This window comes from Lycium barbarum, chromosome 4 (genome assembly GCF_019175385.1).
Source record: "Lycium barbarum isolate Lr01 chromosome 4, ASM1917538v2, whole genome shotgun sequence".
NCBI classification, from domain to species: domain Eukaryota; kingdom Viridiplantae; phylum Streptophyta; class Magnoliopsida; order Solanales; family Solanaceae; genus Lycium; species Lycium barbarum.
In genome coordinates, this window is record NC_083340.1 from 138,632,285 (window position 1) to 138,761,815 (window position 129,531).

The 129,531-nt window shown below is 38.7% G+C and overlaps 5 protein-coding genes, 1 long non-coding RNA gene and 1 other non-coding gene across 7 annotated transcripts; 4 read left to right on the top strand and 3 right to left on the bottom strand.

Annotated features, from left to right (window-relative positions):
• Nucleotides 1-18,869: 18,869 nt before the first annotated feature.
• On the bottom strand, nucleotides 18,870-18,975 carry LOC132638936 (small nucleolar RNA R71). Its single transcript, XR_009581992.1, has one exon. It is a non-coding gene; the product is annotated as a small nucleolar RNA R71 (small nucleolar RNA).
• A 37,462-nt stretch (nucleotides 18,976-56,437) lies between these two features.
• LOC132637897 (peroxidase 27-like) lies at nucleotides 56,438-60,505 on the bottom strand. The gene is made up of 3 exons (XM_060354915.1): nucleotides 60,293-60,505; nucleotides 56,908-57,096; nucleotides 56,438-56,551 (listed from the first exon to the last, which is right to left on the bottom strand). The coding sequence occupies exons 1-3, from the start codon at nucleotides 60,503-60,505 to the stop codon at nucleotides 56,438-56,440; spliced, it is 516 nt and encodes a 171-aa protein (XP_060210898.1).
• Nucleotides 60,506-73,242: 12,737 nt separating this feature from the next.
• LOC132638696 (peroxidase 3-like) lies at nucleotides 73,243-75,261 on the top strand. Its single transcript, XM_060355490.1, has 4 exons — nucleotides 73,243-73,616; nucleotides 73,981-74,178; nucleotides 74,274-74,436; nucleotides 74,738-75,261. Exons 1-4 carry the CDS (start codon nucleotides 73,407-73,409, stop codon nucleotides 75,151-75,153), a joined length of 987 nt encoding a protein of 328 aa, XP_060211473.1. The 5' UTR covers nucleotides 73,243-73,406; the 3' UTR covers nucleotides 75,154-75,261.
• A 4,229-nt stretch (nucleotides 75,262-79,490) lies between these two features.
• On the top strand, nucleotides 79,491-83,528 carry LOC132638697 (uncharacterized). The gene is made up of 3 exons (XR_009581854.1): nucleotides 79,491-79,669; nucleotides 80,317-80,363; nucleotides 83,425-83,528. It is a non-coding gene; the product is annotated as an uncharacterized LOC132638697 (long non-coding RNA).
• A 4,861-nt stretch (nucleotides 83,529-88,389) lies between these two features.
• On the top strand, nucleotides 88,390-92,033 carry LOC132638698 (peroxidase 27-like). Its single transcript, XM_060355491.1, has 5 exons — nucleotides 88,390-88,602; nucleotides 88,792-88,980; nucleotides 89,177-89,342; nucleotides 89,740-89,959; nucleotides 91,844-92,033. The coding sequence occupies exons 1-5, from the start codon at nucleotides 88,390-88,392 to the stop codon at nucleotides 92,031-92,033; spliced, it is 978 nt and encodes a 325-aa protein (XP_060211474.1).
• A 13,865-nt stretch (nucleotides 92,034-105,898) lies between these two features.
• On the bottom strand, nucleotides 105,899-107,745 carry LOC132638699 (peroxidase 3-like). Its single transcript, XM_060355492.1, has 4 exons — nucleotides 107,438-107,745; nucleotides 106,892-107,089; nucleotides 106,632-106,794; nucleotides 105,899-106,329 (listed from the first exon to the last, which is right to left on the bottom strand). The coding sequence occupies exons 1-4, from the start codon at nucleotides 107,645-107,647 to the stop codon at nucleotides 105,914-105,916; spliced, it is 987 nt and encodes a 328-aa protein (XP_060211475.1). The 5' UTR covers nucleotides 107,648-107,745; the 3' UTR covers nucleotides 105,899-105,913.
• Nucleotides 107,746-112,049: 4,304 nt separating this feature from the next.
• LOC132637898 (uncharacterized) lies at nucleotides 112,050-112,643 on the top strand. The gene has a single exon (XM_060354916.1). The coding sequence runs from the start codon at nucleotides 112,050-112,052 to the stop codon at nucleotides 112,641-112,643; it is 594 nt and encodes a 197-aa protein (XP_060210899.1).
• Nucleotides 112,644-129,531: the final 16,888 nt, after the last annotated feature.

The window sequence follows — 129,531 nt, forward strand, 5'->3', positions numbered from 1 at the left end:
TGGTCGATGGTCCGTCAAAGTGCTTCGATGGTGGAGTTCCTGTAGAATGAAAAAGGCATACTCAGATCGTCGATATGGTCGTTGAGCATGTCGACGACCGTCGAAGTGCAAAGACGACCGTTGAAGTGCAAACCGAGCTGGAACAAGACTGGGATTGAGTATTCCGAGTTTGACTTGTATAAATACATGTTTAGGTTTTATTTTTTAGACATCTGGAGTTTTTGACTTGTAGTCATTACTTTTGAGTTGTTATTGCTTTTGAAGATTTCCAGAAAATTACATTCATTACTTTCAAGTTTTATTCGTAAGTTCAATACAATAAGTCAATTATGCAATCTTCGATCTTTTATTGTTTTCTTGTTTCCATGAGTAGCTAAACACCTTTACTAAGGTTGTGAACCCAAGGATGGGTGTGTTGTGATTAGGGATCATGAAAGATATACGCATAATGGATTTTTAGGGTTTATTTGTTCTTCGTTTTCATCATATAGTTAGTGGTTGGAAACATTAGCTAACGCCTTAAACTTTAGTTTATTTGGGAAAATAGCTAGGGTTAGGTAAGAATAAATAACAAGAACTCAGAGCTTTAAACCTTGTGTAATAAATTCACTTAGGAATAAGAGGAATTTACATAATTAACCGTTTTTCATGCATACTTTCTTATCTTGGGAAAAAGCATAGAAAGAAATAATCTTTTCTTATTGTGAAATAGTTCAGATTCACATAGAGGTTAAGTGCATCCATACAAACAGTCCATTAGAAGTATATCAAGATCGATACCCATGATCATACACTTTATCTGAAGGGGACACAACCTTAATTCTTTTTACCCATATATTTACAACTTTAAATTTGCAGTCACTTTAAATTAGTCCACAAACCAAATCAACTATAAAACCATTTTTTTGGAATACACCAGGACCACAAGATTAGTATAATACTTGTTTAGTAAACTTTTCACACCATATTCTCTGTGGGATTCGACCCCAACCTTGTTGGGTTACTATATTTGACAACGTCTGCGTTATACCATTATAGGTGTAATTTGAGCGTATCAAATTTTGGCGCCGTTGCCGGGGAATACGGTTTTGAAATTACTAAATAGTGTTTACTCTTCTTAAAGTCTTTGTCATATTCTAACACACCTTGTTTGCTACCTTGTAAACTAGGTGATCATGGCCAACAACGAACTTCCAATCGAGAATGTTTTTGCTGATGAACCAGAAGCAGATGAAGGCTTTGCATCTGCAATCATTCATCCGAGGGTGACTGCTACTACTATCAAGTTTGATAATTTCCTCAATCATATGCTCAAACAAGAGGGATACTTTCGGAATGCAGTCGATGATGATCCTCACCAACATATAACAAACTTTCTGGATGTGTGCTCTCAGCATATCCAACGAGGTGTGACTCAAGAAGCAGTCCAGCTAAAACTCTTCAAATATTCGTTAGCCGGAGAAGCGAGCAAATGGTTCACAAAGCTACCCCGAAACTCTATTGCTACATGGGAAGAGATGGTCAGAGTGTTTCTCACCTGAGCAAAAGAGCTGAAATTCGTGATCAGATTTACGAATTCAAACAACGTAATGGGGTACAACTTTTTGAAGCTTGGGAGAGGTACAAAGAATATTTGGATAAGAGTCCAAACCATGATTTTGCAGAATAGATTTTGAAAGAGAAGTTTTACATAGGTTTAGATCCTATGACCCAAGTAATCCCCAATAATGCTGCCAGCGGATGTTTCATGAATAAGTCCTATGCCACTATTACTGATATACTTAATCGATTGACTACACACAGCCAAGCTTGACATTCAAGTAATTCTGATGGGCTATCACTGGGAACACCGTTGATTCAAAACATTATGAAAGATAGCCAGGAAACGCAGCAGACATTGGCACAATTGGCTACTAGTCTCTCTTTACTGACAAAGAGGCTTGATGAAAGAGAAGCAAAGAAAGTGAACGTTTGTGAGGATATCTCAGGCATGCCGCCTGGAATGTACCAAGTCCCAGAGGGCCCATATCAAGAGGGCCCCCGTTCGCAAATGGAGAATGTTCAGTATGCAGATTACATAGCGAAGGGGGATAGTCCTGGCCAATTCAGAGATACTGGCGACCCCAACAAGGGCAGGGGTCATATAATCAAGGGAACTACAACAACAACCAAGGGAACTATAATAACAACTATGGTGGACCGAACCAAGGGAGATACAACAACAACGGTAATTTTGGGAACAGAAGTTCCAACCCTTACATTCAACCAAAAGGGCAATCTAATGATCAAGGTAGTTTGAGGTTGGAGTCAATGCTTGAGAAAGTGTTGGAAAGTCAAACAAACACTGAAAAGACACTGTCTAGGCTATCAGAGACGGTGGTCTCTCATTCAGCAACTATTCAGAATCTTGAACAGCAGATGCGTGATCTTTTCAGAGAACAACATCCTGCTGGAAAATGAGGGCTTCCTAGTGATACTATTCCAAACCCGAAGAATGGTGGGGGCGTGGAACGTACTTTTGCTATTAGCACAAGGAGTGGTAAAATACTTCAAGGTGCTAACAAGAAGGTGGTTGATCTAGATCCGGTTATTGAGAAAGAAAATGTGAATTCTGATGTGCCTATTATTGATGAGGAAGTCCATGGTGAAGAAAAAGTTGTTGATATTCCAGAAGATGTTGCTGATAAAGGGAAACACACGATAAAAGGGGCTCTGCGCCCTTTGACTCAGATGTACAAAGCAAAGCCTCCCTTTCCTCAGAGGTTGGAAAAGAAGAATGATGACGCTAAGTGTCAGCAGTTCTATGATCAGTTGAAGCAGTTAACAGTGAATTTTCCATTCTTAGACGCTGTTAAAGAAATGCCCAGATTTGCTAAGTTTGTGAAAGACCTGTTTACGAAGAAAAGGTCTGTTCAACATGAGACAGTGAATTTAACTCATCGTGTAAGTTCTATTATTGCTTCATCACAGTTCAGAAGAAGGGAGATCCAGGGGCGTTTACCATTTCGTGCAATATTGGGCTTCATGCATTCTCCTATGCTCTGTGCGATAATGGGGCGAGTATCAACTTCATGCCCCTTGATATTTTCAAACAATCTGGATTGGGGACTCCTAGACCGACTTCTATATAATTACAGATGGCAGACAGATCTATCAAGAAGCCAGTAGGGGTTATAGATGATATGTTGGTGCAAGTGGGTAAGTTCATGTTGCCTGCTGATTTCGTGATTCTGGATTGTGCGGTGGATAGAGATATTCCCATCATTTTGGGAAGACCGTTCCTTGATACGGGAGGAGCGCTTATGGACTCTGAAAAGAATGAAATTAAGTTCTGAGTGAATGATGAAGAAGTGACTCTCCAAGCAAGCAAGGGAATGAAGTTGCCAAGCGCTTATGAGAGTATCTCGGTTCTTGATTCGTTTGATGGGATTGATGATGCTGTCGAACGTAAAATGGAAGAAGAAGGTCTGAAAGAAGCTCTCGCTGCAGTTCTGATGAACTTTGATGCTTGTGATATGGAGGGCTACGTGGAAACTATAAAAGTGCTTGAGGGTCTAGGTTCTTACACTTACCACCCAAGAAAGCTTGATCTTGACCTTGCAGCTCCCAGTACACTTGAGGTATGAGTTCCTTGGTCCGAACAAGACATTGCCAGTGATTATTTTAGCATTACTGACTGAGGAACAGATTGAGCGTTTAGTGGAGATTATGTGCGAATATAGACGTGCTATTGGTTGGACCATAGCAGATATTCGGGGTATTCCTTCTGGTATTTGTGAGCATAAAATTCAGCTAGAGGAGGACTGCAAGCCGAGTGTTGAGTATCAGCGGAGATTAAACCAGAATATGCAAGAGGTCGTGAAAAAGGAGATCATAAAGTGGTTAGACGCTGGGGTAGTGTATCCGATTGCAGACAGCAAGTGGGTTAGTCTTGTTCAATGTGTACCAAAGAAAAGAGGTATCACTGTGGTGCCTAATACAAAAATGAGTTGATTCCCACTCGTACAGTTACTGGGTGGCATGTTTACATGGATTATAGGAAGCTGAATTCTGCCACGTGTAAAGACCATTTTCCCATGCCTTTCATTAATCAGATGCTGGATAGGCTGGCTGGGAGGTCTTACTATTGCTTCCTAGATGGATACTCGGGCTATAATAAGATTAATATTGCCTTAAAAGATCAAGAGATGACGACTTTTACTTGTCCCTATGGGACATTTACGTGCAGTCGAATGCCATTTGGGCTGTGCAATGCTCCAACCACTTTTCAGAGGTGCATGCTGTCAATCTTTTCTGACATGGTAGAGGACTTCTTGGAGGTATTTATGGATGATTTCTCTGTTGTTGGTGATTCGTTTGATGATTGTCTTGACCATCTAGGTCAAGTGCTTAAAAGATGTGAGGAGACAAATCTGGTGCTAAATTGGGAGAAGTGCCACTTTATGGTGAAGGAAGGGATCGTTCTCGGTCACAAAATCTCTGAAAAGGGAATTGAGGTCGATCAAGTGAAGATAGATGTGATTGCAAAACTTCCTCCACCCATCTCAGTCAAAGGTGTTCGAAGTTTCTTAGGACATGCTGGGTTCTACAGGCGCTTCATCAAGTATTTCTCCAAGATTGCTAAACCGATGTGCAAGCTTCTTGAAAACTAGGCTAAAGTTTATGTTTGATGACAAGTGACGAAAGGCGTTTGATGAACTAAAGGAGCGCCTTACTACTGCTCCTGTGATTATTACTCCAGATTGGTCCTTGCCTTTTGAGTTGATGTGTGATGCTAGTGATTTTGCAATAGGTGTTATTCTTGGCCAGATGCACAATAAAATTATGCACCCGATCTACTATGCTAGTAGGACACTTAATGCAGTGCAGATGAACTACACGGTGACTAAGCAAGAACTGCTTGCAATAGTTTATGCTTTTGAGAAGTTTTGGTCCTATTTGCTGGGGTCCAAGGTTATGGTGTACACTGACCATGCTGCGTTGAGGTATTTGATGGAAAAGAAGGACGCTAAGCCATGACTGATTCGTTGGGTCCTTTTTTTACAAGAGTTTGATTTCGAGGTAAAAATCGAAAGGGATCCAAAAATCAGGTCGCAGATCATCTCTCTAGGCTTGAGGAAACTGGGGTGCCAGCAGAAGAACTTGATATTGAAGATGCATTTTCGGATGAAAAATTGTTGGCGGTATCTATGTAGGTGGCACCTTGGTTTGCTGATTTTGCTAACTACTTGGTAACTGGTAGCAATCACGACGAGATAAAATCGTATCAGAAAAAGAAGTTTTTGCGGGATGTTCGTCAGTACTATTGGGATTAACCGTACTTATTCAGAACTTGCGCTGATAACATTATTCGGTGTTGTGTCCCAGAGAGTGAGGTATTGGAGATTTTGAAGGCTTGCCACGACTCTCCAGTTGGGGGACATCATAGTGGTACGAGGACTGCTGCCAAGGTTCTCGAATGTGGTTATTATTGGCCTACTCTCTTTCATGATGCTAATCTGATGGTGCGTTCTTGTGATCAGTACCAAAGGCAGGGGAATATTGGTAGGAGGCAAGAGATTCCTATGAACTTTGTAATGGAAGTTAAAGTGTTCGATATTTGGGGAATTGATTTTATGGGTCCCTTTGTAAGCTCTTGTGGCATGAAATACATCTTGGTGGCTGTTAATTATGTCCCCAAATAGGTAGAAGCGGTGGCTTTACCTAATAATGAAGCCAAGAGTGTCATGGGATTCTTGAAAAAGAATATATTTACTCGTTTTGGTACCCCAAGGGCAATAATCAGTGATGGTGGTTCTCATTTTTGCAATAAAGCCTTTGCGGGATTGATGGAGAAGTATGGAGTCAAGCATAGGGTGGAAACCCTGTATCATCCTCAGACAAGCGAGCAAGTTGAAGTCTCTAATCGGGAGATAAAGAGTATTTTAGCAAAGACGGTGAATGCAAACAGAACTGATTGGGCCCGCAAGCTCGATGATGCTCTATGGGCCTACTAGACTGCCTTCAAAACTCCGATCGGGAGTTCGCCTTTCAAGCTAGTTTTTGGTAAAGCATGCCATCTGCCAGTTGAAGTTGAACATAAGGCCATGTAGGCCTTGAAGAAATTGAACATGAATTGGGAAGAATTGACTAAACTCAGGTGTTTCAGCTCAACGAGATGGATTAGTTCTGCAATCAGGCATATGAAAGTGCAGCACTATACAAAGCGAGGATGAAGCAGTATCATGACAAGAAAATCCTGAAGCGAGAATTCTACAAGGGAGACCCCATCCTGCTATTTAATTCTAGATTGAAGCTGCTTCCGGGCAAATTGAAATCACGGTGGTCAAGTCCCTTTAAAGTGGTAAGTGTCTCACCCCATGGAGCTATTGAATTGAAGTCCGAAGATGGAATTCAGACATTTAAGGTGAACGGGCAGAGGGTAAAGCACTACCATGGTATGATTGAGGGAGATAAAATTATTGACCGATATCGGTTGAAGCACTTGGGAACGAATGCTGACTCGGCGAGTCCCGACCAAGAGTAAATTGATAACACCGTCGTGCTGCGATGTTAAATCAAGCGCTTCTTGGGAGGTAACCCAATTTTAAAATTCTGTAATTTTGTTTCTATAGGTTTTAGTTACTTTTTGTTTTTTTATAGGTGTTGAGTGCGCAGGAACTGAAACTCGGAAAACCAGCAAAGTGACACCAGAGCACATGTCGATGGTCCGTCAATGTACAATAACGGTATGCAGAGCTGAACTTCTGAGAATTAGCAACTGTTAATATGTAGGTAAATAAGTCGACGGACCGTCGACACGTTCGACGACGCTGTTGAAGTGCTCGTCAACAGGTAAGCTCTTTCCTTTACTTTTTTGTCGTCTTTACGCTTTGACGAGTGTCGACGACTCGTCCAAAAACTTTGAAAAATAAAATAAAAAGGGAAAACAGTTGCGAATTTTTTTTAACGAGCAGAGTATATTAAAACCTCCCACAGTCACGTATAATACTCCCCTACCAATTCAAATCCAGAACTCCCTCCATATTCCTCCATAACTCCCATAATTTCCTCCATAACTCCCTATTAATTTCTCCACCTTCCTTCACAAATTAAATGAAAAAAAAACCTCCATTCTCATCTCCACTAAAAAAATAAAAATAAAAACTGAAACCCTCTGCCCTTGTTTGCGAAAATTGCTCTGTTTTTCTTCAATATTTGCTCCAGTATTCTTCTACTTCTTTTGTGAATCAGGTATGTTAAGAGAATTTCGTCCCTTTCTTGGTTTTATTTTGGTCAATTTGCTCGAAAATCTCTAGAAAACATGACCTAGGACTCCTAACTTAATGGGTACTGAAATTGGGAGATTAGGGTGTGTTTTTACCATGATTAAATCAATTGGGGTAGTGATATCTGTAATGTGAATACTAAAGGCAGAAATTATGACTTAGGGTCTGTACTTGTTGAATGAAATCCATGCTTAAATTTGTGACATGGTGAAATTTTTGGTTGGGGGAAGGGAATTTGGTATGATTACTGTTAGATGGACTCGTGGGGACGAGAATATCGTGCCCCCGTTGAGTCGACAGGAATTTTGATCAACTTGTTAGTTCATTATGCCCGCCGATGGTCCGAAATAGAGGAATTTTGTTGAAACATGATGCTTGAGGAGTGAAGTCTGAGTAACTCCAATGGGTTGGAGGGTATTTCGATTAAAAATCCTGATTTGAAATCGTTATACCCACCAAACGAAATTCGGATAATTGCCTAAAGTCAAAAAGGTTGAAATTGAGGGTGAAGTTTGAGTAACCCGAAGCCCCAAAACCCCAAATATGCTTAATAATGAAAAATATGGGTTCTCTGACTGAGGGGAGTGGAAAACGCAAAACCAAAATAAATTTGATGTCTGTTAACTGTTAGTTGCTGCTGTAGGGCCGTAAACATGTCGACGGCACCGTTGACAGGTCGATTGCACCGTCGATAGGTCGACTGACCGTCTTTGTACAAAGACAGTCCCGTCGAGCTGTTTGACGATCCGTCGACAGGTTCGACGGTCCGTCAAAGCGCATCGACGGTCTGCAGACAGAAAATATCAGAGAACTGAAACTTAACAATTTTTTTAAAACTAACTGTGTTTGATTTCACTCGTACAGATTGACTAGATTGTGATTTTTGATGATTACAGGTATGGCGCCACCTAAATTAACAACCACCCGAGGGGGTGGCTCGAAGCAAACTCGAACAACGGGTCGAAGAAGGCCCAGTGGCCAACCCACACTTCTAGACGAGGAGGATGAGCCTGAGGTTATGCCCGTGCGGAAGAACAGGGCTGCTCCTCCCCTGTGGAACAGGCAGGTCATAGTACCGGCTTCTACACCTCCCAGTTTCTCCCAGTATGACGAGAAGGATTCATCTATATCTGGGTCCGGTGATGGATCCGAGGAGGAGGGATCAGAGGCTGCATCTGGAGATGCCTCACCTATTATGCGAGCACATTCTACTGAGGATGCTGCTCAATCCTCTCAGGCACATTCTAGATCCCATATCCGTCAGAGCTCACAGCCTGGTGATGATGAGGCTGACACTGATACTGATGCTGAGGCAGCTAGGGCTCGGGAACTTAGAAGCAAGAAGCTTGAAGATCACTTCATTGTTGAGGGTGCCAAGCAACTGTATGAATATGGCATTGAATTAAAAGGTGACAACACTCAGCATGAGAACCACACCATAAATGAAGAGTGGCGAATTAGTTTTGAGGGCTAGAGATCTTACCCAGGGCAAGAAAGCTCATGCGCCACTATCAACTAGAGTTTATGCAGGAGCCGCCTGAGGAGTATTGCCCGATTTTGGTTCATGAGATATATGTCGCATATGGGGCCTTGATCAGAAAAGTTAGAAAGAAGCGCCAGAAATTGAGGGAGATACCGAAACTAAGCGAGGTTGAGATCAGAGGGGTGAGTGTTGATATATCTGCCCAGGCTATCAACAGAGTATATTTCGGTAATAACTACACCACCCTAAGGCAAACCATTGAGCTAGAAGACAAATTGCTAAGACGCAAGGAACAATCCGTAAGGGACTGGGTAGCTACAGTGGTAGGTAGCCCAACCAAGAGAGCCGAGTGTACTAATTTAAAGAATCAGATAAAGAAGAGTTGGTTGACTCTAGAGGGCAAATTTTGGTAGAGTGTGGTGCAGTTACGGCTTCTCCCCACTCAGGCCGATAATGCTCTTATAGTTGACAGGCAGGTTGTTGTAGCCGCGTTGATTTCCAGATACCCGATTGATTTCGGGGGGTTGTCTAGTACGGAGAAACAGTTGAGGGCTTCCCAGCCCAACACTTCCCTGATATTTCCATGCCTGATTACAGAGCTTGTTCGGAGGTCACAGGTGCGGTTTATAGATGATGTCGACCACCGAATTACAGCTTCGTCAGTTTATTCGGTAGAAAAGAGTAAGAAGGAGGTCGTTGATGAGAGCCATGGGGAAGCGGATGGGTTCCCAGTGGCACTTGGAGAGGTACCCCTACCGCAGGAGCTGATTCATCCCGCGGCCGCGGGTGACTCTACACAGGAGTTACCCGCCACTGCTGCCCCTATTACTGAGACTATACAGGCTACAGATTCTGAGATCCCAGCTACTAATATTGGAGATTATCCATTGAGACTCAGACTGATATTCCTGAGCTACAGACTTCGACTCTACCTCCTCCGAGTTCAGTCCCACAGCCAGCGGGTCCAGCTGGACAGCCCCAGGGTACCGCCAGAGTTGATCCATATGCTTTCTCAATGGACAACTTTAGAAAATTTGCAAAACAGGCGGCTACAGCGGACCAGCAGTCAAAGATCATAGTAAATCAGCTGGATGATTATGTGAGGAGGAAAGTGGATGAGGCATTGGATCTTTTGAGGGCGACACTGTCCACTCAGCTAGATGGATTTGAGATGGCCCGCCCGACCAATCCCGCTGATGCTTTGAGGGTAGAGTTAGAGCAGCTTAAGGTTGATGTTGCATTATTGAAGGCCCATGATCCAAGCCTAGTAGCAGCACCACCGTCTGTTACGGAAGCGAATGAGGAGGAGCTTCCAGTGGTGCAATTAGTTGCGCCTGCCGCAACATGTGATCGGGGAAAGAGAAAGAGAGTGGCCCGTGATGAGGAGGAGATGCGAGAGATCACTCGCACTAGGGGCCGAAGTATAGAGGAGCAGCAGGTGGAAGAGGCCATTTAGAGATCGCTCATGGAGAACGTCCAATTTGGGACTAGAGGAGCCATCTCGAGTAGTGCTCCCAGCGGTGAGACATTTCCACCGCCGCTTCCTACTCCAATGCCAGTGCCTACGGGCACCACTATTGAATGTTGCTGCTGACGCTGCTACAGAGACTGTTGTTGGTGCGGTTGCACCACCTGATGCCTCGCAGAACGATAAGTCGCGAGATAAGCAGCGCGCCTAGTGCGCCACAGGTATTCCTACCCCCTGGTTTTACTTTTTCTGCATTGGGGACATTGCATACTTTTACAGTTAGGGTGGGAGTATTTGATGTATTATATATATGTTTAGGACCCCCTCGACTTTTCTTTGCCATGGTTCTTTTTCCTGAAGGGTTTATTTCTTGTTGAACCTGGAATGTTTAGGTCGTGTTTAGATAAAATAGAGTAATGTTGACTTATGTGGTGGTGATTTGATTAACTTAGGACTATCTTATTTTGATTTTGAGAAAAAGTACTCCCCTCCAAATTTTTTGAAAAAATGGACTTGGTTGTTTAATTGACATGCATGCTTCTTTGTGTGACATTTAGATTATTGGGTTACCTTGTGTGCGGAATTATAACAGGGGACTAGTGTGTTGACAATTCTGATGCCATGTGTTGTGAGGTTTTGTAGATATATTCTCTAGTTGTGCATGTAATCTAGAACTTTCCTGGTTAGTCATGCCTGCATTCTGAAGATAAGTGAAGCCGTGAAATGATCTAAGGCCTTGTTTGTGTTAGGAACCCCTGTTTAGCCTAAATATAAGCCTACCCATAGATTAATATCCCTTGTTAGCCATTTTGAGCCTGAAAATCTATTCTCTGACTAGCCGTAACAAGTCGATATCCGTTCTGAATATCCATCTCTTTGCACCCAGTCCCTCCTTGGCACTAAATAATAAGATTAAGGCTAAAAGCCTAAGTTGGGGGTGATAGGTGGACTAAGGGGACCACGAGGCGTAAGCCTAAAGTGGGGTTGAAGTAAAATGCCTAGTTAAAAGACAACGGTGTGGCAAGTGTAGAGAAAAAAATGATGAAAAGAAAAAAAACAGCAAACGAAAAAAAAAATTGAGAAGTAGAATCGCAATAAAACCACATCGAGGAAACAAAACGAAAGAAGGGAAGAAAACAAAAAGCGAAAGGGTAAAAGAGAAGAATAAGATGTAGTGTTCAAGGAGGGTGAGTCACAGTTATCCAAATATCTATCCTACCCGTCCCCAAGCCTACATTACAACCTTGAAAAAGTCCTAGTGTGATCACAGCCGAACTGTCCAAAGTCGAGGGCGCTGAAAATAAGGGCAAGCTTATGGTATTTGCATGCATAGCTAGAGAATTTCGTTGTGAGTGTGAGTGTGAGTCCTATTCTGTGTGTACATATATGTTGGGACATTCTTTGGTCTTTGGGAGGGCATTAGAATTTGTTAAGTGACTGGTTTCCCGTGAGTCTTAGTTTGTGTGCTGATACACCCAAATTACACCTTTGAGATCAGGAGTAAGCGGTCATTGTCAAATATAGAACCCAACAAGGTTGGGGTCGAATCCCACAGAGAATACAATGAAGAAATATACTCGATAAGTGTAACACCCGACTGTTAGTCTATATTTCAAGGGGAAAGGAAATATAATAAAAGTTTGATTGTTGTTTGTTCATTAATAATTCAGAATGTTTATAAGGTGTAACCAATTGGTAAATGGGACTAAGGTTGTGGTTCCAATGGAAAGTAATGCAATTGGGTATCAATTCAACTTATTTACATGCCTAGGTGCATTAAGCCAAGGGTCACGCGATTCTTGCCAAAAGTTTTCCAACCAAATCAGCAAATTTCATCCTAGGCTTTTCCAAGCCCTAGAATGTTTTATAAGAGAACACCCATGTAGCCTCAACTAGCTTTCCTATTCCTAGCTCAAGCTATTAGATGGATTTAATGACCCACATTGTTGCTATTAACTCTTTTCCTAGCCTCTACTTTCTTTTTCAAGCAAAGTAATGGTATTAAGGCACAAGTAATGTTGTACACCATCACAAGACATTAATGCTTGAAGAGTTAATAGAAAACACCATTAGCATATAAATGTAGTATGAATATGAAACCCAATCACATAACTAACACATTGGATCCCACAACCTTAGCTGAAAGATTAGCTAATGATATTCATTAAAAGTAATTCAATCAAGTAAAATGTATTCATAAATCTTACAAAAGTGTTGGATAGAGAAGATGACAAAGCCAAAAGAAATCTTTTAAATACTTCACCAACCAACAATAAATGAACTCCACAAGAGTATGCTAAAAACTGTAGAATAATATCCAATCCAAAACCCTAGCAATCTATTTATAGCATGTCCAAAACGGGAACAATTTCCAGACAAAAATGCCCCTGTGCATAGGGTGCGATTCGCACATAGTGTCGCATGTTCAACCCGTGAGTCGCAGGTTTCACCAGACCATCGTAAGTGTCGCATCTTTAGTTATTTGTTGAGCAGCATCCGCGACACCATACGCGATTCGCATGTTACACCTGCGTCTCGCAGGTGGTGTCGCATGTGGTTTCACATGTGGTTTCTTATTTGGTCCTCTCTGTCAACAGGTGCTGCACCACCTGCGACTCGCATGTGGTACCTGCGATTCGCAGGTGGTGCCATTGTTCAGTTCTGCTGGGTTTTTGCTTCATTTTGCTTTGTTTTGCTTCAAATTGCTTCAAGTTGCTTCCGGCACATGTTATTCTACAAATTGACACAAAAACACGAGAAACGACATCAAAAGCACTTGGGGAATTACAAAATACTAAGTAATTGGCGTCGAATGAGCCGTAATTTCACGACTCATCAACACCCCCAAACTTATACTTTTGCTTGTCCTCAAGCATTTAAAACAGAACTACCATATATGCCAATTGCTAGGTACTACAACGATGATCGCAATCAGCCAAAACATAATTGTTCCAAATACAAGTTCCCCTCCCTCTTGTTGCGAGACATGGTGCCTTTCCTCAGTAGGAGAGCATTAACCAACTGATGCACTTGATGACACAATGTTATTCTATCTTTAAAAGAAACGGCTTCAAATGAGGCATCAAGAAGTAATTCTTTCATTGAGCCTAGTAATCCACATGCCCTCACAATAAGACCAAAGAAAGTCCCCCACACACATACTCATGAATAGAAATTGGGACAAAAGACGAGTAAGGAGAGAACCACTCACACTTAGAAAAGAAAATGTACAAGTACAAAAAATGTGGTGCCACTTGCCTTTTAAGTATTTATCCACTAATATAAACACACTTTGTTCAAAATCAATTAGTACTTGCGGGTCATAGTTAAGGTTCGGGGTTAAGGTAGGGTGAAATTTGGGTAAGAGTGACTTGACGTCTCCCTAAGCATTTCCGAATACGCTTCCTTCACCTAATCCGTTCCTTCTGAAGCATTTAAGCATTATCCTCCAATTCGTGCGTCCTACTGCCAATATCATTATTTCTTCTCTTGTTTTCCATTTATTTCTTACATCACAACCATTATTCACACCTTTCTCTACACAAATATCTACATATACATTTTTTTTATAGCTACCACCCCCAAACTTAAGCGCTTAGCCAATTGTAGCGTATTCCATTTGCTTAGGGAGATAGGATGTAAAAAGGTGGGTAAACAAGGGAAAAAGGAATAGGGCCTGTCACAAGGGTGTAATGAAAGAAAAGAAAAACAAAGTTACGGCTCAAAAATGGGTTAACTAGGATATCAATGCAATGGGTAGAAATTTTTAGGTTTAGTGGCGGTCCAAAGAGAGCCTAATATCCTTTTTCAAACAAGTGTAGTGTAGTATTTCGCCTTGAGACACTTTCCGGGCAAGTTCTAGATCACAATTATGCATAAGACTAGAACAATAACCTTTCACACACATGGCACATGGATTACTTTGCTATCTTCTAACTACTTCTCAACCCATCATTCTAGACTTGCAAAACACTTGTGTGTCACCAAATGAGTCATGATAGTGTTGCTCCTCCCCTCTGAGTACATATGCAAGAATTTTTAGGAAGGGTGTGGTCAAAATACGATGGAAAAACAAAATAAGAAAAAATTATAAATTTAAAAACCGATCAACCATCACTATTATACTTGGCAATGACAAACTACAAGTGCACAAACTTAAACATGAGCTATCCTAAAATAATAAAAACAAACATATGACCTATCCTACAACAATAAAAACAAACATATGCAGCGTGAGCTGTCCTACCCCTAACAAAAGGAATATGCAGTGTCCCCAATGCATCAAAATGTAGTACAAGGGATGAGTAACTCAAGATGGACGCATCATGCGTCCGATGGCGACTGATCAGCAGGGAGGACCTCCAACGGAGGTACGATCAATGGAAGCGGGGCAGTGTCACCCTCTAGCCCGGGTGTCAGTATCTCAGGCCCCACAGACGGGGGCAATGGTGTGTCAGCTGGAGGAGCGGTGGATGAACTGGCCTCACCCGCCCTCGGGGGTCGAGATGCCCCCCTGGATTTCCTGCTTGCCTCTAGGGACTGCTGCATCGCCACATATGTGTCAATCTCATTCTCAGTGATACCAGCAGCCCGGGCGGAAGTACGTGCCTCCTCAACAGCTGGGTCAACCTCCAGCTCCTCATCAAACTCTTCATCACTTTCTTCCTCCTCTTCTTTCTCAGTGTCTTTTTCCTCCCCAGTTGGCTCCACCACCCCTTTTCCCGAAGGCATGGCAGGCGTTGTGGGCCTAGTGGAGAATAAGGAGGCATCGGAAGGTAGAATGGGTGCACTGAGCTCAATGTCGGGGACCTGTAATACTCAAATGTCCTCCTTGACCTTAGCTAGGTCCGCCCGAATGGCCGGAAGGCCACCTACACTACCCCCCTCATTCTGCTCCAACCGACGATCAATGTGGCGAACATGCTCCTTAATTTTGTCCTGCTCCGCCCTAATATCTGTGAGCGCCTGAGTGTAGGGTGCCATGGCTGTCTCAATTGCCTCTTTCACAAAATTGGGAAGCCTCTCAACCAACCAATTAACTTTAGCATCTGCTGCCCGGAGTACTCGCATACCTTCGGTAGACACTCCACGGGCTGCTGTGGTGGATGGCGGAACCGTGTCAGTGGGAACTGTAGTGGAAGAAATTGGAGGGTCAGACCTCGATACTTGAGGGGCAGTGGTGGGAGTTGTCTCCTCATCATCGGTGGCCAAGTCTTCGGGCTCAAGAATATGAGCATCAAGTGTTGTTCCCGAAGCTCTTGGCTCTGTGCTCACCCGCTTTCTCTTCCTAGTCCCCGGTTCTAATTTGGTGTAAACAATCATTTGATCAGCCGGTAAATTCCTGTCCACCCGAGGAATATCACGAACCTCTTTCCGGTGGCATAATGTAGTGATCAAACGAGATAAAGGGAGCGATGTGTTCTTTTGAGTGGACCTATTCTTGATCTCGTCTCGGATAATTACCCCCCACATTGACAAGGTACCCGGACATGAGTGAAGCAATGAGAATACACTTTATAATAGGTATGTTAGTTCTATGCTTGGAAGGACTCACCCGCGATGATACTAAGGATAACCAAAACTTGGCTTCGCGGTTAAAAGTGTTCTTCTCAATCGGGACAGATGGATCCAGCCATGGTGGAGTCCCTGAGGCAATCACTGAAGCTACCCACTGTCGTTGCTCCTCCGGGTTTTCCATCTTCAATTCATATTCAGAACTAACCGGAGGCCAACCTTCAACAGGGTCTATTTCGCTGCGTTGCTCATATAAGATCGATGTTATGGTATCAGCAGCACAATCAATCTCCTTCCCCCGAACCGAAACCCAACAGAGGTGCTCCATGTTTTTCTTTGGTGTGCGGCGCGTCCTCTTTGTATTCAATGTAGCCGCATAAGCTGGATAGAATTTCATTACCAGGGACGGACAGTATTCAGTAGGCTGCATGAAATAGGTCCATCTCAAGGCCTCAAGCTTGCGAATGATGCCCGGACATTGATCTTGCAGCCCCTGTAGAGTGACCCTCTTTTTGACAATGAGGCCCCGGACTGGATTCCCATCAGGTTTAATTGTATTCCAAGTCTTATACAGCTCCCTGGATCCAGGCACGGTGAACAGTTGCTCCATTGCCTCCCTTCGTTGACCTCTGGTGACGGCATCCTCGGGATCAGGGGAGGAAGCCCCATGTGTCCCCTCTTCAGACTGGGGGACGGGATCAGCCGGTGCCTTTTCTTTTCTCTTAGAGGTGGAGGTTTGTCGTGTTGCTCGTCTTCCTCCACTTTCAGTTTGATTTGATCGAACCATCCTGCACAACATACAAAAATATACCCATTATTTATGGTGTTCGTTTAGCAACAATAAAGAGGTATATATAAGAAAAACACAAAAAAAAAACAAAGTATTGAAGGGTGGCACCACCTGCGAAACATCACATGCGAGTCGCATGTGTGACCTACGACTCGCGGGTAGTGTCGCGGATGATGCTAGAAAACAAGTTCTTCACTGTCAACACCTGCTGCAGAAGGTGCGATTCGCATGTCAAACATGCGAATCGCGGATGCTGCTCGCAGGGGAGACACTTGATTTCATTTTCATTCATTTTTTTTGTTTTACACACGACACAGATGAACACACACCAGAACATATTTACGTACTTTTTTCCTTTAATAGCGTTGTGATGTGGCGTGATTTTTACGCCACAATCGATACTTTTCGGCTATAAGTTTTACTTGTTGTTAAGCAAGTCGATGTGATTTTACGTGTTTCTTAGTGTTTTTCTGGTAAAGGAACAGATTTGGCACAATCATAGTTGAAGTGCAGAACCAGGTCGTAAATTGAGGTTTACGGCTCGTATTCTACAATAAGGGCCATATTCCGTGGTCGTATTAAAGGATTTCGGAAACAGAAAGTCAAGTTGAGAAGATGGTGATTTACGAGCTGAGTTTACGGACCGTATTTCAGTTTACGGCCCGTATTCCATCACGTATGTAATCATTCAAGCGTCTGGCAGAAAGTCTGAGATTAGCAAAGTGAAAGACGACCAAGCAGTTTACGGACCGTAAACCACTTTACGTTCCGTATTTTGGAAGGTTAGTTGCACACAGCTAAGAAGACGATGTGGGCGTAAACCATTTTTACGGTCCGTAAAGTGATTTACAGACCGTATTTCATCATGACGGGACTGAAGTGCAAAATCTGTAACTTATGTAATTTCGAAACGTATAAATAGTCATTGTAGGGTTTTAATATTCATCATTCATTATATATTTGTCTCTTGACTTAGGATATTAATTCTCTCTAGTTTTTGAAGATTCAAACATCAATTCAAGTATTACGAATTCCTTTTTTATTCCAAAGTAAGCAATTATGAATTCTTCAATTTCTTATTTCTTGTTCTTTATCATGAGTAACTAAATTCCCTTACTAGGGTTGTAAACCCAATGATGGGTATTTTGTGATTGGGTTGTGATTGATATACAAATAATGGATTATTAGGGTTTAGTTATTCTTCATTCTTCATTCATAATTAATGGTTGCAAACATTGATTAAAGCCATAAATCCTAAATTTATTTGGAAAAATAATTAGGGTTGGTAAGAATAATTAACAAGGACTCAAAGCTTTAAACTTTGTTTAATAAATTCACTTAGGAATAAGAGGAATTTACTTGGCATGATTAATCGTTCTTCATAATCACTTTCTTATATTTGGGAAAATCATAGAAAGATATAATCTCTATTTATTGGGAAATAGTAGAGATTCACATAGAGATTAAGTGCATTCATATAATGATCCATTACAAGTATATCAAGATCAATACCCATGATCATACACCCTATCTAACGGGGACACAACCTTAGTTTCTTTTACCATAAATTTCCACCAAAACAATAGTTTAGAAATTAGTCATAGACAAAACCCAACTTTTACCAACATTATCGGATTAAGATATTAGACCTAGAACTTAGCATTTACGACTTTAGCAACCTTTTCACACCATATTCCCTGTGGGATTCGACCCCAACCTTGTTGGGTTACTATATTTGACAACGTCCGCGTTATACCAATAATAGGTGTAATTTGAGCGAATCAAATTTTGGCGCCGTTGCCGGGGAATACGGTTTTGAAATTACTAAATAGTGTTTGCTTTGATTAAAGTCTTTTGCTTATTCCATCACACCTTGTTTGCTACTTTGTGTAAACCAGGTGATCATGAATCTAAATCAGCAAAACAATCGTGCTGGTAATCAACAGAATCGTTTGAACAATCAAGCGAGCGAATCTGATGATGAGAATATTTTTGCTGAACTTGCTCAAGAGGAAGACTATGCATCTGCTATTGTTCAACATCGAGTTGGAGCTGCTACTGTGAAAATTGACTCATCTCTGTACCAGCTGCTGAAACTTGAGGGATACTTTCGGAACTCTATTGAGAATGACCCTCAACGTCATTTGCAGAATTTTGTGGATGTGTGTGCTAATCACATCCAGAATAATGTTCCACAAGATGCTATTCGGTTGAGGTTATTCAAATATTCCTTAGCTGGAGAGGCTAGAACATGGTTCGAGAAACTGCCCCGAAATTCAATTACTTCCTGGGCAGAGATGGTTGCGGCTTTTCTGACAAAGTGGTACCCCCCTAGCAAGAAGGCTGAGATTCGCGACAAGATATATGAGTTTAAGCAGCGACCGGGGGAACAACTGTATGAAGCTTGGGATAGATTCAAAGAGTATTTGTAGAAGAGCCCGAATCATGGTTTTCCGGAAAATATTTTGATAGAGAAGTTCTACCGAGGGTTGATTCCAGTGACACAGTCAGTAGCTAACAATGCAGCTGATGGGTGTTTTATGAACAAGACGTTCCGACGAGTGACCACGATACTTAACAAGCTGACAACTCATAATCAGGCTTGGCACTCGAACAATGCTGATGTGGTCCCGTATGGTAGTGCTATGCTCCATAATATAGTGAAGGAGAATCAGGACACCCAACAGACATTGGCAGAGCTTGCAACAAATATTTCCTTGCTGACAAAGAAGTTTGATGAATCTCAAATCAAAAAGGTAAATGTTTGTGAGGATGATGCAATTCTACCAAAAGGGATGTACCATGCTCAAGATGGTCCGTTCCTTGATGGGCCACCTATGCAGGTTGAAGATGCTAATTATGTTAGTAACTCTCAAGGGGGTTATCAGAGACAGAATTACCAGGGTGGCTATCAGAATCAGAATCAGAACCAATGGAGACCTCAGCAAGGTCAAGGTGCTTACAACAACTCTGGGAACTACAACAATAATTATGGTGGTGCGAACCAAGGGAGCTACAACAACAACAATAATTTTGGGAACAAGAGTTCCAATCCTTATATACCACCAAAAGGGCAGTCGACAGAGCAGGGTAGTTCAAAAGTTGAAGCAATGCTTGAGAAGATTCTAGCTAATCAATCGAAGTCTGAAAGGAATTTATCTGGGCTGACAGAAACAGTGGGTTCTCATACAGCGGCTATTCAGAAGCTTGAGTCGCAGATGAGGGATATATCCAGAGAGCAGCACCCTCCTAAAAAGGGAGGACTTCCGAGTGACACTATTCCAAATCCCAAGAATGGGGGAGGCGGTATAGACCGCGCATTTGCTATCACTACTAGAAGCGGAAAAACAATACAGGGGGATGCTGAGGAGGTGACTGATCTTGAGCAGATAAATGAAGAGAATGAGGTGCAGTCTGAAACACCCATTATTGCTGATGAGAGGCCTACTGACAAGAAGGTTGCTGATATTCCAGAGATGGTGAGAGAAGCTGATGACACAAGTAAGCAGGCTGTAAAAGGGGCTCTCTGCCCTTTGACACAGCTTTTCAAAGCTAAACCTCCTTTTCCTCAGAGGTTGGTAAAGAAGAATGAAGATGTGAAGTTTGAAAAGTTTTATGATCAGCTGAAACAGTTATCTCTGAATTTTCCCTTCTTGGAAGCTGTCAAAGAGATGCCCGATTTTGCAAAATATCTGAAGGAGTTGCTGACTAAGAAGAAGACGGTTCAACATGAAACCGTGAGTTTGACTCACACTGTGAGTTCTATTATCTCAACCACAACTGTTCAGAAAAAGGGAGATCCTGGGGCGTTCACCATTCCTTGTTCTATTGGGTACCATGACTTTGCTCGCGCTTTGTGTGATAATGGGGCGAGTATTAATTTGATGCCCCTTGCTATATATAAGCAATCAGGTTTGGGAATGCCACGGCCGACTACGATGAGGTTGCAGATGGCTGATAGGTCTATCAAAAGACCTGTTGGGGTGGTTGATGATGTGATTGTGCGGGTTGGTGAGTTTTTGTTGCCCGCTGACTTTGTGATTCTTGACTGTGCTGTTGATCGGGACATTCCTATCATTCTGGGGAGGCCTTTCCTTGCTACAGGGAGGGCTTTGATGGATTCTGAAAAAAATGAAATCAAGTTTCGAGTCAACAATGAAGAAGTGACTTTTCAGGCTAGCAAAGGGATGAAGTTACCAAGTGCTTATGAGAGCATTTCGGTAATTGATTCATTTGATGTAGTTGATGATGCAATGGAGTTCAAAATGGAAGAAGAGAGCTTGGGTGAGGCTTTGGCTGGCATTCTGATGAATTTCGATGCTGAAGACATGGAAGGCTATGAGGAGACAGTTAACTCACTTCTTGGGTTGGGCTCATACACATACCACCCAAAGAAGCTGAGTCTTGATCTGGAAAATAGAACAACTCCTCCAGCAAAGCCTTCGATCATTGAGCCACCTAAGTTGGAGCTTAAGCAGCTCCCATCACACCTGAAATATGAGTTCCTTGGTCCTGACAGCACATTACCGGTGATTGTTTCAGCTTCATTGACTGAGGAGCAGATTGTGCAGCTTTTGGAGGTATTGAGGGAGTATAGGCGTGCTATTGGTTGGACCATAGCAGATATTCGAGATATCCCATCTGGGATCTGTGAGCACAAAATTCAGTTGGAGGAGGGCAGCAAACCAAGTGTAGAGCATCAGAGGCGACTAAATGAGAATATGCAAGAGGTCGTCAAGAAAGAAATCATCAAATGGATAGATGCAGGCGTGGTTTTCCCGATCGCTGATAGTAAATGGGTGAGCCCGGTCCAATGTGTTCCTAAGAAGGGCGGCATCACTGTTGTATCGAATGCTAAGAAGGAGTTGATCCCGACCAGAACTGTCACTGGTTGGAGAGTTTGCATGGATTATCGCAAGCTCAACACAACCACGAGCAAGGACCACTTCCCTATGCCCTTCATTGATCAGATGTTGGATAGACTAGCAGGGCGTTTTTATTATTGTTTCCTTGATGGTTATTCGGGTTACAATCAGATCAACATTGATCTGGAAGATCAGGAGAAGACCACGTTCACTTGTCCTTATGGGACATTTGCATTCAGCCGGATGCCTTTTGGTTTGTGTAATGCACCAGCGACCTTTCAGAGGTGCATGATGTCAATCTTCTCCGACATGGTGGAGAATTTCTCGAAGGTGTTCATGGATGATTTTTCTGTGGTGGGTGACTCATTTGATGATTGTCTTGGCCATCTGGGTCAAGTGCTAAAAAGGTGTGAAGAGACTAATCTGGTGCTGAACTGGGAGAAATGCCATTTTATGGTGAAGGAAGGAATCGTCCTTGGTCACAAAATCTCTAAAAAGGGAATCGAGGTCGATCAAGCAAAAATTGATGTGATCTCCAAACTTCCTCCACCTATATCAGTCAAAGGTGTCCGAAGTTTCTTGGGGCATGCTGGGTTCTACAGGCGCTTCATCAAAGATTTCTCTAAAGTTGCCAATCCTTTGTGCAAGCTTCTTGAAAAAGAGGCTAAATTTGTGTTTGATGAGAAGTGCCAGAAGGCGTTTAAGGAGTTAAAAGTGCGTCTCACTACTGCTCCTATAATTGTTGCTCCTGACTGGTCCCTACCATTCGAACTGATGTGTGATGCTAGTGGTTTTGCGATTGGTGCTGTGCTTGGGCAGAGGCACAATAAAATTATGCACCCGATCTATTATGCTAGTAGAACACTAAATGCTGTACAGATGAATTACACAGTGACGGAGCAAGAGCTGCTTGCCATTGTGTTTGCCTTCTAAAAATTTTGGGCCTACTTGTTGGGGTCCAAAGTTATGGTTTATACTGATCATGCAGCCTTGAGATACCTCATGGCAAAGAGGGAAGCAAAGCCGCGACTGATTAGATGGGTGCTACTGCTGCGAGAGTTCGATTTTGAGGTAAAAGACTGAAAGGGCACTGAAAACCAGGTGGCTGACCATCTCTCTCGGCTTGAAGAAGCTGGGAGACCGTCTGATGAGCTTGATATAGATGATGCTTTTCCAGACGAGAGGGTGTTGGCGGTGTCAAATGAGGTAGCACCATGGTGTGCTGATTTTGCCAATTATTTGGTAACAGGTATAGTTCCCAATGATATCAAAACTTACCAAAAGAAGAAATTCTTGCGGGATGCTCGGCAGTACTATTGGGATGAGCCTTATTTGTTCCGTACATGCGCTGATAACATCATTCGGCGTTGTGTTCCGGAAAGTGAAGTGATGGCAATTCTAAAGGCATGCCATGACTCTCCTGTTGGGGGTCATCATAGCGGAAACCGGACTGCAGCCAAGGTACTTGAGTGCGGCTATTACTGGCCGACTATTTTTCATGATGCTAATCTTTTGGTGCGGTCCTGTGATCAATGTCAAAGGCAAGGGAATATCGGCAGAAGGCAAGAGATGCCTATGAATTTTGTTATGGAGGTGGAAGTGTTCGATGTCTGGGGGATCGACTTTATGGGACCTTTTGTGAGTTCTGGTGGAATGAAATATATCTTGGTAGCTGTGGATTATGTGTCAAAATGGGTTGAGGCGGTGGCTTTACCCAATAATGAGGCCAAGAGTGTTATGGGGTTCCTTAAGAAGAACATATTTACTCGTTTTGGTACTCCGAGGGCGATAATCAGCGATGGTGGATCCCACTTTTGCAATAAAGCGTTCGCGGGACTGATGGAGAAATATGGTGTAAAGCATAGGGTGGCAACGCCTTATCACCCTCAGACAAGTGGATAGGTTGAAGTGTCCAATAGAGAGATCAAAAGTATTCTAGCAAAGACAGTGAATGCCAATAGAACTGATTGGGCCCGCAAGCTCGATGACGCTCTATGGGCATACCGGACTGCTTTCAAGACTCCAATTGGGACTTCACCCTTCAAGCTTGTATTCGGGAAAGCTTGTCACTTGCCGGTTGAACTTGAACACAAAGCTATGTGGGCGCTGAAGAAGTTGAACATGGATTGGGAGGAAGCAACCAAGCTGCGGTTGTTTCAATTAAATGAGATGGATGAATTTCGGTACCAGGCATATGAGAGTGCAGCCCTTTATAAATAAAGGATGAAGCAATACCATGACAAGAAGATTCTGAAGTGAGAGTTCTACAAGGGCGACTCTGTATTACTGTTTAACTCTCGGCTGAAGTTGCTACCGGGTAAGCTTAAATCCAGGTGGTTGGGTCCGTTTGAGGTGGTAGGTGTTTCACCCTATGGCGCGGTTGAATTGAAGTCCGGAGATGGTACCCGGACATTTAAGGTGAATGGGCAGAGATTGAAGCACTATCACGGAATGGTGTCAGAGGATAGGGTTGTTGATCGCTACAGGTTGAAACACCTCGGAACGAACAATGATCTGGTGTACCAAGACAAGGAGTGATTGGTCACCACCGTCGTGTCGCGACGTTAAATTAAGCGCTTCTTGGGAGGCAACCCAAGTGTAGTGTTTATTTTTCTTTGTTGTTCTTCGTACATATAGGATAATGGTTGTTTTGGTGCAGGAATATATGACAGGAAAAAAAAATCTGCTGAAATGCAGGTAAGTTCAGTTGTCAAACACTGTTCCGCTACATTGCAAAAGACGCCTGAAGTTTACGGACCGTATTTCACAATACGGCTCGTAAACCAGGGCGTATTTAACAATGCTGCAAAACAGTGAGCACTGTAATGTAACATGCTGGTTTACGACCACGTCGGACAGACCGTATTTCACAATACGGTCCGTAAACCTGAACGTAAACTAACATGAGACAATACAGTGCACTGCCCACAACAACATCTCTAAATACGGGCCGTAAATCAATTTACGGACCGTATTTAGAATAAAAAAAAAAGAATAACACAGCAATTTAAATATAACGAGCAGTTTATATCAAGGGCAGAAGACCTCAAACACCACCAACTTAATATCACCCCCACGATTTTCCCACCATTAATATTCTCCCTCCATTTTTTTCAACTGAAACGATCCCTCTTCAACTTCCCTTTCATCCCCACGACTTCCCACAATAAACCCATCACTTTCCATCTTCCTCACCACCATAAATACACCAACCCCACTCACCAACTGACCCAGCACACCACAAATTCGTATCCCCTTCTGCCCTAGGTTTAAATTCGTTTGTGATTCAAGTGTGTTCTCTCAAAATCTGTGCCTACAGTGGAATGGGTCAGAAAAGAAAAGCAACGAGAGTGGGGGCCCACAGCACGGGCAAGAAAAAGAGAGCGCGCTCGGATTCAAGGATGATAGATGAACCTTCCACTTCGGAAGGGGAACAATCAGGATCCGAGTACGCCGAGGTCATACCGCCACCAAAAGTCCGGGGGGCCCCCACCCAAGACACAATGGCAACCACATCAACCCTTCCCTCACCCATGACTCCATCAAAGTCTGCGTCGGAAGCCTCCCAGGCTGAAGAGGGGGATTCTGACGCGGAAGCATCAAGCAGGGGGGCTGCCACCCAGACTCCACCAGAGAGTGACTCAGCAGGGCCTAGCGAGGGCAGTGATCCGGTTGATGGTACGCCGCCTAAGGGTCGTAAGATGGTCTTCAGGACCAAACATTTGGATGAAGAAAAGCTGCGATTCTCGGTAAAGGGGTCAAAGGAGTTGTATGACCAATGGATGGCCGGGTCTGAGGAAAATATTTGAAGAACGGCGGCTGATTTTCGATGGTATTTTAGCTTATCCACAGCTGGATGATACCATCAAAGGGTACAAGCTAGATGCATTCACTCATGGGCCGGGAGAGTATGCTCCACATATTGTGCGGGAGTTCTATGCATCATATGGGGCCGTCCTGAAGTCGATGAAGAAGCCGAGTCTTACTTGGCATCAGATCCCCATACTGGAAAATGTGACGGTCCGGAACTCCCTGGTTGGTATTTCCTCCAAAGCCATCAACAGGGTCTTGTTTGGAGATGATTTTGTGCCTCCTACTGATCTGCGCTTGTTCCTAGACAAACGAGACAGAAAGGACGACAAACCCGTCAGGAAATGGACCGCAGAAGCTATCACATCTGAGCCACATGAGCAAAAATGGGTTAATGATTGGAAAGCAAAGATCACTAAAAGTTGTTTGTCCACAGAGGCTAAATTCTGGTGGACGTTGCTGCGATACAGGATCACGCCAACCCAAGCAGATAATACCCTGTCCACCAGTCAGGCAGTGACCATTGCCTCCTTCATGTCACGGTACCCGATGGATGTTGGCGGGTTAATAGCTGAGGAGCTGCACATGCGGGCACACAAACCCATCCAAAACATGGTTTTTCTGTGCCTTATCACGGCATTGTGTCGACGGGCAAGGTTAATTCCGCTTCCAGATTGAGACGGTACTATCACAGCTGCACATATAGGGGATTGGCGTAAAAATAAGGTGATAAGCAAAAAGGACCGGGAGGCGGGGCAGTCCGGCGATGACGATGACACTCAGTTAGAGATGAGTCCGAGCCGTGCTTATGGGACTGATCTAGTAGGTTCCGAGTTTGGTGCAGCCACGACAGGGCCGGAGGCTCCCACGACAGGGGTCCCAGCTACTGTCGATACACAGGGTGATGCAGCCACACTAGCTGTTTCGGAGGCAAGACCTCCACCACCACATCCGGCCACACAGGGTCCTCCTTCGGGGTCCGCCACTACTGCTGCGACAGCCGAGCCTGCTGATCCAGAGGTGGGGTTGCTACACTTCAGCCCTGCTAACTACAGCCAAATCGCAATCAAAGCGGTGCAGACCGAAAGGCAAGTAGACAAAATCTTGCAACAATTCAGGCCGAAGGTGGCGAGGATAGTGCAGCAACTGGTCACTGAGGCAACCACACATATCCGTGCGGAGTTTGAGAAAACGCACGAGGTATATCAGGCTCGACTAGACAGCTTTGAGGTGAGATTGTTGACTCGAGAGCAGACCGCACCCGGTGGGGAGTCTAATTCTTTGAGGAGTGAGTTGGAGAAGCTGAAAAAGGAGCTTGACACACTCAAGATGCACGGGATGGTAGTGTTACACCCCGAAAAAATTTCGCGTTACCAAAAACTGTAGACGGCTTAGAATGGGCCAAAAGGCCAATACAGCGCGAACGCGCCCCAACGTGGCGCGAACGCGCTGAACAAAAAACTGAAAATCAATTTCAGAATGAAGGTTGTGTTATAAGAAGGTAATAATGGCATATATATGACATTTGGAGACCATATGGTGTAAATTAGTTCATATGTTAATTGACGAAAAGCCCTCGTTGCTGCAAGCTAAGTGGGGCCCACATGTCAAAGTTTTATAAAGGACATATGAAGATACATATGAGTAGTATATGGAAAGTTGAGCAAGTCCTAAGAAGGACCCATAAGCCAAAAATGGGCATAAGCCCTCCAAAAGGACGATTTAAGGAAACGTTTTTGGATGATCTGACTTGAAAGGGACAAAACGGTATTATAAGTTTGGAATTTGGGAAAACCACCAGAAATAAAAGTTGTAGATACTTTAAAGAGCTTTATAACCATAGGTCGTGGGCCCTCATACGATATCGGGATCAAGAGTTATGACCGTTTTACTAAACGAACATCCAGTCAGAAAATTTAACCCTGCGCGAACGCGCAGAAGGAGTTTATATAACCCTACGCGATCGCGCCAGAAGGCAGCGCGAACGCGCAGAGCATTTTCCAGTAGTTTCTGGCAGCTTCTAAACGTTATCAAAAGGGGGAAACCCCCCCCCCCCTCATTTTCAGTTGTAAACACGAAAAACACCCCCAAAAATCTGGAGATTTCTCCCTAACTCCCCAAACCAAATTTTGCCCAAACCAGGTATAAAATTCCAAATTTCAGTCCGGGTAGCGTATAATTATTGGTGCAGAATCATATAACAGTGTGTGGTGGCCTAAATTTAGCATGGAAAAGTGGAAATTAAGCAATATTAAAGGGAGAAAGGTATGAATCTCTTTCTATTTGTGCTAATACCGGTTTATTTACGAAGAATACGCGATTAAATAATTGTATACTGAGTTAATTAGTTATGAAAGTTGGAAAACAGCGTGTGGGCTGTTTTGTGAGATATTTTGGAGTTGGAAACATTATATTTGATGTTGGTATTGTTGTTGTTGTTGTTGGCTGCTGAATTAAAAATTTGGGCTAGGCATATAAACAGGGGAGATGCTGCCCGATTTTCGGCAGAATTTAAAATAGTATAATTTGAATTATGGCACAAGTGTACGATGAAAAGGCTAACATTAGTGTGAATTATCTTAAATGTAGACTTACAAGCTCGGACACATAAGCGTAGCTAATAGGACGTGGAACAGGTATGTTAAGGCTCGTCCCTTTTCTTTCAAAGGCATGATCCCGATATTGTGAATTTAAAATTGTCTCCATATCTTACTTGTTTTTAAAAGTTAGATGTCTATGATTCTAAGGTATGAGTACTTTCCCGATAACCCGTCAACGTTTTTCAAAATGTTCGTATTCTTCCAAAACAAAGGTTTATGGTATTGTAAGCTTTTATGACAAAAATGATGGATATGTATTACAATGACATCAATGACGTCAAATATGAGAAAATGTCTATGACAGATATGTTAACGATATGTTCCTACCATGAATATGACAATATGAGGTTTATGATTTTATTATATGTTTTCTCTTAACGCTACTCTTTATTGATAGCCTCGCCTTATAATTTTAGTTCCTTCAAGGTGAGACATGGCGATTATGATTATTCCATAATATAATCGGAGGTTACCGACCTTACGTCACCCCGATGGACTTATAGCATTTCTTGGGCTCTCCTGCATGCTGCTCACATGATATATGTATATGGGAAAAAGGGCCAGAGCGCTATAGACGCTGACATATGTACATGATACACGTATATGTAAATGGGAAAAAGAGGCCAGAGCGCTATAGACACTGATATATGAACATGATACATGTATATGTATATGGGGTAAGGGGAAAGGTAAGGCGCTATAGACGCACAACCACCTGATCAGTTGGAGTATAATACATGATATCGTCCCGGACGCGGGATATATGGGCGAGCCGACGTATTTCGGCGCTATGACATGATATGATATGAAATGATATGATAAGATATGATATGATATGATATGATATGACCAGATAAGTATGCATGGCATCCGCCTAAGCGGCACTCATATGTACAGGTTACTCTTTTATCTTATGACATGTTCTATGTTTCATACAGTTATTACTCATGCCTTACATACTCAGTACATTGCTCGTACTGACCCCCTCTTTCTTCGGGGGCTGGGTTTCATGCCGCGCAGGTACACCCAGATGAGTTGAAGCTAATATAGAAGGTATTCCAGCAGAGTTGGCAAGCTCCACTTTATCCTAGAGTGCTACTAAGTCAGAATACATGTGCTACGATGTCTGATAAATGTTAGAGACTTTGCAGACAGAGTCGTGGGTATAGGATGTCGGTATTGTGAGCGGCTCCACTAGCCTATGTGTCATTTTATGTGATGTTATAAAGTCCATATGATCACAGATTATATTGATTGAGTACGATAAAAAAAAATTGAAAGCTTTACTATGTTTTCCACTCTTTATTAATGCAAGAGTCTAAGGAAATTAAGTACGTAATAAGAGTCAGCGGGTTCGCTCGGCTCCGAGTATGGGGTCGGGTGCCCATCACACCCTAGTAAAGTCGGGGTGTGACAGGTAGCCGCACCAACACCAGCACCAGCACCACGGGCCATTTTGCCAAGTACGTTTAAGGTGCTGGATTTGCTTGATTCTGAGGAGGAGACGGAGGATGCGGAACCTTTTGTTCGCGGTACTGGAAAGAGGGTCAGTGAGTCATCTGAGGACCCGGAGGAGTTGGACAGGAGATTAAAAAAGACTGAAAAGAAGGATCTGCGGCAGGCGATCTTTCAGTCATTGGTTGAGCTGCAGCGCCAACCTGGAGAGTCCTCAAGTCAGCCGCCGGATGCGGCGGGCCAGCCATGAGATGTTCACAGCATTCAGGTATTTTCTCGCTCCCTTGTTCTTATATTTGAAGCACTGATACAGTGCTTGATTTTTAGTTGGGGGTGGGACTTATTGATAGTAGGGTAGCGTAAATATGTGTTTAGGAACCCCCTCGGCTTTTCTTTGCCAGAATTCTTTTCCTGAGGGGGTTTATTTTGTTGAAACTGCCATGTTTAGGATGTTGCTTAGGTTGAGTAGAATAATTTTGACTTATTTGGTGCTACTTTGTAACTGATGGCATGTGTGTGGTTTGTTGAAAATTTTGGACCCCTCAGAAAAGTTGAAAAATGCATACTTAGAACAGTTATTGTCTGACATGATTGATTCTTTATATGACATTGTGATTATTGGGGTATTGTGTGTGATGAATGACTACTTAGGAGGCCACAAGTGTAAAAATGATTATCCTTATGCCGATGTGTGTGTGAGTTGTTAGTTTTGTTCTGTTTACGCATGTATAATCTAGAACTTGCCCGGTTAGTCTTGTTTGAAATCCGAAAGTTAGTTTGGTTGTGAAATGATCTTAGGCTTTCTTTGTGTTAATAAAGTCACTTTGCCTAAATAAGCCTCACCAAAACCTGAAAATATCACTAGTCTTCCCCTTTTAAGCCTTTTTGACCCTTTTCTTGGCTAGCCGAATGAAACCTCACCCGTTGTGAAAATTATCCATCTTCGCACCCGTTCCCTCCTTGATGCTACTAGATAGACGAGGCAAAACGCCTAAGTTGGGGGTACATTAAATGTGAAGTAGATGTGAGAACAAAGGTTGGGGGTGGTGAAATTTGCTAGTAGAGAGTCGATGTGGTAGTTGATACTATATAAAAAAATAAAAATAATAATAATAATAATATATTCAATCAGAAAATTGAAACACAAAAAGAATTGCTAGTTGGATAGGAATAAAACCACATTGAGGTCGAAAACGTTAAAGAAAAGAAAGGGGCTGAAAAGAAAAGAGGCGAATCAGGGTAAAGAGATGTTGTAGTGTCAAGGAGGGTGAGTCACTAATACCCAAAAAAAAAAAGTATCCTACCCGTCCCTAAGCCTACATTACAAGCCGAAACAAGTCCTAATGTGATCACAACCGAACGAGCCTAGGCTGAGAACATGGAAAATAAGGGCAAGCCTATGGTATTTGCATGTGTGAATGTGAATTCTTTGTGAGTGTTGAGTGTCTTTCTCTTCTCGTTCATTTTTGTCCCATTCTTGTCGTATATATGTGTGTTGGGACATTCTTTGGTCTATGTGAGGGCATAAGGATGAGAATTGAACAAACTAAAGTGACCGCCGAAAGTAGCGTTTGTGTGCATGATAATATGTTCGATAATGTAAAGTCATGTATTGAAGCGTCATGGTTAGTCATAACATTCTTAAAGTGTGTAATATTGCTGTACAATAGACAGATGGGGTGGTCAGTTGAAGGAAAACATGCATGCAAGAAGTTCCGAGCCAAAACCGATGTAGACATTTTTATTCTGTGATATCTAGGTGTTAGATTGAGTCGTTGCGTGGTATGGCTTGCTTGAGGACAAGCAAATACTTTAAGTTGGGGGTGTTGATGTGGCGTGATTTTTACGCCACAATCGATACTTTTCGGCTATAAGTTTTACTTGTTGTTAAGCAAGTCGATGTGATTTTACGTGTTTCTTAGTGTTTTTCAGGTAAAGGAACAGATTTGGCACAATCACAGTTGAAGTGCAGAACCAGGTCGTAAATTGAGGTTTACGGCTCGTATTCTACAATACGGGCCGTATTCCGTGGTCGTATTAAAGGATTTCAGAAACAGAAAGTCAAGCTGAGAAGATGGTGATTTACGAGCTGAGTTTACGGACCGTATTTCAGTTTACGGTCCGTATTCCATCACGTATTTAGTCATTCAGCGTCAGGCAGAAAGTCTGAGATTAGCAAAGTGAAAGACGACCAAGCAGTTTACGGACCGTAAACCACTTTACGGTCCGTATTTTGGAAGTTTAGTTGCACACAGCTGAGAAGACGACGTGGGTGTAAACCATTTTTACGGTCCGTAAAGTGATTTACGGACCGTATTTCATCATGACGGGACTGAAGTGCAAAATCTGTAACTTATGTAATTTCGAAACGTATAAATAGTCATTGTAGGGTTTTAATATTCATCATTCATTATATTTTTGTCTCTTGACTTAGGATATTAATTCTCTCTAGTTTTTGAAGATTCAAACATCAATTCAAGTATTACGAATTCATTTTTTATTCCAAAGTAAGCAATTATGAATTCTTCAATCTCTTATTTCTTGTTCTTTATCATGAGTAACTAAATTCCCTTACTAGGGTTGTGAACCCAATGATGGGTGTTTTGTGATTGGGTTGTGATTGATATACCAATAATGGATTATTAGGGTTTAGTTATTCTTCATTCTTCATTCATAATTAATGGTTGCAAACATTGATTAAAGCCATAAACCTTAAATTTATTTGGAAAAATAATTAGGGTTGGTAAGAATAATTAACAAGAACTCAAAGCTTTAAACTTTGTTTAATAAATTCACTTAGGAATAAGAGGAATTTACTTGGCATGATTAATCGTTCTTCATAATCACTTTCTTATATTTGGGAAAATCATAGAAAGATATAATCTCTATTTATTGGGAAATAGTAGAGATTCACATAGAGATTAAGTGCATTCATATAATGATTCATTACAAGTATATCAAGATCAATACCCATGATCATACACCCTATCTGACGGGGACACAACCTTAGTTTCTTTTACCATAAATTTCCACCAAAACAATAGTTTAGAAATTAGTCATAGACAAAAGCCAACTTTTACCAACATTATCGGATTAAGATATTAGACCTAGAACTTAGCATTTACGACTTTAGTAACCTTTTCACACCATATTCCCTGTGGGATTCGACCCCAACCTTGTTGGGTTACTATATTTGACAAAGTCCGCGTTATACCAATAATAGGTGTAATTTGAGTGTATCACGTTGTCACCCCGTCGATCACTGGGAAAACCTATTCAATTACCCGCACCTATGTTCGATGGTTGTCCCTCACAAAAGACAATGACACTTCGTAACTCAGAAGGCATCACGGGTTGTGCCATGGGTACTCAAGAATTCCCCATTTTTGGCGACTGATCATATTCCCATAACATCCAAACACTCACTGGGTCGTTTAGGCATTACATCACACAAGTTGTGAGTGTACCTCAACTAAAAGTTCTTACAACAAATGGGTACTCAAGAATTCCCCAGTCACTATCTAATTCGTCACCAACAATCACTTCCTAGAAGGACTACACAAGCATGGGTACTCAAGAATTCCCCATTGTTCATCAATTTCCAACAACCCATTTAACACATAAGATAAATCTACCCAAATACCTAATTACAACAAGTGGTATGGCATGATAATGACGTGTAATTGATAAATTAGTAGATACCAACTAATGTAAAGAAGAGAACAGTCGACATAGCTTGAGAGTAGATGAAAGTAGAAAACTTTGAAATCCTTTATTTTTAAGGAAAAAGGAAGTAATCACCAGTTAGGGTTTTTAGGAGTTGATTAAAGATGATTGAAGTGAAATGGAATGATATAGGAGGAATTAAGGAAAAGGGAGAGAGGAAGAGTGAAGATCATAACTGATAAGAACAGTCGTTACCTTCTTTTACTTAAAAAAAACGAATCGCGTCGGGTCGGGTTGACCCGCGACTTTTCACTTACCTGCATAACATGCGACTCGCGGATGATGTCGCATGTGTAACATGCGAGTCGCATGTTGTGCCATTCCATCGCAGATGCTGACAGAGAGTTTGGCTCTTATGGATTGAATTTTGGCATCACCTGCGATTCGCAGGTGAATTCGCGGACATGACATGCGAATCGCGGATGATGTCGCATGTCATGCCAATTTGCATTTTTCAAACTCTTCTTCTTTGTACACACACTTGATTCCTATACACTTGGACACACATCAAAAACATCACAAAAGTAAAAAATAACAATACATGAAAATAAAACTTGGGTTGCCTCCCAAAAAGCGCTTGATTTTACGTCGCAGCACGACGTTGATACCTGTTCAGCCCTTTCATGGCTCATTGAGGAGGAAGACCTCAATAATCTTTGCTTCATTCTGAGATCCCCAGTAATGTTTCACCCTTTGCCCATTCACTTTGATTTTATTACCACTTGGGCAAACAAGTTCAATTGCTCCGGATGAGAACACTTGTGTGATTTCAAACGGACCAGACCATTTGGATTTCAACTTTCTGGGAAACAACCAGAGCCTGGAGTTGAAAAACAATACGTGATCCCCGATGCTGAACTCTCTTTGCAAGATCTTCTTGTCGTGGAAGTGTTTCATGCGGGCCTTGTAGAGTGCAGAACTCGCATATGCTTTCAGTCGAAATTCATCGAGCTTGTTAATATGCTCCAACCTCAAGTTTGAGGCGTCACCCCACTCTAGATTCAACTTTTTCAAGGCCCACAACGCCTTATGTTCGAGTTCCACCGGAAGATGACAAGCTTTTCCAAATACCAATTGATATGGAGACATGCCAATTGGGGTCTTGTAGGCTGTTCGGTATGCCCATAGAGCATCATCCAATTTCTTCGACCAATCAGTCCGGTTAGCATTCACTGTTTTGGAAAGTATGCTCTTGATCTGTCTATTTGAAACCTCAACTTGGCCACTTGTTTGGGGATGATACGGGGTGGCAACTTTATGCTTGACCCCATACTTCTCAAGAAGAGTCTTGAATAATCGATTGCAGAAATGAGAGCCCCCGTCACTAATGATTGCCCTTGGAGTTCCGAACCTTGAGAAGATAACTCTTTTTAGAAATGCAGTGACGCTTCTTCATTCATTGTTGGGGAGCGCTATGGCTTCCACCCATTTGGACACGTAGTCTACTGCCACAAGAATGTACTTGTTGCTGTAGGAGCTTACAAATGGACCCATAAAATTAATGCCCCACACATCGAACAATTCAACTTCGAGAATCGGTGTCATTGGTAGCTCATGCCTTCTTGATATGCCCCCATGCCTTTGACATTGATTACAAGCTTTTACAAAGTCATGAGCATCTTGATGAATTGCCGGCCAATAAAAACCAATTTGAAAAACCTTGGCTGCCGTTCTTGAGCTACTATGATATCCACCAACCGGTGATGAGTGACAGGCTTCGATGATGGGCATCATTTCTACTTCGGGTATGCACCTCCTTATGATGTTGTCGGCGCAAACCCTGAATAGATATGGCTCGTCCCAATAAAATTTCCGGGCATCACTCAAAAACTTCTTCTTTTGGTGGAAGTTCAAATCTACCAGCATAATGTCACTTGCATGGAAGTTAGCAAAATCGGCATACCACGGGATCATGTCATGCGACCCTGCCATTACTTGTTCATCCGGAAATGACTCATTGATTTCTTGGCCATCTAATGGACGCCCCCCTTCTTCAAGACGAGACAAGTGGTCTGCCACTTGATTTTCACATCCCTTTCTATCTTTGACTTCAAAGTCAAACTCTTGTAAGAGAAGGACCCAACGTATTAACCTCGATTTTGCATCTTTCTTTGTCATGAGGTAACGTAAGGCTGCGTGATCGGTGTGAACAATCACATGGGTGCCCAACAAATAAGCCCAAAACTTCTCGAAGGCAAATACAATAGCCAGCAACTCTTGTTCTGTGACAGTGTAATTCATTTGGGCACTGTTCAGAGTCTTGCTCGCGTAGTAAATTGGGTGAAATATTTTATCACGCTTCTAGCCAAGAACAGCCCCCATGGAAAAGCCACTTGCATCACACATCAACTCAAAGGGTTGAGACCAGTCCGGGGCAATGATGATAAGAGCCGATGTGAGTCTCTCTTTCAAAGCCTCAAATGCCTTCAAACAAGCATCATCAAATGAAAACTTCGACTCCTTCTCCAACAACTTGCATAGAGGGTTGGCTATTTTTGAGAAATCCTTGACAAATCTTCTATAAAACCCAGCATGCCCAAGGAAGCTACGAACACCTTTAACGGAAATTGGAGGGGGAAGCTTAACAATAACCTCAATTTTAACTTGATCGACTTCAAGCCCCTTTTCTGAAATCTTTTGCCCCAAGACGATGCCTTCTCTAACCATGAAGAGGCACTTCTCCCAATTTAGAACCAATTTTTTCTCTTCACATCGTTTCAATACTTGGGAAAGATTCTGCAAGCATTCATCAAAGGAATCTGTGACACCCTAGCTTAGGAGGAAAGTCCCACATCGGCATAACACAGGAGAGGTGTTGGGTATATAAGTAAGCATGTCTTACCTCCTAGTGACGCGTTTTAAAGTCGTGCGTGCCTAGGCCCAAAGCGGACAATATCACTAGTGGGTTGGGCTGTTACAGATGGTATCAGAGCCATTCCTGTGTCAGCCTTGTCGATGGGGGGCTAGAGTTCAACTGAGTTTAGGCAAATTCCGGGTAGGCGGGGCAAACCTCAGTGCTGAGTCTAAGCAAATCCCATGTGGTGGGGCAAACCTCAGCGAGGACGCTAAGTCCATAAGAGGGGGTGTATGTGACACCCCAGCTTAGGAGGAAAGTCCCACATCGGCATAACACAGGAGAGGTGCTGGGTATATAAGTAAGCATGCCTTACCTCCTAGTGACGCGTTTTAAAGTCGTGCGGGCCTAGGCCCAAAGTGGACAATATCACTAGTGGGCTGGGCTGTTACAAAATCCCCAACCACGGAAAAGTCATCCATGAAGATTTCAATGGACTCTTCAACCATATCGGAGAAAATAGACATCATGCAACGTTGAAATGTTGCGGGTGCATTACATAACCCAAAAGGCATTCTCTTGAAAGCAAAGGTCCCATAAGGACAAGTGAAGGTAATTTTCTCTTGGTCCTCGGGAGCAATGGTGATTTGATTGTACCCGGAATACCCATCAAGGAAGCAATAATAATCTCTGCCCACAAGCCTATCAAGCATTTAATCCATGAATGGCATTGGGAAGTGGTCCTTTTTGGTCCACTTATTCAGCTTCCGATAATCCATGCAAACACGCCATCCGGTAACCTTGCGGGTGGGAATGAACTCATTTTTATCATTCGCAACCACGGTGATCCCACCCTTTTTTGGCACGCATTGAACCGGACTCACCCATGAGCTATCCGAAATGGGGTACACAACCCCGGCATCTAACCACTTGATTATCTCAACCTTTACGACCTCTTGCATGGGAGGATTTAACCTCCTTTGATGTTCAACGCTTGGCTCACAGTCTTCATCAAGCTGAATTTTATGCGTACAAATACCGGGTGGAATCCCTTGAATATCTGCAATACTCCACCCGATAGCTTTTTTGTATCTTCTCAAGATCACCATCAACCTTTCTCTTTGCTCATCCGTCAACCGGGCAGATATAATCACGAGCAATGTGTTGTTGAGTCCAAGAAACTCATACCTCAAATGTAAAGGAAGAGGTTTGAGTTCCAAAGTAGGAGGCTCAATAATTGAAGGTTTTGCAGGAGGAGTTGCTCGGTTTTCCAAGTCAAGATCGAGTCTCTTTGGACTGAGGTGGTAAGACCCCATTCCAATCAATGCATTGACCATCTCCTCAAATTCTTTTTCGTCGTCCCATTCACAGTTCATTATCACCGCCGCTAACATATCACCTATATGCTCATGTTCTATGGTTGTCTCCATTGCTTCATCAATTGTGTCGATAACCGACACAACACTCATATCCGCCAGTTGCTTCATCGACTTGCAAATATGGAAAGTGATCTCTTCATCGTTCATTCTAAATTTCAGATCACCTCTTTCCACATCCACGAGGGCACGCCCCGTGGCTAGGAATGGTCTTCCCAAGATTATGGGAACTTCGAAATCAACTTCACAATCCAAGATCACAAAATCGGCCGGAAAAATAAATTGATCCACTCTTACAAGCACATCATAAAGAATACCAATGGGCCTCTTTATGGTTCTATCCGACATAAGTAATCTCATCGTAGTAGGACGGGGGGTGCCCAATCCCAACTTGTTGAATATAGAAAGTAGCATCAAATTGATGCTTGCTCCAAGATCACATAAAGCTTTAGCAAACTTGTATTTACCAATGGTGCATGGGGTTGTGAATGCTCCGGGATCTTCTTTTTTGTGCACCAAAGCTTTGGTGACGATTGCACAACAATGATGAGTGCCCCCCAATGTTTCAATGCCAGGACTCCTTCTTTTGGTCACGAGATCTTTCATGAACTTCGCATAACCGGGAATTTGTTCAAGTGCCTCAACCAATGGAATATTTATTGAGAGCCCCTTTAATCGATCTATGAACTTGAGGAACTTTCCATCTTCCTCTTGCTTTGCTAATCGTTGGGGAAAAGGAGGGGGAGGCCTCCTAACGGGCGGTGAAGCCCTTGGTACCTCCTCCGCCGCTTCCTTGTTTTTCGAGGCATCATTGATTTCCGGAAGGTCCTTGTTAGCGATGGGCTCTTCAATACCAGCCCGCTTATTCGTTGGGTTTGCTTCTTCTTCAATAACCATGGGTTCTTCAACCATTTTCTCTTCATCACCCAACACATTCTCTTTCACCAACACACTTTCCCCAATTGTTCTGCCACTCCTAGTAGTAATTGCGTTGCATTTATGTTCACCATCGTTCCTTGGGTTTGCAACTGTGTCACTAGGGAGTGAGCCTTTCTGCCTTTGGTTTAGGATTGTCGAGATTTGGCCAAGTTGAGACTCCAATTGTTTAATGGAGGTGGAGTGTGAACTTACAACTTGACCCATGGATTTGACCTAATCTCTAGTCTCCTTGCAAAAGGTGTTGGTGGACTCCACTTTCCTCAGTACCTTTGACAACATATCTTCAATTTTTGAACTATCGGAGTCGCTATTGGGCGGTTGACCAGAGCTTGGTTGATTTCCCTTTGGAGGGACATACGGATTTGTGCTCCGATAATTGTTGTAATTGCTATTGTACCCCCCTTGATTGTTGTCACGATTATCTCTCCAATTAGAGTGACCTTGTTCTTTGTTCCAACCTTGATTCCCTTGACCTTGCCGCCAAGATCCTTGATTTGGACCTTGGTAGTTCGGACGGGAACCCTCCCTCAGATTGTTGACATAACTCGCCTCCTTATCATACATTTGGAAACATTGCTCATCCGGAGGAACCCCTTCAAAGGATTCTACCGCGTTCACCTTTTTGCTTCCGCCACCCATGACATGTTTTGTCAGAAGGTCCATTTGGGTGACAAGTTTGGCCATGGACTCATCTCTCTCTTTCTCCTTCTTAATCATCTCACGAGTGAGCACATGTTTGGAGGAACTTCCTCCACCCACTACCGAATCCCTAGTGTGCCATGCTTCATTAGTCTCGGTCAATTTATCCAACAATTCACAAACGGTGGCATAAGAGTTATCCATAAGAGACCCCTCTGCAATGTTGTTCGCCACTGATTTGTTGACCGAATCTAGAGATCTATAAAATGCTTGTAGAAGCACACCATCGGGCAACCTATGCTTGGGACAGCTTTTGACTTTCTTTTTAAAACGAGTCCAAGTTTCATGGAGAGCCTCATCCGGAAGTTGACGAAAGTTGTTGATTTCGTCACGGAGTTGTAACATCCGCGATGGAGGGAAGAACTTCTTGAGGAATGCTTCGGTCAGTTCCTCCCAAGTAGTGATGGACCCGGAAGGAAGATCATCTAACCAAGCCGTGGCTTCCCCCGTTAGGGAGTACGGGAAGAGTCGTAGCCTGACTGCTTCAATTGAGACGCCCGGATGCACATTGGTAGAACAGACCCCAAGAAAGTTCCTAAGCTGCCTATTCGGGTCATCTTTGGGTAGACCGCCGAACAGGCCCTTAGTGTTGAGCAGGTGCAGCATTGTGTTGGTTATATGGAAACTTGAATTTCCAATCAAAGGTGGGGGCTGAATTGCATCTGCATAGCCTGCCCCCGTAGCTTCTTCACAAACCGCTACTGGTGGATTTTGGACAGGGATACCATCCTCATCCATATTGTCTGCATAACAAACAACAACAAAAAGGAAATAAGAAAAGAAATAAAGACTAAAAGTAAAGTTTTACACTAATTAGTAAATTTCTAGACCGTATTCCCCGGCAACGGCGTCAAAATTTGATACACCCAAATTACACCTTTGAGATCAGGAGTAAGCGGTCGTTGTCAAATATAGAACCCAACAAGGTTGGGGTTGAATCCCACAGAGAATACAATGAAGAAATATACTCGATAAGTGTAACACCCGACTGTTAGTCTATATTTCAAGGGGAAAGGAAATATAATAAAAGTTTGATTGTTGTTTGTTCATTAATAACTCAGAATGTTTATAAGGTGTAACCAATTGGTAAATGGGACTAAGGTTGTGGTTCCAATGGAAAGTAATGAAATTGGGTATCAATTCAACTTATTTACATGCCTAGGTGCATTAAGCCAAGGGTCACGCGATTCTTGCCAAAAGTTTTCCAACCAAATCAGCAAATTTCATCCTAGGCTTTTCCAAGCCCTAGAATGTTTTATAAGAGAACACCCATGTAGCCTCAACTAGCTTTCCTATTCCTAGCTCAAGCTATTAGATGGATTTAATGACCCACATTGTTGCTATTAACTCTTTTCCTAGCCTCTACTTTTTTTTTCAAGCAAAGTAATGGTATTAAGGCACAAGTAATGTTGTACACCATCACAAGACATTAATGCTTGAAGAGTTAATAGAAAACACCATTAGCATATAAATGTAGTATGAATATGAAACCCAATCACATAACTAACACATTGGATCCCACAACCTTAGCTGAAAGATTAGCTAATGATATTCATTAAAAGTAAATCAATCAAGTAAAATGTATTCATAAATCTTACAAAAGTGTTGGATAGAGAAGATGACAAAGCCAAAAGAAATCTCTTAAATACTTCACCAACCAACAATAAATGAACTCCACAAGAGTATGCTAAAAACTGCAGAATAATATCCAATCCAAAACCCTAGCAATCTATTTATAGCATGTCCAAAACGGGAACAATTTCCAGACAAAAATGCCCCTGTGCATAGGGTGCGATTCGCACATAGTGTCGCATGTTCAACCCGCGAGTCGCAGGTTTCACCAGACCATCGCAGGTGTCGCATCTTCAGTTATTTGTTGAGCAGCATCCGCGACACCAGACGCGATTCGCATGTTACACCTGCGACTCGCAGGTGGTGTCACATGTGGTGTCTTATTTGGTCCTCTCTGTCAACAGGTGCTGCACCACCTGCGACTAGCATGTGGTACCTGCGATTCGCAGGTGGTGCCATTGTTCAGTTCTGCTGGGTTTTTGCTTTATTTTGCTTCGTTTAGCTTCAAGTTGCTTCCGGCACATGTTATTCTACAAATTGACACAAAAACACGAGAAACGACATCAAAAGCACTTGGGGATTTACAAAAGACTAAGTAATTGGCTTCGAATGAGCCGTAATTTCACAACTCATCATGTGCTCTATGGTTTCTTTGATAACTAGATGTCATAACTTGAAGCCTCGTTGTTAATTGCAACGAATCCTTGATTGGTTTTGTCTTTATTGGGGGGGGGGGGGGGGGGGGAGTCATTGTGATACACATGATACGTCGAAATTTAATTTCCACAACCACTGTTGATAGCTTTACTTTCTGATATCGAGACATTTGTAGATTGAGTTTGTTAGTTGACTTGCTTGAGGACAAGCAAAGACTTTAAGTTGGGGGTGTTGATGTGCTGGAAGTTTTGGCACATCTAATGCTCTTTAACTCTAAGTTTTACTTGTTTTCGAGCAAGTTTGTATCGATTTGATATGTTTTGTGTGTTGTGCAGGTATTTTGAAGTTAGAATGCTCGGGAAGCGAAAAAATAAGGAAAAGAAGCAATCTGTTCTGATAAGCATACGGACCATCAACATGTTCGACAGCCGGTCGAATTGCCTCGTCAAAAAGTTCCTACGAAGTAACAAATCATCAGAGCATCATCTGATCGTCGACTTGCACCGTCGACATGATCGACGGTCCGTCGAAGTGATTCGATGGTGGAGTTCTTGCAGAATGAAAAAGGCATACTTAGATCGTCGATATGATCGTCGAGCATGTCAACGACCGTCGAAGTGCAAACCGAGCTGGAACAGGACTGGGATTGAGTATTCCGAGTTTGACTTGTATAAATACCTGTTTAGGTTTTATTTTTCAGACATCTGGAGTTTTAGACTTGTAGTCATTACTTTTGAGTTGTTGTTGCTTTTGAAGATTTCCAGACAATTACATTCATTACTTTCAAGTTTTATTCGTACATTCAATACAATAAGTCAATTATGCAATCTTCGATCTTTATTGTTTTCTTATTGCCATGAGTAGGTAAACACCTTTACTAAGGTTGTGAACCCAAGGATGGGTGTGTTGTGATTGGGGATCGTGAAAGATATACGCATAATGGATTGTTAGGGTTTATTTGTTCTTCGTTTTCATCATATAGTTAGTGGTTGCAAACATTAGCTAACGCCTTAAACTTTAGTTTATTTGGGAAAATAGCTAGGGTTAGGTAAGAACAAATAACAAGAACTCAGGGCTTTAAACCTTGTGTAATAAATTCACTTAGGAATAAGATGAATTTACTTGGCATAATTAATCGTTCTTCATGCATACTTTCTTATCTTGGGAAAAGCATAGAAAGAAATAATCTTTTCTTATTGGGAAATAGTTCAGATTCACATAGAGGTTAAGTCCATCCATACAAACTGTAACACCCCGCATCTTGGAACTGAGTTTAAGCTCATATTATTAGAGTTCTAGTGAAAACATAGAAGGTTTGAACGTTTTGCGAAAATGGTTGATAGGCCTAGTTCGGGCAGCAATAACTCCTTGATCGGTTTGGAATTTTAGAAGGTACTATCAATGAAGTTGTAGTACGTAGAAATGCCTTTCTAACGATATAAGGACCAAGCCAATCAGAGATCGGAGCAAGGAGATATGATCGTCTCAATATGGCTAATAGTAAGGCACTTGAAATCCTATAGAATCGGCTAAGTTTTTGATACGTCTGCCTTCCAGTCACATTTCATGAAAATCCGTTGAGAAGTTGAGAAAACTTCCTTGATGAACGTTGTAGCCCTTTGAAATAGCTTTCCAACAGTATCTTACGGGGGTCAAACGGACATCTGTGCAAAGATTTATGCCCATTTTACTGAAGCATGTTCGCTGGAAATTCTGCCAGCGTAACGATGACGTTACGGACCGTAACACGTGTTACGGGCCGTAACAGTGGACCGTAACGTGCCGCAAAATTTCCAGAACCTCACTGGAAATTTTCACCAAGTTACGGTCCGTACCTCGTGTTACGGGACCGTAACAGTGACCGTATCTTGGTCCGTATGTACGTTTCGGGTCACCTGACTTCGGGAGGCCATAATCCTATCATAACTTGGGAATTTGGGAAAACTCAAAGAACGAAAGTTGTAGATAATTGAAATACCTTTCCAACCATAGGTTGTGGGTTCACAGGAGACATAGGGATAGGGAGATATGGACGTTTTAAAACAGAAAAGGTCTCAACCCATTTTCAAGTTGGGTCAACCCATTTCCCCTTAGTATTTAAGGGAAATATTAACCCTAGCAGCCCATTTTTTTCTCCAAATTCAGATTTTAGAGAGAGGAAGTGAGAGAGAAGGGAAAATAGAGAGAGAAGGGAAACTAGAGAGAGAAAGTAGAGAATCAACCAAGTTTAAGGCCCCGAATCCCAAAGCTCGTGAAGGATAAATTGTAGTACAAGTTGTTGTCATCATTTTGAGCTAAAGATCGGACTTGGGGGTGTTGATTTCGTGATTACTACTCTTGAAAGGTAATGTTTCTACTCCCTAATCATTTATGGTTATGAATTGATGAATTCTTGGGAGAATAATAATTGGGATTGTTGAAGAGTAGTATATGAACTATGCTAGAGTTGTTGGATTGTTGACTTGGGATTGTTGTATTCATATGGATGATGTAGAATGATGTTAATTACATCTAATTGAGATTGTAGTGTTAGCTAGAAGTAAAAGAATGGGGATTTGGTGAAGAAAACACCATTAATGAGGGTTATAGAGCTTCATGCCCACTAAGTGTTTGATAAAATGCTTAGATGAACAAAACATGGATATTGTTGCTAATATAGAATCCCTATGACTTGTATTGCTATAGATTGAAGTTGAAGGGGTTGAAGGACATTGTGATACGCTCAAAAGCGGGAAGTTAAGGTATGTAGAACTTCCATCCACATGTGGGAATCTCTACGTTCGTCCCCATGATCTGTTTCGTAAAACTCTATGAAGTTCAAATCCTAGGGCATTAAATCCAACATATTGGTAGCCCGTAATTATGTATGTATGTACACGAATTTCGTATCTATGTTCGTTATTGTATTCCTAATCTTCCATTATTGATATTAGGAATCCTAGCTTAATCCATGAATCATGAATTCCTCCTCATGTGTTCTCATTATGTTCATATGAAACTTTATGATTTTATCTAGCAAGTTACAAGCATGTTTTCAAGTCAATTATATATATGATTTCGAAATATTCTTATTACTCATGAATCAAGAACATGTTTGCAAGATTTTGACAAGTTATCTTATGAAACTATTTTACAAGTTATTTCATGAAAACCATGTACAAGCAAGTTATGATTCATGAAAATCATGTACAAGCAAGTTATGATTCATGAAAACCATGTACAAGCAAGCTATGATTCATGAAAACCATGTACAAGCAAGTTATGATTCATGAACACTATGTACAAGCAAGTTATGATTCATGATATACCATGGGCAGCAAGTGCCACTATTTTTCATGTTCATGTTTTGGGAGTTGCATTAATTACCAAGGAGGGCTTCAGATAGCCTGAAACTACGTAGCCACCGTAGGATGAGGATCGCTCCACCCATGTCCTGGACGATCTCTCATAATGATTGGATCCTTTCATATTTTATCAAATCTCATGTTCCCTGGCAAGGACTGAGTGTTCTGCTGGCGGGACGCAAGCACCAGACCATGGATCGGTTATAAGTTATTGCTCTCCCTACTTATCATGTTTTACTCATGTTATATATATATATATATGTACTCATGCTCATGCTCATGTTCATGTCCAAGTTTTCAGTTCTTATCATGTTATTCCATGTCCCATGTTGTTTCTTCCGGTTGCTTTACATACCAGTACATTCAATGTGCTGACGTCCCATTTTTATTGCCCGGGGGCCTGCATTTCACGATGCAGGTACTGATATACAGGACGACAAATCTGCTCAGTAGGACAACATTCGTATCAGCTTATTGGTGAGCCCCATCTCATTCAGGGTTTAGTCAACTTTTATCTTATGATTAGTTATGCATCTAAAGGTATGCTGGGGGCCTTGTCCCAGTAAGTATGTTTTCCAGTCAGACTCATGATAGAGGTTTCATAGACTAGACAAGTCAGTTATGTTATGTCAGACATTCGAAGTCGTATAGCCATTTTGGCTCACTCATGTTTAAACAAGTATTGTATTAAGTATTATGACTTACCATATTTTATAAAGGCTCATCATGCATTCACATTATAATTCCGCTCATGTATGCCTCATGATAGTTCAGCAAGCCATGTGGTTCGCTCGGTAACATGCAGTCAGGCACCGAGTGCCGTGTTACGTCCAGGCCATGTTTCGGGGCGTGACAAAGCTTGGTATCAGAGCCTAGGTTCAAGTGTCTTAGGGAGTCTATGAAACCGTGTCCAGTGGGGTCACTTTTATATGTGTGTGCGCGCCACACATATAAACAGTTGACCACCAAGACATTCAGGATTGTCTCATTTCTTTCTACTCTAGATCGTGCCATGAAGCTTAGAGCAATAAGAAACTTATCTTCCTCTCGAATTACGTTTGTTTCGAATGCGCAGGAGATGAACAGAAAATTCAAGGTCCAAGTAAGAATGTTTACCCATAGGGGGTACAATTGTGCAGTACTTACTGGTAACAAATGAGACTTCAAGTGCTATTGAAAGTGGAATACAATGCAAGTTGCCCGAGAATGGATGTAGTGGAATAAATGGTATGTTGAATGATAATGATGTTCTTGAGAAAGGAGAATGGAATACAACAGGAAAAAGGTAAATCATGGAGGATCTCAAGGGAGTGGTGCTAGACAGTTTTCTACCGGAGGTCATCAGGACCTACTCCATTTGCAGTTAAAGATTGAAAGGGAAAATAAACAGGAAAGTGTAACAGGTACAGTTTGAGTTGGACATATGAGGTAAGTTCATCATTTTTATACTGTTGTCGAAATTGGGAGCCATGTGTGGCTAAGATATGATATGATATATGTATATATGTTGGCCTTGTGAGGCATTGTTGGTATTTCCTGCGTGCAGGTTTTGGGATAGTAAGAAATACAGAGGAAACTCTGCCAAAATTTTCCTAGAAATAGAAGGATAATAAGATATAAGTTCGTAATATGTCTGGAAAAGCCATGTCAATAGTAATGACAAGAGTTGACTAAGTTACGAGTACGGCTGACCTTGAGAAATATAATTTGATTTCCTATTCAGATGAACACCTTGAGTAGGTGACAGTTCGGATACATCCGAATGTGAGTTAGAAACCAAGGGCTTAAGTTAAGTTCAGAGTAGAGTGATTAGTGGAAGAAGAAATCAGCTAAGCCGTAAAACAGCAAACTACAGAAGAATAGCCTTTAAGAGTTGTCAAAAAGGGGTTGTCCTAATATTTACAGTGTGAGCAGAGTTAAGTCGTTAAGATGGAGTATGTCAGTTATGAATACAGTAGCAACCCGTTCATGTAAGTAAATTTAATTTTTCCCCATGAGAAATTGCTCAGATGTGAGTCAAAAAAAAAATCGTCAGTGTTGTAGAGTACAAAGAAATTACAGAAGATAAGGAATGTTAATTGCAATCCCATCAGAATAGAAGAATTTATAAGTATAAGATGTTAGCCTTGGTCTAGGGGGGGGATGCATAAATCGCTAGTAAGTCCAGCGAGATAATTGAAGACCTGAATGGTTAGTATGAGACATAAAGAACCTCAGTTCAGTTAAGTTGGCATAATGAGATAGTCTCTATGAGGAATATGCCTCATCTTAGAGGAAATCCGAAGTGAGTAGAATGATCGTCGAACGAATCGTGTCAAGTTCAATTACTATCGATTAGGCGATCACAGAAAAGCTATGAGATCATGCCCAGTTATGTGTCATAAGGGTAGTGCCATTGCACAAGACTCTAATCTCTAAGGTGCTCGTAAAAGACTTAGCGTACAACCGTATTATGAGTATTTTAGGAAGTACAACTCATGATTTAGGCAGACAAGAGAACTAAGGTGAAAGAATTTCACTACTTCTCCAAGCTAGGAATTCGACTTTCAGACTCCGAAGTGGGTGGAGTTATTGCCCAGAACATGGCATTCCTGCTTGGTCATTTAAGTTAGAGAGAAGCAGTTTGGTGATTCCTACTTGCTGCAGATGAAAGAGGGGATTCACGAATAGAAAGCCTTAGCTTTTGAACAGGAGAGAGATAATGGTACCTTGAGGTATCGAGGCAGATTATGCGTTCCAGATGTTGATGGACTCAGAGAGAGAATTATGTCAGAAGCTCACAATTCCAGGTATTCCATTTACCCAGGTTCCACTAAGGTGTATCATGATATCAAGGAGATTTACTGGTGGAACGATATGAAGAAGGATGTGGCAGATTTTGTAGCTAAGTGCCCGAATTGTCAGCAGGTGAAAGCCGAACACCAGAGGCCTGGTGACTTGACTCAGAATGTTGATATTCCTGTCTGGAAATGGAAAATGATCAATATGGGCTTTGTATCAGGTCCACCTCGTTCAGCTAGGAGGCATGATTTAATTTCGGTGATTGTGGACAGACTTACGAAGTCAGCGCACTTCTTGCCAGTTAAGACCACAGATTGAACAAGAAGATTATGCCAAGTCATATGTTAATGAAATTTCCGGATTGTATAGGACCCTAGTGTCCATTATTTCAGATTTTGGTGCTTAGTTCACAGCGAACTTCTGAAAATCCTTTCAGAAAGGATTTGGGTACGGAGGTGAACCTTAGCACAACTTTTCATCCTCAGACAAATGGTCAGACAAATACGCTATTCAGATCTCATGTTATGATATTCATGTTAGTTCAATACTCAGATATTTATGTCAGCTTAGTACTCAGGTATCAGTCCAGTACTCACGTATTCATGCCAGCCCAGTATTCAGTTAGCTCAGTATTCAGTCAGCCAGTCTTCAGTCAGTTCAATAGACATTCAATTTAGTATCTCAGCAGTTTAGTAGTCATGTATTCATTCATTTCAGTAACCATGTGTCCTTGATTTCAATGGTAATTGGGATGACCACCTGCCTCTTATTGAGTTTACTTACAAAAATAACTACCATGCTAGTATTGGGATAACACTGTTGGAAACCCTTTTAAGCAAAAGGTGTAGATCACCAATTGGTTGATTCGAAGTTGGTGAAGCAGAGTTGTTAAGATCAGATTTGGGTTACTAGGTTATAGAGAAAGTTAAGTTAATACAGGAGTGTTTGAAAATGGCTCAGGGTCACCAGAAGTCTTACACAGATGTGAGGCGAAGGGACTTAAAATTTTCAGTAGATGATTGGGTGTTCCTTAAAGTCTCACCCATGAAGGGTGTCATGAGATTTGGCAAGAAAGGCAAACTCAGCCCCAAATATATTGGACCGTACAGAATTCTATGAAAGGTCGGGCTAGTATCTTATGAACTTGAGTTGTCACAAGGTTTGACTGTTGTATGTCCCGTGTTTCACGTGTCCAAATTGATGAAGTGTGTAGGAGACCTGTCGTTGGTTGTTCCTACTGATACTATAACAGTTAAGGATAGTTTGACGTATGAGGAGATCCCCATAGCCATTATTGACCGTCAGATTCGCAAGTTGAGGACTAAGGAAGTAGCCTCAGTGAAAGTCCTGTGGAGGAGTCAGAAAGTTAAGAAAGCTACATGGGAGGCCGAGGAAGATATGAAATCCATGTACCCGCACTTGTTTCAGCCCGCAGAAGAGATTTATGATGAAACACCAAGATTTTGAGGTATGTAAGCTTTCTTTTCATGCTTTTGGTCGTGTGTGGCCAATTTATAATGCTATTGTGATGTAGCCCTGTGAGGCAATGATATTATGGGCTGTTGTGACAGGTTGGTAGTGCCATATTACAGGGGAAACTCTGGCGAAATTTTTGTAGAATCCTGAATGTTATCATTTAAGGACGTATGTTCCAACAGAGGGGGAGAATGTTACACCTAGGAAATTTCTCCGTTAGCATACCGCAAATAGACCCACGAAGGGTATGACGTATACGACATGTTGATGAGTAAGGAGTAATATTTAATGATTCTAAATGAGATTTCAAAGACATTTGAGGTAGGAGACGAAAGTTGTTAAGGAAAGCAAGGTATATGTTATGTGTCGGGCAAGAATTACGAGTATCGACATAATGATGGCTTAATGACATTTTGTAGAAGAGTTATAATGTCCCTTATGTATTCATTCCTCACGTTTCACGCTCAAGTTCATGTATTCGCTATTCATGTCCATGTTTAGGCACTGACGCTTTCATGAAACTATGTCATGTCAGTTTCCATGCCCCATGTCATGTTATGTCTCATGTTCCATGCTCATGTCAGCTATCCAGTGCCCATGTTCATGTCTCGTTATTCACGTTTCCATGTAACCATGTCATGTTAGTTCAGTCTCCATGTTTCATGTCAAGTTTCCTTCATGTTCATGTAGTCAAGCCTTGTCCAGACATATTCTTAACCATGACCCATCATTCGAGGACGAATGATCCCAAGGGGGAGATATTGTAACACCCCGCATCTTGGAACTGAGTTTAAGCTCATATTATTAGAGTTCTAGTGGAAACATTGAAGGTTTGAACGTTTTGCGAAAATGGTTGATAGGCCTAGTTCGGGCAGCAATAACTCCTTGATCGGTTTGGAATTTTAGAAGGTACTATCAATGAAGTTGTAGTACGTAGAAATACCTTTCTAACGATATAAGGACCAAGCCAATCAGAGATCGGAGCAAGGAGATATGATCGTCTCAATATGGCTAATAGTAAGGCACTTGAAATCCTATAGAAACGGCTAAGTTTTTGATACGTCTGCCTTCCAGTCAATTTTCATGAAACTCCGTTGAGAATTGGAGAATCCTTCCTTGATGAAATTTGTATCCCTTTGAAATATCTTTCCAACGGTATCTTACGGGGGTCAAACGGACATCTGTGCAAAGCGTTATGCCCATTTGACTGAAGCATGTTCGCTGGAAATTCTGCCAGCGTAACGGTGACGTTACGGACCGTAACACGTGTTACGGGCCGTAACAGTGGACCGTAACGTGCCGCAAAATTTCCAGAACCTCACTGGAAATTTTCACCAAGTTACGGTCCGTACCTCGTGTTACGGGACCGTAACAGTGACCGTATCTTGGTCCGTATGTACGTTTCGGGTCACCTGACTTCGGGAGGCCATAACCCTATCATAACTTGGGAATATGGGAAAACTCAAAGAACTAAAGTTGTAGATAATTGAAATACCTTTCCAACCATAGGTTGTGGGTTCACAGGAGACGTCGGGATAGGGAGATATGGACGTTTTAAGACAGAAAGGTCTCAACCCATTTTCAAGTTGGGTCAACCCATTTCCCCTTAGTATTTAAGGGAAATATTAACCCTAGCAGCCCATTTTTTTCTCCAAATTCAGATTTTAGAGAGAGGAAGTGAGAGAGAAGGGAAACTAGAGAGAGAAAGTAGAGAATCAACCAAGTTTAAGGCCCCGAATCCCAAAGCTCGTGAAGGATAAATTGTAGTACAAGTTGTTGTCGTCATTTTGAGCTAAAGATCGGACTTGAGGGTGTTGATTTCGTGATTACTACTCTTGAAAGGTAATGTTTCTACTCCCTAATCATTTATGGTTGTGAATTGATGAATTCTTGGGAGAATAATAATTGGGATTGTTGAAGAGTAGTATATGAACTATGCTAGAGTTGTTGGATTGTTGACTTGGGATTGTTGTATTCATATGGATGATGTAGAATGATGTTAATTACATCTAATTGAGATTGTAGTGTTAGCTAGAAGTAAAAGAATGGGGATTTGGTGAAGAAAACACCATTAATGAGGGTTATAGAGCTTCATGCCCACTAAGTGTTTGATAAAATGCTTAGATGAACAAAACATGGATATTGTTGCTAATATAGAATCCCTCTGACTTGTATTGCTATAGATTGAAGTTGAAGGGGTTGAAGGACATTGTGATACGCTCAAAAGCAGGAAGTTAAGGTATGTAGAACTTCCATCCACATGTGGGAATCTCTACGTTCTTCCCCATGATCCGTTTCGTAAAAATCTATGAAGTTCAAATCCTAGGGCATTAAATCCAACATATTGGTAGCCCGTAATTATGTATGTATGTACACGAATTTCGTATCTATGTTCGTTATTGTATTCCTAATCTTCCATTATTGATATTAGGAATCCTAGCTTAATCCATGAATCATGAATTCCTCCTCATGTGTTCTCATTATGTTCATATGAAACTTTATGATTTTATCTAGCAAGTTACAAGCATGTTTTCAAGTCAATTATATATATGATTTCGAAATATTCTTATTACTCATGAATCAAGAACATGTTTGCAAGATTTTGACAAGTTATCTTATGAAACTATTTTACAAGTTATTTCATGAAAACCATGTACAAGCAAGTTATGATTCATGAAAATCATGTACAAGCAAGTTATGATTCATGAAAACCATGTACAAGCAAGCTATGATTCATGAAAACCATGTACAAGCAAGTTATGATTCATGAACACTATGTACAAGCAAGTTATGATTCATGATATACCATGGGCAGCAAGTGCCACTATTTTTCATGTTCATGTTTTGGGAGTTGCATTAATTACCGAGGAGGGCTTCAGATAGCCTGAAACTACGTAGCCACCGTAGGATGAGGATCGCTCCACCCATGTCCTGGACGATCTCTCATAATGATTGGATCCTTTCATATTTTATCAAATCTCATGTTCCCTGGCAAGGACTGAGTGTTCTGCTGGCGGGACGCAAGCACCAGACCATGGATCGGTTATAAGTTATTGCTCTCCCTACTTATCATGTTTTACTCATGTTATATATATATATATGTACTCATGCTCATGCTCATGTTCATGTCCAAGTTTTTAGTTCTTATCATGTTATTCCATGTCCCATGTTGTTTCTTCCGGTTGCTTTACATACCAGTACATTCAATGTGCTGACGTCCCCTTTTTATTGCCCGGGGGCCTGCATTTCACGATGCAGGTACTGATATACAGGACGACACATCTGCTCAGTAGGACAACATTCGTATCAGCTTATTGGTGAGCCTCATCTCATTCGGGGTTTAGTCAACTTTTATCTTATGATTAGTTATGCATCTAAAGGTATGCTGGGGGCCTTGTCCCAGTAAGTATGTTTTCCAGTCAGACTCATGATAGAGGTTTCATAGACTAGACAAGTCAGTTATGTTATGTCAGACATTCGGAGTCGTATAGCCATTTTGGCTCACTCATGTTTAAACAAGTATTGTATTAAGTATTATGACTTACCATATTTTATAAAGGCTCATCATGCATTCACATTATAATTCCGCTCATGTATGCCTCATGATAGTTCAGCAAGCCATGTGGTTCGCTCGGTAACATGCAGTCAGGCACCGAGTGCCGTGTTACGTCCAGGCCATGGTTCGGGGCGTGACACAAACAGTCCATTAGAAGTATATCAAGATCGATACCCATGATCATACACTTTATCTGACAGGGACACAACCTTGGTTCTTTTTACCTATATATTTACAACTTTAAATTTCCAGTCATTTTAAATTAGTCCACAAACCAAATCAACTATAAAACCCTTTTTTTGGAATACACCAGGACCGCAAGATTAGTATAATACTTGTTTAGTAAACATTTCACACCATATTCTCTGTGGGATTCGACTCCAACCTCGTTGGGTTACTATATTTGACAACGTCCGTGTTATACCATTATAGGTGTAATTTGAGCGTATCACCACCACCACTAACCACATCTGCCATGACAACCACCACCACCATTGTCAACTAAAAATTACCATCGCCAATCACCAGCTACCACCATCAACCACCTCTACCATCACAACCACCACTGGAAACCACCACCACTATCAACCACAACTGTCAATTACTACCACACCTACCACCTCTATCACTATAATAATTATATCCATAATCACCACCACCGTCGTCACCGTCGCCACCACTACTATCAGCTACTACTATCAAAGGTCAATCCCTACTACCAACCACTTCCACCATCACACTATCACCGCCGTCAACTACCACACTATGACCAACACATCGTCAACCACCACACAGTTTTCAGCCACCATCACCAACACTACCAACTACTAACATGCATCAACCAACTCCACCATCACAACCATCGTCACCACTATCAACCGCCACCATCGCGTCAGTCACTACAAGACCAATCCTGCACCTTCACCATCACAATTATCACCACCGCCATTAATCAGCCACTAACACCAACTTCACCACCACCACTACTACAATCATCTCCACATCACTAGAGAAGATAATTATATAACATTTTTTTAAAATAATAATTATATCATTTTTTTTCAAATAATAATTTCTTTTATGAACTTATTTTTTTTAATATTTAGTTACTTTTTATTTGACTTGTATATTTATTATGTTTATAAATAAATTATGCACATTCAGATGTTGAAAAACAAAGAGTCCTAATTATTCAGTGTTCAATTCTAGAGACAACATTTTAATCATTAAGATTTAGACATCTTAATCTTAATGAAAACAAATGAGGCCTAAGTCTATTTGTTTTGTTTTCCACTCGGTGTCCTGTATTGGGGCCTGACAAAATTCATATTCACCACAAAAAACTTATATTGAAGGGTAAAGTGCTCCCTAGCAAAGGCGAATTCGTACCTAACATGGCTTCAACCTGATGAAATTTACAATTAAGATTGAAGGAGTAGTTACTATTTCACCACAATTCTTGTTGCCAATCATATAAGTCTATTGGGAATTCTTTTTGCAACAAATGCACAATATAGGCCACATAAACGATTATATATACAATAGAAAGAAAAAGAAAGATGAACATAAGATATAACGATGCACCATAAAAAACGGTCACACATTTTTGCCAAAATTATTTATCTAGACATGGTAAAATAAAAATATTATATATAGGATTTAAGTTATATATACACGGTGTGAATAATTTTCTTATACTACCAATTCAGTTTAACCGGCTATAACATGTTAATACTCTATATTCCAATTACATATTCAGCTTGCTATGAAGACTTACCTAGTGTTGAAAGTCAACTTATAATTCTAAAGCCTTTGTGCTTCATCTTCTAAAACTGGAACTGTTTCAGTTCTTGATGTGCCTGAATGATTCTTACCAGGCTGCTAGAAGTCAAATACTGCTAATGAGTCCCATGCCTTTTGTGAATTAAGCCTATTCTATGGCTGTAAGTGATGAGAGCCAAAAATCAGTGGCGAACCATGCAGATGTGTTAGGTCCTATTCCAAATATGATGTCAAACATGATTGACACTGCACTGTATAATAGGAATTATAATCATAACAATGAGTATACAAGGAATGGTGCTGGCAATCAGACTGGTGGCATGTCAAGATTTAAAAAGAATTACAATCTGATATGTGATTTCTTCAAATTGAAGGGACACACTAAAGAAAACTGCTACAAACTAGTTGGTTACCCACAAGTCTCTAAGTTCAAGAAGAGAAATGCGAACAATGCAGCATATAATGTTCAATCTGAGGAGTGACATAAACTTGGGATAAGGTGGTCAAATGCAACATGAAGGATTTGAGTATGGTCAGTCTTCAAGACATGGTGCAAGGTCACAAATGAATCACCTATCTCAATCTCAGCCGAATCAAGTAGAAGGATCCATCAAATTCAACTGTTCATATAGCCAATACTGCAGGTAACAATGCAGGTCTCAACATTGCTTTAACAACTTCTAATATATATCAAAAGTGGATAGTGGACTCAGGAGCCACTAACAACATGGTGTCTGACTTAAGCATGTTTGACAAACAGTCTATATACAAATCAGTAGTACCCAAGAAGGTGTGTTTTCCTAATGGTAACATTTCTTAGGTAACACATATAGGTGCAAGTACCTTATCAACAGGGGAACACTGTCACTAATGTGTTTCACTTACCACAATTCAAATTTCAACTTGTTGTCAGTGGCAAAACTAACTAGGGAGTTGAATTGTGACTTTTTTTGTGTTGAAGAAGCTTTACAATGGGAAGGTGACAGCGATTGGTAGACAAGAAGATGGATTATACATTCTAAGCAATAGTTCAATTACTACTGATAAACAACTCTCATTCCTAGAAAAAATTTCTGATTCTGTTAATTATGCTTCTAGTACTAGTATAGATGTAGTCAGTTGGCATATAAGACTTGGACATGCCTCCACTACTGTTCTAAATAAGATATTACATGTAAAAGCAAGTGACATTTATGATAATGTGAATAAATGCACCATTTGTCCTAGTGCAAAACAAGCAAGATTGTCAATTCCAATTAGTACTATTAAAAGCAGTACAAGTTTTGAACTATTGCATATGGATCTTTGGGGACCATGCAAAGATGCTACTTTTGATGGAAACAAGTATTTTCTAACTATAGTAGATGATTACTCTAGGATGACATGGGTGTTTTTACTGAATTTACATCAGATGTATGCATTGTCATTAAGGATTTCCTAACCTATGTGCATATTCAGTTTGATAATATGATTAAGACTGTTAGGACAGATAATGAAACAGAATTTGTGAATGCCATTTGTACAAACTTGTTTCAATCTCTGGGAATTATACATCAGAGAACCTGTGCTTGTACACCTCAGCAAAATGGTGTAGCTGAGAGAAAGCACATATTAGAAGTCACAAGGGCCATGAGATTTCAAGCACACATACCTATCAAATTTTGGGATATGTGTGTCAATGCTGTTGTGTATATAATAAACAGGTTGCCTAGTATTGTAATTGGGAACAAAATACCTTATGAAAAACTGCATAAAAGAAAACCATCTCTAATTCACCTAAGAATCCTAGGGTGTTTATGTTATGCAAAGATTCTAAATGAAACTGATAAGTTACAACCAAGAGCTAAACCAACTGTTCACATGGGATATGCTGAAGCACAAAAGGGGTATGTACTTTTTGATATGATAAACAATAGTTTTTTGGTCAACAAAGATGTGATTTTCAAGGAAGAGGTGTTTCCATTCAAAGTACAGACACAGAAACATACACCTATATTCACAAACAATCAGCATGATCTAGTTGATTTGGATCCAATGATGAGTGAATAACCTTGTTCAACAGCAATACCAGTGCAACCTACTCCAGTTCAACCAAGTGCTATACAGTAGACTGACTTACAACATGACTTACACTTACATGATCATCTAGAAATGGAAGTGCCACAAGTACCTCAGGAAATAGAAGTACCACAAGACTTGGCTCCTGAAGTTCCGTTAGTGGAGCAAATTCCTGAAGTTGCACCAGATATACCACCTCATGTGGTTCAACAAGTTGACAAACAGTCAGGAAGAGAAAGAAGACCACCTATACGGGTGAAAGATTTCATTTCTCTCAATGTTCATGATACACCATATGCCATCTCCAAGTTCCTATCATATGAGAAAATCTCACCATCATACCAGATCTATTTAGCCAATAGGTCTGCAATTATTGAGCCTAGAATTTTTTCTGAAGCTGCTAAAGATCCTAGATAGAAAGAAGCTATGGAAGCAGAAACTTCTGCACTGCAAAATAACCATACATGGGATGTAGTTCCTCTCCCTCAAGGCAAGAAGCCAATAGGCTGCAAATGGATATACAAGGTGAAATACAAGTCTACAGGAGAAGTTAAAAGACTAAAAGCTAGGTTGGTTGCAAAGGGGTACAACCAACAAGAAGGTATAGATTACTAAGAAACTGTCACGACCCGACTAGGGGGCCATGACGGGTACCCGGAGCTGACTACCGAGCACCACTTATACTGCTAGTTATCATAATTATTCTGACTTTATCTATTGCTCCACACTTCTAGTCGTAAGGAAAACCATTTACAATTTCAAACACATTTAAAATTTAAAAAAGTCAGAATAAGTATGACATTCTTAAAATAAGAAAATATGACATTCTTTTTTGGGACATGTTAAAAAGAAAAATATGTCACATAAATTGAGGCAGAAGGAGTAATTAGTTACCAGTGAAACAGCGTCACAAGCAGCTAAGGCTAAAATATCAGAGCAAGAGATCGTGCCAGGACACTCTTTCTCTAAAGCAGATTTAGCAGCATCAATCACTTGGAATCCTCTTAGACTTTGATTCGGAATTGCATCTTTCTCAACTTGATTTCCATTTGTTGAATTAAGTAGTACTGAACCATCACATCCCTGCGACAACAAAGAGACAAAAAAGGTCCTTTTGTCACACCCCAATCCTGATAGGGCATGATGGGCACCCGACCCTTACTTAGAGCCGAGCGAACCCACTGGTTCTCGTTATACTCATAATCTCACAGGACTCTTAAGTCATGAAATGAAATGCATAATGAAAGCTTCTCGAAAAAAAAACATTCTTTTCGTCTTTCTCGAATCAAATAAAATCTGTAATCATGTGAATCTGTAAAGTAATGCATAATGATACATCGGCTTAAATAGCCTCTTACAAGAATGACATACTATATACGTGACTTTGTCTGCAAAGTCTCTAACATAAATCAATATACCGTAACATAGATACTCTGACTCGGCAACACTCCGGAAAGAAATGGAGCTCGCCAATCCAGCTGGAACATCTTCTAGCAATATCCTCTACTCATCTGTATACACCTGCGCGGCATGAAACGCAACGCCCACAAGAAGAGGCGTCAGTACGAATAATGTACTGAGTATGTAAGGCATGAGTAACAACATAACATCGATATGAAAAGTAACAAGGAATAAGAAAGATAACCTGTACATCTGAATGTCTCGTAGGGCGGATGTCATGCATGCTCAACCTTTTAAAAAAAAACATTTCTATACATATACATAGTAACATGCCTGGCCATTAAGGCGCGGTGTCATATATAATATCATGCCCGGCCATCAAGGCTCGGTGTTATCATTATTAGCCTGCATCCAGGCCTCCCGCGTCCGGGGCAATATCATAACATGCCCACTGCAGTAGTGTACACATCTACGTGCCTGCCCGGCCGACTATAGCGCGGCGCGGTGTGAGAAAATACATACATATATATATAAAGCATGCATGAGAGCCAAGTAAAAGCTATGAGTACATCGGAGTGACGTAAGGTCGGTAACCTCCGATTATATTATGGAATAACCATCGTCGCTTTGTCTCACCTTGAAGGAAAAATTATTATAAGGTGAGACCAACAACAATGAATAAAATTAAGAAAGGTCAAAAGATAGCTCAATATTCTCCTATCGTCATTGAAATCATAAACTTGGAACCTTTGAACATAAAATCATTCTCATCATAGTCATCATAATAATGTAAAGCTGATGTACATGGAAATCTCTTATGAATAAAATCATCTCATAAAAGCATTGATCTCATAACTTGAGACTTTTAGCCATAACATCATCATCATCATAATCATCATAGAAAATATCCTCATTTTTGACATCATCATTATCATCATAAAAACATGCTCATCGCTGTTATCATAAGAGCTCACAGAATCATAAATCTCTGGTTAGGTAATACGAACATTTTGAAAAACATTCATGAATTATTAGGAAGGGGTTATGCCTTGGAATCATGAAAATCTAACTTTTGGAAATAAGGAGGCTGTGAACACATTTATGGAGTTATAATCATAGGAGTCATGCCTTGAAAGAAGGGACGAGCCTTAACATACCTGAAGGATAATTTCTCGACTTCCAACTTACTTCTTGTCTTGCAATTCACTGAAGATTATTCGTAGCCTCGTAATCTACATATACAACCATTCATATTATTATTAGAATCATCATCATACGCTCGTCTCGAAACTTTAATTAAAATCCTTTCAGATTCTGTCAAATTCGGGTAGCATCTCCCCTGTTTATATGCCTAGCCCGAAATAATTATATCAACAACCAATCAACAACAACAATACCAACATCATCAATACCATTATCCATACCAACATACTTCCTAAAACATCCCACACGGTGTTTCCTAAATTTCTCAACTAACCAACTTGTGATACGACTATTTAATAACTTTATTTCTGTAAAGAAGCCGAAATTAATACCAACAACATCAATAACAACATCCTACAAGATAAATATACGTATTTTCATCCAAATTTCTCTTCAACCCTCAATCCATAAATCAACAACATCAACACAACAAACCATAACCTCTATTCTTGAAATTATTCCTTAATTCATATTGATAGAGAAAGAGATTCAACAATTCATACCTTATTTTTATGAAGGTATCAAAATATTCAACATTTACTTGTTCCCAAGCCAACTCCAACACCAAACGAAATTATAATCGCGTCTACGCGTTGCCCGGACTTCGATTGGTATTTCGTAGCTTGAATTTTTGCTCAAAATCCTCAATTTTAAGTGGCATAAGATCCCTCTCCTTTGCTGAATTTTCTGGAATTTTATAGAGAGTTTTGATGAATTAAAATGGGGTTTTAACCCCTTTTATAGTGGGTTGGGCCGCAGTAGTGTAGCAGTACTGTAGCGGCCCTGTTTCTGCATCGACAGCTCAGTTTGTAACGTCTATAATTCTCTACTCCGATATCCTATCGACGAGCGGTTTGTTGCATTATAAACTAGACTCGGCGAACTTCAGTTTGGGCTTTTGTTTCATCTCAAAACTCCTAATATACTAGGAGATATGCCCTTCCAAAGTTGACTAAAAATCTACCCAACATTTCTCAAATTTTCGTCGAACTTATTTTCTTCAATTTGCTTGACCTCGAAACCTTCTGAAACTCTTCATACATGATATTTATCATTTATTATACATGATAATGGCCATATTCTTGTGTTTCAAAATAGTCTTTCCTGATTACGACTTACGAGATCGTAATTCGTCCTTTTACTTCGTTGTTACATAATTCCCATGGCTTGTACCTTCCAAATCGTCATGGGACGTCTCCGACATTCCATTACTACGGTGATGTACGTGTCATGCTCATGCTCTGAAAATGCGGGGTGTAACACTTTAATTGCATTGTGTTGTGATAAGTTAGTCCAAAAATACTCTTAACATGATGTGATATTATTAGTCCAAAGATACTCTTAACATAATGTGATAGCATTCTTTTGGGTAAGGCTATACGATTTCCCCCCAAAAGCCTCAAACCGTTAAATATTTGACTCTATAACAGTCTGTTACATTAAATATTTGACTTTTTTGCGAGACTCTGTACCAGTCTCTTAGGATAGCGGACATAATTTATCCCTCCCTAGCCTTGTTTGGTAAAAGGCAATTGTTTAGTAGTGCGAGTATTCTACACCTTATATATAGCTTCTCAATCTTTTCAACTATCAATGTGGGAATTTGTTCGCACCTAACAATTCGACATGAAAAAATCAAATAAAAAAAAAAGGGATGAAAAAAACAAGGCATTACCCTAACAAAACAATCATGAAGATGCATTCTCAATAATGGAGCAGCCAGAGTAGGAGCAATAGAAATGTAGTGCTTTGTTGTTTCTTTCACAATTGCCTCCACATTTGGACATGTTTTCCTATAGAATCCAACTTCCACGCCTGGTGAATTAGCAACCTCCAAGACCAAAAAAAGTTGAACAATGAGAAATGAAAGAAATTTTGATGTTGCCATTATATATTATCTTTCTTAACCAAATTTCTCTGTTCTTATTGGCTTGAAGAGATGATTGGAGAACACAAATTCATGGCCTTTAAATAGGAATTAAGCAGATGGTGATATCAATCCTTTGATTTGTTAAAAGGGCAGAGCTGGTACTGGAAACTTGATTTTAATATTTAGCAGTTAGCACCTTCTCAGCTAAGTAATTTTTTATTGTTAGTTCTTGTTGCGAATATATACAAAATGGACCAATCACCAGAAAAAAAAAACAATAAGAAATCAAATTAAACGGGAAAATACATTGAAGAGCTTTAATAATAAATTATGCTACTGTTGCGTGGTTGATTTGTTAAATCTTCCTAACAGAATATCAAGTGCAAGAATATTATAAGTGCAGAAGTCAGAGATGAGTTGGTCCAAAGTTTTTTTAAAAAAAAAAAAAAAAATTAAAAATCGCCCAAAGGTAAACGAAAAACTGCAAAGATTTAGAGCCTGTTCGAACAGTTCTCTACCCATCAAATTTTTCAGAAACATACTCTTAGAGACTGTTCGAAATTAAAGACATCTTATATCAAAAGTTACGTGTTAAAAACTTATTTGTCTAGCTAAGTAATTCTGAAAGGATCTTTTATGTATTATTTTCAAATGTTCTATATATGAAATAAATATCTTTGTGAAAAGACATAAACTAAAAATAAAAGAGAGTGACAAATTAATTGATCTTTTTAATCATCTTTTAGTGGGCTGGAGGAGGAAGATGGAACTCTTTTCTTTAACTTCGTTTTCTCTTGGAGAAAATTTTGCTTTTTATAATAATAATAAACTATTTTGGGACTTCAGTTGTGCAGATGAAAGTGACAATTTTATTTTTTCTGAAACATAGGGATCGAAAAATAGATTAGAAAGAAATTAATGTGTGACATCTCCTATAGGCTCGATATTAAGTATACCGAATATTGTTCATGTTTAGTAGTGTTGACCTTTCTATAAGTTATTGCTTTCAAATGCATTAGGAGAATCTACTCACGCCCTCGGCCCCTTTCAAACAAAGGTGGCAAAATTCAGATTCGCCCAAAAATGTTCTATATCAACGCTCCCTAACAAAGACGATTATGTATCCAATATAGCTCGAACCTGAAACCTAAGATTAAGGATAAAAAGGTACTTACCACTTCACCACAACTCTTAACAGTAATGTATAAAGCTATTGGGCATTTGTTGCGACAAATGCACAATATTGACCACAAAAACGACTACACAATACAAAGATAAAGAAAGATGAACATAAGATTTGATGAGGCTCGAACAAAAACAGCACACAATTATGGCCAAAATTATATTTACAAAGACCTGCATGGCAAAATACAAGGAGTGTGTGTATATATATATGAGATTTAAGTTATATACACATAGTATAGGATTTAAGTTATATACACATAGAATGAAGAATTCTTTAATTTGTTTACATCATCGGTTTAATTTAATTAGTTGATTTTAACAAGTTCCCCACTTGTGAGACTACAGTGATAACTGGTATGTTGTTGTTATTGTTGTTGTTGTCGTTGTTGTTGATTATAACAAGTTAATACTCTATTTTCCGAATAACCATATTAGGCTTGCTAGTTGCTATAATGATTTAACTTATTATTGTAAGTCAACTTAACCTGGTGATGTACAAATTATGCAAAAAAGGAAAAGACAAATAGCGCTCAAGATTGACACCACAAAAAAGGGAGTATCGTAGAGGAGTTCTAGAATTACACTTCCTTTGAGCTGAAGTTTGGAAAAAATTAAGATTACGATAATCAACTAAAATACAGATTTAAGTTAACAATGCGTGAAGTGTAGAGTTGTATAATAAAGTTCATGGTTTAAGTTAATTTTAAATATTTTAAGATAAGTTATCGATATAAGGAACGCAATGTTTAGGTAGTGCATATTGATAGAGTTGTGTTGGTATGTTATTCCTTTACTTGTCTGCTATTTTATATTTAATTTTTGCATAGTTAAATACCAATGGGGAATACAGCTACATACAGTGGCGGAGTCAGGATTTTAATTAAGGGGGTTCAAAGATATAAAAAAGTAGAGAAACGAAGAAGCCAAGGGGATTTAACATACATCTACTATATATATACATAAAAAATAATTTGCACTTTGTATATACAGTGTAATTTTTCACCGAAGGAGGTTCGGATGTTCCCCTTGGTCCTTACTAGCTCCGCCCCTAACTATATATCCAGTTTTCGAAAGGGCACAATTACTGAAGGGAGAAAAAAAGAGCACAACTTATGGAGCTAGAAAATTTATATGAGTTGATTTGAAAAAATATAACATATATTATATAAAGGATTAAAATTAGTGATCTAAAATAATTTTTGAATTTCCCTTATTACTACATGAGTAGGATCTCATTCAACAATCATATATAACCAAAAAGCGTCATTTTTTCTCTATTTACATAGCACAAGTTGTCAATAAAAGGATTTAATTGTGCGAAGATGAACAAGGAGTTGTCAGATGCCAGATTTAATTACCATCACCAACAACAATGCCAGATTTAATTGTCCGGATGACATTATTTATTGAGCGAATTTTTCTTTCGGCTTTCCCATTTTGAGAGGATGTATGAGGACATGAAAGACGGAAAGACATCCCATTGGAGGCACAAAATTTTCCGAATTGACCATTATCATATTCCCTTCCATTATCGCATTGGACATTTTTAATATGACGTTCAAATTGAGTAAGAATGTGGGCCTTAAAATCTATAAATTTCGAGTAAACATCAGATTTTCTAGCCAGAGGGAAAGTCCACAAATAGTTGGTAAAATCATCCAAGAACAAAACATAATAACGATGTCCCATAGAACTCAAAATGGGAGAAGTCCACAAATCACTATGAATAATGTCAAACGGAAATAAAGTTTCGGAAACAGAACTAGCAAAGGGCAACTTAACATGTTTACCAAGAACGCAAGAATGACAAATACTAGATGAACTAGAACTATTACATTCAATACTTTTATTATGCCTAAGAAAATCCAAAATAGAAGCTCCCGGGTGGCCCAAACGATCATGCCAACGTGTAGAAGACAAGGCAGCAAAGGTTGATGGTGAATTGGTGGGATATTTGAAGGTGGACAATGGATAAAGAGCACCCCTACTATGACATCTCATGAGAGCCATCCCCGTCCGGAAATCCTTCATAGAAAACCCATAAGGATCAAATTCAACACTTACAGAGTTATCAGTAGTAAATTTACGAACCGATATTAAATTCTTTATGAGTTTTGGTGCATGAAGGACATTGTTTAAAAATAAAGGAGGGTTCGGGGGAGGCAATTTAGCATGACCATAACCGCGAATTGGAATTGAATTACCATCACCAACAACAATGCCAGTATTACGATTGCTCAAATTAAAATAAGACGAGAGAGTACCTTTTGTGGATGTCATATGGGATGTGGCGCCGGTATCCATATACCAATTTGGATCGGGTTGGCTCAACGTCATCGTGTGCATGGCCGATTCAATATCAGTCGGAGTCCATTGCAGCGTTGGGCCCGCGGCTACATACGCCTGCTGCTGTGGCCACGAGCCCAAAATACCAGGTTGGGCCAGCGACCTGGGGCCAGAAGAAGAGTCCTACGGCTGCCACTGCTGCTGTGGCCGAGCCCACTGCGTGGTGGGATACGGGCAAGGGGGAGCCCATTGAGGCATCCATCCCCACTGCCACGGGGAGGAGGACTGCTGCCACTGCTTCTGGTCGCCTGAGATACGACATCCATGGCGTCAGCTGTCACTGCCGCCGCCAGAACCACGACCACTGCCGTTATTTTTCCCGCCGCTAGAGCCACGATTTTTGTTATTATTTTTGCCCCGATGATGGTGAGAACGACCTGAATTTTCCAGAGGAGTAGAGTCATCAAACTCGTGTTTGGAATTAGCCACCATAGCCGTGGGCGAGTCATCATGCATTTCAGCCAACGCCTTTTCCTCAAGGCACAAACTTGACCGAGCTTCGGAGAATGGTGGAAGAGGCTTACTTTGGCGGATGTAGGTGCCCACATTCTTGTACGCCTCGGTGAGTCCAGCCACCAGTTGGAGAATGAGGCGGTTGTCAGTCACCGGAGCCCCCACGCTCTTGAGTTGATCGGCCAAGGTCTTGAGACGTTGACAATACGCCGAAGCATTTGGAAAATCCCGCATCTTGACATGAGAGAAATCATGTTCCAATGCAACGGCACGGGAGTTTTTGTTGTCTTGAAAAAGATTACGAAGGCGATCCCAGGCCTCCTTTGTCGATAGATCTTCTTCGATGATCGTATGCAATAAGTCAGTGGAGATGGTTGCATACACCCATTGAAGTACCGTGGCATCCAAAGTGGACCACAACTCCTTTTCGTCGTCGGTGGTAGGAGCCTTCTCCTTTCCGGTCGGCAGAATGTGGGAAAGGACACGGTGAGACCGGGCATGAAGCTTGAATAATTCAGCCCAAGCCGAATAATGATCCGTTTCCATCTCAAGAATGATAGGAATGTGATTCTTGATGTTGGAGACAGCCAAAGCAGGATGGAACTTGGTGTCTGCCATTGATGGAAGGCAAGAAGATGGACGGAAAAACAAAGAAGAGGACGTCGGAAAAAGAAGAAGAGGACGTCGGAAACTTAGGGCAGCGGAAGAGGAAATGAAACCCTAGTATCTGATACCATGAAAGAGATTAATTCTGTGATTATTCTCATTGATTGAGTTGGTAAATATACCATAGTTACAGTGTCCTATTAGGATACAAAATATACTAACCTAAAATAGAAGATTTACAAAATATTCTTTTACTACATATTTACAATATTTATCAAATTGAACTCCTTTGCATCCATTTCGCATAGCCCCTGGGCACAATCCACAGCTACTATGGATCATTGTCATTGTCAGTAATCAAACATCATCACTTAATTTTTCAAAAAAACATGTTTAAAAATTATTTCGGTCATATCAAACAAATTCTTAGCCGATCTTAAACTCTAATTGATATATGAAAAAATTAGGATCCTGGAGGTAAGATTTTATGTTCCCCTCCTTGTTGTAATTATTTCTGTGTTTTTAATATACAAGGTTGGGGTTTAAGTCAACCTCCCCCATCCATCACTATGGGAGGTAAGAGCGTGGATGGATGATTTTAATAAATAAAAAAGTACAATTAATGTCACTGTTATAAATATTATTTATTATTGTGGATGTCTATCTTTAGGAGAAATATGAGGGTTAGTGACTTTGGGATCAAGTCACTTTTCCTCTATAAATATAGAGGTTCTCCTTCATTCTAAAGGAATCCCTAACAAGAGAAATAAAAGAATTCCTCTCTTCTCTCTTTCCCTATAATATTTTTCTTGCTTATTTTATTATTTCATAACACGTTATCAGCACGAGACTCTATTATTTTATATTTGATTTTCTGTTTCAGGTGCAATTCTTGAAAAGGGAAAAAGTTTAAAGTCACGATACCCTTTATTGGGATAAGGTTTGAATTTGGAATTGTATTTGCCCACTGTTCAAGGGCTTACTGCGACATCGTCCTTATTATATGTATTATTTTTCTCATATGTTTGTAACTGTCTGTAGATCAGATTTTTATGTGTAATATGACATCTGAAGTGATTGTAATTCACATGCTTCATTGTAATTAAATTTGTTAACCACAAGAAGTGGTAATATTTCTATAAGCTTGTGATTAAAACTGAAGATATGTTAGAGAAAAAAAAATTCTCAACATTATACGTGTCTCGATTTGCTCCTGAAGTAACAATATCTTAAAAGAAATTTTGAACTTTCACAAATTGATATGGTCAAGACACATTCAAATGATTATGTTCCATTCCTAAAGAATAGAACTATTGATAAATATTACAAATACAGATCTATTCCCAGAAGTGAATGTGATGATAATATTTATTAAAGATTATAAATACAAACGTGCTCTTCGTTCTGAAAATATCACGCCTCACCTCCAGAAGAGGTAGAATAGTCGAGAAGAAATATTCTAAATATTTTTCTTTAATCCCGAAGTAGTAAGACTATGAAGTTTACTCCCGAAGTAGTAAATCTGAAATTTATTTTCAAAGTGGTAAAACTCTGAAATCTACTCCAGAAGTAGTAGAACTTTGAAATTTACTCCTGAAGTAGTAAGACATTGAAACTTACTCTCGAAGAAGTAAAAGTTTAAAATTTACTCATGAAATAGTAAAATACTAAAGTTTACTCCCGAATTAGTGGAACTTCGAACTCTATTCCCGAAGTAGTAAAACTTTTATTTATCCCCGATTGTACGAGCAGGTAATCCTTCGTCCCGTCAGGTACTCTCGTTGCCTTTTGCCGATTACTTAAGGTGCAAATACTCTTCTAATTTTGAAGCTACCAATCGTCATTCTACTTCTAGAAGACAGTCTGTAAGTATGATTTTCTTAAGTTAATTGTCTGGGCCGTTTGAAATATTGTGAACGACCTCTCATTCTTAATTTACAATAACAATTTTGCAAAATGAGACTACATTACATCTCTTGAGATAAGGATGCAAATCAGTTCATTGGTCTAAATAATTAGAAAGGATGGCTTAGCACGCAACTGTAGCAACAAACTATGGTTTTTCCCCTTATTCCTATAGTTTGATTCTCGGTAACATTCAATAATTAAATGTTATTTTGCTGGGAGTTTAAAAGAAGAGGATTCTGAAATAATGCCAAGAACAGTAACGATTATCGTTTCAGATTACTATTCGATTAATTGTAAGTTTGGTTATATGTAACATTTTTCTTTACTCAAATTTATAAATAGTTCTGCCTCTCTAATTTCAACATATTTAAATGGAGCTCATTTTGTTCAGATAGTTCTAAAGCAATTCTACAAAGTTTTGTTTTGTTTCGTTTTTTTTTTTTTATAAGAACAAGGGATCCTTGGAAAATTGAAATCTTATGTTAGCGAAAAAGATGAAGGTGATATACTGCCTGCTATGTCTGGACAAGCCTTTCACAAATGCTTGGTTTGTATTGGTCTATAGATGACAGAAATGTTTACTTTGGATTGATCTGGTATGTTTTCAAACTCTTGCTGTTCATAAGTTATTTCATCTTTAACTGTAAATTCGTTTACTAATTTCTTATATGACATCGGAAAGATCTAATCAAATTTTCTTTCATGACACCAGCAGTGTCTAAGCAATATTTGATCGTACAAAATTAATTAAGGGCTCCAGAAGAGCTAGTTATTTATCTAGAAGATCATGGCACTAGTAGTGTCCAATATATGTGATTATGGAGAATAAATTAAAGGCTCCTGAAGAGCTTATATAGTATTATGTCATTCATTGTAGATTGTAATACACAAAGTTCTTATGATTGAAACTCAAGTAGTAAACCTGAAGTTTACTAAAGTAAATGGTTATCATATTGAAGCTATAAATGATTCGAGGATTAAATATCTTGAAAATTATAATGGGTAAGAAATATGTATATGAATGGTTACCCTCTTTATTCTTCAAATTGTACTATACAAATATAAGCATGATGAATCACATGGTAAACCAGAAGTTTATTGGTGAAAATAATAATTCATGTCATAGTAAACCAGAAGTTTACTAAAACATATAGCACATGGTATGGTAAACCTGAAGTTTACTAGTACAAATAATTTTATTAGTCGGCATGAGTGGTTTGATCATCCCGATTCAAATATGATGTGCAGATTGAGTATTTGACATATATTGAAGAACCAGAAGATTCTTCAAGAATTTATTTTTGTTGCTTGTTCTCATGATAAGTGGATTATACTGGCTAATGTTGGGATTGAATTTCCTAACTCTGAAAAAAATATAAAAGGTGAATATGGGCTCGTTCACCTATTATGTGATGTCTCAAATAGATGCATCGATAAGACAGTCGCATGTGTGTTTATTGTCAACCTGCAGTTTGACATAAGCAAAGTTACTTGCTCAAAATAATTGAGTTGAGAGCAAAATTTTCAGAGTATGTAATCAAGATAATTCATCTTGTTAATGCTGGTTTATATTCAAGCTGGTTTGGCGTTGAATGCCTCCGATAAATAGCTAAACCATTGTTTATGAGAACAAAGCTTTATGTGCTGGTCTGAGATATGATATATGGTATACAACACTACTTGTATGCTTCAGACCAATAAATTATATTAAATTCCCCCCTCACAATTGGGTCAGGATTAGGAACCAGATATTACCATCTAACAGTTTTTATGTATGGTATATGATTAATTAATCTACCATGATGTGCGAAGATGGATTCCCTCAAAGAATATGGAATATATGTTAGTTTTCTAACATAAGGGGGGAGAGAATAAGCAGCTGAGAATATGTTATGAATTATCATTAGTGTGATCCTTATTAAAAGGATAATTCAACTCAAATGCTAGAAGCATTTGCAGATCCAAAATTAATTTCTAATTTCAGCTGCAAAATGCTCCTATTAAATTCATGTCCCTGAAGGACATAGTCTACAGCATGCTTGAAGCGTGGTAGACTAATCGGTTCCAAACGCAATAATCATTGAAAAGAAAGAGAAGCAAATGGTCAATGATCATTATAAGGAGGCAATGTGCTCTTGAAGAGCCTACGACATAACACTTCATGAAACCTTATGAGAGGTTAGGTACCTAAAAATAATGGAAGTGATGAGATCTCAATAAGTTTTGTCCTATTGCAAACCGATACAGATAATATATCGTCAACGATATCTTTGATACAATATAGCGCAATATTGTAAAAGGTTGTGAAGATCTAAATTCTACGTCTATTAAAGCATACTAACGTAGAAATTATTATCAAGTGAAATGACGCATCTTGGTAAGCATAAAGCTTATTTGACCTGCTGTCCAGACACCATAAGATGTCATATCATTTAAATAGAAATAGATGTTTTCGCATCCTATATGAATTACTTGACAAAATTATATGAAAATTCTTGAAGAATTTTAAATGCCTGAAGCATATACAAGTTGCAGAAATTTGTTCATAATTGTTATATGAATTAAATTAAGCAAGGTGAACGCGATTTTATCAGCTTAATGAATATTTACTGACTAAGGGCACAAATGACTCTATTTATCCTTACGTCATTGTGGAAATCAAAATCTATCATATTGTTGGTGCAAGTTGATTACTTGAGAATTATTGAAACTCTTGAAGAGTTTTCAAAAGAAATAGATTATCTGCTGAAAGAAGTTGAAATGAGAAACTTGCAGAATTTTTGGGTCCTGAAGTGCCATATTTTTATGCAATTGATGCATTTATATATTTTGCTATGACTGTGAGGGATTATAGTCATACGATGTCGTTCTACATGACAGTCAAATCATATAAAGATAACATATGTTCATAAAACAAGTCAGGAATGCACTTGGAGTGATTTCAACAATACAACTCTATTCAAAGACTGAAGATGCAGCAGCATACATAGCCCAACTAAAGAGAGGATTCATAAAAGGCCAAAGCTTGTTTCACAAAAGTTTTTCTTCACACACAAGCTCCAGAAGAATGGTGATATCAACGTGCAAGAGATTTGTTCTAGCGATAATATGACTGATTTATTCACCAAGTCTCTACAAACTACAACTTTCAAGAAGATGGTGCACAAGATTGGAATGCGAAGATTCAAGTTTTGGAGTGATGTACCCATCAGGGGGAGTTAATTCGCGTTGTACTTTTTTTCCCTTAGCCAAGGTTTTGTCCCAATTGGGTTTCCCTGGTAAGGTTTTTAATGAGGCAACCAAATAGCGTATTATTAGAAATGTGTACTCTTTTTCCTTCACTAGATTTTTTCCCACTGGAATTTTTCTAGTAAGGTTTTAACGAGACACATTATCTATCAAATAGACATCCAAGGGGAGTGTTATAAATATTATTTATTATTGTGGATGTCTATCTTTAGGAGAAATATTAGGGTTAGTGACTTTGGGATCAAGTCACTTTTCCTCCATAAATATAGAGGTTCTCCTTCATTCTAAAGGAATCCCTAACAAGAGAAATAAAAGAATCTCTCTTCTCTCTTTCCCTATAATATTCTTCTTGCTTGTTTTATTATTTCATAACAGTCACAGTAATTTTTTTGACTAAGAAATAATTGTGTATGAAATAGAACAAGTAGGCATATATTGTTACCCCGTATAACATGTATCGGGGTATCCGCATATGTTCGTCACTTCACATAATGGTACCTCATATACGAGACGATATCACTTTAGAAAAATTCTTTCATTGTAATCAAAACCTTAATTTACTTTGGTCAGATCGGAAAGTACTTGATTAACAAGGTTATGTTAGAAGCACCTATATATGAGCTGTCCAGGATGCTACGGTAGCAGGTATTAGTTCCTGTTGTTAAAAGAACTGGACCTAGGGCTGCATATATATATCGGTCGTTCGGTTCGGGTTTGAAAGTTATTGGTTCAACTTATCGGTTATCGGTTTGTAAACATGTTAAACCGTTAAAGAACCATTAAGATATCGGTTAATGTGTTATCGGTTAATTGGTTGTTGTTTGTTATCGGTTCGGTTATCGATTTAACCGTTAAGATTTCACACAAAAATAAATAAATTCAACAACAAAGAACTCATCTTCAAAACTAAAAGTAGCTTCAGCTCCTAAGACTATGCCGAACAAAATAATACAATTGAAATATGAAGGACATAAACAAAATTGGACCAACTAAAGGTGTGATTTTATCAAACGTGTCACTGCAAACACCAATGCATAAGGTAAAAAAGAAACATTCTTCAAGAATTTACATAACATTAGTTATCAATCACTTGTCTAGCACCACCAGAGAAATACAGAAACAAGAGTGAGAATTGAAAGCAATGTAGAAGTGAAAGATAGTTTACTTTGGGCTTGTGTCTTGCGAGTTGGAGGAGAAGGGTTTCTGAAGTTGAAATAGCCGCTTGAGAGACTTAGTTTATGAAGTGGAAATTAAGAGAACCCTAAATCTAGTCAAGTGACTTTATATATGGAAGGATAGAATTGTAATTTAATAAATGATTATCGTGTTATCCGTTCACCCGTTAACAAAATTGGCCAAATCGTGACCCGACCCAATAAGCCAATAACCACAGGGCACCACCCGATACCTGAACCAATAATCCATTAACCCAATAACCCAATAATGGGTTTGGGTTATTGGTTTAACCGTTAATATGCACAGCCCTAACTGGACCTCACTTGCAAGAGCAAGTAGTGTTAAATCTTCTTTAACTTGGGTGGATTCAGAATTTTAGTTTAATAGTTAAACTTTTAGTTTCTTATAAGTGAACTTATTACTACATCTGAAATTATATATATATATATATATATATATATATATATATATATATATATATATATATACATACTAGTTACATGAGGCCCGAGCTTACTCAACAGATAAAAATAGTAATAATTTTAATTAAAAAGTATTCGTTATTATTAAAGTTTTCTAGTCACCTAGTTATAGATAATTTTTAAACAAAAAAACTATTTACGGGGGAAAAAGTCTGGCAGAAAAATTATTAAATACCAAAGGGACACAATCGACTCAACATTCTGTAAAATAACATGATTTAAATTATGTAAAATAATTACAACTCGGTGAAACAAAAATATAGCATTTTTATTAATAGTTTATGTATTTAAATATAGAAATAGATTTTTTTTTTTATGTTTATTAAGTTTTAATTTCACTTATAATATTTCATGTAGCAAGAGTTTATGCTAGTTAAATGTGGCTATTTAAACTTACTTTTAGACTAAACTCCGGGGGGGGGGGGGGGGGGGGGGGACTAAATTAAACCACAAAATTAAAGGACATTTTTGGTACATTCTACATATCTTTAGTTTAAGACCACATGAATTATGCAGGTATTAAATATTGCATAAGTAATAGCACGCTTGGTAGCGGTTAGGAGGTAAGTTATTCACGTATAAACTTTATACGGTGTTTAATTTGCAATATAGAAATCCGTATAACTAATACATGTATAAGTTATGAGAGAATCTACGTATTACTTTGTGCAAGATATACAAGTTGAATAATTAATACATGAATAACTAAACTCCGCATAAAATAATACATAAGTTCCCTCATAATAATTAAAAAGTTATAATACCTTCTTGATTATATATAAAAAAAATTACTCGAATTAAATATAAAAACTAAAAAAACAATATAATATAAACCGGAGAAAATAAAGGACAAGAAAAGATTTCAACAAAAAATTATTACAATGTCAACATACATTAATTACAGAGGCCCGTATAGAGAGGACATAAGAAAAAAATATTTGATGCAAAAAATAGTAGGCAAAGGCGAAGACAACATCCTCCACGTGTAGCTTTATCAAAGGATCAAAAGTTTTATGAGGACGACGAAACTTTTGCATCCTCACTTATTTATATTTGTAATATTACACCCACATACTTCGTGTAGAGAAAACTGAATTTAGATGAACCCAATAAGCTCTACATCTGCCATATATAAGCCGTATACGCAAACAATATTACATGTAATGGTTAGAAAAATATGTTTTACGAAAAGAACTTCCGGATTGGGTTAACTTTTAGACTAAGCAAAAATATAATCCTAATGATTGGGTTGCCTCATTATTGGGAAGGCCGATCGGTCAACGTGATCATGATATATATGATGTGACTGAGCAAGTGTGATTAGGGACAGATTATAACTAATCAATTTCCCAATGCATTAAAAAACTAAGAAGGAAAGAAGAAAAATAGTACTACTTTATTAAAATAAACACATGTTAGTTAGATTGAAAAATCTAAGTGCCTATAAATTTGCTATAATACATGCAGTTTGAGTGCACAAACGCAACAAAACAAGAATTAAATAGCATTGCAAAATGCCCACATTTAGCTCTTTGGCTTTTCTAGTATTGATTTTTGTTGGAATTTTAGGTTCTAGCCATGGCCAATTGCAGCTCAATTTCTATAGCAAGAGCTGCCCAAAAGCAGAGAAGATGATTCAAGACTATGTCCAAAAGCACATTCCAAAAGCTCCATCTCTTGCAGCTGCCTTACTCAGAATACATTTCCATGATTGCTTTGTTAGGGTAAGTATATATGTTTATAGAGACGAATTATGGATGTAGAGTTGATAACTAGGTTCAGAATGAGGACGCTCTATTATTTGTATGCATTTTAATTTTCGTTTACATATATATATATATATATATATATATATATATATATATATATATATATATATATATATATATATATATATATATATATATATATGCATGCGTAGTTCGAGAAGAAAAATAAAAGTGGGTTCAATTGAACAACACTGAACTCATGATACACCCTGCATCCGCCTCTATTTTACGTAGTTTCACGTGCAACTTAACACATTTGTACGCATTTCATTTTTAATGTACTTTTGTGATTTTCTCTTTTTCTATTGGGTGTTGGCAGGGATGTGATGCTTCTGTGCTCCTAAATTCCACTAAGAGTACAGGAAATCAGACAGAAAAAGTGGCAATCCCAAATCAAACATTGAGAGGATTTTCCTTCATAGATGGTGTGAAGAAAATAGTAGAAGCAGAATGCCCAGGAGTTGTCTCTTGTGCTGATATTGTTGCCTTGGTTGCTAGAGACTCTGTAGTACTCACTGTAAGCAAAATACTTGAACAAATAAATTAATTACCAACTAGCTTCTTCAACCAATATATTTTTTCATTCTTCTATTTCTTCTTCATTATATATAGGGAGGTCCATACTGGAATGTGCCAACTGGTAGAAGAGATGGAAGAATATCAAATTCCTCGGAAGCCTTAGCAGATATTCCAGCTCCAACTAGTAACTTCACTAGACTCCAGTCATCTTTTGCCAAGAAGGGTCTTGATCTAAAGGACTTAGTCCTATTGTCTGGTAAGTCAAAGTACTGGATTAATTTCACTCATCGAACTTTTCACTATAATAGTAAAGTTACAAAATGATTGAATCTGTCAATTCTGTCATTATAATAGTTAAAATTCAGTGAAAATTTTACTATTGTAATGCGCAAAGTTCAAGTACTAACGTAACAAATAACATTGTGGATTTACTGTTATAGTCGGTAAAGTTCAGTGACCATTATCTGAAATTAATACATGCTCTTTGATTTCTAGTCTTATAAATATGTAAAAGTTTTTAAATTTATGAAAATTAACCATGGTCCATTTATTTTCAGGTGCTCACACCATTGGAATTTCTCATTGCCCATCATTTTCATCACGTCTGTACAATTTCACCGGAACTTTTGGTACACAAGATCCATCTCTAGACAGCGAATACGCGGCCAATCTAAAGTCCACGAAATGCAAATCCGTCAATGATAATACAACAATAGTTGAGATGGATCCCGGTAGTTTCAGGACATTTGACCTTAGTTACTACAAGCTCTTGCTCAAAAGGAGAGGTCTTTTCCAATCTGATGCAGCCTTATTAACAAGTTCTACGACAAAGTCATTTATCGATCAACTAGTACAAGGATCCCTCAAAGAGTTCTATACTGAATTTGCTAAGGCCATGGAGAAAATGGGCAAAATTGAAGTTAAGACTGGTTCTAATGGTGAAATTAGGAAGCAATGTGCAGTTGTGAATTAATAGTTGAAAGGACTTTTTTTTCCTTTTGTACCACTTTTCTATGGTTTTGTGTTTATGTCTATTGTGTGAATGTGTTTGAGGTACATATATGTATCATGTTTTTATTTCCTTTTTTAAATTTGTATCTATCCTAGTATTTTGTAACTTGATTGTTATCTGTTGTTATTTTGATAATAAAACTGAGATGCATAGATAATCTTTCCCAAGCCGAGTACTTTATCTTTTTTAAATTCTAATTTTAGTCTCTCTGTTGCTAATAAGTTCGAATATTTTCACAATATACGTCTTATAAAAGCTTTGCCGGTACTTTCTCTCTATCTAAATTAACAATTCACTAAACTGAAGACAATTTCTTAATGGAGGGATTAATTTCACGTGTGTGATTTTGATCTTTATCCACTTTATTGTTATATTAGGTAAGTTTAATTACTTTAATATGACAGATATTTTTGTGAATTTACCGTTATGTGAGTAAAGTTCAGCTATTTTAATGTGATAAATATAATTTTACGACCTTATTATTATAGTGAGTGACGTTCAATAAATTTAGTACGTGAAAATAACCCGTAAATGGGAGAGATTTAAAGAACACATTTTTGTTAATTGAAAATGAAATGTAATTTGTTAGATATCCCGACGTAGTATTAAAAAAAACAAAAAAAAAGGAAAGCTTGTGAATGATTGAGTAATCAAAAAAATCTTAATCAAATTGGCGACAAACTTTCTATCGGTTAAATAAAACTCTATTATGATTAAAGTCATCAGACAAAGTTGACTTTAGACCTTTGTCATGTTAAGTCTCTCTGTCTCTCTTAATAAAATATTTTATAGAAGGAGATGAGGAAGCTAAAAATAAACCACACGCTCGAAGCAATAATCTTTAACATGTGAGATCCCAAGTAGAGTTGGGCATAAATACTGAAATTAAAAAATCGGATCGAATCGAACCGAACCGAATCGAACTTCAAGAAACCGAAACCGAAAGAATCGAACCGAACTAATTTGGTTCGGTGTTTGGTGTTCACCTTAAAAAACCGAAATCAAAATAGCCGAACCGAACTTTGATGAAACCGAACCGAAGAACCGAAATTTAAACCGAAATTTATACATTACCCAAAAAAATTAAAATAGTCCAGACCCATTAAGTTCAAGCCCAAAAAAACCCCAATTGTAATAAGTTCTTTTTTGCTTTTATATCCCTAATTTTCCACTTCAATTGAAAAAATCAAATATCCTTAAAAAATAAAGGTGATTAGGATGTGTCTTTAGGATTAATGTATGTCCTTTATGTGTTATCTTAATTATTCTTATTGTATGTATATAACACCTAGTAATCCTATATTATGGTTATGGTTTTCTGTTCTTGTGTATCCTGTTTGTTTGATTTTGATTTTAATTTGTTAGTTTTATGTTTTGTTGCTTTTGAAAATATGAATTAGTGTAAATGGAATCACTTCTAATATCATATCAAAAAAACCGAATTGAAAAAACCGAAACCGAACTGAACCAAACTTCAAAAAACCGAAACCGAAAGAACCGAACCGAACCGAACTAGTTTGGTTCGGTGTTCGGTGTCCACCTTCAAAAAACCGAACCAAAATAGCCAAACCGAAATTTAATAAAACCGAACCGAAGAACCGAACACCCACCCCTAATCCCAAGTCTCGTTCATTATTGTCCTTTTATGTGACAGGAACATCCAAGCTCAGCAATGCTTTCATCATACTTTAAACCCAAAAGCAACCCCTTGGAAATTTCTACAATTGGAGAATAGTGGAAGAAATTGGGACATAGTCATTTTTCGGATACGCTAATTAAATTTTAGCCAGCATTTTAAGATTATTCAATGTATCGTTAATTTTTATGTAAAAATGAAATTTGAACAAAAACACTTTTAGCTACAATACAGAAAAGTTCCATGAAATTTGAACATTGATTAGTTCAGACTCCAGATTTTGTTTTTTTTTTACTTTTTTTTTTTTTGTTTTTTTTTTTTTTTTTTTGTGGAATATCTTTGAGTTTAAATTGAACATCGCTAACTCCATAAAAAAATTATGCAATTTGAACCATTGTCAATTCAAACTCGAAGAATTTTTTCCTAGAGTATTGATTTGCCACAACTTTGATAAAATTTTCTGAAATTTTGAACAGTCACAATTCAAACCCTGAAAATGATAGACCCTGAAAATGATAGAGTTTGATTTGCAGTAGTCAAAACTCAAGAGAAAATGTTGGAGTTTTAAAACTCGAGAAAAAAAATCATAGAGTTTGAATTGCAAAATCGAAGTGCTGAAGAAGTGATTCTCTACCACTTCCAAAGGAAGAAGATAAGGGCAATAATCCAAAAAGTGATTAGGCTTCCCCATTTTTATGAGTATAATGTGGCTAATTTTGGCGGATATTATACTCTACGCAATATCCTTATTATTGGGACAAAAACATAATTAGCCGTCCACTTAATAATATGCATACAGTATGGCCATAAATTTTGTGTCAACTCAAACTAGTCAATCGGTCAAATAAAATCTAAACATGGTCGTTGTTCTTGCGCACAAATTAATTCCCTTCCCCCCGACCCCAAAATAAAAACAGTCCACTTTTTAACCCTCAACCACGCCCTATCCTTCCACTCTAACCATTATCCTCACCTATTGGCTACTGCCAAAAAGTTTTTTAAAAAAAAAACGACGTGTGCAAGAGAGATTAAGATAGGGTGAAAACTTCATGTGTAGTGCATTATACACATTATAATGTGGATGTACATTGTTTTTACACATTATAATGTGAATATATATTCTTTATACACATTATAATGTGGATATACATTGTTTATACACATTATAATGTGGATGTACATTGTTTTTACACATTATAATGTGGATATACATTGTTTATACACATTATAATGTGAATGTACCTCATTTATAGACTTTTAAAAAGTGTTTATACACCTCATGCACATTGAATACATACTCTGGATACTGTATATATTTAGTGTATAAATATTGTATAATATTTATGTTCATGTTTTAGAAAAGGGAAAAAAGAGGAGAAGAGCAACAAAACAAAAATTGTTATACATACTCTTATACAGTGTACATAGACACTGTGCCCTCCCCCTAATGAACCATTAAACCACCACCATATAGTGTATAAACACTGTATAACAGATTGTTGTACACCTGTTATACAGAGTGAATACACAAGTTATACACACTGCATTACAAGCACTTATCAACCACCCTTAAAATCCTAACCCATCTCTGATACTCACTTCAAAAGATCTCAAAATCCACTCTTCACCACACTGTGAGAAAAATAGAAACTATCCGATCTAAAAAGAAGAAACGGGAAAGAAGGTTAGAAACGGGGTGCTGCATGCCGGCTCCAGAGAGACCAGAGATTCATTTTGGGGCTAATGAAAATTATAAAATATATCCAATTGGGTATTATTTTTAATTTAGGGTTATTTTGAGTTTATGATTAAAATGAGTTGTTAATTGAGTTAATTATGCAATATTAGTTTCCTAAGCCCGAGCACTTAAGTTGGTTTAGTACACAGTTATTATGGGCCAACGCGCCTCTTATTTAACCCCAGTTACTTCCGATAAAATTCAAAACTCTACAAGCATTACATTAAAATAGAAATTAGCGACAGACATATCAGGTGCTAAAAAGTAAAAATTTGTCGATAATTTAATTTAACAACAAATTCGGATTGTCAAAAAATTCTATTAGCTATGAGCTATTTAGCAACAGATAAGCGAAGCATTTTGAATCTAATTCCTTTTTTTTAGTAAAACTAATTATATAAGGAGACTACAACCTATACCATTAACATATATAAGATTCTAACACATCTTGATATGTCCAAAAGCTGGAAATCTGGAGACTGGAGTACCATATACTTCCTCCGTCCCAAAAGGATTGTCTTACTTTCCTTATTAGTTTGTCCCAAAAAGATTGACACATTTATATATTTAGAAACAATTTAACTTTATGAGATGATTTACAGCCACACAAATATCTAAGGCTTGTTTTGGACCACACATTTCAATAGTTTTCCTTTATTTTTTAAACTCCGTGCACTACAAGAAAAAGGCTTATCAGCGACCAACATTTAGCGACGAGTTAAAAATCTAGTCCCTAAAAGCATACTTATAAGGACCAGATTTTTTGCTAGTCCTCAACTCTCGAACTTTTAACGAAGGAAGTGAAAATGTTCCCTAATATGATCAATAACTGGTCCCTAGTGCCAAAAAACCAAGCGGGACTAAGCACCAACATAAAATTTGGCTCCTAAAAAGAATAAATAAATAATGGGTTCTTTAGTTTTAAAACACAACTCCATCTCCCAAAATCCCTTAACCTAAAATTCCTAAACCTAACTTCATCAAGAAAACTATTACGTCAAAGAACAATTATGCATCGCATATCTGAACTTCGATTTCCTGGAGTTTGTGGATGCTAGGTGATTTTTGTCCGAACCTAATTCCAAAACTCTCCCTTAAGTTTGGTATTAAAATTCCCCTTTTTTCATATTATCTTTTTTATGAATACCCATTTCGATTGCAATTTCAATTTTCATTACCTTTGATTTCGTTCCATTTTGAATCAAAATTTGAGTTTTTCTTGCCAGATTTTAGCATCTGGGTTTTGTTTTATCTTTATTTTCTGAAAGGGGCTTTGCTTAATAGATTCTTGGACTACAACTGTTTGGTATTATAATTCCCTTTCTTCCATATTTTCTTTTTCTTTAATACCCATTTCATTTTCAATTTCAATACCCTTTGATTGCGTTTCATTTGGAATTGTAAACTTTTTTTTTCCAGTTCTTAGCATCTGGATTTTGTTTTATTTTGATCTTTTGAAATGGGTTTTGCTTAATACAGTAGATAAACCAGAAAAATCGATTCTTGGTCTGGGATTTTGAAATGTGCTTTGCTTAATACAGTAGATAAACCAGAAAAAATAGATTCTTGGACTGGGATTTTGGAATTGTAATTTTTTTCTTCAGTTTTTAGCATCTGTGTTTTGTTTGATTTTAATCTTTTGAAATGGGTTTTGCTTAATACAATAGATAAACCAGAAAACAGATTCTTGGTCTAGAATTTTGGGGCTTTGCGCCTAGCTGTGTTTGCTAATTTTTGGGTCATTTTGTAGTTTTGAATCTATTCTTCAATGGTGATTGGAAGTTAAGTATCAACCAGGTATGTATTTGACCACGTGTTCTTTACTCTATCTTGTTTTCTTGGACGATGTTAATATACAGAAGGAAATTGAAGATTTTTATGAATTTTTACTCATTTCTTGCAAATAAACTGGCCAAATGGATTTGAAGACTCATAAAGCTTTGTTTCATGATTCTCATGCCATTAAGGTTCCTGTCTTCCTCTTTTAATTTGGGTATGCTAAGTGTTTGTTTGTACTCTATGATTGTGTTGTCTTGAAGATATTCTTCGTACACTTCGAGTTTTGATTTGAAACATGTTTGTGGTAGAATATTGATAAAGGTAGCTATGAACTTGCTTGTTATCGCACTGGAGAAGAACGGTATGTCCCTTGCTTCATTGTATTGCAGGTGAAAATCCTAGTAGGAAGTGTTTCTTTTGGATGAAATTTGCCTTTACCTCTGGTAGTTGATTTGTGAAGTCATGAATTTTTTGAAGTTACTTTAAGTTAAGATCGTAGCAAATTTAAGTGAGGCTCTTCGTCAAGCCTCAAACGCGCGTCTTTACGATTACTTTATCTTACTAGGCTACTAACTGAGGAATGTCACTACAATCTATATTATACATGAACTCTCTAACTTAAAAGTTAAATTACGTAAATACCCCTTCTAAAAACCTAACTAACCTACTTATTAAAAAAAAAATCTAACGCAAAGAAACAACATAATAACAAAGTTGTATAGTCACGTCTTTGCACATCCACAGTATGCACTTGGCAAAGATTTGCACTGCTTAGTTATCTCTTTTCTCAATTGCTCTCTTTTATGTATTTGATGCCAGAATTTCAACACTTCCACTATTTTCCCCTTAGATCATTTGCGATATTTATAGGCGTGTAAGTTCACTTCTGTCTATTTACCAAAAAAATATTACCCGCTGAAATATCTTATGACTCACAAATTATGCTATCCAATTCAAAATATTTGATGTTTCAATCTCTAAAATTTTGTCCAAACTAATTGATGTTTCAAAAAACTAGGAAGGTATTTAATTTATTTTCACAAATTTACCCTAAACACATTACAGTCCTAAGAAGAAAACAAATCATAGTATTTTAATCAAAAGTTCTTTTAATTTTTTGGGGTAACTGAATTTCTTAATCAATATACCCAAGCCTGAAACATCAATTGTTTTGGACCGGAAGGAGTAGAAGTTATGGATTCTGGTGGTTTCTTTAGGAATTCTTCCATTATAGTTTGTTTTGAGATTTCTTGTTGTTATGTTAAAGCGAAGAGAGGTTTTTTCATGTGAAATATCTTTTCGGCTTCACTACTTTATTTTTGCCTTTTATAATCTTGTTTGTATTTCTCTACCAAAATAAATCATCAAATATTAGTGACAAATTTTTGTCAACCAAATTGCATGTTACCAATTAATGATGATGAACAAAACCATATGATTTAATTTCTTGATGGCCAAATGAGATGAATAGATCATGTCGTACAGATTATGAATCGAGTGCATGCTTCTCTATGTTTTTTTGTACAATTTCTTTTGTGGCGTGATTTGATTCTTCCACGGTGAAAATTTAAAATGATATACAGTAAATTACGAAAAAGAAACCTCTTACCCTCTCTTGTGTGTAAAGTGAGTATTCTTCTTCTGGTTACTTTTTCTATAGTTATGGAACTGTAGAATATGCTCTGTATTGGATGGTAACCTCTGCTCACAATGACTATATGTGCGCACAGGCTGAGTCCTCAATTGATTTTCATTGAAATATATGTATATGATTGTATTTTTCTTGAGTAAGATTTATAAATATGGTTCTAGTCCAATGCTTTCACATTTAAATTTTTGCAACTAACCTTATACTAATGACTGAAATAAGAAGAATTGTTATTCTGTTATTTATAAATTCAATAACTTATTCTCATTATCTGGTAATCTGTTAACTTCGATAAATCTAGGTGTTTGTGGTTAATAGTAGATCTTTCGGTAACAAAGAAACTTCACTTTCAAATACTCCTAAATAAGAGTGCTATAACATGTTTAGCAAGTTATAGTATATTATCGTTTCCACACTAATCTCAAGACAGCAGGTATTAAAATCCTGTTTCTAAAAGAGAGTATTCATAGGGCTCTACAAAGGTAAATTTTCTATAGAAACAAGTCGAGGATTACGTACTACTGGTATATTTGCCAAACTGCTAGATTAGAGAAAGTTTTGTCGAATAAGCTTGTAGATCACCTCTATTGATAGACTTAATAGATACCATTGGCCATAAAGCTATTCTTATTTTTCTCTTGAAAAGACTATGATCTATAGGCATAATTTGCATAATAATATCGGTGGTGGGAGAGGACAAGGATGGGTAATTTGTATGTAGAAGTTCAGAATCAAGGAAATTATAAATTTCTATTTCTTCAAGATTTGCATGCAGTGCAGATACTTTATAAAAAAATTGAAAATTTTGTGCAAAGACCAAAAGCTAAAATATCATAAATTGTTAGGTGTTCCCAGGTAGTTTAGAACCACCTCATGCACATATTTCATAGTGACTTAATGATAAACAAAGTAGCATGAAAGTATAATAGAGAAGTAGTGTAATAGAACGAAATCTGTTATTTTGGTTCCCTATTTCATAAAAGGTTCTTGAATATCTACGTATTAGATGTTAGAAAACATTGGATGAAGGTTAAGTATTTGATGTCAACTACTTAAATGAATCACACCAGGGATCATAACAGTCGATATCTCACAATGGGGTGGTTTTCTAAAAAGGTTTAGAAATTTGATAACACAGGCATACAAAATTTGTTATGTCATCAAAATAAGGAGGGAGATATTGCTTCATATATTGCTGCAGAGAATTGCCACTGGTTATTGCTGCTGAGAATTGCCACTGGTTGATTGTTATAAAATTAACCTCCACAGCTTGATTTGGTTGATGATAATGAGATTTTTGTATCTGACATTTATTTTTCCTTTTTTCAGTTAGCATAACTTCTTGCTCTATAATTTCTCCTTATAGCTTGAACAGTTTTTGTGTTAGATAAGTAAACTATGTATTTTCCTTTTCTTTCTCTCGGCATGCAGAAGCAGAAGCATCTAGCCATAATTTAGATGAATTGTCCAAGAGAGTTTATTTCTTCAGAAACGGCAAGTCCATTGAATCTAAACTCATATGAGGTTGGCACTTTTTATTTGCATTATATATTCTTTCAAAAGTTAATAATTTGATTACTATATTACTGGTACATGGTGATGAGAAGTAGCATAACTTAGAGATATTCACCAAAATACAACTAACGATTTCATTATGTGATTCGAAAGTGACTACAAGAGAAAATGAAGGGACTAAATAAATTGTATTATTAGTTGTACAATTAGTGTTATTCTAGTGGATTTATGTAATGCCATTGTGTTTTTAAGTTAATGTGCCTGAAGGCAGTGAAGGGTCATGAAGTTTTGAATATATGTATGGCCGGGGATAAATTGAAATATATGAAGCTACCTTTGTCTAACATCATATTTGGATTGGCATCTTCATTTTAACATATTCGTCGGTAAAAATTATGTTGTCTTTCCTTTAATTTGTGGTTTGACAGAGTAGATTGAACTTAAAACTTCCCATTGTCGTTCTTCTTCTTCTTTGTAGTTGTGTATAGATTCTCCCTTTTGAGGAATTTTTTTCCATTTTTTTCCACATGTATTCATGGTTTAGAATGTGCGCACTCACCTTTTTATGACATCTTGGTTTTGTTACAAACTGAGGTTCATCTGTTTGAATCAGCTCCATCTTAGCTTATAATTAAAAGAATCAGGTATACCCAAGAAAGTTTAGCATTTATATATAAGGTGATTGCTCAAGAATAACTAGCTCTAGAAGTTGTAATTGCAATCTATTTGTCAAGAGACGTGTTTTTAGGGGAAAGTTATTAGTGAATTCATAGGTTAATCGATAAAATGTTACATCTTTCCTCAGTAGATATCATACTCTTACCTTAACGTTAGGTCTAGCGTATCTGATTTGTATATGCTTTGATAGCATATGTTTTCATGTTGTGTGTTGGAATTGATACTATAGTATAAACTGGTTAGGGATTTTTTTTTTTTGTCTTCTTTATGTTAATAGCCCTTTACTCTTTTTGAAGAGAGTACACAAAACCAAGTTGCTGCTACTTCTCAAATCTTGAGTATTAGTAAAAGCTTATCAGTGTCATGTGATACATTAGACAACACTGTATTTGTTAAAAGGCCCAAAGAAGAAAAAAACTATGGTTGCAGAGAGATAAAAAAAAGATTCTTTTACATCTTCTTGGTGCTACTGTAATTTCTTCTGTTTACTGTTGCCACTCCCAGGATTCTGTTTCTTCAGATCAATTTATCTTCCTATTTTGTCTTCTGAATGCTCTCTAGAATCTTTGGGACATCACTTTTGTGATTCTTTTGAAGTGAAAAATTGTGTTGTATGGAATTAAAGAACTTGTTGAATGTGCATTTCATTAGACTTGTTATATTATGAACATAGACTCATTGAGAGAGGCTCTTTAAAAACAAAAAAGAATCAACAAAAATAGTAAGAGTTTTACAATAAAACAAGGCATAACTGAAAACCAAGCCTCTTAAGGCCACTATCTACGTATGATGGGTGATTGATTCTTCTTGAACATGCACAATGTAGAATGGTTGTCTATTATCTGAAGACAATATGCGTAAGCAAGTAAGAAACTAATACTGTGATGGTACATTATTGATGTCACTGCATCCTACCCTTTTTAGTCTCTAAAAGTGAAGTGCTTGTAAATTTCTCCACGGTACTTTGTTATTCTTGAATTTCTTGAAACGTCAAAGTTTCTGATTGATTCGTGATTAGCTTCGGTAATTGTCAGGAAAGGGTCAGCCTTAATGCGATTTTGCTATAATTTTGACATAATTCAACATTCGCCGGTAGTACTTTGAAATATGAACCTTTACAAAGTATAGGAACCCCTACACCAGTTCTCTTGTTTTTCAAGCCTTGGTAAGTTTTGAAATTTTATATTATAATGATGGTGATTAACTTGCTATTTTTATGCACTTACAGTTCTCAAGGACATGCAAATCCTTAAGATATAGTTCCTTCATTATGCTTCATTTTCTTGAAGAGATAATTCCTTCATTTTGAAACATGTACTTTTGAGTCTGCTGGTTTCTTCATAAATTCACGTTACCTCTGCACATTATCTAGTGTTACTTATTTCAACATGGAAGCTAAAATATCATGAGGATGGAAGCTGCTTCTTGAATCAATGAAGCTTATTTCTAAACTAATCTTCTACTTATTAGGAAGTTTTTACAATTACGTGCAGAAGTAAGCATTACTAGCATAGTACCAGCATATTTTTGTCCAAGTAGATGGTAGAGTAATTAGGAACTGAATCTAGAATGCACTCATATTTTTTATGAACTGAAATTTTGTGTGATTTGGTTGTGCACATATTTCTTTTTTCTGAACAAATTTTATTTTATACATGTTACAGGATTTGGAGTTTAGTTTACAAGTCAAGATGCAATTCTAAAGATTTCGAACAAGTTGGCAAATTTGTTATCGTTTTGCTATGACTGTTAGACAAAACATTATTACTACAGACGTTAGCCTTTGTCGGCTAATGAGTTGTGCATAGTATTGTGACTTATATATTTTTTGTAAACAATGGTATTAGTGAGATGTTAATTAGTGTTTCTAATTAATGTTAGTGATAATTTTGTTTATATGCATTTAATTATCTGTATTACAAATTGTATAATATCTTAAATGAACTTGACAATAAAAGAGCATGCATTATTAAGCTGCCACATATTAGGACCAGCAATTGCTTTAATTTTTGGGGACCATATCATTTGTTGCAAAGGACCTTTAAAGACCAGTTGAGCTTGTCCCTGAATAGTTTAAGCATCAATTGATCTATGTGTTTAGGGACCACAAATATGGTCCTTAAATAGTGTAGTAGGGGCCAGAATTTTACTGGTCGCAAAAACCCTTTAAGGACCAGATATTAAAACTCGTCGCTATAGACCTTTAACGCCGGAGCCTATAGCGACGGGTGGCGACCAATTTTTTCCTGTCGCCATTGTCTTTTAGGGACCAGAATACGACTTTTTGGGACCATTTTTCTCGTCCCTAATAGCCATTTTTCTTGTAGTGGTGCCAAGTCAAACTAAGACAATCTTTTTGGGATGGAAGGAGTAACATGAATAGATGAGTCGTGATTTGAGATTCCTAGCAGTTGAGCTTAATAGACAATTATATGATTTATTAGTTGTTACTTAGTTTAGCCATTATAAGAATCCATAGTTTCAGCTCATTGTGCCCTTTGAAGAGCTGGTTAGCGGCATTTTTCTACATACATTGGTTATTTTTCTAACTTCTAAAGGACTAATTACGTACACACCAACTCAACTCTATCCATGATTCCATGTGCACTACCTAAACTGCTGATTTTATATTTTCAAATATTTATGTATTATTGTTGACTTCAATCTATATATATTATAGTCGTAATCTCTTATCATTCCAGCTTTTAACTCAATACGAGTTGCATTTCCTTAGGACAGCTCTTCAATGCTTATATTAGTAGACGAACAACGTAACTCATACGCGAAACCGATGCATGCAGAATGCTAACACCCCTTGGCACACTCAAAATTAGACATTTGGAGCAACATATATAAGTGTCGAACGTTAGGGATAGGTCTAGCTCAGACATCATTTTGAGAAGATGTATAGTAGAGTTTACATTACCCCAAAATTAGCTTGAGTGAAGAGGATTAATATTATTTGAAATGAATATATAGAGAGATTATACAACCGATACACTTAACTAATCATCCGTGTTAAGTCCGACCATGTGCTAATTAAGTATTGATGAGTAGAGGAGTGTATCAAAGCAATCTTGGGAATCAATAAACACAGATATACATGCATATGATTAGCATTTTAGTTTGCAGTGGACCGAGGGAGTGGGTTGCAGATTCCCCTAATGCGTTTGACATCAATAACTTACACAAAAATCAACACTGCCTATACCAAAATTAATGTTTGATTTAATAAAGTATGTTGTGTTTCGCTTAATCGCAAAGTAATTAAGTGATAAATAAAATACTCCATTATTTCTACAAGAACTTGTGACTAGTTATTAATTACACTACTAATGGGTTATGAATCATTCACGTACGTTAACTGTGAAAGGCAAACAGCACACCAAATAAACTAGTCCTCGACCTCATTTAACTGTTTCAATATGTTGAGTCTCATCGCTGCTACCAAATTGTCAAGAAAAATCTTTTGCTCACTATAGAAGCTAGGCTCACTTGTCTCCACAAGAAAGTTAAAAGAAAAAAAATTTGGAAATATTTGTCATACGTAAGTGCTTTAAAAGGTTTAATCTTCTTTACACCTTTGATAGTTATTACTCCATCATAATCCTTATCGCAATAAAACCAGATTAAACATGACTAAACCTTTTTCTCTGTTTTCACATTTTTTATATTAGTTTTTTCATCTGGTATACCATATTTGTTTCGGGGCTCAACTAATTCGAACCCACGCGGAGATAAAGTGTTCCTTACCAAGTACGACTCCACTCAGTTTTGACATGATAAATTGTTAGAGTGACTATTTCTGCAGCTCGATGTTATCTTGAAAAAATTCTGCTAAACAGGTAGGAAGATAGATGACTAAACAGTTCATATATTTTGCATCCATATGTCTGCATTGATCAGCACATTCTTGCATGTTGTGACTTAATAGAGAGTTGATATTCCTCTTAATCTTGTTTTTATTATTAACAAGAACATTAAAAATTGCTTAGGTAAGAAGGTGCTAACTGCTAAATAATAAAATCAACTTTCCATTATATGCCAGCTCTGTCACTAATTTTAACAAATCAAAGGATTGATATGATCACCATCTGCAATTAATATTTAAAGGGCATGCATTTGTGTGCTCCAATCATCAATCACTTCTAGTAAACAAGTTACTTAAGTGAGATTTTCTCCATCTTCTGTCCAAAACAAATAATGGCAACATTAAAATTTCTTTCATTTCTCATTGTTCAACTTTTTTTGGTCTTGGAAGTTGCCAATTCACAACGGGTGGAAGTAGGGTTCTACAAGAAAACATGTCCAAATGTAGAGACAATTGTGAAAGAAACAACAGCTCACTACATTTCTCGTGCTCCTACTCTTGCTGCTCCATTGTTGAGAATGCATTTTCATGATTGTTTTGTTAGGGTAAGTACCGCTATTTAATGCCTTAGTTGTTTGTTAATTTGATCTTTTAACGTGAAATTCTCTAATATATATTTACTTAAGAGTTATATACATCGTTAATGTAAGATTTTTCTTTTAATCGGGTCACTTTTAACTGTTATACTAGATAAGTTCTCTTGTATTTACAATTATTTTATCTTGTTGTTGCAGGGATGTGATGGTTCAGTGCTACTGAACTCAACAAATGGAAATCAAGCTGAGAAAGATGCAATTCCAAACCAAAGCCTGAGAGGGTTCCAAGTGATTGATGCTGCTAAATCTGCTTTAGAGAAAGAGTGTCCTGGCACTGTCTCTTGCTCTGATATTTTAGCCTTAGCTGCCCGTGATGCTGTTTCACTGGTAACTAATTACTCAAATCGTCCTAAATTATGTAACACATTTTTCTTTTTAGTCTATCCTAAAAAAAAAAATGTCATATTATATCTAGTACCGCCACATTAAAATGTGAAATATGGAATAGTAAATTTCTTCGATCCGTTTATTAGCATTTCAATTGTATTTTTTCTTTGAACATATATATTATGGGGTTTTCCAGATCAATGGACCAAGTTGGCCAGTTCCCTTGGGAAGAAGAGATGGAAGAGTCTCAATCCTCTCAGAGGCCTCAAAAAACCTGCCAACTCCTTTTGATAACTTCACTACTCTTAAAACAACATTTGGTGCACTGGGCCTAAATGTAAAAGACCTTGTTGTTCTATCAGGTAAATTTTATAGTACTTTCTTTGTTTTAATTTTTTCGTCATACTTTTCTTTTTGGTCTATTTAGAAAAGAAATTATCGCTTTTTATATTTAGTACTCTTAATTTCCAACATTTCACATATCATGTTCAGTATCACAAGATCCAAAGAGCATTTTGGTACTTTCTAGTTTCTTCTCATCTTTTGTTGAAGACTAACAAAATTCAAAAATCTTTCTTACTTTCTTAATACTTCATTCTCAGTCAGACTAAAAAGACATTAATTAAACCGAATGGATAGTTTACATCAGAATTCAAGTGAAACCACTTCATGTGGAAGAGTAATTACATTAATTCAAGAAATTAAACCCAAAATCATTCTTAAAATTTTGTGTTTCTTTTTTTTTTTTTTCTTACGTAGGAGGACACACAATTGGGATGTCACATTGCTTTTCCTTCTCGAGCCGTTTGTACAATTTCACTGGCAAAGGTGACATCGACCCAAACATGGACCAAAACTACATTAATCGTTTGAAGATCAAATGTAAGCCCAATGATGTGACCACAATTGTTGAAATGGACCCTGGAAGTTTCAAGAGTTTTGACACTGATTATTACACTATGGTTGCCAAAAGAAGAGGGTTGTTTGCATCTGATGCAGCTCTTCTTACAAATAGTCAAACGAAAAATTATGTGTTGTCCCAATCAAAACCACATGGATCAACTTTCTTCAAGGACTTTGGCGAATCAATGGTGAAAATGGGGAAAATTGGAATCCTTACTGGGAAAGCTGGCGAAATTCGAAAACATTGTGCCTTCATAAACTAAGAGAAACTTTGATAAGCTATTTTTTCTTGAAAGATTTTAGTCATTTTTGGATTGTTATGTTGAAGGGGATCGGATCTCTGTGGGGAATAATTTGCTTTTCTTTTCTTATTTATTTGTTCGTGAACCATGTGACTTATATGGTGGCAAACCTTTATTGTATATCATGTAATTAAATTTGTAATTCAGTTCGTATCGAGCTAATAAAAATGTGATTTTGCTTATACTAGCATACATGGACATGATCCGAATAATTTCTCTTTTAACTGTTTTTTTTTTTAAAATACTACTAAGAGATAAGCTTTATCACAAATTTTATTCATGGAGTCAATTTTGCTTAGTTGAATTAAAGTAAGTGCTTAAAAGCACTTTTTAAATGTTCGAGCTGACAAGAGGGGGTTGCTCAAATGGTAAGCGCCCTTCACTTTCAACCCGAAGGTTGCGAGTTCGAGTTATCAAGGGAGAAAAGGAGGGAGCTCCTGGGGGAAGGGTTAAAAAAAAAATGTTCGAGGTAATTTATAAATAAATGCTTACTTGTTTGTATAATTGTGTGAAAGATGAAGTTAAGTTGTGTATTTCATATGATTGACCTATTTTAACTTGTTATAATATATTAATTACCATTTTTATCATGTTACTAACTAATATTATTAAAGTTCAGTTAAAACTTGCAGTTAGACAGGTCGAGATTCATTCAATAGGCAGCAAGACTAAGAATTGGGTATTAATCACGTCTTACCCAAGTTTGTGAGCGTGATATACAGTTCTAAAGAGTTTCATTTGGTACATTTATTTCTTTTGTATAGCCGGGATATGTCATGTGCTAGTTGTATTTGTAAACTTTATTGTAGAGGTTCCATGATACAAAGTGAAAGGTTAGTTAGTTCATGAATTTTTATATTATTATACACATGCGTCGCATCACTATGGATCTAACTGATTGCTCTACCTTTTTGGTTCTAAAACATTTGGACCATATCTCAATTTGTGGGAAGCGGCTCCCCTCTAGTACAGCTACTGTCCATTTGGTCCATTACACTATTAATCTGATTATACGTGTACACTTTCAAATCTAAGGGTCGATGTTTTTGTTTCACCTAAAACAGCACTCTAAACCATGGTCAAAGCACATTAGTTCTCTCTTTTATCCTTTCCTCAGTGACAACATAAATGGAGGCGAAAATCTTGCTGTGATAATTTCTCGCTGGTATATTTCTTTTCTCAAAAAGTGCTTGCTGGTATTTTGATCTGCAGACTTGATATATTAGTAATAAGCAAATTGTATGGTTTATTTATTAATTAGTCGCAAGTTTCTTTATTTGCTACACTTAGTGGCGGAGCCATGATTTCACTAAGGAGACTCAAAATATATAAAAGAAAAAGCAGACCTATGAAGAAGCCAAGGGAATTCATTAACCGTTATATATACATAAGAAATATTTTCAACCTTGTATATATAGTGTAATTTTTCGATGAATTAAGTTCGGATGAACCCCCTCACGACATCCTAGCTCAGCCCATGGCTACACTAGATTACTTCAAAAAGAAAAACAATTGGCTATTTAATTTGAACGAGCTTTGTTTCATTGATTTTGGGAATGGATCTTTACCCATTTTTGATAATACAACAATAGTTGAGATGGATCCCGGTAGTTTCAAGACATTTGACCTTAGTTATTACAAGCTATTGCTCAAAGGAGAGGCCTTTTCCAATCTGATGCAGCCTTATTAACAAGTTCTACGACAAAGCCATTTATCGATCAACTAGTACAAGGATCACTCAAAGAGTTCTATACTGAATTTGCTAAGGCCATGGAGAAAATGGGCAAAATTGAACTTAAGACTGGTTCTAATGGTGAAATTAGGAAGCAATGTGCAGTTGTGAATTAATAGTTGAAAGGACTTTTTCCTTTGGTACCAAATTTCTATGATTTTGTGATTTGTGTTTATGTCTATTGTGTGAATGTGTTTGAGGTGCATATATGTATCATGTTTTTAGTTTCTTTTTTAATTTGTATCTATCCTAATATTTTGTAAGTTCATCGTTATTTTGATAATAAAACTGATATGCAAAGATAATATTCCCCAAGCAGAGTACCATGTCTTTTTTAAATTCTGATTTTAGTCCCTTTCTATTGCTAATAAGTTCTAATGTTTCATTCTCACGATATACGCCTTATAAAAGCTTTGCCAGTACTTTCTCTCAATCTGAATTAACAATTCACTAAACTTTAGATAATTTGTTAATGGAGGGATTAATTTCAAGTGTAGTGATTGATCTTTATCAACTTTATTGTTACAGTAGGTAAGTTTAATTACTTCCATGTGATAGAAAATATTTTTGTAATTTTACCGTTATGTGAGTAAAGTTCAGTTACTTTAATGTGATAAATATATTATGCAACTCTATTATTATAGCGAGTGAAGTTCGATGAACCCAGTACATGAAATTACAACCTGTAAATGGCAGAGACCAAAATAACATGTTTCTGTAAATTTAATGAAATGTAATTTGTTAGATATCTGTAAGGACCCCACCGCCTGGGTCGCCCAGGACCGGTGAGTAGACCCCTTGCGGGCCCCCGCAGCTCAATTGGTAAGAGTCGATTCCCTCAGGAGAATGTAAAGGGCATGGAGGTCGCGTGTTCGATACCCGTATCGCTGCAGCGTGAAGATGGTTTATCGTGCAGACACGTGTATCCTTGCTACAATACCTGAGTATGTCAAGCATGCATGTCATGGAGGGAGCCCGCAAGGGGTCTACTCACCGGTCCTGGGCGACCCAGGCGGTGGGGTCCTTACAATATCACGACAAAAAAACATTTGTCGCTAATCATAATCATTCAGACTTTTTTTAATACGTCGTGATATCTAACAAATTACATTTCATTAAATTTACAGAAACATGCCCTTTTGGTCTTTTACAGGTTGTAATTTCATGTACTAGGTTCACTTGTTATAATAATAGAGTTGCAGAATATATTTATCACATTAAGTAACTGAACTTTACTCACATAACGGTTAATTACAAAAATATTTTTTATCACATGGAAGTAATTTAACTTACCTACTGTACCAATAAAGTTGATAATGATCAATCACTACACGTGAAATTAATCCCTCCATTAACAAATTATCTAAAGTTTAGTGAATTGTTAATTTAGATAGAGAGAAAGTACTGGCAAAGCTTTTATAAGACGTATATCGTGAGAACAAAACATTAGAACTTATTAGCAACGGAGAGGGACTAAATTCAGAATTTTAAAAAAGAGACAGTACTCCGCTTGGGAAAGATTATCTTTGTATCTCAATTTTATTATCAAAACTAGTCAATTTATCCGCGTTTCGCACGGTCATTGAAGAAGATAGAGAATTTAAAATATGATGACCATGTAGTAAAGCTGGTCTGAGATATAAGAGATAAAATTTAATGTATGTGTATAACTCCACAACTCTCCATGACGCCAATTCTCAGATTTATTACATTCAAATCGTAAAAGCAAAAATATAATTATCGTTCAAGATTGACATGGTAGCTTCTTCATCTTTTGTGCTGAAAAGCTAGGAAAAAGAAGACAATACATGAACTATTTGCATCTAGCTTGTGAAGTGGGCTACCCCTAGCAACTCTTTTAGTTGTTGCACTATAATAATGACCTTTGCAACAGCGATGAAACCAACCAAAGTCGCATTCGAGAAGAAAACAATGATAATTCCTAACCTGCAAACAATGATAAACCAGCCATGAACTTTAAGTTGATTACCCTATATTTAGACTAACTGAATTAGCAAACACATGACAACAACTTTAAATTTGTCAAACTAAACTTTTGATAACTTTGGTAGGCGTTTGGTCATGAGTTTTGAAACCATGGTTTCAAACCAGCGTTTGGACATGCGTTTTTACGCATGGTTTGAAACCATGGTTTCAATTTTTTAAAATATAAAATTTAACTCATAAGTTTATATTTCATAAAAAAAGACCCATAAGTTGGTAGATATTTTTAACAATTACCCACATCAATCATTTACCAATCTCATTAACCTCCACCAAATTTTATTTATGTCTACCAACTTTTTAATTTTGTAAAAAAAGACTCATAGTTTTATTTTATTTATTGAACTAAAATTTGATCAATTGATGTTGTATTTTTAGAAAGGTCTTCTAGTATTAATTTTGAGCCGGTTGTTATGAATTAGCGTATTAATTTTGTTATGAACTATGACTTGCTCATTTGGTAAGATTGTATAAGAATTGAGAATGTTTTGATAGTTTTTACAACTTGTGGGTTTTTATATCTATAAGAGAAAATACTCCTTAAAATATCCAAATTACATGTCCAAACATGATTTCAAACCATGGTTTCAAATCATGTCTAAACGGAGCCTTAGTTTACTTTGATACACGCAGAATGAAAGGGACCTGGGACAGTGGAAAGGACATATACAGGACTCAATACTTTAGCATTTTCAGCTTTTTGTTTTAAATTTTCTTTTCCTTTCCCTCCTTTTTTTGCGATAAAGAACACAAATAAAGTTTTAATTTTGTCCTAAATCACTACTCAGACTATACAAAGCACTTACCAAAGTAAAGTGCATTCACATAAAATGCAAAGGATCACTTACTTATGAGGGCACGTCCTCATTGGAAAGATTCAAAATATCACCTGAAATGGTTGCACCCTCCAAATAATAATGGCCACTACTTTGGATGTTGTATGCCTTCAGTTTGCATTATGCAGAGAATTAGTGTTAGAAGAGACAAGAGAGGCAAGCACACGGTCTAGGCTAATTATTTAATTAAGGGCTTATTAGTAATGGGCGAAGATATATAGAGGTGGATTTTCATCATTTGAGATGGCACGCCCAATGTCATGACTACCTTAAAGATATGTTGATCATTTCTTGACTGAAATTACCTAGTTGACTATAAAGTATGAGAATAAACATTATAAAGAGAAAAAGATGAAAGTATAAGTACATGATTTATGAGTTTAGTTGTTTCCTTAATAATGCATCAAGAAGATGCTGAAGTAAAAAAACAGGAACCCAATAAAAGAAGAATATATAGATACATAAGAAATTATTGTCCATTTTAAACGGTTAAAAAAATGTAACAAAACTTGGAGACCTCATATCCTGCAAGGCCATAAAGCAAGAGAAGCGGTAGCAACATGTATTGTGGATATACAGTCCGAATCACCAACCAAAACTGTATAAGAAATGACTAAGATTTGGCCTGCTTTTATATATATATATATTTTCCCATAAAAATTGATCAAAAGGAACATTTAAAGGTAGAAGCTGCAACAAAATCCAATTAACCTTTAGAAGTGGCAGTCCTTTGCATGGGGCTAAGGCTTGTTTTGCATGCTATAAAACAACAAATGGTACCCAAAAAAAAAAAGAATATTGCAATTAATAGAAACAATCCAATTCAAAGAAGAAAGTGAAATCAAATTCACTACTAACATATAGGAATCATAAGTAACAGTGAAGCAGAGTATATTTTCTGGGACAGAGGAAACAAACCTGAAAGTGGCTTAATGAAGAAGAACATATGTGAGGTTCATTACTCGTTGTTCAACATTTTATTGGCACAATATTAAAATTTCCATGAACAATGACTTTGAGTTTGAGGTAATTTCTCTTAAACATATCTTATTGAATGAGGAAAAAAATTAAAGGGAGAAAGTCTGACCTTTAGGTACTGGCTTCTCCGCCAAATACAATCCCACGACCATCTGGTGAAAAGCTGATGCATTAATGATGTGGCGTGATTTTACGCCACAATCGACGCTTTTCGGCTACAAGTTTTACTTGTTTTTAAGCAAGCCTATATTATTTACGTGGTTTTTATTATGTTTCAGGTAATACGAGGTCCCTAGAGCCTAAGTATGGAAAACAAACGAAACAGAGCAAAAAACGTTGATCACTGGGAACAACTGGAGGTTCTGGAAAATTTCGTGGAAAAATACTCTGCGCGTTCGTGCCCACGCGCGTCGAGGACTCTGCGCGTTCGCTTTAGAAGCTCACGTGTTCGCGCTGAAGAACGGACGTGATTCCACGCGTTCGCGCTGAAGGATTTTTGGCCCAGTTCGACCAGAACTTGGGCTTTGACGATTTATGCCATTCCAAGTCCTATAAAAAGCCAACTAGGGTTTTCTAAACATATCTTTGGCAGTTTTCACAAGTTTGGAGGCTAGGGTTCCTACAAAAATGTTCTTTCTTTTATTTAATCCTTGTTGATGGAAATCTCTTGGTGACAATTAAGATTGATACTCTTGTTATGCTTATTTATTCATTTGCATTATTCTTAATCAAGTAAGTTCTTGTTATTTTAATTATTCTTGTTCTTGAATGTTTCTCAATGGATTAGCTAACCCTTGAACTCGCCCATTTACTTTGTTTGAAACTCGGAAGAGGAAGAACGGAGTTGGGATAGAATAATTAACATGAATTTGGGGCGTTAACCCTCATCTAATGGAAATTGACCTAGGAATAGGCAATACCACTTGTAGCTATATTCGGGTGTTCTTAATGCTCCTAATTGTTTGAGGGATCTTCAATTGGGTAAACTAGTTAATCTTCGGAAGAAGTTAATTTAGAGTCATTATCCGAGGCTAAATAACATAAACTTGCTATTATTTATAATTCGTGAAATATATTGGATCGTTACTTGAGAAGTAGTTTCCTTTATCCCATTCTTGTTGCCATTGATCAATTTCCTTGCTTTCTAGATTAGAATTTACATTTTCGTATTTTATCAAAACCTTATCAAAAATCACCATTGATGCGTTCGGTCTAGCTATTGTTAGTGATAATTCCTAATCTGCTTAAATCGCCTATATATTGTTCTCTGTGGGATTCGACCCCAACCTTGTTGAGTTACTATATTTGACAACGTCCGCGTTATACCATTAATAGGTGTAATTTGAGCGTATCAAACTTTGGCGCCGTTGCCGGGGAGCAATTGGTGTATTTTGGCTAATCTAGGAAATAAGCTAACTTGCTTTGAACCGAACCAGTGAATATTTGTGTTGTTGTTTTATTTGCTTGATTTTATTATATATATATAAAAAAAAATTAAAAAAAAATGGCATCATTCCATGAGAATGGGTCGGATGGAAGTTGTTCATACTTTGATGACCCTTGTCCTTATTGTGGAGGACCCCACTCTTGGTAAACTTGTTTATAGTCTCCCAGGGGAGGATTGTGCGCACAATCTCGAACTCTTATGTGTCCTTCCCTTCCCTGAATCCCCACTATGATGATTCTACTTTATGTTGTGACATTGATAGGGATATGGAAGTGGAAGAAGTTGAGATTGGTCAAAATGAAGAGTTCAAGCTCATGATGGAATGCATACTTGAAGGAGGAAATGAAAAGCAAAAAGCCTTGGAGGAGTACTTGGAAACTAGTCTCCAACATGGCTTGATGAATGAACACAAAAATCTTCCATGGGCATTGGAACAAAATCAAGAAGAATCCATTTTCATTAGAGATGCCAAAGAAGAAAAGAAACTAGAGTCAACCATTGTCTTGAGAAAAATGGTGGAAATTGACTCTAGGTTGGAGGAAAATGAGAATGTCAAAATCCGAGAAAATTTGCAAACTGGGAGGTCGAAGTCTCACTCCAAGCATTTTTCAACATTGGATTTGTATGGTGATATGGAAATTGAGCCACATACATCCATGTTGGATGGTGAAGAAGAAAGACAAGTGCCTTACATCTTGCAATTCGAAAGCGTAAGAAGGCAAAATGACATTCCTCATTTGAAAGCCAAAAAGTGCAAAATGAAGAAGTTAACGTTTGGCTTGTTCATCTACTTACCACCCCCCACCGCTCGTGGTCACAAACTTGAGTCCAAGTTAGGTGCCCAATTCATAAGCTCCAAATGGCGAGAAAAGCGGTAAAGTTGGTAATCGTCGTGCTGCGACGTTAAATCAAGCGCTTGGTGGGAGGCAACCCACCATTTATAAATTTTTAGAATGGTTTATTTTATTATTTTTAACTAAACTAAAAAAAAAAAAAAACAACAGCGATCTGGAAAAATGGGTTATGAAATACCTCTGCGCGTTCGCGCACAAATGGACGCGAACGCGCCAAACCAAAAAAAAAAAACTAAAAATTTTTGTTCAGCGCGAACGCGCCAATGCGGATCTCCCAGGTACAAAACAGAACAAAAGGGGGTATAACCCCCATTTCCCTCATTTTCTCTAAATTCTCTCTTACTTTTCTCTCAAATCCAACTTCAAATTTTAAGAAAAATTCTTCAACTTGCAACCACAAGGTATGTGATTCTCTCATTCTCTTGTTCATAGGGTTGTTTTTATCATCTTTTCATGTTAGAAATTGTGAAAGAAAATTTTTGACTTTCACTTGCTTAAGCATAGAAATTTGATGAAATTGTTGAGTTTCTTGTCATGTAAATTGTTGTTAGTTGTTGAGTGATGTGAGTTGAGAGTTGGGTGTTGATATGTGAAAAAACATGGGGCAAAATACGTGCTTAAAATCATTGAATCGAAGCCCCAAAAATCATGCCCATAACATGTTTGTGAAAATGCCTTCTGAAAAACTGAAACGACTCAGCGCGATCGCGCAGACACATGACGCGAACGCGCAGAAACAAATAAAATAAAGTTGCGCGAACGCGCCAATTCTTTGCGCAAATGCGCTGAAATAGAACGCTGATACCCTACGCGAACGCGCCACCTTTTTGTGCGAACACGCTGAAGAAAAATAAGCAGCTCAAAATCAGAATGCTCGCACAGAGCTGCTCAAAACTTCTGTGACCGATTCCTTTGGCCTAACTGCCTCATTATACATTGTTTTAGGTATTCATATGTGTGCTCGACATGTGTGTTCATTTTGTAGGTACTTACGCTTGAAAAATGGCTTCAACATCCGATGTTGCCCAAGTGCCCTTGATTGAATACTACGACACCACCACCTTTCAGTCAGCAAAATGTTCGAAGCTCTGTGATAGACTGCTGGGAAAGAGCTTCATCGAAGAAAGGGGCATCGTAACAGAAAATTTGGAAGAAAATATGCCCGAATTCTATGAAAGGCTGGTAACAAGCGGATGGATATGCTTTGCGGATGAACCAATCAAGGCAAATTATACCCTTGTGCGGGAATTCTATGCAAATGCTGCAGAGGCAGACATTACACATCGGGAAATTGTCAAAGTCAGAGGTGTAGATGTCCTGTGCAATGCTTCTCGAATCAATGCCTACTACAATCTGCAGGATGGTGACAACAGTGAGATGGCACAGAGGTATGAACAAATGAGGCAACAATGGTTTGTGACCCACCTTCATGGTGGGGAGCAACCAAAGTGGTTGACCACAATGCAAAGGAAGATTGACTCCACAGAATTCACTGCTGAGGCCAAAACTTGGCTAGATATTGTGACATCCAGGGTGCTGCCTCCTAAACATGATTCAGAGGTGCCCCTTGAGAGGGCTAAGTTAATTTGTGCTGTGATGGAAGGATTGCCGGTTGATGTGGGGAGGCTTATTATGCGAGAAATATGGGAGGTGGTGCTTGAAAGGACTAAGAGTCTATTCTTCCCGTCGTTGATCACTTATTTGTGCATCACTGATGGGGTGCCCACAAGGCCAGGTGACAAAGAAAAGAGCCCCGGTGGACCGATTCATCCATTGAAGAAGAGAGGGCCCGGGAATATGCAGAAGAAAAGGAGGATTGATGTAGCAGCCCCGTCATTTGGGCAGTTCACCTCTACTGCATCAGATTCGACTGGTGGGGCACCTGCTCCCCCCACGGCTATACCACTCTTGCCACCACTGCAAGAAGCCGCCAGGCCTTTTCAGTATATCTCCACCCAGGTCCATGGGGTGGACAATCGGATTCAGCAGCTAGTGGCTAGTCTCCCGTCGGGCCCATATGGAGAGGGCACATCTATAGCTCCCTCTGGTCCTGGTGGTCCGACATTAGCAGGTGTGGTGGAGGAACTGAAGCATATAAAGGAAAAGCAGGGTAAGATGGAGAGGAGGCAGAAAAAGGCAAGAGAGCACGCCAAAAAGCAAAGCAAGTTTTTGAACAAAATGATGAGTATTCTGAGGAGTGTATGCGGAGCACAGCATGAAGAGGAGGAAAATGAGGAAGATTTTGTCCTGCCAGAGCCTAACAGCTCCAGTTCCGAGGGTGAGCAGAGATGACCATAACACTCAGTGCTAGTAGGTATGCCTAGGATTTTTGTTGTTTTTATTTTTTTTGTTTTTTGTATGCTTATGGGATGCAGTGAGGACACTGCAAATTTTTTAGTTGGGGGTGGCTATCTGGTATTGTTGTATCGTAAATATGTGTTTAGGAACCCCCTCGCTTTTCTTTACCAGAGTTCTTTTCCTGAGGGGGGTTTTATTTTGTTGAAACTAGCATGTTTAGGATGTTGCTTAGGTTGAATAGAGTAACTTTGTCTTATTTGGTACTACTTTGTAACTGATGGCATGTATTGTGGTTTGTTGGAAATTTTGGACCCCTCAAAAAGTTGAAAAATGCATACTTAGAACAGGATTGATTAACATGATTGATTCTTTATATGACATTATTATTATTGGGGTATTGTGTGTGATAAATGACTACTTAGGAGGTTACAAGTGTAAAAATAATTGTCCTTATGCCAATGTGTGTGTGAGCTGTTAGTTTGATTCTGTTTATGCATGTATAATCTAGAACTTGCCCGATTGGTCTTGTATGAAATCTGAAAGTTAGTTTGGTTGTGAGATGATCTTAGGCTTTCTTTGTTGAAATAGTCACTTTACCTAAATATGCCGTACCAAAAGTTTTAAATATTCCTAGTTTTCCTTTTGAGCCTTTTGACCTTTTTCTTGGCTAGCCAATTATGAAACCTTACCCTTTGTGCAATTAATCCATCTTCACACCCGTTCCCTCCTTGATGCTACTAGTTAGATGAGGCAAAATTCCTAAGTTGGGGGTGAATTAAATGTGGAGTACGTGTTAAAAACATAAGTAGGGGGTGGTGGAGTTTGCTAGTGGAGATTCGATGTGGTAGTTGCGTGTATATATATATATATATATATATATATATAAATCAGAAAATTGTAACACAAAAGGATTTGTAAGTTGGTTAGGAGTAAAACCACATCGAGGTTGAAAACTGAAAGAAAATAAAGGGGTGGAAAGAAAAGAGGCGAATTAAGGTGACAAGATGTTGTAGTGTTCAAGGAGGGTGAGTCACTAATATCCAAAAAAGTATCCGACCCGTCCCTAAACCTACATTACAAGCCGAAACAAGTCCTAATGTGATCACAACCGAACGAGCCTAGAATGAGAACATAGAAAATAAGGGCAAGCCTATGGTATTTGCATGTGTAGATATGAATTCTTTGTGAGTGTTGAGTGTTTTTCTCTTGTCTTTCATCTTTGTCCCATTCTTGTCGTATATATATGTGTTGGGACATTCTTTGGTCTATGTGAGGGCATAAGGATGAGAATTGAACAAAATAAAGTGACCACCTAAAGTAGCGTGTGTGTGCACCATAATATGTTCGATAATGTAATGTCATTCATTGAAGCTTCATTGTTAGTCGTAGTGTTCCTGAGTTGTGTATATTGCTTTAAAATAGAAAATTGGGGTGGTCCTTGGAAGAAAAACATGCATGCCGGTAGTTCAGAATCAAAACCAATGTAGACATTGTTACTCTATGATATCTAGGTGTTAGATTGAGTCGTTGTTTTGTATGGCTTGCTTGAGGACAAGCAAATACTTTAAGTTGGGGGTGTTGATGTGGCGTGATTTTACGCCACAATCGACGCTTTTCGGCTACAAGTTTTACTTGTTTTTAAGCAAGTCTATGTTATTTTACGTGGTTTTTATTATGTTTTAGGTAATACGAGGTCTCTAGAGCCTAAGTATGGAAAACAAGCGAAACAGAGCAAAAAACGTTGATCACTGGAAACAACTAGAGGTTCTGGAAAATTTCGTGGAAAAATACTCTGTGCGTTCGCGCCCACGCGCGTCGTGGACTCTGCGCGTTCGCTTTAGAAGCTCACGCGTTCGCGCTGAAGAACGGACGTGATTCCACGCGTTCACGCAGAATAATGGCGCATTCGCGCTGAAGGATTTTTGGCCCAGTTCGACCAGAACTTGGGCTTTGACGATTTATGCCATTCCAAGTCCTATAAAAAGCCAACTAGGGTTTTCTAAATATATCTTTGGCAGTTTTCACAAGTTTGGAGGCTAGGGTTCCTACAAAAATGTTCTTTCTTTTATTTAATCCTTGTTGATGGAAATCTCTTGGTGACAATTAAGATTGATACTCTTGTTATGCTTATTTATTCATTTGCATTATTCTTAATCAAGTAAGTTCTTGTTATTTTAATTATTCTTGTTCTTGAATGTTTCTCAATGGATTAGCTAACCCTTGAACTCGCCCATTTACTTTGTTTGAAACTCGGAAGAGGAAGAACGGAGTTGGGATAGAATAGTTAACATGAATTTGGGGCGTTAACCCTCATCTAATGGAAATTGACCTAGGAATAGGCAATACCACTTGTAGCTATATTCGGGTGTTCTTAATGCTCCTAATTGTTTGAGGGATCTTCAATTGGGTAAACTAGTTAATCTTCGGAAGAAGTTAATTTAGAGTCATTATCCGAGGCTAAATAACATAAACTTGCTATTATTTATAATTCGTGAAATATATTGGATCGTTACTTGAGAAGTAGTTTCCTTTATCCCATTCTTGTTGCCATTGATCAATTTCCTTGCTTTCTAGATTAGAATTTACATTTTCGTATTTTATCAAAACCTTATCAAAAATCACCATTGATGCGTTCGGTCTAGCTATTGTTAGTGATAATTCCTAATCTGCTTAAATCACCTATATATTGTTCTCTGTGGGATTCGACCCCAACCTTGTTGGGTTACTATATTTGACAACGTCCGCGTTATACCATTAATAGGTGTAATTTGAGCGTATCAATTAACACCTCTGTTATAATAGATATAATTTTTCACTGCAAAATTGAAGATCATAATAACTTTCATGGACCCAAACTTCGTAGTTTCTCGACAAAAAACCTGCCATATACGTAGCACATGCGCAAATTGCATTGAATTGCATAAACAATGTATGAATTAAAATTGAATAAAATATTGTTACCCTTTTTCATGGAAAATATGGGTCAAAGGAGTATCATAAAAAGATTTGGAAGAAGAAATAAGGGGTAGTGATTTCTCCCACTGTTATTTTCGTCACTGTTAATCTGCAAGGGAGTTTAGAAGTAGAAACCGAAGAAGGCAAAATTAGAGCCACCAACCAAAAAAAAAAAAAAACTACAGGCGATATGATGGCATCATCTCAACACTGCTTCATAGCCGCATCAACAAACGATAACCATAGCCCCTACAAAGGAAAGATCACCGTAGAGAGGAAGAAACAGGCGAAAAGTATTGGGTTAGGGGGTAATCGTTACACTTCGAGGACAACCTTGGAGAAGAAATATTGGTTATGTTTGACTTGAGAGAGTAATTACTGTTAAATTTAAAGAGAAATAACTGCTCCAGAATGGATGGGAACCATTTTAAAAAGAAGGAACTGTCTCAGAATAGCTAGACCATTTTGTAATGGGTATTGTAAGTAAATGAAATTTTAAAGTGGCACGCAAGAGGTATCAATTTATAGTTGAGCATATCCAGGGAATTGTTTCGTTCAGCAGAATCAAACATAAGAAGTCGTCGAAGAGACTGGAAAGATTCTGACAAAGTTAAGCAAGAAGTGTGTCATGAGAAAATTAATATTTGCACACAATGGTACTGTATATGAATCAAATACATATGGAATTTGGGAAAACAAAAGTAAACTCTTAATCTCTAAGCGGCAGATGACAATAGTTGTTGAGTGTACTCCTATGGAATGGTATTGTATATAAACCGAATACATATGAAATCTGTGAAAACTAAAATAAACTCTAAATGTCACGAAACCAAGTTAGTTCGAAGACAACGAAGAACTTTATCAAATGGAATAGTATTTATAAATCCGTACAACGTCCGTGAAGTTGGAAGAGAGTCTAAAGTGTAAGTGTATCATAGTGGAGATTACAAATATGAATACAAGCATAGTTTTATCGGCAATCAGAAAGGAATGGTACTCCTATGGAATGGTACTCCTATGGAATGGTACTGTATATGTATAAACCAAATACTCATGAATCTGCGAAAACTAAAAGAAACTGTAAATGCTACAAAGATTACGAGTAAGAAAAATGTATTAATCACGGGGAGAGTACAAGGATGAACCAAGTTATTCGAAGAGAGCGAAAAAAAAACTTTATCAAATGAAATAGTAGTGTTATATCTGCACAACATACCAAATTTTGTAAGACAGTCGAAAGTGTAAGCGTATCACAACGGTAACCACAAATATGAATACAATCATACTTTTACGACAACCGGAGGACTAAATGCGCTGAGTGAACTTATTCAAAAAGAAGTTCCTTTTATGTGGAGATTTTGCTATAAAGTGAATTGTCATTTTGATTAAATCGATGGACCTGTAAATCCGAAAGGACACAGGCAGGAGAAAAACAGAGTGATTATGAATGGTGAATTCGATGGCCCTATAAATAAAAAAGGGTGCAGGCAGGAGCAGGGCATAGTGGTTAAGAATGGGGAAGAAACATACCTGGGAGGGGCGTGTTGGTTGTTCGCAGCTTAACGAATGGTAGAAGAAGAGCGGGTGAAGAGTTTTAAGTTGTTTGGAGAATGACGTTGGAAAGGAGAAGCAGAAAAGGAGGAAGAAGGCGAGTTTGATGGTGAATCGTTGCCGAAGTTTGTGAATATGAATTTACTTCATTTGAGCCGTTGCGGCCAAAACAGCGTGCCAAAAAGACTTTATTCGTTTATTTTTAGCTTCCTCATCTTCTTCTATAAAATATTTTATTAAGACATCAAGAGACAGATATTGTTTTTTTTGGTCGAAGAGAGACAGAGATACTTAACATGACAAAGGTCTAAAGTCAACTTTATCTTGATTAATTTATCATAATAGAGTTTTATTTAACTAATAGAAATTTTGTCGCCAATCTAATTAAAAAAGTTGATTACTCAATCATTCACTATTTTTTAATACGTCGTGATATCTAACAAATTACAGTTCATTTTCAAATTTACAGAAATGTGTTCTTTTGGTCTCTTCCATTTACGGATTGTAATTTCATGCACTAGGTTCATTGAACTTCACTCACTATAATAATAAAGTCGCAGAATTATATTTATTACATTAAAGTAACTGAACTTTATTCACGTAACGGTAAAGTCACAAAAATATCTTCTATCGTATTGAAGTAATCAAACTTACCTACTGTAACAATAAAGTGGATAAAGATCAATCACTACACGTAAACTTAATCCCTCCATTAACAAATTGTCTTAAGTTTAGTGAATTGTTAATTTAAATAGAGAGAAAGTACCGGCAAAGCTTTTATAAGACGTATATTGTGAGAACAAAACATTCGAACTTATTAGCAACAAAGAGAGACTAAAATTAGAATTTAAAAAAGAGATAAGTGTACTCTGCTTGGGAAAGATTATCTTTGCATCTCAGTTTATTATGAAAATAACCATCAGATTACAAAATACTAGGATAGATACAAATTTAAAAAAATGAAATAAAAACATGATACATGTATGTACCTCAAACGCATTCGCACAATAGACATAAACACAAAACACAAAATCATAGAAATTTGGTACAAAAGGAAAAGGTCCTTTCAACTGTTAATTCACAACTGCACACTGCTTCCTAATTTCACCATTAGAACCAATCGTAACTTCAATTTTGCCCATTTTCTCCATGGCCTTAGCAAATTCAGTATAGAACTCATTGAGTGATCCTTGTACTAGTTGATCGATAAACGACTTTGTCGTAGAACTTGTTAATAGGGCAGCATCAGATTGGAAAAGGCCTCTCCTTTTGAGCAAGAGCTTGAAGTAACTAAGGTCAAATGTTCTGAAACTACCAGGATCCATCTCAACTATTGTTTTATTATCATTGACGGATTTGCATTTCTTGGCCTTTAGATTGGCCGCGTATTCATTGTCTAGAGATGGATCTTGTGTACCAAAAGTTCCGGTGAAATTGTACAGACGTGATGAAAATGATGGGCAATGAGAAATTCCAATGGTGTGAGCACCTGAAAATAAATGAACCATGGTTAATTTTCATAAATTTAAAAACTTTTACATATTTATAAGACTATAAATCAAAGAGCATGTATTAATTTCAGATAATGGTCACTGAACTTTACAGACTATAACAGTAAATCCACAATGTTATTTTGTTACGTTAGAACTTGAACTTTGCGCATTACAACAGTTAAATTTTCACTGAATTTTAACTATTATAATGACAGAATTGACATATTCAATCATTTTGTAACTTTACTATTATAGTGAAAAGTTCGATGAGTGAAATTAATCCAGTACTTTGACTTACCAGACAATAGGACTAAGTCCTTTAGATCAAGACCCTTCTTGGCAAAAGATGACTGGAGTCTAGTGAAGTTACTAGTTGGAGCTGGAATATCTGCTAAGGCTTCCGAGGAATTTGATATTCTTCCATCTCTTCTACCAGTTGGCACATTCCAGTATGGACCTCCCTATATATAATGAAGAAGAAATAGAAGAATGAAAAAAAAAATATTGGTTGAAGAAGCTAGTTGGTAATTAATTTATTTGTTCAAGTATTTTGCTTACAGTGAGTACTACAGAGTCTCTAGCAACCAAGGCAACAATATCAGCACAAGAGACAACTCCTGGGCATTCTGCTTCTACTATTTTCTTCACACCGTCTATGAAGGAAAATCCTCTCAATGTTTGATTTGGGATTGCCACTTTTTCTGTCTGATTTCCTGTACTCTTAGTGGAATTTAGGAGCACAGAAGCATCACATCCCTGCCAGCACCCAATAGAAAAAGAGAAAATCACAAAAGTACATTAAAAATGAAATGCGTACAAATGTGTTAAGTTGCACGTGAAACTACGCAAAATAGAGGCGGATGCAGGGTGCATCATGAGTTCAGTATTGTTCAATTGAACCCACTTTTATTTTTCTTCTCGAACTATGCATGCATATATATATATATATATATATATATATATATATATATATATATATATATATATATATATATATATATATATAAGAAAATTAAAATGCATACAAATAATAGAGCGTCCTCATTCTGAACCTAGTTATCAACTCTACATTCATAATTCGTCTCCATAAACATATATACTTACCCTAACAAAGCAATCATGGAAATGCATTCTGAGTAAGGCAGCTGCAAGAGATGGAGCTTTTGGAATGTGCTTTTGGACATAGTCTTGAATCATCTTCTCTGCTTTTGGGCAGCTCTTGCTATAGAAATTGAGCTGCAATTGGCCATGGCTAGAACCTAAAATTCCCACAAAAATCAATACTAGAAAACCCAAAGAGCTAAATGTAGCCATTTTGTTGCTACTTAATTAATTCTCAAAAGTGATCACTTGTTTTGTTGCGTTTGTGTACTAAACAGCATGCATTAGAGCAAATTTATAGGCACTTTGCTTTTCCAATCTAACCAACATGTTTATTTTATTGCATTAGAAAATGGATTAGTTATAATCTGTCTCTAGTTATCGCACTTGCTCATGTCACATCATATATATCATAATCACGTTGACCGATCGACCTTCCCAATAATGAAGTAACCCAATCATCAGGATTAAATTTAGCGTTCTTCTCTTTCCATAGTCTAAAAGTTAACCATTATATACAGAAAAATTAGTTGTGAGTATTTGGTGCATCGTGATTTTTCCTTACTCTAATAGTTAATCCGATAAGGAAGTTTTTTCGTAAAAGATATTTTTCTAACCAATTATATGAAATATTGTTTTGTGTGTAGATCTTCTTAGTTTTGTTTCCCTTCATGGCTGTCACTAGAGCTGTGTTGGATGCAGAGTACAATTATGAGGTTCATCTAAATTGGGTGTTTTTGACCGGGGCGGACTTACATGGCGGTGAGGGTGTTCACACACCCTCGGCAAAAAATTATAGTGTATATATAGGGTAAATTTTTCGTGTTTATGTACATATATTGACTTTTGAACACCATGAACAAATGCAAAAGGTTAGCTCAAGCAGTCCAGGGAGTTCAAAATTGTCTTTAGCGTCCTAGGTTCGATATATGACACAATTTGCTCCTGCAAGTGAGGTCCAGTTTCTTTAATTTTAACAACGGGAAATAATACCTGCTATCGTAGCATCCCAGACAACTCATAAATAGGTCCTTCTAGCATATCCTTGTTAAATCAAGTACCTTCCAACCTGTTATATATGCTATACTTGTTCTATTTCACACACTATTTTCTTAATCGAATTGTTTACTGTGACATTAATTGTACTGATAATGCTATGCTTATGCCTCAGAAAATAAACATGTTCTTTCAACTTTCAACATGTTAAGAAGCAAAATCCATAATTTCTGCTTAAGTGTTATCAGAGTTTAATATCAATTAGAATTTGTTTGATCCGAACGGAAAATATTTTTTAAAGATGTTTTTTGAAAAAATAATTCATGACATTTGATTGCTGAAACTTAGACAATTATCCATAATATATAGCTGTGGATTGTGCCCAGGGGCGAAGCTAAAAGGAAAGAAGTTCAATTAAATTCCTATACCAAAACATTGTACTACGTAGATGGAGTAAAAATTAATTCTTTGGTTATATATAAGTTCTTGAATGTGATTTTAGTTGTGTAGGGGCAGAGAAGGTTCAAAAACTGTTATAGATTATAAGTTCAAATTCTAAGTATGAAGTTGTATTTATTTTTGGAATCTCCTTATATAAATTTCTCCCTCCGTCTTTTGTGCCTTTTCGAAAACTGGATATATAGTTGTATGCTCCATTGTTATTTAGGGGCGGATCTAGAATGCGAGTTACGGGTTCAGATGAACATAGTAGCTTTAGTCCAAACTTCATATTATTTGTCTTCAAAATTTGTTGATTATGTACAATTTATTATTTAAAATCCGATAACTTAAAAGAACTAAAATTATGAACCCATAAGCTTCAAATCTTGGCTCCGCCTATATTAATATTTGAGTAAGTGACATTATACAAATAATCTGTTGATATTTGATTAAGCGATATTATACAAATAGCAGACAACTAAAGGAATAACATACCAATTCAACTCAATCCATACATATGCACTACCTAAACAATGTGTTATTTATTGCATCGTTGGCTTTATCTTCAAATAATTTAAATTATACTTAAAACAATGAACTTTATTACAATACAATTCTATACTTCACGTATTGTTAACTTCAATCTGTATTTAAGTTGATACTTGATCATAATCATATTTTTTCCAAACCTTAACTCAAAAGAGTTGTAATTCAAGAACTCCTCTACAATACTCCTCACAGTTTTCTATATTGACTTAGCTATTCTTTCTTCAATATATACATGAGTGAAAGCTCTGTATATTTGTTGGAAGATATGCACAGTATACATCACTTGAAAAATACCCGGCTATCTCATTCCTTTGTTTTATTTTGTACTGGGCTCAACCCACATGTAATTTAATATTTCGGGTCACTATATAAGAGTGAGCCCAAGTTGTTTAGAGCAATTCAAGTCATTCATTCTGATTTCCAAGTCAATAAAATTTCTCTCTCTTCTCTTTTCTCTCTGAACCGACTATCAATTCTAGTTTTATTTACTTTGATTTTTTGCTTCAATGAGTGTTTTAACATGGTATTAGAGCCTAGATCCTACACGATCTGTTTATTAGCTATCGATCGATGTTACCCCGATGAAGTTTTATCGTAGTTTCGTACTTCCGTTGTTCCTTTCGGAATTCTCGAAGTTTCGTCAAGATCTCGGTTTTTCTTTGGCGATTTTGTGTACATTTTGTTAGTACTTTCACTTCACTCAGTTTTGACAGCGATATTTTGACTGTTGTTGCTATGTTAGCGGTTTTGTTGCAGTTTTGATGATATTTGCCCTAATTTTACTGTTTTGCTGATGTTCCTGTGAAGTTTTCCCTAATTTTGTGGTTTGGCTGCTGTTTTGGTGTGTTTTTGCCGTGATTCTGGTGTCGGGTAACTTCGCTCAACTCATCAAGCTCTATTAGCTGTGAATTGCTTATTTTTTCTCTTTAATATTGGTTTCGTTTCTATAATTACACTGCAAAAATGCCGAATAGGACCGGCACTGCTGCTACGAATAATACTTTTATTCTTCAATCCCATGTTTCTTTTCATGAGGATGATTACACGCATCCTTGTCATCCACTATACGTTCATCCATCAGATGTGCTAGGAAACTGTTTGGTTTCGGTGCCATTTGATGGAACTTTCTATGGTAGTTGGAAAAGGAAAATCCTTGTAGCTTTATCCATTAGAAACAAGTTAGATTTGATAGATGCTAACTCTCAGAGTCCTCCTGAGAACTCTCCTCTGATTCGACAATGGCAAAGGTGTAATGATCTAGTAGTTTCATGGTTGACAAATTCGATGACTAAAGAAATAGCTCGCAGTGTTGTGTGTGTCTACTAGGGATATTTGGGCTGAATTAGAAGAAAGGTATGGTCAAGCGGATGCTGCTAGGATTTTTGAGCTAAAGAAAGAGCTGGCTCATATATCTCAAGGTTCTCTTGATGTGGCTTCTTATTTCAATAAGATCAAGTAACTCTGGGATGAAATTGCTTCTTTATCTGTTAGTAAAGCCCATAGTTGCACTTGTGAGGCTAAATCTGAATATGCCAAGGATGAGGATGTTCAGAGGGTGTACCAATTTTTGATGGGATTGAATGAAACCTACATCCAGACTAGGAGCAATATCCTGATGCTCAAGCCCTTTTCTTCTATGAGTGTTGTGTATGGTATGATGTTGTCTGATGAAAAACAGAGACAAGTTTCCTCCTCTTCACAATTTTCTTCCAATGCTGCTTCTTTTCATGCTAGTAGTTCTAAACAAAATTTCTCTCCAAAGTTTAACTTTGATGTGTCCAACCAAAACCAAACTTTTCCCTCAAAGGTGAATTTTGATCCTGCAACCCTCATTTGCAAGTATTGCAAGAGAACTGGTCATCTTAAGCAGAAATGTTATAGACTACATGGGTTTCCCCCTAACTTCAAATTCACCAAGAACACTAGAAAGAATGGTTCACCTAGTAATTCTCCAGTGGATGCTCAAGTTCAAGTTGACCCAACTCAAGCTCAGTCTCCTAGTCCATCTGCTGCTATTGAGGCACTTGATGATGCTTCTTCAATACCTGGATTGTCTAAGGAACAGCCCAACCAGTTGAGCTCACTTGTTCAGCAGGGACTGCTTTCTTTTGATCCATTTGGAAATCCACACTTCTTTGCTTCAGCAAATTTTGCTGGTAAGTTGCCTGGTCCTAGTGTGCTGCTCAAATCATGTATGTTGTCTCAAGTTGCTTCTTTTATTTGGATCATAGATTCTGGGGCAACTGATCACATGACATCCCACAAAAACCTTTTTTTCAATATTCCTTTCGAAATTCTCGATGTTTCGTCAAGATCTCGATTTTTCTTTGGCGATTTGTGTACATTTTGTTAGTACTTTCTCTTCACTCGATTTTAACGGTGATATTTTGATTGTTGTTGTTGTATTAGTGGTTTTGTTGCAGTTTTGATGATATTTGCCCTAATTTTACGGTTTTGCTGATGTTCCTGTGGAGTTTGCCCTAATTTTGTTGTTTTGCTACTATTTTGGTGTGTTTTTGTCGTGATTCTGGTGTCGGGTAAGTTCGCTCAACTCATCAAGATCTATTAGGTGTGAATTGCTTTTTTTTCTCTTCAGTATTGGTTTCATTTTTATAATTACACTGCAAATATGTCGAATAGTACTGGTACTGCTGCTACGAATAATACTTATGTTCCTCAATCCCATGTTGCTTTTCATGAGGACGATTACACGCATCCTTGCCATCCACTATATGTTCATCCATCAGATGTGCTAGGAAACTCTTTGGTTTCGGTGCCATTTGATGGAACTTGCTATGGTAGTTGGAAAAGGAACATCCTTGTAGCTTTATCCATTGGAAACAAGTTAGATTTTATAGATGCTAACTCTCAGAGTCCTCCTGAGGACTCTCCTCTGATTCGACAATGGCAAAGGTGTAATGATCTAGCAGTTTCATGGTTGACAAATTCGATGACTAAAGAAATAGCTCGCAGTGTTGAGTATTCTGTGTCTGCTAGGGATATTTGGGCTGAATTAGAAGAAAGGTATGGTCAAACGGATGCTGCTAAGGTTTTTGAGCTAAAGAAAGAGCTGGCTCATATATCGCAGGGTTCTCTTGATGTGGCTTCTTATTTCAATAAGATCAAGCAACTCTGGGATGAAATTGCTTCTTTATCTGTTAGTAAAGCCCATAGTTGCACTTGTGAGGCTAAATCTAAATATGCCAAGGATGAGGATGTTTAGAGGGTGTACCAATTTTTGATGGGCTTGAGTGACACTTACATCATGACTAGGAGCAATATCCTGATGCTCAAGCCTTTTTCTTCTATGAGTGTTGTGTATGGTATGCTGTTGTCTGATGAAAAACAGAGACAAGTTTCCTCCTCTTCACAATTTTCTTCCAATGCTGCTTCTTTTCATGCTAGTAGTTCTAAACAGAATTTCTCTCCAAAGTTTAACTTTGATGTGTCCAACCAAAACCAAACTTTTCCCTCAAAGGTGAATTTTGATCCTGCAACCCTCATTTGCAAATATTGAAAGAGAACTGGTCATCTTAAGCAGAATTGTTATAGATTACATGGGTTTTGTCACACCTCCGACGAGGAGTATGACAGGCTCCGACCCGTAGGCCGCAAGTCACCTGACTTAACCGTTACTTGGACATCACATACCATGACTCAAAGAACATCTGCTCACGGAAAAAGGGCCAACATAAAAATATTCGATAATTCAACACATATGTACATGTGCGTTCCGACAAGATCGCTACGACATAAAGTATATCATAAGGCTGACAAGGCTATCAGAAAAAATACCAAGAAGTCAAGACAAGGCCGACAAGGCCATACATAATATCTACATATCCCACAATGTCCATGCGCCTCTAAGAGTATACATATGAACATATATTATACTAACAGAACTGTATATAGACAGAGGTCTGGGGGTGCTAAGCAGATAAGAAAGGGGGAAAGCAGGAGAAAACATCTCACAGACAGGAAGTCTGCTTCTAAACAAAGAAAATGACCTCCTATTACAAGGCAGAAGTTTCAGGCAAGATTAGATTCTGCCTTACTGGTTAACAAAGCAAAGACGATTGCTAAGAGGCGGGGGAGAGTACATTTGGCAAATTTGAGTAAGTTGAAGGATGAAGAAGAAGAAGTGATTGTTGTGTCTGATGAAGGAGAAGAAGAAGAAGAAGTGATTGTTGTGTCTGATGAAGAAGAAGAAGAAGAAGAAGAAGAAGAAGAAGAAGAAGAAGAAGAAGAAGAAGAAGAGAAGGAGGAATCCACCTTGGTCAGGAAAAACTCTAAAAGTAAAAGAACTTCAGCGGCTGTTGAAAAGAAAACTGTGGCTGAAGAAGGTGATGAAAGTGAAAAGGAAGAAGTCGTGGCAGAAGTGAAGAAGGCGTAAAAATCCCCTAAGAAAAGAAAAGGCGGTGTTAGTGAGGAGGAAGGTTCTTCCAAAAGAAGAAGAGTCAGTATCGAAGGGCCTGGTTCCTCAAAGAAAAGGAAGCTAGCACTGGAGGAAAGACAACACAATCTACAAGGGCAGAAAGTTTTACTAGGAAGAGTAATTGATCCAGAGATTGTTGGACACAAAGCGTTAGAGGAATTAATGGAGATGCTCAAATCTCAATAATGGGAGCACTTAATGGAAGGTCCTGGAGTGGCTTATGAGAAGGAAGTATCCAATTTCTTTGTAAATCTTCAGTAGATTAATGACTACCCACTGGTTTGCCAAGTTGATGCAATGGAGTTCACCCTCACTGAAGAGCAGCTGGGGAAAATTCTTAGTGTTCCAATTGATGGAGTAAGTTGATTGGAGGAAAGAGACAAGGCTACTGCAGACTTCAAGCTTTACATCATTAAAAAGGGAGAGCATGTGACCACTGAGACCATATGTAAAAAAAAAAAATGAAGTCTCAGTATCAGTTGCTCTTTGAGTTTGTGAACAAGGTCAAGCTTCCTCGGACTGAGAAAAGGTGTATTGCTTGCAAAATGGACCTTGTCCTTATGGAAATTCTGGATGTTTGCCACTCGATCAGTTTGCCTGGAATAATGTTGCAGCACATGATAAAGGTGGTGGATGTTAAGGATGGAAAACATGGTCTGCCCTATGGCTTTCTCCTTACCAAAGTGTTTGAGCATTTCAAAGTGCCTCTTGGTAAAACCTCCAAAGGGACCAAGAAGCAAATGTTCTCTATGTCCGCCCTGAAGGAGTGTGAATGTGTCCCAAAAAAGGGAGGAGCAGGGACCATATCCACTATATCCGGTCTGATCGAAGCAAATGAGAAAATCTTGGCTGATGTTGAGAGGTTGCAGGTTGAAAACACCATGCTGATGGCAAAAATCACCAGACTGAAGTTGGAGTGACCTGGTCCTAGTGGTGATACAGCGAAAGAAGTTGCAGAGTTGCGAGAGGTTAATTATAGTCTCACGAAAAAAGTTGTCGAGCTACAGGAGCAAATCCTAGCTAATCACAAAGCTGCGGACGCTAGACTAGACATGATGTTCAAAGTTTTTAACCCTGTCAACTCTTCCAACCCTGCCCAAACCCTGATCTTTTATTCCGTCAAATTCCTGAACTTTCTCTTTGATATTGACATTTTGACAATTATTTATTATGTTTGTGTTGAATTGATTACTATGTTTTTATACTAAAATATCGTTCTTCTTGGCACATTCTCTGATTTTTGCATATATTTTTCTTCATGCTGTTTCTGTCGGTACTCATGTTGAGTTGCCCAAGTAGCCTGAGTTAATGTTTCTGAACTTCTTATTTCTTGTGTCAACCTTTGTCTCTTTTCAATGATGCCAAAAAGGGGAAGATATGTTCGTATTCGCAAAAGGAACCTTGGTTCTTTGAATGAAAATGAGAATATTATATGCTACATGTTATTGGGGTCAAATCTGCAGGGGGAACCTGGTTCTCCGAGAGAACATCACTTACGACTTTGTCATCATCAAAAAGGGGGAAATTGATGAGTTATGAGTTTTGATGATCGACATATGCATCAGGGACCAGGTCCTTTGTCAGGTCCCTTGGGCACTGTACGAACGTGACAGCTGTAAAGCTGTGGCACTGTTCCGACTTACAGAGCCACAGCGGGACAGACGGATCATTGCAACATCTCTATCTATATCACATTCCACTCACATGATCCTCACATTCTCTCATTGTTCCCCTATATAAACAACATGTTGGCATTTGTTTGACCTAGCACTTGAAACATATTATTCTCATTGTTGAAAAAGAGCAGCCGCCACTGTTTTCTTTGAGCTTTCAAGATCAAGACTAAATAACTCCAAGGACCAAATCCCAAGGCTGAAGATGTCTTAAGTCCTAGGTTGTTTTAGTCGTTGTCTTTTGGTCTAAATATTGTAAACCTACACTTCTTTTAAGAAGGGCTTTTGTAGGTGTTTGGTTTATTAAGTTTTTTGTGTGGATGCCTAACTATAGTTAGTTATGGTGAGTTGAAGTTCAGCTAGAGGTAGTTGAATTAGTTTGGGTCTTGGCTAGAGTTAGTCTAGTAAGTGCTTGCAATAGAGTTATTGTAAGGGAAGGAATTAGTGGGCTAATTCCTTGGTTGGAAAAGGCTTGTAATCTGAAAAAACGTTGCTCAGTTAGTGAAGTTGAAAATCCTACCAGTGTAGGTCGTGGTTTTTAATCCTTTGAGCAAGGAGTTTTTCACGTAAACATTATGTCTTGTTTACTTTCTGTTTTTGCTTGAGGGAACAGATAAGGGACCTGGTCCCTTATCTGTTCCGGTGAACACTTAGTTTCTATCACTGTTATTTCTTTCACAATTGCTTCCACATTAGGACATGTTTGCTTGTAGAACCCTACTTCCACGACTTGCGAATTAACAACTTCCATGACCAAAAAAAGTTGAACAATGAGAAATGAAAGAAATTTTATTGTTTCCATTATATTATTTGTTTTGGACAGAAGGTGGAGAAAATCTCACTTAAGTAATGTCACGTCCCAAAATACCCGCTAGACGTGATTGACACCCAACAACACCATATATCATACTCTTAATCATTTACAAAAGCACTAAAAGAAAATAAGTGCAGGTCCAACAACGTTATTAATGAATAAAAATGCGAAATAGTCGCAAACCAAATCCATAATCAATTTATGAAAACCAATCAACGCTAAGATGAAAAAAATCTCTAGCCCACACCCCACGCTAAGACCATGGAGCATCTAACAGAGTTACATGAGTTTGAGTGTCGGGCATGTAAACCCAAAATAAAAGAAATAACTAGAAATAAACTAGATAAGCTGAAATGGTTGCCTCCACGAACAATGCGGTGGCTCACCTCAGCAACAGAATCCACTCATGAAGTCTTCAATTACCAGCCTCGTTCTCAGCGACAGTATCTGCATGGACATGCAGGTAAGGAGTGAGTTATACATAAATATAACCCAGTAAGATCCTCGACCCGCCACTTCAAATACTCCTGGAACAAGTGTTAGAAAATACAAACACACAACAGGCACAAAAATATTATGCACATGAATATATCATTATATAATAGCAACCAAGGTCCAAACCACTGTTTATCAAATATATTATATATCTCAACACAATTTACATTACGAACCGTCATAAGTGGCAATTAAAGAATTAGTCAACACTATGAATCCACGGCAACATACACAATGTGCCAAATATGTCAGGAAGCATACACAATGCTAAGGGAAACATACACAATGCCCCAATATAATCAAGAAGCATACACAATGCCCCAATATCATGGCTCACAGCTATATCACATCACAAAATAATTTATAAAGAGAGTTTTGGATTATTTGAAAATAAAGTATATGCGGTTGGCCTTAAGGACCACCGATTCTGCCAAGCACACGCTTGCCCCAACATATGAACCAGGCAGACAAAACATATTTTTAAAACGGGTTTTGAAAAGCAAGTACCCAAAGCTTAAAGTCTCACTTATCTCAAATTCACAATTCAAGCACACTTCCCAATAAATCAAAACTGCGTTCTCGAGTCTCCGGATTGCCTCAAACTACACAAAAACGGATTTAGAATGGTCTAAACCCTTAGGGTAAACCACTTCTATATTTTTAGAGGCTTAAACGGTTAAAGTCAAATTTTAAAGGACGAAAACGCCCTCTAGTCAATGTGTTCAAAATCCGACAAGACTTATGTTTTCGGAAAGGCCTTAACGAGAGGATTCCAACGATATATAGAAGTCTAAAATCCGATGTTGTTTGCCCTTTCAAATCAATGATTTTAGTTGAAGAACCCTAGAGCTAAACTTTCTCAATTCCTCAAAATATCCCATGTTTTCACCATAAAAATTCAGCCATAATTGTGTAATAAACTTAAATAAAAGATCAGAGGCATTACCTTGATGATTTAGGTTGAAAATCCTTATTTTTCTCCCATTTTTTTCTTCCCTTCTTTTCTTTTCTTGCACTGCGTTTCCCTTTTTGCGTCTATCTCTGTTTTCTGATTTTTTTGTTTCTCACGTTTAGACCATCAGACGTTAAACTCCTTTGTTTTTTTTTTTCTCCTTTTTGGGCTTGGCCCATTTCTTTCTTTTTCTTTTCTTTTCAATAATACTTAATTCCCTTTTTATTTCCTTCTTTTATTTAAATGCCAACTAAGCCTAAAACAAATATATGGATTATTACATTCTCCACCACTTAAAATGGCGTTCGTCCTTGAACGGGTCTAATGCATACCTGTCGCGTCAAATAAATGAGGATATTTATCTCGCATATCCGTCTCGGACTCTCAAGTAGCCTCCTCGGTTGGGTGATTACGCCATAACACTTTGACTGAAGCTACCTTCTTCGACCTTAATTGTCGCACTTGCCTATCAAGAATAGATATCGGACCCTCCTCATAAGTCAAATTTTCATCGAGCTCCACATCCTCTGGTATAATCTTATGGCTATCATCACCGACATATCGTCTTAGCATAGACACGTGAAATACAGGATGAACAGCAGACAATCTCGGAGGTAAAGCAAGTCTATATGCCACCAACCCAATTCGATCCAAAATCTCATAAGGACCAATGTACCTAGGACTTAACTTACCTTTCCGACCGAATCTCATAACTCCTTTCGTAGGGGATACTTTTAGAAAGACTTTTTCCCCTCCATGAACTCCATACCATGTACTTTCTTATCTGCATAGGACTTTTGTCTTCTTTGTGCTGTCCGAAGCCGTTCTCGTATCAATGCAACTTCTTCCAAGGCTTGCTGCACCAAATCTGGACCTAATAGTTATGCTTCGCCCGGTTCGAACCGTCCAACTAGTGAACGACACCTGCGACCATATAGAGCCTCAAACAGCGCCATCTGTATACTTGATTGGTAGCTGTTATTATAAGCAAACTCTGCCAAAGCCAACTGATCGTCCCAATGACCACCAAAATCAATCGCGCAAGCTCTAAGCATGTCCTCAAAAATCTGAATAACTCGCTCAGACTGTCCATCAGTTTGTGGATGAAAAGCTGTACTCAACTCGACCTGTGAACCCAACGACTTCTGAAAAGACTTCCAAAACTCAGCAGTAAATTGTGCACCTCGATCAGATATTATAGAAATAGGCACACCATAGAGTCGTACTATCTCACCGAGGTAAATATTTGCTAACTGCTCTGTGGTATGAGTAACCCGAACTGGTATAGAATGAGCAGATTTGGTGAGTCTATCCACAATCACCCAGACAGAGTCATGTTTCCTGAAAGTATTCGGCAAACCAACTACGAAATCCATCGTAATCCTTTCCCACTTCCACTATGGGATAATCAAGTTTTGCATTACTCCGCCGGGTTTTTGATGTTCATATTTGACCTGCTGACAATTTAAGCAACTTGTCACGTGTTTGAAAATATCAGCCTTCATACCTTTCCACCAATATAATCCACGCAAGTCTTGGTACATCTTCGTAGCACCTGGGTGGATGGAGTATCGCGAGCTATGAGCCTCTTCAAGGATTAGTTGCTTCACGTCACCCATCATAGGAATACACAGTCTACCATGACAACGTAACACACCTTCGCCATCAATAGAGAATGACTTAACGCCCCCATTTTGCACTCGATCTCGCAGTCTAGCAAGACGGGGATCTTCATATTGGCAGGCCTTGACATACCCCACTAAGGACGATTGTACCACCATAACTGCAAGTAACCTGCCCTGTACTGTATGATCAATCTGAACCCCACGGTTGGCTAATGCCTGAATATCCTTAGCCATAGGTCGTTCTTCAGCAGTAAATCGGGCCAAGCTGCCCATAGACTTTCTACTCAAGGCGTCTGCCACCACATTTGCCTTACCAGGGTGATACAAAATAGTAAGATCATAATCTTTAAGTAACTCTAACCACCGTCGCTGTCTCCAATTCAGATCTCTTTTATTGAATATGTATTGCAAACTCTTGTGATCAGTATAGATTTTACACGGCTCACCATAAAGATAGTAACGCCAGATCTTGAGTGCAAATACAACTGCGGCCAATTCTAAGTCATGAGTTGGATAATTCTTCTCATGTTTCTTTAGCTGTCGAGACGCATAAGCTACCACTTTACCATTCTGCATCAAGACACAACCCAACCCGACTCGAGATGCATCACAATAAATGGTGAAACTGCCCTCATCAGAAGGTAAGGTCAAAATCTGAGCCGTAGTCAATGCAGTCTTTAATTTCTAAAAGCTTTCTGAACATTCATCTGACCACTGGAATACCACACCTTTCTGAGTTAAACGTGTCAATGGAGCAGCTATCTTCGAGAAACCCTCCACAAACCTTCTGTAATATCCAGCTAGTCCCATGAAGCTGCATATCTCTGTGGGAGTAGTGGGTTGAGGCTAATCTCGAACTGCTTCAATTTTCTTTGGATCAACTTGAATCCCATCTCGGGACACCACGTGTCCTAAAAAGGAAACTGTGCTCAACCAAAACTCACATTTTGAGAACTTGTTATAAAGCTTTCATTCCTTAAGTGTCTTTAGCACAATTCTCAAGTGTTGTCTATGCTCAGCCTCACTCCGAGAGTAGACCAAAATATCATCAATGAACACAATCACAAAATGGTCTAAGTATGGCTTGAATACCCTGTTCATGAGGTCCATAAATGTTGCGGGGGCATTAGTCAGCCCGAATGACATCACCAAAAATTCGAAGTGCCCAAATCTTGTCCGAAAAGCTGTCTTGGAGATGTCCTCAGTCTTGATTCTCAGCTGACGATAACCTGATCTCAAGTCGATTTTGGAAAAATGAGTAATACCCTACAATTGATCAAACAAATCATCAATACGAGGTAATGGATACTTATTCTTGATAGTCGTCTTGTTCAGTTGCCTGTAGTCAATGCACATTCTCATCGTGCCATCTTTCTTCTTCACAAATAACACAGGTGCACCCCAAGGCGATACACTAGGCATAATGAACCCCTTGTCAAGTAGCTCTTGGAGTTGAACCTTCAGTACTCTCAACTCGGCTGGAGCCATACGATATGGAGGAATAGAGATAGGTTGAGTCCCTGGAACTAAATCAATGTTGAACTCGATTTCTCTCATCGGGGATAGGCTGGGTAAATCTTCAGGGAAAACATCCACAAATTCGCCAACAACAGGAGCACTATCAATAGTAACATTCTCCGCTCGAGTATCATGAATGGTGGCAATAAAACCCAAACACCCATGATTAATCATTCGGCGTGCCTTTACATGAGATATTATTTTTCCTTGAGTCACAGGAGTCATGCCTTTCCACACTAAAGTTTCTCCAGGAAAATTAAAACGTATAAGATTAGCATAGCAATTAACCGATGCATAACTTGATGCCAACCAATCCATGCCCATAATCACATTGAAAGCGGACATCGGTAACACACATAGATCAACTACGGTGTCCCTGCCCTGAACAGATATTACACAATCTCTATAAACTCTATCCACTAATATACTCCCCCCCACTGGGGTTTCTACCACATACGGCACATTAATAGACTCAACTCCCCGTTCTAATTATATAGCAAAAGAAGGAGATACATACGAATACGTAGAACCAGGATCAATAAGAGCATATGCACCATGAGACCCAATAGTAATAATACCTGTGACTACTGCATTAGATGCCTCGACATCCTGTCTGGTCATAGCAAAGAATCTCGGCGGTCAACCCCTTCCCTGAGCAACCTATGCACCCTGTCGACCCTGTCCACGAGCACCTTATGGAGCGGTCCTAGCTGGCTGAATCTGACCCTGTGTAGCTGTAGTAGTTCCCTACGGCTGTGTAGTAGCTCGACTAGCACTAGAATTTCCTTTAGGACAGTATTTAGCAATATGCCCCTTTTCACCACAAGTAAAACAAGCCCCATCTGCCCCAAAGCAACGACCACTGTGATTTCTACCACAGTTAGAACACCTCGGATGATAACCTGACTGATATGAACTATTACCCTTCCGCTGCATCTGCTGCTGGCCCTGTCTAGCGGAATAACCACTAGAAGACTGCACCACTGATTCTGACTGAGTAGATCTAGACTGCCTACGATAAAACCCACTCTTGCCCCCAGATGGAGCACCACTAAACCCACTTGTGTTACGTGGCTTTTTGCTTTCACGCTCAACTTTGTCCATCTCTAGATAGGACTCGTAACGGAGAGCAGTGTCAACTACATCCAAATAGGTACCATATCACACATCTCGTACCACAGGACCACGATAGTGATGCTCAAGTCCATCCACAAATCGTCTCACCTTCTCTCTCGAATCCTCTACCAAATAAGGTACATACCTGGATAAATCAGTAAACTTGGCCTCATATTCTGTAACGGTTATAGTTCCCTACCGCAAATTATTGAATTGACGTCTCATGTCATCTTGCTTGCTTAATGGAATAAACCTATCCTTAAACAGTGCTAAAAATTCTGACCAAGTAATAGGTGGTAACCCTGCTGGCCTACCTATCTGAATCGACATCCACTAAGACTTCACACAGCCTGAGAATAAGAAAGTGGCAAATTCCACACCACGAGTCTCCTTCAGCCCCAACGTAGTCAATATCTTTTCACAACGATCAATGAACTTCTGAGGTTCAATAGAAGTTGGTGAAGCATTAAACTCTGGTGGCTTAAGATCCATGAAATTCTTAAACTCTTTAGATTGCCCTGCAGACTGGACAACCAGTTGAGGGGCCAACTGAGGTGTCTGATTAGCTGCAACATTCAACTGAACTTGAGCTTGTTCTTGTGAAGTAGCCTGAGGACCTAGAATTCCACCATGATTAGGCGCCAATGCCTCCAACACATTCAATAATCTGGTCACCACCTCTGCGGGCATAGCAATAGTAGGGGCAGCAGCTGGTGCCGGTGGATTGTTCTTAACCACTTGTTCCTGCACTTGCTCTGACGCTACTCAGGGCTGACCCCCATTCACAACTTCAGGCTGAGGAGTGGCCTGAGTCCTAATCTGAGCTCTAGTCTGATGAGCACTAGCTTGTCTACAACCGCTGGTAGCGCTCTGTCCAGCACCACGTTTAGCAGATGAAGATGCGCGTTTCTTAGCCATCTGCGAAATAAATATTACAAGGTTAAACTTGATTCATCTCACGCACGAACAAGGAATGAAAGAAGGGAAAACTTCCTAGATGTCCAGTAGCCTCAAGGTCATAAGTATGGGCGCCTACATACCCATGAACAAGATTTTACTAAACACTGCTCCATGGCCCGGGACTTAAAGCCTAGGCTGTGATACCAACTTTGTCACGTCCCAAAATACCCGTTAGACGTGATTGGCACCCAGCAACACCACCCGCCAGGCGAACCACATATCATACTCTTAATCATTTACAAAAGCACTAAAAGAAAATAAGTGCAGGTCCAACAACGTTATTAATGAATAAAAATGCGAAATAGTCGCCAACCAAATCTAACAGAGTTACTTTGTCAATATCTTTTCACAACGATCAATGAACTTCTGAGGTTCGATAGAAGTTGGTGAAGCATCAAACTCTGGTGGCTTAAGATCCATGAAATTCTTAAACTCTTTAGATTGCCCTGCAGACTGGACAACCTGTTGAGGGGCCAACTGAGGTGTCTGATTAGCTGCAACATTCAACTGAACTTGAGCTTGATCTTGTGAAGTAGCCTGAGGACCTAGAATTCCACCATGATTAGGCGCCAATGCCTCCAACACATTCAATAATCTGGTCACCACCTCTGCGGGCATAGCAATAGTAGGGGCAGCAGCTGGTGCCGGTGGATTGTTCTTAACCACTTGTTCCTGCACTTGCTCTGACGCTACTCAGGGCTCACCCCCATTCACAACTTCAGGCTGAGGAGTGGCCTGAGTCCTAGTCTGAGCTCTAGTCTGATGAGCACTAGCTTGTCTACAACCGCGGGTAGCGCTCTGTCCAGCACCACGTTTAGCAGATGAAGATGCGGGTTTCTTAGCCATCTGCGAAATAAATATTACAAGGTTAAACTTGATTCATCTCACGCACGAACAAGGAATGAAAGAAGGGAAAACTTCCTAGATGTCCAGTAGCCTCAAGGTCATAAGTATGGGCGCCTACATACCCATGAACAAGATTTTACTAAACACTGCTCCATGGCCCGGGACATAAAGCCTAGGCTGTGATACCAACTTTGTCACGTCCCAAAATACCCGTTAGACGTGATTGGCACCCAGCAACACCACCCGCCAGGCGAACCATATATCATACTCTTAATCATTTACAAAAGCACTAAAAGAAAATAAGTGCAGGTCCAACAACGTTATTAATGAATAAAAATGCGAAATAGTCGCCAACCAAATCTAACAGAGTTACTTTGTCAATATCTTTTCACAACGATCAATGAACTTCTGAGGTTCAATAGAAGTTGGTGAAGCATCAAACTCTGGTGGCTTAAGATCCATGAAATTCTTAAACTCTTTAGATTGCCCTGCAGACTGGACAACCTGTTGAGGGGCCAACTGAGGTGTCTGATTAGCTGCAACATTCAACTGAACTTGAGCTTGATCTTGTGAAGTAGCCTGAGGACCTAGAATTCCACCATGATTAGGCGCCAATGCCTCCAACACATTCAATAATCTGGTCACCACCTCTGCGGGCATAGCAATAGTAGGGGCAGCAGCTGGTGCCGGTGGATTGTTCTTAACCACTTGTTCCTGCACTTGCTCTGACGCTACTCAGGGCTGACCCCCATTCACAACTTCAGGCTGAGGAGTGGCCTGAGTCCTAGTCTGAGCTCTAGTCTGATGAGCACTAGCTTGTCTACAACCGCGGGTAGCGCTCTGTCCAGCACCACGTTTAGCAGATGAAGATGCGGGTTTCTTAGCCATCTGCGAAATAAATATTACAAGGTTAAACTTGATTCATCTCACGCACGAACAAGGAATGAAAGAAGGGAAAACTTCCTAGATGTCCAGTAGCCTCAAGGTCATAAGTATGGGCGCCTACATACCCATGAACAAGATTCTACTAAACACTGCTCCATGGCCCGGGACTTAAATCCTAGGCTGTGATACCAACTTTGTCACGTCCCAAAATATCCGCTAGACGTGATTGGCACCCAGCAACACCACCCGCCAGGCGAACCATATATCATACTCTTAATCATTTACAAAAGCACTAAAAGAAAATAAGTGCAGGTCCAACAACGTTATTAATGAATAAAAATGCGAAATAGTCGCCAACCAAATCTAACAGAGTTACTTTGTCAATATCTTTTCACAACGATCAATGAACTTCTGAGGTTCAATAGAAGTTAGTGAAGCATCAAACTCTGGTGGCTTAAGATCCATGAAATTCTTAAACTCTTTAGATTGCCCTGCAGACTGGACAACCTGTTGAGGGGCCAACTGAGGTGTCTGATTAGCTGCAACATTCAACTGAACTTGAGCTTGTTCTTGTGAAGTAGCCTGAGGACCTAGAATTCCACCATGATTAGGTGCCAATGCCTCCAACACATTCAATAATCTGGTCACCACCTCTGCGAGCATAGCAATAGTAGGGGCAGCAGCTGGTGCCGGTGGATTGTTCTTAACCACTTGTTCCTGCACTTGCTCTGACGCTACTCAGGGCTGACCCCCATTCACAACTTTAGGCTGAGGAGTGGCCTGAGTCCAAGTCTGAGCTCTAGTCTGATGAGCACTAGCTAGTCTACAACCGCGGGTAGCGCTCTGTCCAGCACCACGTTTAGCAGATGAAGATGCGCGTTTCTTAGCCATCTGCGAAATAAATATTACAAGGTTAAACTTGATTCATCTCACGCACGAACAAGGAATGAAAGAAGGGAAAACTTCCTAGATGTCCAGTAGCCTCAAGGTCATAAGTATGGGCGCCTACATACCCATGAACAAGATTCTACTAAACACTGCTCCATGGCCCGGGACTTAAAGCCTAGGCTGTGATACCAACTTTGTCACGTCCCAAAATATCCGCTAGACGTGATTGGCACCCAGCAACACCACCCGCCAGGCGAACCATATATCATACTCTTAATCATTTACAAAAGCACTAAAAGAAAATAAGTGCAGGTCCAACAACGTTATTAATGATTAGAAATGCGAAATAGTCGCCAACCAAATCTAACAGAGTTACTTTGTCAATATCCTTTCACAACGATCAATGAACCTCTGAGGTTCGATAGAAGTTGGTGAAGCATCAAACTCTGGTGGCTTAAGATCCATGAAATTCTTAAACTCTTTAGATTGCCCTGTAGACTGGACAACCTGTTGAGGGGCCAACTGAGGTGTCTGATTAGCTGCAACATTCAACTGAACTTGAGCTTGTTCTTGTGAAGTAGCCTGAGGACCTAGAATTCCACCATGATTAGGCGCCAATGCCTCCAACACATTCAATAATCTGGTCACCACCTCTGCGGGCATAGCAATAGTAGGGGCAGCAGCTGGTGCCGGTGGATTGTTCTTAACCACTTGTTCCTGCACTTGCTCTGACGCTACTCAGGGCTGACCCCCATTCACAACTTTAGGCTGAGGAGTGGCCTGAGTCCAAGTCTGAGCTCTAGTCTGATGAGCACTAGCTTGTCTACAACCGCGGGTAGCGCTCTGTCCAGCACCACGTTTAGCAGATGAAGATGCGCGTTTCTTAGCCATCTGCGAAATAAATATTACAAGGTTAAACTTGATTCATCTCACGCACGAACAAGGAATGAAAGAAGGGAAAACTTCCTAGATGTCCAGTAGCCTCAAGGTCATAAGTATGGGCGCCTACATACCCATGAACAAGATTCTACTAAACACTGCTCCATGGCCCGGGACTTAAAGCCTAGGCTGTGATACCAACTTTGTCACGTCCCAAAATATCCGCTAGACGTGATTGGCACCCAGCAACACCACCCGCCAGGCGAACCATATATCATACTCTTAATCATTTACAAAAGCACTAAAAGAAAATAAGTGCAGGTCCAACAACGTTATTAATGAATAAAAATGCGAAATAGTCGCCAACCAAATCTAACAGAGTTACTTTGTCAATATCCTTTCACAACGATCAATGAACTTCTGAGGTTCGATAGAAGTTGGTGAAGCATCAAACTCTGGTGGCTTAAGATCCATGAAATTCTTAAACTCTTTAGATTGCCCTGTAGACTGGACAACCTGTTGAGGGGCCAACTGAGGTGTCTGATTAGCTGCAACATTCAACTGAACTTGAGCTTGTTCTTGTGAAGTAGCCTGAGGACCTAGAATTCCACCATGATTAGGCGCCAATGCCTCCAACACATTCAATAATCTGGTCACCACCTCTGCGGGCATAGCAATAGTAGGGGCAGCAGCTGGTGCCGGTGGATTGTTCTTAACCACTTGTTCCTGCACTTGCTCTGACGCTACTCAGGGCTGACCCCCATTCACAACTTTAGGCTGAGGAGTGGCCTGAGTCCAAGTCTGAGCTCTAGTCTGATGAGCACTAGCTTGTCTACAACCGCGGGTAGCGCTCTGTCCAGCACCACGTTTAGCAGATGAAGATGCGCGTTTCTTAGCCATCTGCGAAATAAATATTACAAGGTTAAACTTGATTCATCTCACGCACGAACAAGGAATGAAAGAAGGGAAAACTTCCTAGATGTCCAGTAGCCTCAAGGTCATAAGTATGGGCGCCTACATACCCATGAACAAGATTCTACTAAACACTGCTCCATGGCCCGGGACTTAAAGCCTAGGCTGTGATACCAACTTTGTCACGTCCCAAAATATCCGCTAGACGTGATTGGCACCCAGCAACACCACCCGCCAGGCGAACCATATATCATACTCTTAATCATTTACAAAAGCACTAAAAGAAAATAAGTGCAGGTCCAACAACGTTATTAATGAATAAAAATGCGAAATAGTCGCCAACCAAATCTAACAGAGTTACTTTGTCAATATCCTTTCACAACGATCAATGAACTTCTGAGGTTCGATAGAAGTTGGTGAAGCATCAAACTCTGGTGGCTTAAGATCCATGAAATTCTTAAACTCTTTAGATTGCCCTGTAGACTGGACAACCTGTTGAGGGGCCAACTGAGGTGTCTGATTAGCTGCAACATTCAACTGAACTTGAGCTTGTTCTTGTGAAGTAGCCTGAGGACCTAGAATTCCACCATGATTAGGCGCCAATGCCTCCAACACATTCAATAATCTGGTCACCACCTCTGCGGGCATAGCAATAGTAGGGGCAGCAGCTGGTGCCGGTGGATTGTTCTTAACCACTTGTTCCTGCACTTGCTCTGACGCTACTCAGGGCTGACCCCCATTCACAACTTCAGGCTGAGGAGTGGCCTGAGTCCTAGTCTGAGCTCTAGTCTGATGAGCACTAGCTTGTCTACAACCGCGGGTAGCGCTCTGTCCAGCACCACGTTTAGCAGATGAAGATGCGGGTTTCTTAGCCATCTGCGAAATAAATATTACAAGGTTAAACTTGATTCATCTCACGCACGAACAAGGAATGAAAGAAGGGAAAACTTCCTAGATGTCCAGTAGCCTCAAGGTCATAAGTATGGGCGCCTACATACCCATGAACAAGATTCTACTAAACACTGCTCCATGGCCCGGGACTTAAATCCTAGGCTGTGATACCAACTTTGTCACGTCCCAAAATATCCGCTAGACGTGATTGGCACCCAGCAACACCACCCGCCAGGCGAACCATATATCATACTCTTAATCATTTACAAAAGCACTAAAAGAAAATAAGTGCAGGTCCAACAACGTTATTAATGAATAAAAATGCGAAATAGTCGCCAACCAAATCTAACAGAGTTACTTTGTCAAAATCTTTTCACAACGATCAATGAACTTCTGAGGTTCAATAGAAGTTGGTGAAGCATCAAACTCTGGTGGCTTAAGATCCATGAAATTCTTAAACTCTTTAGATTGCCCTGTAGACTGGACAACCTGTTGAGGGGCCAACTGAGGTGTCTGATTAGCTGCAACATTCAACTGAACTTGAGCTTGTTCTTGTGAAGTAGCCTGAGGACCTAGAATTCCACCATGATTAGGCGCCAATGCCTCCAACACATTCAATAATCTGGTCACCACCTCTGCGGGCATAGCAATAGTAGGGGCAGCAGCTGGTGCCGGTGGATTGTTCTTAACCACTTGTTCCTGCACTTGCTGTGACGCTACTCAGGGTTGACCCCCATTCACAACTTCAGGATGAGGAGTGGCCTGAGTCCTAGTCTGAGCTCTAGTCTGATGAGCACTAGCTTGTCTACAACCGCGGGTAGCGCTCTGTCCAGCACCACATTTAGCAGATGAAGATGCGCGTTTCTTAGCCATCTGCGAAATAAATATTACAAGGTTAAACTTGATTCATCTCACGCACGAACAAGGAATGAAAGAAGGGAAAACTTCCTAGATGTCCAGTAGCCTCAAGGTCATAAGTATGGGCGCCTACATACCCATGAACAAGATTCTACTAAACACTGCTCCATGGCCCGGGACTTAAAGCCTAGGCTGTGATACCAACTTTGTCACGTCCCAAAATACCCGCTAGACGTGATTGGCACCCAGCAACACCACCCGCCAGGCGAACCATATATCATACTCTTAATCATTTACAAAAGCACTAAAAGAAAATAAGTGCAGGTCCAACAACGTTATTGATGAATAAAAATGCGAAATAGTC

Excerpts from the sequence above, each read along its gene's own strand:
- LOC132637897 (XM_060354915.1), bottom strand. The coding sequence starts at position 60,505 with ATGGCAACATCAAAATTTCTTTCATTTCTCATTGTTCAACTTTTTTTG. Across the intron at positions 57,097-60,292 it reads TTCATGATTGTTTTGTTAGG|GGATGTGATGGTTCAGTACT; the intron begins GTAATGCCTTGT and ends TTGTTGTCGCAG. Across the intron at positions 56,552-56,907 it reads CTTGTGACGCTGTTTCACTG|ACTTGTATTTCACCTTGTAT; the intron begins GTAACTAATTAC and ends CTTCTCCTGTAG.
- LOC132638696 (XM_060355490.1), top strand. The coding sequence starts at position 73,407 with ATGCCCACATTTAGCTCTTTGGCTTTTCTAGTATTGATTTTTGTTGGA. Across the intron at positions 74,179-74,273 it reads GAGACTCTGTAGTACTCACT|GGAGGTCCATACTGGAATGT; the intron begins GTAAGCAAAATA and ends CATTATATATAG. Across the intron at positions 74,437-74,737 it reads GGACTTAGTCCTATTGTCTG|GTGCTCACACCATTGGAATT; the intron begins GTAAGTCAAAGT and ends ATTTATTTTCAG.
- LOC132638698 (XM_060355491.1), top strand. The coding sequence starts at position 88,390 with ATGGCAACATTAAAATTTCTTTCATTTCTCATTGTTCAACTTTTTTTG. Across the intron at positions 88,981-89,176 it reads CCCGTGATGCTGTTTCACTG|ATCAATGGACCAAGTTGGCC; the intron begins GTAACTAATTAC and ends GGGGTTTTCCAG. Across the intron at positions 89,960-91,843 it reads ATGGTTGCCAAAAGAAGAGG|AGGCCTTTTCCAATCTGATG; the intron begins GTTGTTTGCATC and ends TGCTCAAAGGAG.
- LOC132638699 (XM_060355492.1), bottom strand. The coding sequence starts at position 107,647 with ATGGCTACATTTAGCTCTTTGGGTTTTCTAGTATTGATTTTTGTGGGA. Across the intron at positions 107,090-107,437 it reads TCCATGATTGCTTTGTTAGG|GGATGTGATGCTTCTGTGCT; the intron begins GTAAGTATATAT and ends GGGTGCTGGCAG. Across the intron at positions 106,330-106,631 it reads GGACTTAGTCCTATTGTCTG|GTGCTCACACCATTGGAATT; the intron begins GTAAGTCAAAGT and ends ATTTATTTTCAG.
- LOC132637898 (XM_060354916.1), top strand. The coding sequence starts at position 112,050 with ATGTCGAATAGTACTGGTACTGCTGCTACGAATAATACTTATGTTCCT.